General features: G+C 43.2%; 1 protein-coding gene across 2 annotated transcripts; it reads right to left on the bottom strand.

Annotated features, from left to right (window-relative positions):
• Positions 1–65,062: 65,062 nt before the first annotated feature.
• EHF (ETS homologous factor) lies at positions 65,063–121,134 on the bottom strand. 2 transcript variants are annotated; one of them, XM_090032929.1, is made up of 9 exons: positions 121,037–121,134; positions 88,244–88,343; positions 82,991–83,236; positions 81,896–81,955; positions 79,481–79,549; positions 79,324–79,392; positions 76,063–76,122; positions 70,879–71,074; positions 65,063–69,044 (listed from the first exon to the last, which is right to left on the bottom strand). In XM_090032929.1, the coding sequence occupies exons 2-9, from the start codon at positions 88,338–88,340 to the stop codon at positions 68,945–68,947; spliced, it is 897 nt and encodes a 298-aa protein (XP_089889055.1). In that variant the 5' UTR covers positions 88,341–88,343; positions 121,037–121,134; the 3' UTR covers positions 65,063–68,944. The 2 variants fall into 2 exon arrangements, with proteins under 2 accessions (XP_089889055.1, XP_089889054.1); XM_090032928.1 differs by lacking the exon at positions 121,037–121,134 and adding an exon at positions 111,470–111,576.
• Positions 121,135–144,179: the final 23,045 nt, after the last annotated feature.

Genomic DNA, 144,179 nt, shown 5'->3' with positions numbered 1-144,179 from the left:
GTCTAATTTTTTTTGCTGCCATACTGGTCTTGTACCATTTGAGCTACCATTCTTGGTTATTCTAGTTCCATATCCTCTCCAGTGGCCAGCCACTAGAGGGCAACATCACCTATTCAATAACTTGCACATTCCAAATGAAATATTAAATTTTTTTTCTCTTCCCCAGATGGTCACGGAATACTAGTAAGTCCATCTGCTATAACCAGATCTCAAGAAAACATGGACTTGAGCCTCTAGGAAAACTTACCTAATTCAGCCCCTGCTAATTGTGTTTCCAACCCAAGTGCAGCTACACTGAGTTTTGTATTGAGTCTTACAGTTGTTTTTACTATGTTGACCTGGGAACTGTGCCAAAGAAAAGCAGAATGAAAGCTACAAAATTTAGTCCATAAACAACAAAAATGCATAAGATTTGTTAAATTCTCTTGGGTTCCCAATTGGTGCAGGGTTTTGTCCTAGCAGATGTCTTAAAGTTCTTTCCTCAGATTAGTTATTAATGTCTCAAATGATGGATCTTCTGCTAGTTCCCTACCATTTGAATTTAGCAGTGTTTTACCCCCAACTTTAAATTACTTAGCTGACTACAGAAAGTGCACTAGAGCTCCATAGGTTAGGGTTATCAGGGGAACTGAGGCTTATCATTAACAGAATAGAGAGGTAGTGGAATGAAAGAGCAGGTAAGTTAGCAGAGATGGTTACGTATGGCCTTTGCAGTGGAGTAAAGAAGTTTGAACTTCATACAGTGGACAAAGCCAAATTAGCGAAGGGATTCAAAAACAGCTGGGTAGGAAGATGATTCTACTACTGTCTTACCTACACTGAAGAGGATTATATGTGTGTATTGGGAAAGCATAAAAGTGGAGTTTGGTGTCCAAAATCATGTTACCCTTTTTTTAAACAGCCACCACCAACATGAGGTTCAGAAATACTAGGGCTGATAAAAAAAATTACTGAAGAATTTGTTCCTTATTGTTGGATCATATTTTTTCAAGCAGTTGCAAGAAATACCCATTTTTAGAATAAAAATGATCTTTCCAAATATTTTGCCCTAGTATGTATGGAGTGAGAACTGCCTATCTCTGCTGACAGCAGTCAGCTCCACTTCAGTGTGATCACACAGCAGGCTTATCTGGTACAAAATGGTTTTGTCTACATGTGACACTGACTGCATAGTCATTACTGTGCAGTCATTTAGTACTTGGGATAAACAAGTACTACATGACTGTACAGTAACCTGCATTACTGCACAGTAGTACCAATGAATGTCTTTTTAGTGATGCTGACTGTGCCTCATGGTTTCTGCCATGTGATGCTACTGTACAATGGGGATTATTAAACCAATGATTATTATTCACTAAAACCTCAAAGCCACAAACACCTACATGTGCAATTAGGTAAAGAAATAAACTCTGGTGCAGTTTGTGCCAGAGTTTATTTCTCCTGGGCACAACATTTACACATGTGCCCAGGACTGCAGCATGTGAAGCATGTGAAGCTCGGGTGAAGCTACCCCAGATTGCCAAGAGGCCTGGTGGGGTCAACCTTGGGTGCTGGATGGCAGCGTTGGGAAGCAGACACAAGGTGCTACAGTGTGGGGCTAGCCACCAGGCAGCCTCCCATGCTGAAGCACCCTCATGCCTCACAGTCAGCTCTGGTCACCACCTACACGTGCATTGTGGTGGTATAAATTATTTCACCATAGAATAGTACTTGTGCTGTCTGGCTGTGACCTGCTGCCAGGCACCTGTAACAGCTGGCTGCCACCTGTAACAGCATCCACCCCCTTGGACCTGTGGCCCCATGGCTGCATGCTGCCAGACCCAGACCCAGACAGGGACCACACAGCCACCTGAGCTATAGTATGGGCACTACAGCAGAGCCTCCTGCACCTCTGGGCCAGCTGCCAGTGGGCTGTGGCAGCACTGCTGGCCTTTGTGCAGCATTGCTGCCATGTCTTCTGGTGCCCCACTCTGCCAGCTCTGCAGCTATTGTCCAGATGTGCTTATTGTGGGGGCCCACTTTGAACTGTCAAAACATGTCCTCCTGGCCCCAAATGGCCAGGAAGTCAGTCACCTTGTCTGTAGGGCTGTGTGAAATTTCAACGGCTGTTTCATTTTGACACTGTTTTGACCAATTTCAAGGTTGAAATAGCAAAATAGAAACAAAACTAGATCACGCCAGGGGAAGGAGGCAGCCCAGCTGGGGTGCTTTCCAGTCCTCCACGCTAGATTGCACTGGCACAGTCTACTGTGGGAGATGGGAAAGCAGCCTCCCACCCCCAACACAATCTAGTGTGGGGTACAGGGAACCAGCCCAGCTGGGCTGCCTCCCACCCCTGGCATGATGTAGTGCTGGGGATGGTAAGTCAGCCCAGCTGGTTTGACTTCCTATCCCCAGCAAAACTTGAAACACAGCCATTTTAACAGAATGGACCAGAACAGCTGTTTCGACTCAAAATGAAATTCAAGATGAAACACTGTTCCATTGAACCACCAAAACTCAAGGCAAAATGGAATGGTGCTGTTTCTCACAGCCCTACTTGTCTGCCCTACAGGTGGGTTCCCAGTGCAGCCCCTTGGCAGGCTTCTCTGCTGGGTCCCTTCACTTGCCTCACTGGCAGGGATCCTGGTGTTCTCTGTTTAAAGATTGCAAATTATCTGATAAAAAACCCAAGTTCTCTCATTAAAATACCCCAAATCCCCATTCTTCCTGATTAAAATAAAATGCCACTATATAGAGAGACATCCGTTGGGCAACGTTTTATTGATATATTTACAATTTTAAAGCAATTCAGAAGCCTACTAGTGCCTCTGTCATTGTAATAAAAGGAATTCCTAATATCTACACACTTTGGCATTTGCTTTTGGTTTTTTTATCATTGAAAAATCAGAGCTGCCCATGCCCCCTTCCCTCACCAGGATGTGGCATGCTGAGCAGCACTGGGATGCCAGTGCCCTGCCCATGCCAGTGCCCCTCACTGCTGACCCACAGGTTATGCCTGCCACCCATCAGCTCCCTCCTGGCAGCAGCTCCATCCCAGCATCACGACATGAGTCCAGCTGCAGCTGTCCCACCCACTGTTTTGTGGCTCTGAGAAGTGCCAGCCCTTGCTGTTCTGCTCTCTGTGCCTGTGCCCAGGCCCCAGTGATCCCCATACCTTCATGGGAAGTCCTTGACTGGGCCTTAGAGACTGGGCTGGGCAAGCCACTTCCCTTCCAGTCTGGCCTCCCCCTGCACAGGCTGCTCTAGGGGCCCAGCTCTGGCAGCCTTTCCTACCTGAAACACTTCCCCATCCCCACCCCCCATCTCTCTCTCTCTCTCTCCTCTGCTGCCACCTCCATGCCTCCTCCCACCCCAGCACACCTTTGGGGGGGAAGGTGTGGGGAAGTGGGGGTGAGGTTTGTGGACACGTGTGGGGGGTTTGTAGGGGAGTGGAGGGACTTGTGGGTTTGTGGGTGTGGGGTTTGAGGATGGTGGTGTGGAGTTTGTAAGTAGATTGTGGTGGGGGTTGTGAGTGTGGGGGGACTGTGTGGAGGGGTGGGCCCTCTGCCCTTCCCCCTCCACAAGGCACATAGCCCCTCCCCCACAGCAGCCAGCAGTGGGACATTGAGGCACTTGTGGCCTGCTGCTAGCAGAGTCTCCTGGTGACGTGTCACCACCTGAAACCCAGGGGCTTCATGTGGTGCACAGAGCTGGCCCAACCCACTGGCACACACCTTCAAACAAGACCAGGCCAGCTCTTGCTGCCACCCCAGACTCCCAGCACCATTAGTCAACTCTACAGTAAAGTGCACATATAGATGCACCCAGTAAGAGCCACCTTAATGGAAACTGATATGGCTAAAGATACATGACCATAGATCTACCACTCTTTTTTACAGAGCAGAGTTTGAGTATGTAAATAGGTATATGTTGTTATCAGTAGTTTATCCAATAGTATTCATTTTCTTTCACAGCAGAGGTATATCAGTTGTGTAATAAATGTAAGGTGGATGCGTTTTAAGTGACAGAGTTAAGAGGAATTTGAAAAAGCAAGAACAGCAACTTCTCTAAAATTAGAGTTGCTTGTTTATGGCAATGTTAGATGATGCATCAGAGGGTCAGAATTAGATTATGCAATTTATTAATCTTAATTTCCTTATGTGGACATTTCATAGCAGTTTTTCTCAGAGTTGTTGACATATCGTTCCTGAGATGGAAGGCAAAGAGAACAGAAAGAGACAAGGAGAAAATGTGTACATGAGGGAACAGTTACACTAAAGCATGAGAGAAAGAAAGAAAAGTAACATTACTACTGCTGTTTGCTTTTATGCAATGCTGAATATTTCCAACAACTCGACTACACTAAAACTTGTGATTTACTAGCCAAGATGTGGACAATAGTATTAGTCAGCATCTTAGCAGCTGGGTTTTTTTCTTTCTTTCTTTCAAAAGTGGGGGGAAATTATCATATTTCATGTCTCATTTTGTAATTGTTGGGGAAAATCCACCACTCTCTTACTTCCTCCTTTCTCCTTTGTCACCTGGAAAATATTTATATCAAATAAAAAATAAAGAAAATAGATTTGCCCACAATTTTAAAAGGAACAAAACAGGATCTTTGTCTACCGTGAGAAGTTTCACTGTCATTGAAATCACATTTTCCAATTAAATTATCCTCTCACCTTCAAACTTCCCACCTATACTTTTCCAGGGAGAAGAAAACAGGGACTTAGATTTCACAAGGCAGGTATTGTGGACATGAACAGGAGAGCACCACAGCAGGTTGCAAAGACTGAGTGAATGTTACAGTACCCAAGCAACTGCATAGTAACCCATATTGAACTCAGTCACTTGTCCAGCAACAGTGACATGTACAGGAAACAATAAAGCTTCTAAGTTACAGTGAATGTGGTTATAATAGCAAACAAAAGATGGAAGTTTGTATTCATAATTATCGTAGTAATGCTTACTAATACTGTCTATTTGGATAGCATCCTTTTAAAGATCTTAAAGTACTGTTCACTGTGGTTTTTAATTACAACTCAAAACACCCATTGCAAGTTAATGCTGGTCATGTATATTTAACTTGGAAATTAAGGCACAGAGAGGGTGTCCAGCACCCCAGAAATTAGTGATAAGTTCAAAACAAAGACATATGGCTCTGGTTACCTGCTGTGATCACAAAACTACACTCCTTGCAGACAGCACTGACTGGAGAAAAGAAATCAGATAATAGCATTGATTGCATTATCATCTTGAAATATTCCAGGAATCCTACACTAGAGTTCTATTCCTCCCTCAAAGACCTGTAGTTATAATATTTGGAGATATAAACTCACTTTTGCAATCTGCTGTCTCCCTTTGTTTTCTAGGAAATCAGCATATCAGATCTCCTGACACTGGAGTCCATCCTGACTGATAGACTGAATGAAAAGCAATTTAGGGAGAATGCTGCTACTGCAAATCCAGGTATATATTTGGCAGCCACCACCAAGCTTTTCTAGTTACTGTAACTTCAGCCCATCTTCATGACCTCTTTGAAGCTACTTGCTATTCATCACCTCTTTGAAGCTATTTCACCAAAGCAGCTGTTATAATAGTAATCATGTTTATTACTCCACCAAAGCAGGTACAGGATTTCTCCCAGCTCACGTGGCTTTCTCCAAAAACAGGACATCTTGCTTCAACTAGAGAAGCATCTCATGTAGCATTCTGGATTTTAAACCCTCAAATACTATATGAAAACCTTTTGTAAACTCTTGGTGTTTGGAAACATGTTTGAATGAAGAAATTGCAGCCATGTGTTTATAGGATCTATGGGGTGCAAATCCCCATAGATTTTGACCCCTTAATTTAAAAAGAGTTAAGTCTAGCTGATAGGAATAGAAAGGCTTCCCATAACTGTACTGGGGAAATTAAATACAACTGGTTTTTTTTGTTGGTCTTGTACTTCATCTGAAAGCACCTAACCATATAACAGAATATGGACAACAACAAAACTCTGTCCCAGAGAGGCTACATTCTCCGATGCTTTATGTCAGACACATGGAGGTAATTAAGGACACAAAGCACCAGAGAATGAGAATAGGATTGCTGTTATACCAGCTTTTCATGACTGATTATTCATGTACATTTCTGGATAGTTCCTGAATGTTTAATTTTAAAATACAGTTCAAGAGTGCTAGAAATGCATAACTGTACAGACATTTAAGAAGTAATAAAACTTTTCTAGAAACATGATTTACTAGTAAATTAATATCTATAAAATTTTCTAGTAAAGTAATATCATAAAATCTGACCAGATGAAAATGGACTAGTATCATGAATGCAGTATAAATGCAAAATAAAAAGAGTACCAAACAATTAGCTAACATTTAATGAACTCTCACTGATTCCCTTTGTGCAGAGCTGGGGCAATGCTGATTCAAGAATATTTTTAAAATTATATATGGCACCAGTCTTCAAAAAAAGTAGCCTGGAGATTACCATTTAGTAATGGGGAAAAGTTTTACTGTGGACTAACCTGAGGTGTGATTATACTATGCACTAGGCACTCTGTACTAACTTCTCTTGTGGACACCCTTAACACACAGTGGGCACATCTACATGTACAATTAATGTGTCTGAAAAAACTTTGGTGCAGTTTATGCCAGAGTTTATTGCTCCCAGGCACAGCATTTACACATGCACCCAGGACCACAGTACATTGAACTAGCTCTGGCTGGCAGGGGGCTCAGGAGGTCAGTCTGCCACTCTGGAGCTGCTCCAACCCAGCTCAACATGCTACAGAGGGACTGGCTTGGGCATGAGGCTGCTTCAGTGCAGGGCTAGCCAGCAGGGGATGACACTAAGATGTGGGGAGAGATGGGCATGCTAGAAGGGAGGGACAGGCTACAACTAGATCTGGACAGGTTACAGAGGTGGGTGGATGGGAATAGGATGGGATTCAATACTAACAAGTGCAAGGTACTGCACCTAGGGAGAAAGAACCAGCAGCATACCAGAGGCTGGGGAACTCCCTTGCCATCAGCACAGAGGCAGAAAAGGATCTTGGAGTCATTATTGATTCCAAGATGAACATGGGCCGGCAATGTGAGGATGCAGTCAGGAAGGCTAGCCACATCTTGTCATGCACCCACAGATGCATCATGAGCAGGTCCAAGGAGGTGATCCTCCCCCTCTATGTGGCACTGGTCAGGCCGCAGTTGGAGTACTGTGTCCAGTTCTGGGTGCTGCACTTCAGGAGGGATGTAAATAGCATTGAGAGGGTCCAAAGGAGGGCTACTCGCATGGTCAAGGGGCAACAGGGCAGGCCCTATGAAGAGAGGCTACGGGACCTGAACCTGTTCAGCCTCCACAAGAGAAGGCTAAGAGGGGAATGGGTGGCCGTCTATAAACTTACCAGGGGGGACCAGCAGGGAACAGGAGAGTCCCTGTTCCCTTGAGTACTACCAGGAGTAACTAGGAATAATGGCCACAAGTTGACTGAGAGTAGGTTCAGGCTAGACATCAGGAAGCACTACTTCACAGTCAGGGTGGCTAGGATCTGGAACCAATTTCTAAGGGAAGTGGTGCTTGCTCCTATCCTGGGGGTCTTCAAAAAGAGGCTAGATAATCACGTAGCCGGTGTTGTTTGACCCCAGTACTCTTTCCTGCCCATGGCAGGGGGTCGGACTTGATGATCTGCTCAGGTCCCTTCTGACTCTACCAACTATGAAACCCTCATGCCCCAGGCAGCCCCAGTCACCATCTACACATGCACTGCAGTGGAGTAATTAACTTTGCCATAGGATAGTACTTGTGTAGGGCAGTACTATCCTATGGTGAAGTTAATTAGTTTACTCAAGCTTAATAATGCCACTCCTGTAGATGGTAACACTTTAATGCAGAGCTAATTAGGCAACTTCACAGTAAGCACACCTGTAGCTGCCCCCAGTGAAAATGAGGTACTATACTCCACATTCAAAGTTAGCTACCTTGTGTTTACTGAGGGCTAAGGTTGTCTATATGGGGAATTAGCACCGAGTACAGAACTGTAAATTCACATCCTAGCTTACTTTGCAGTAACTTTCCTATGTAGATAAGCTCTATGTAAAAGTCAGAGCAGAGAGAGAGGTTTATATACCCTCTTCCATATGGCCCTGCTTTATCTTCTAAGATTTTTTTTCATAAAAAGTTCCCATGATCTTTATTTCCCTGGCCAATTTGCTGCTAAGATACTGATTTCTTTTGTTTTATTGGCATTGATAGAGCTATGACTTTTATAGATTCTGCCCTGATGATCAGCCTGACTTGTGGTTATTATTGTTATAATTAACACCCAGGAATTGTCTGCGAATGGCTTTTTAATGAATATAAAGTGCTGCTGATGGGTAATGCGGTTATTGAATTCCATAATAATAGGACATTGCATTTGTGTTGACAGCTTACATTCTTATATGTATTGTGTGAAAGCCACTTTCCTAGAATGTCCATATGAGTCACCCATGAAGTTTCACAGGCCAGATAATAGCCTGCTATTCTAAGTGTTTGTATAGAGCAAAACCATGGCACAGCCTTCTTTGCTGGATTACTACTGGAATTGCTACACTGTAGTTCACAGAAATATATATTACAGGTTTTCTTCAGTAAAGGGCAGAGATTGCTTTGTCAAAAATGCATGCAAACACACCAAAAGCTAAATAACCAATTGTTCTGTAAAATGATTTTGTTTTGTTTACGGTGATCTGATTTAGGAATTGTGTGTCAGTCTTTGCCTCAACAGTCCTAGATTTACTTGGGTTAGCTTGCAATGACAATACTAATGAACAATAAATCAAAGCATACTTTAAAAAAAAAATCTGTATTTAATATAACTGCAGAAATGTTTCCTTTTAGCTATGTGGTCATTCTCCACAGCTCAGCTTTTCTGTCTCTCATATTATTTTTTGTTGCTGTTATTCTCCTCTGCAAGCCACATTTCATCAGTAGCTGCAGTTAAATGAAGCTAGCAAGAAATCCTAAGTGGAAAGTAGAGGTGGCTCTGCCTTTGCTGGCCAGTTTCTCGTCCTGTTGAAATTCTCATGATAATCTTTATAGAAAAAAGTTTGTTCTCCTTTTCCTTCTGAAAAATCCTATAGAATTTAATAGAATTTAATTTTTTCTATAGACTTTTTAAGCAACATATTGAATTGTAGCACAAGGAAATGCAAAACTCTAGAACTCTTGGTTCAGAGATGATACTTTTCATTAGACCAACTAAGAAATCACACACAAAAAAGATATTTTTCTGCAACCTTTTGGGCACACATGCCCTTCCTCAGGTTCAGGGGAAATTAAATATGGTAAGAAGTCCCCATAGGTAGAAAACAAACTTCATTTTTGCACAGAAGAAGCTGATGGTAGAAGTCTGTTCCTCTGGATCCATGACAGTGTCTTTGTGAGTTGCACATCAAAGAGCAACATGAAGTTTGTTTTCTACCCATGGGTACTTTTTGCCATCTTTACTTTTCCCTCAGCCTGAGGAAAAGCATATGTGCCTGAATGCTTGCAGAAAAAGATCATACTTCACACTTGCCTGCCTGTACACTAATGCCAGGAGCCTGGGCAACAAGCAGGACGAGCTCGTCCTCCTGCTCAGTGCAAAGAAATATGATGTCATTGGGATAACGGAGACCTAGGTGGGACTCCACCCATGACTGGACCACGGGGATAGAGGGCTATACCCTGTACAGGAGGGATCGTGTTGACAAAAGGGGCGGGGGTGTAGCTCTCTATGTGAAGGAAAGCTACATGTCCCTGCAAGCTGATGTTGGCGACCGGCATGGACAGCTAGAGACCCTCTGGGTAAAAATTCGTGGGGAATTCGGCACAGGGGACACAATGGTTGGAGTCTACTACAGACCTCCCACTCAAAGTCCCGAGCTTGACCAGGAGTTCGCCCGGGAACTGACTGAGGCCGCTTGCTCCAGGACCTTGGTTGTCATGGGTGACTTCAATTACCCGGACATCTCGTGGGAAGATCACTCAGCTAAATCTGAGCAGGCGCAAAGCTTTCTCTCGTGCGTGGATGACCTCTACCTGACTCAAGAAGTCTATGGGCCAACGAGAGGCAAAGCGCTGCTTGACCTGGTACTGGCTACGGGGGATGACCTAATCGGCGACCTAGTGATTGATGGGAAGTTGGGTGACAGCAACCACGAGCTGATCACCTTCACCATTTCAGGCTGGACATAAGGAAGAATTTCTTTACTGTCCGAGCCCCCAAGGTCTGGAACGGTCTGCCAGCGGAGGTGGTTCAAGCGCCTACATTGAACACCTTCAAGAGTAAATTGGATGCTTATCTTGCTGGGATCCTATGACCCCAGCTGACTTCCTGCCCTTTGGGCAGGGGGCTGGACTCGATGATCTCCCGAGGTCCCTTCCAGCCCTAATGTCTATGAAATCTATGAAATCTATGAACCATCCGCCGTAAAGCTGGCAAGTCAGTCAGCAACACAGAAGTCTTTGACTTCAGAAAAGCCGATTTTGACAAGCTCAAGAGGCTAGTCGGTCAGGCCCTCAGGGACCATGACCCCAGGGAGATGGGAGTTCAAGAAGAGTGGTTGCTTCTCAAGGAAGCGATCCTCAGTGCACAAGCTAAATCTATTCCAACACAGAGGAAAGGCAGCAAGAAGGCACAGCAGCCCCCCTGGCTCTCCAGAGACCTAGCGGACCTACTGTGGCTTAAAAGGAAAGCCTACAAAGGATGGAGGACGGGATTCACCTCCAAGGAGGATTACTCCACGCTGGTCCGGTCCTGCAGGGACCAAGCCAGGAAAGCCAAGGTTGCAACTGAACTCCAACTAGCTTCAGGCATCAAGGACAACAAAAAGTCCTTTTTCAGATATTTGGGGAGCCGGAGAAAAAGCAAGGGCAATGTTGGACCCCTGCTAAACCAGATGGGGCAACTGACAACTGACGCCCAGGAAAAAGCCAACCTATTAAATAGGTACTTTGCGTCAGTCTTTCATCAGTCACACAGGAGGCCCATGCCTGCTATGGGACAGGGAAATCTGGGTGAGGGGAATCCCCTACCCTCCATCAATGCTGACCTCGTGAAGGAACACCTTGAGAGGCTGGATACCTTCAAGCCAGCTGGCCCTGACAACCTACATCCCAGGATACTCAAGGAGCTGGCGAGCGTCATAGCCCAGCCCCTGGCACAGATCTTTGAAAACTCCTGGCGCTCTGGTGTAGTGCCCGAAGACTGGAAGAAGGCCAATGTGGTGCCGATCTTCAAGAAAGGGAGGAGAGTGGATCCGGCTAACTACAGGCCCATTAGCCTGACTTCTATCCTGGGGAAGATCTTAGAAAAGTTTATTAAGGAGGCCATCTTTGAGGGACTGGCCCAGGCTAACATTCTAAGGGACAGCCAGCACGGGTTTGTTGCGGGTAGGTCTTGTTTGACCAATCTCATTTCCTTCTATGACCAGGTGACCTATCACCTGGACAAGGGAGAAGAGATTGATGTCATATATCTTGACTTCAAAAAAGCTTTTGATCTGGTATCCCATGATCACCTCTTGGCCAAACTGCCCAGTTGTGGCCTTGGCTCCACCACGATCCGCTGGCTGGGAAATTGGCTTCGTGGTCGGACCCAGAGGGTTGTGATTGATGGCAGTCACTCATCATGGTGCCCTGTGACCAGTGGGGTCCCTCAAGGCTCTGTCCTGGGACCCATACTGTTCAACATCTTCATTAACGATGTGGACATTGGAGTTAGGAGTGGACTGGCCAAGTTCGCCGATGACACCAAACTTTGGGGCAAAGCATCCACGCCAGAAGATAGGCAGGTGATCCAGGCTGACCTGGACAAGCTCAGCAAATGGGCAGACGAGAACCTCATGGTGTTTAACACCAATAAATGCAAGGTTCTCCACCTTGGGAGGAAAAACCTGCAGCACCCATATAGGCTCAGCAGTGCTACGTTGGTTAACACTACAGAAGAAAAAGACCTGGGGGGCATCATTGACCACAAGATGAACATGAGCCTGCAATGCGATGCTGCGGCTAGTAAAGCGACCAAAATGCTGGCGTGCATCCATAGATGCTTCTCAAGCAAATCCCGGGACGTCGTTCTCCCCTTGTACTCAGCCTTGGTGAGGCCGCAGCTGGAGTACTGCGTCCAGTTTTGGGCTCCACAATTCAAAAAGGATGTGGAGAAGCTTGAGAGAGTCCAGAGGAGAGCCACACGCATGATCAGAGGTCAGGAAAACAGATCTTACGATGACAGGCTGAGAGCCATGGGACTCTTTAGCCTGGAAAAGCGCAGGCTCAGGGGTGATCTGATGGCCACCTATAAGTTTATCAGGGGTGACCACCAGGATCTGGGGGAACGTCTGTTCACCAGAGCGCCCCAAGGGATGACGAGGTCGAACGGTCGCAAACTCCTGCAAGACTGTTTCAGGCTGGACATAAGGAAGAATTTCTTTACTGTCCGAGCCCCCAAGGTCTGGAACAGCCTGCCATCGGAGGTGGTTCAAGCACCTACGTTGAACACCTTCAAGAGTAAATTGGATGCTTATCTTGCTGGGATCCTATGACCCCAGCTGACTTCCTGCCCTTTGGGCAGGGGGCTGGACTCGATGATCTCCCGAGGTCCCTTCCAGCCCTAATGTCTATGAAATCTATGAAATCTATGAAAATTCTTGATTCCAAATATATATATTTGGAATCAATCTCCCTATAAAATAAGCAGTGTAAAAATGCCAGCTATGAAATTCAGATCCAAGTCCAAACTTCCACTTTGCTTTCCAAGACCAAAGCAAAGAAAATCTGATGCAAAGGTTCATAGGAAGAGACTGATCTGATATGCATGGGTACTGTTTTCAGAGCCTGACAGACTTCTCTAGAGAAAATAACTTAAAGTCAGTGTCATTGTTCTAAACTGCCTGGTTCAGACAACTATTTGGTCCAGCTGTGTTGGCCCCCAATGCACCCAACCACATGTCCTGACCCCAAAGCCATTGAAAAAATACACAGAAACAGTCTGGGAAAAGAAGTCAATAGACAAGTTTTAATTTAAAGAATCAATAACTGGCATTAGTATTGTAATACATAGGGCATTTACCATCTAACTAACTCCTCATTTTGAAGCAAACAGATATTCATTGTTATTATAGTTAATAGTAGTAGCAGTGTTACTAGCATGGCCTAACAGAGATCAGGAGCTCATTGTGCTAGGTGCTGTAGAAATCCAGAATTAGGACTAGAATCTGACCCAAATGGTTTCAAGTTTAAATAAGGAAACAGAAAAGGTTTGTAGAGAGAAGCATTATTGTCCCAGTTTAAAAGATGGACCCTGGGGGGGCATTACTACTGTAAGCAGGCCTAGTTCTGTCTGTTCTCCTCTTCATTTCCTGGGGGCTTTGTCAAATAGAGAGGTTTTATGGGCAATGCAAGACTCACTGGTGTGGCAGGGAAAGCTCTTGAGTCCTAGTGGGATAATGAGTCCCAGCTCCTTAGCATGAAAGCTTAAAGTCTTGCAATGCAGACTCTTCCATTAGGTTGACTGCTAAAGGTTGCTGGTGAATCCAAGGGAATCTGAACTGCCTGACCTGATTTATTAACCCCAGCCAACACATCCAGCACCTACAGAATAGTTAGGTCTTGCCTGACTCTCAGACATAGAAAAACCATCTGAACGATATATTTAACCCACAGAGAAATCATAATGGGCCAAATCATATTTGTGGTAAAATGGCATTTACATCAGACGAGTTATAGCAAACATGAATTTGACTCAGTGAACAAAACTTTGCAAAATCTGCAGAACTGGGCCAAAATGGCGCTTTGCTCCAGTTCCAAATGGTCCAGAGGGTTCATTGTGTGATTCCCAGTCACAAATGGAAATACCATGTAGATACTTTTTCTCCTTGGATTTTTCTCTTCTTCACTTTGCTCCAGCTGGGAACTAGAAGGAAAAAAATCAGTAACATAACCATCAAAATTTAGCTCATAAAATTGGTGAGAGGATATGGTTAGGAGAGGTTCTTATTGCTGCCTACTCAGTTTGACCATCTCTAGTCTTAAATAAAATTACCTCTGCCCTTTTCTCTCTTTTTTTTATTCATATTGAAATAATGATCTTAATCCCTAGGAAGGAGCAATATTTTCACTGCAAGGAATTGCACAACTTGTGGTATGGACCAATGCCATGCATTAGCCATGAAGCAAGGTTTGACGTAGCTAAAGAACACGAAGTACAATACTACATTTTATCAAAACCAAACAGCAGAACAGAGCACACAAGGCTCTTGCAAATATACCAGACCCATCAGATTTCAACCTGATAAAATCAATACTGAGAAGAAATATAGGGTACAGTCTGTCTTCATTAAAATGCAAATAGGCCCAGTAGTTCTACTCTTCTCTATCATATAAATGCATTTATTTGGAATCAATCTCTGCAGAAAAATAAGCACTGTAAAAATGCCAACTATGAAATTCAAGTTCAGCTCCAAATCCAAACTCCACCAAATTCCAAGTGATGGTTGACTAATCCAAAGTAACTGATGGAAAAGTTTTACACACTGCAGCATTTCAAGGTTTTAGTTCATATTGCAAAGCTCAGGGATTCTTTTGTCAGTGAGGGCAGGGCTTGGAAATGTCACAAAGAGGATGCATCCAGCACTGGAAGGAAGAAGGAACTGTACCATTTCCAAATGGAGGAGAGCCAGTTTCTATTCTCAGTAATGGATGTAATGAAAACTGTGGTAAAAGGACACAGAGGGGAGTCTTTAGTGCAGGATTTCAGATCACACCAGACTATTATGGAAGTGAGGTGTATTGAAGCAGGGGGAAGGAGGAGCTACAGAAATGCCAGAGAGAAATTATATATAGGTGGGTTAGCACTGCTTTTGATGAAAGATGCCTCGCCTCATCATCCATCATTGTTCCACTTCTCTACTGTAGACAGGGAAGCTACGAACAGTAAGAAGGATTGTTTACCTTGGCGTGTTTACACTTCAGTCACTACACGGTGGACATCAGGGCTGTGTGAAGCTTCGGTCCCTGATTCAATTCAGCAGAGATTCGTCCCAATTTGATGGCCAAATCTCTGAATCCGAATTGAATCAGAGGACCCTTTAATCTGTCCGAATCAAATTGGAACCCTCTGAATCAATTCAGAGAGAACCTGAAAGATTCGATGATTTAGACATAGGCACAGCTTTAAATGTTTTTTCTACGTACCTCTAGGTAGCAGGCAACTTGTGAGTGCTATGATTCTGGCATGCATGGGGTGTCCCACAGGAGTTCAGGGGACTCCCCAGCACACTCAGCAGCAGACCCAGATGTGGACCAGAAACACTTCCAGTCCACTTCCAAATCCACCATTAAGTGCACTGAGCCTCCCCCCTGGCTTGGTGACTGGTGCATCCTGAGTCTGGGAGGACAAGCAGGGGCCCCTGCAGCTGATCACCGAGCCAGGAAGAGAGCAGCAGGGGCCCCCCAGCACGCTCCCCGGAGGACCCAGAAGTGGACCAGAAGTCTTCTGGGTTCACCACCAAGCACGTGGAGGGCCCCCCCCACACACTCCTGTGGGATGTTCCATCCACCCCAGCATGACAGTGTTCACAAGCCACTTGGGTACCTCGAGGTATGTAGAAAAAACATTTAAAGCTGTGTGTATGTCAGAATCGCTGATTCTCCAAATTAGCATCGAATCTTCAGATTCGTCCAAATCGGATCAGGGACAGTGATCCAGATCAACTAATCAAATCACTGTACCTGTCTCGGGCTGAATCCAAATCCGAAACAAATAGGGCCTGCTTCACACACCCCTAGTGGGCATGTCTACACATATATTTATGCCAGCTTAAATTTACTGCACAGTAAGTGGGAATAGGCCAATGTCTAAATGTCTAATGCAGGCCTTAAAGTGCATTAACCCTGTGTGTGGACTGACTTGGGACTAAAGTTAGTGCTAAGTCAGTCCACACACTTAGTGTTACTGAGCAGTAAGGCATCTATATGTGTGTTACTATGCAGTAACTAATTGAGCGTAAATTTGATACCTGCATGATATAGGTATCAAATTTATGCTCAACTCAGTGTAAATTGCCATTTTTACCATGTAATACAGGTAAATATGCACATATAGATGCGTCCAGTGTAGTGTAGATTTACTAAAGCCATCTTCAAGCTGTCTAGCTGGCATATAGGTAGCAACTCTAGCTGCAGTAATAATATGGAGATCCAGCTTTTGGGGGTATATTTTATGGCCTATACTGAATTTCATGCAGCTATGTCTATACTTCTACCAATCTCTGAGGTAGTTAGTTCACAGCTTGACTTATGACATTTCAAGTTCCGATGAATGGCACTTATGACCTTTATAAATTTACAACCGTTTCGAGGAACGGAAGGGACATGGGGGCCAGATTAACACCCCCACAGTAAAGGAGGGATTGGGGCTGGGGCTGGGACAGGGGAGCGTGAGGAGGGGGTGGGGCAGTTCCCACTGCTGCACACTGCTGGTGCAGGAGCGGCTCTTTGGCGGCTTTTGTTGTTTGGCGGCTTTCTTTGCCACCAGTCCAGGAGGCATGGGGGTGTGTGTGCCCCTGGATCTGCGCAAGGCAAGAGGGGCCAGAGCTGCACCACGCTGCACTCCAGGTGGGCAGTGGAAGGTGCTGGCAGCAGGGGCCATGCCCTCCTACTGCTCACCCAGCTGGGGCAGGGTGGAGTTGCTGCGCTGCCTCCATACAGGTGGCATGCAGCAGCAGGAGCCATCTCAGCCTCCCCACACCTCCTGGATGAGCAACAATTCCATCCTGTGCCCCACCCCCTGCCCTGCCCTGGCTGGGCAAGTCGCGGCTGGGCATGGAGGGGACATGAGCCCCTGGATCAGGGCAGGGTGGGTGAGGCTGGGGATGCACTGAGCTGTGCTCTAGGCAGGCGGTGGGGGCACAGGGAGATGGGGTTGGCTCCCACTACTGTGTGCCACTTATCCAGAGGCAGCGCAGTGACTCCACCCCACCCCAGCTGGGCAAATGGCAGGGGGGCATAGCCCTCACTCCCGCACCTTCCACTACCTGCCCAGAGCACAGCCTGGTGCAGCCCCAGCCCCTCCTACCCCATGCAGATCTGGGGGCACATGTCCCCTGCCATGCCCTCTCAGACTGGGGACAGGAGCAGCTGCAAGAGCTGTCAGATGAGCTGCTCCCAGAGTGGCGACATGCAGTGGCAGGAGCCGTCCCACACCCTCCCTGCACCACATCCCCAGCTGGGCAGCTTTTGTCCCAGCCCCAATCTCTCTCTTACTGCAAGGGCGTTGATCTGTCCCCCCACAACCCTTCCCTCCCCATTCCTGTCCACCACAACAGACTTACCAACTGGAGGCAGCTGTGTTGAGCATTATAAAGGAACCAATCCCCCTTTTATAACATTGTTCCTATGGGAAAATTGCTTCTGAGTTACGTTTCAACTTAGGACGCGGTTTTCAGGAACCAATTGTGTCGTAAGTCTGAGGACTGCCTATAAACTCTTGAGTGTGAATTACATTCCTTAGAATCAGACCATGGTAGTATACATTCTGGTTTCTGCCCTTGGCTGAGGGCCTATTCAAATGATTGACACAGAAAAGCATTTACTTAAAGGCTGGAACTAAGAGCTGCCAGGAGATCTGATTGTAAAAGTCAACAGAAAAATGATATATTTGTTTTTGATATGGAAAGCACATTGTGAACCCAGAAAAGTTGAATGAGTTTAATTGTTTTGACCCTTAATAAAACTAATCAATCAATATCTAAGAGACAACCCTTCTGTAGATACAGTTATTTGGTAACCCAGATGCTACAAAAGATAATCCCTTTGTGTTAGAATTATAGCCTTCTGCCATTTTGGAAAAATTATCCTGATTTTCATGGGTTGTCCTATATCCTTGAATGGTAACAGGAGTACATTAAAATTTCTGTGTGGCCTATGCAAAATCATCGAAGTGTGAAGACTTATCCTCATCCACTGTGATATTGAGGTGCATCAAGAGTATATGGCACAGTGGTGCTACAACACAACACAACTAGGTCTCAAGAAATTAAAAAACTGTCAAAGCTGAGCTGGATGTTTTCTTATTTACATAGGAAAAAATGCTAAAGTGAATATATTGGCAGAAGTCTTTAGTGATCATTATAAACATAATAAATGTATTACCCAGCATAAGTTGATGCAATTGCTGGCTTAAAGAATTACTGGTTGCAATGGTATATAGTATTTCCATCTCTAGTTACTGACTGGTTCGAAACTAGCCCAAGTCAGTAGTAACCAAAATTATTTTTGCTTTAAGTCTCTGCAGTGGGCTTTATGAAACAGATTCGTAGTCTCACTTCTGTAAATTAGTACCCACAATGAAAAGCCACAAGAATTTGAATCAGAATAGTTTTAAGACAGCAGGGCCTGGCAAGATTCACACAAGAGTGCTGAAAAAACAGCTAAGAAATCTCAGCGGCACTGGCAATAATATCTGCAAACTCATGCAGAGCAAGCAAAGTCCAAAAAGACTAGAGAAGGGGAGAAAAAGAGGAATTATGTTGATCAGCTGTACTTCAATACCTGGGAAGTAGAGGGAAAATCATAAAACAGCCCATTGGTAAATATCTGAAAGATAAAGGAGCAACTACATGGAGCTAACATGGATTTGCTGAGAACAAATCCTGGCAAGCCAGCTTGATTTCCTTCTTGGACAAGACTTTTGATTTGGTGGATAATGACAATGTTGTGGACATACTGGCTAGGGACAGAAGTTACTCTTAAACTGGTTTAAGTAATTAGAAACTGGTTTAAACCTGTAACAGAACAGCAGTTCAGTGCACATAAACCAGTTTCAAAATGGCTGAAACTGATTTAAGATAAACCTAGTTGAATGTAGAATCAGACTTAACTGATTTAGGTCAAACCAGTTTATGAAACTTCTGTTCCAGATGCCTTCCTGGTTTAAGTTAAATCAGAGTACCTCAGCATCCCAGCATGCTTTGCAGCCCTGGGTTGGGCTATGCTGCCTACTCCAGAGAGCAGGACTGGTCCTGCTCCTCCACTCCCTAACTGGAGCAGTTTGGGCTGGCTTACTGTCCCTTCCTCCCCGCACTCCTGGCAAACCCCAGTTGGGGTCTGGGTCCAGGGAGGGGAGTTAAATTCACCTTCCCTTGAATATAGAGCTGCCCTTCCCTGCCCTGCTAAAAACTTACTGCCGGCTGCAACTGTGGACTACAAATCCCAGAGAGACCTGGAAACAGGAAGAGGAAGTGATGAGCAAACCTGAGAGTCCTAATGCTCTTATTGTGGACTACAAATCCCAGAGACCTGGGAAGCAGCAGGGAGAATAAACAAACACACAGCTCAGGCTGCATTTATAGCTCTTCAGTTTATAGTTTTTCAGAGAAAGAACTATTCTTGTTCAAGATTTTATTAATTCAGTGCTATTACCTTCCCTCCGCCCTCTGCCCAGGCAGAGCAGAGCTGGGGCTTGGCCATACCCTGTCTACTCCATCAGGGTTTTCTCTCTTTCCTCTTCTTTGGCAGTGGCTGGCAGTTGTGCTGTAGCACCCACACCCCTCCAGCTTCTGGCTTGAGCCACTGCCAGCATGTGGCTGCATTTCCTGAATCAAAAGTAAATGTGCGCTCATTTGCTTATCAGTTCAATCCCTGCAGCTTAGACTAACCTGCAAAGACTGAATCAATTTAGCCTCAAGGTTTTTGACTGTCTGTACTTAGCCACTATGCCTGGACCTAAGTAAGGTGTTTCATTCAGGCCCACATACCATTTTCATAAGCAAGCTGGAGAAAAGGGGGCTAGCTAGGATGAATCTTAGGTGCATACATAATTGGTTAAATAACTCCAAACAAAAAGTTATTTAGAAATGCTAAAGGCAGAAGATCTCAAATGAGGTTTCACAGAGGTCTGTTATGGTTTTAGTGCCACCTAATATTTTTATTAATAACTTGGACATGGGGATAGAGAACTTATTGATCAAATGCGAAGGCAATATAAAGCAGGAGGGGTTGAAAACACTTTTTTGTTAGAACTGAATTAAAATTCAAAGGGAACTAGATAAAGCAGAGAATGACAAAATTAAATCCAACAAAGATAAAAGTAAGGTACTCCATATAGCACATAATTATCAAATGCACAAATTCAGAATTGGGGATAACTGGCTTAGCAGCTGCACAGCCAAGAAGGGTGTAGGTTAGGGTAAATCACCCAGGGATAGAAATTTCCCACAATCTGGTATAAATGATCGGTTGCTGACCCCTGGACTAGATGAACATTAAAGTATCCCACCCTATCTTTCTATTGCTTGCATATTGAAATCTCAAGGGATCTGGCAGATGAACACTCCTCACCTACAAAAGTATCTACACATCAGGACTGAAGCATAAACATACACCCATACAGGAAAGCACATAGTGCTAATGACTTTGGCTTTATCTAGTTTCATTGAGTTTGGAGGCCTTTTAAAACCTTCTTTTACTGTAATAATTGAGTAGAAATCCTCCTCAAAAAAGAAGACTTTCAAAACCTTTGGGTTTAGGTTGAGAAGTATAGAAATAGGTTTTCCTGCAGTGTTTTCTCTTTCAGTCAAAATCAGTCAAATGGTGCCAGGGCAGGCAAAAATATTTTGAAAATACAAGATAATTAAACTTTTTCATGCATCAGAAATGTAGCAAATAGAGTTTGGTTTGAGATTTTACCAAAAATTCTGGCAAAGATTCGATCTACCTGCACTGATTTGTCATATCCTAGAATAATTTTTCCCCTTTAACCTCATTTTAAGAAATGAGTAATGAACATATTTCTTAAAAGAAGAAAGGAGCTGAAGACCACAAATTGGTCTGAACTGTGATGGTTGAGCTGTCTGGTATATGTTATGGCTTGAATTTATATTAAATTAGCTATGGCTTACAGCAAATTACATGGAGACGATAAGCAGGAAATGTTCAGAGGCCATAACATGACTAGACAAATGGGATAAACATCTTATTTGCATACCAGTCTCATACCATGATTCATTGAGAATGATGGCTTGAAACTGAAATAGAAATGCTAATTCCTATTTGCTACATATTTTTGCCTGGATAAAGTGAACCTTACAGGCTAAACTGACTATTATAAATCTTTTAGGGTTATATTTAAACTACAAACATGAAAATAAACACAGTCAGACAAACAGATTCTGCTTTCAACTTCATTACCATCAACCACGTAGGTTTAGTTTGGTCAAAGTCACCATTCCATAGAAGTGAAGAGAGAAAGCAAAGGGAAAAATGAAATAGAAAAGCAGTATTATCCCCATGTGTGTAGGAACTGAATAACTAATGAGTTTATTAAGGTTCAGCATTCCCATTCAGGTTTAAAGCAAGACCTGGTTGGCAGCAGTGATTAAAGATTGTTGAAACTTGGTAGCTCTTTGGGTTGCCTGTTTCAAATGAGTCAGTGAGCTTGGCCTAGCTTGTAGTGTCCACCTCTCAATGCAAATAGTGTGAAACTTAAGTGGTCCTCAGTAGAGTAGACAAGGACTGAATGGATCACAGGCCAGGTAAGTAGTTCAGCCCACAAGCTGGACTGGGTCCTGTGCTGCCTCTGCTCAGTCCCACATGCCTGAATCAGGCTCCACATGGCCTCAGCTGGCCCCTGCATGCACAGATCAGGTCCCGGGTGCTGCCCCCCCTGCTCTGGGATTTGCCAAAACTGCCCTGCACACCCAAGATAGTGGACACAATTGTGCAGTCCACAGGTCTCCCCACAGGTCCAGAAATTTGGCAGTAGGGGAACAGTGCTATTGTTCCCCCACTGCCAGATTTTCAGACCTGTGGAGAGCCTTGTGGCCCAGGTAACATAGCACCAGGGGCTGGAGCTGTCCTGTGAGCCAGGGGTTGAACATCCCTGAAACAAACAATAGTGGGCATGGGTGCATGAACACGTTATTTAAGGTAAAAGGGGTTGGAGATTTACATCCGCCGCTGTACAGGACCTCACCCTTCAGGGAAAGATGTGGCTCATCCCGGTACTCTGCTTGTGTATACAGGTCCTGCGACAGCATCTCAGCTCATACAACCCATGCAGGATCTGAATTCAAGTGAAGACTTATGAAATCATTGATCTATACCAAGACCATACCACAAGCTATTCTTTCTACATATAGTTGCACCTTCTGCAGTGCTGAGGGAACCAAAAGGTATAAACAGAAAGGCAAAACTCTTGCTACTTCTGGACACATTGATAAAAATGCATGTATAAAATATTCATGTGTTTTAGATACCATTAGATATCATTGCTGCCCACTGTATTTTTAAAAAGAATTCCAGTTAGCTAGAGCATCCATGCAGAGTACTGAAATGCTCAAGGTATTACCACACCTTTTGTCATGGTGGGTGGATAGACTTTTGTTCAGAGCTACCTGAATAATGAAGAGGATATATTTGTTATTCTTTAGTTGATCTACACACTAATTGCAAAATCTGCCAGCAATGAAAGAGGACATTTTTTTTCTACTCTGAAAATAAAAGACAAAACCTGTCATTGGACAATTATAATTTTGGTGACATTTTCCTGTCTGACACTTTCGAGGAATTGATGGCCTGTAATTATTTGGAGAAAACTTCACTGCTAACCAGATTCCACCTATTCTATAAAAATTACCCCACATTCTAAATTCACTCTTTAGACTATGTTCTTCTTTTCAATGAACAAAATGATATTGAATTAATAGAAGTAAGCCACGGGAATGTTGTGTCTAAAGAAGTACATTAGCCCATCCTGAGTCTCCCAGAACAGGTTCTGCATTATGTTAAGGTAACTCTTATCAAACTTGTCTTGTCCTTTAACCTGAAAGGTTGCAGAGCAGCTGAAAATCTTGCATCCACTTGGCAAGTGTCTAAGGAAATTTTTAGAGAAAAGCTCTCTCAGGCTAGGGACAGAAGTTACACAGAAACCGGTATAAGTAATCAGAAACTGGTTTAACCAGAAGGAAGTTCAGGGCACATAGACCAGTTTCAAAATGGCCAAACCCAGTTTAACATAGACCTGGATGGAGGTAGTACCAGATGTAACTGATCTAGGTTAAACTATTCTATCAAACTTCTGTCCCAGATCCCCTCCCAACTCAAGTTACCTTGCAGTCTCCCAGCATCCCAGGATGCTTTGCACCCCCCCCAACCTCCCCTCACAGGGCAGCCTGCTGGACTATGGGTCACACCCCACTGCTCCAACCTAGCACCTAGCTAGCTCCACCCCTGGGCCGTCACAGAGCTGAGGCAACAAAGCCTCTGCCAACCCACATCCTGCCTGCACCTATCAGCCCTGGGGGCAGCGGGGAGAGGGAGAGGCAGGGGTACAGAGCCCCTCTACCACACACCCAGCTGCTAAGACCTGGTTTGCCCTGCCTCAGGGAACCAAGGAAATCTCTGCCCTCCCCCCCGCACCCGCATGGCAGGGCAGCTTGGCTCCACCACTGTCACAGGTGGGAGGGGGACAGCATTCCCCTCTGCTTCCCACGGCAGGGCAGCCCCGGGCTGAATGCAGCCAGGAGAAGCCGCCTGAAGTGTGGGACACCCCCCGAAGTGAAAATTGAATGCAAGTACAGTTTGTTATTGGTTCAATCTACACAACTTAGAGAAATCTGTGAAGATTGGACTGATTTTGCCCTGAGCTTTTTGACTGTCTGTACTTAGCCTCAGATTCACGCAACAGGTTTTTACCCTACATTCAACTGAAAGAGAATCTAATGGTAAGAAGCTGTTCTAGCATTTAGACAACCCTAACTATCAGGTCCAAATCCTTGCTTTACCATAGACTTCATGTGTGCCTTAGGCAAATAAATTTCAGTGCTGCCTCCATTTTCCACTGAGCTCCTGATATTTCTTAACCTCACTGGAGATAAATACTTTGAAGATTGTGAAGTGTTCACAGTCTATGGCAGGTGTGGGCAATTATTTGGGCTGGAGAGCCACTTAAGGAGTTTTGGTGAGCTGTTGAAGCTAGGGCAGGGTGAGGAGCGGTAGGCAATTGATCTCATCTGGCCTGCTGGAGGAGGAAAAGCTGTGCCCTATACCCTCTGCTCTGCTGCAACCAGGGCCAGACAAGGCCAGGCCACGCAGCGCATAGACTCTTCCGCAACCCCACATCCATCCCCCCCTCCCAGTTTCCTATTGGCACTACACAGTCCTGGGACTATGGCTGCTAGCAGCTGGGCCTGCATTGGACCATGCAGGGCACCGACTAGCCGTCCCACCCTCTGCGATGAGCCACTGCCACCCCCATGCCACACCAGGAAAGTCAAGGGCTGCTGCCCTATGCCAAGCCCCGCTCCCACTTGCAGCCAGCGTGGAATATTAGCAGTGGCTCATCATGGCAGCTGGGCAAGGGGGGTGGAGGGGGCAGGACAGCTATTCAGTGTGCTGCATCATGCCCCATCTTGTGTGGGCCCAGCTGCCAGCTGCAGTGCCAACAGGAAGCTGGGTGGGGGTTGGTATGGATGTGGCAGTGGGGTGGAGAAGTCTGCATGCTGTTCAGCCCGTCCCAGCCCTAGCTGCTGCGGAGTGGAGCAGTGCAGGGTACAGCCCTCCCTCCTCAGCCTCCTGGCAGCAGCTAGCAGGCTGGATAGAAACAATTGGGGGCTGGATATGGCCTGCAGGCCACATTTTGCCCACCCCTGCTCTATGGTAATGGCGTGTTGCTTCACACATATATTTTTTTGTTGTCTTCTATAAATTATGGAACATTTTGGAGTTGGGGGTCATGATAAGTTTGTAAAACAGCAAAGGAAATGTGTTATCAGTCTATAACTACGTTCATGTTGATCTAGAGCTTTTCATGTGTGGCCATAACAAATGCAAAATGCTTTTACATTGTTATTGTTTCCTCTTTCACATACATTTCACAGACAATTCAGCTGAAATCTATGATAAAAGGGTAAGTAATATCATTTAAGCTTTTCCTATTGACTTCAGCTGACTTCTTTGTAAGATAAAAAGAAACATTTTAGTGAGGAAATATTTCCAGTTTCTTTACTATAACAAATTTCTACATCACTTTCAGCACTACTGAATTCCTTGATACAGCAAGGAGTAATTCTATTAGTTCATTTGACAAAGAACCAACCTACCTTTCAGATTTCCCTCTAATCTAAGGGCTTCTATAAAGATTTTTTAGACTTAACAAGCTTTATTATCAGTTTTGCTGGCATGGAATCAAAATGAAAATGTGTGTAGGGTTTTTTATTATTATAACTAACTGAGAATCTTTAGGGCCAGGGAAAGACATTATACACAAATAGTTTTAAGTGATCAAAAACTGGTTTAAACCTGTAACAGAACAGACATTCAGTGCACATAAACCAGTATGAAAATGACAGAAACTGGTTTGAGATAAACCTGATTGAATGTAGTATCAGACTTAACTGATTTGGTTCAAACTAGTTTATGCAATGCAAACCATTGCCAGTTTGCGTTAAATTAGAGACCCCCATGATCCCAGCATGCTCTCTGAGCTGGGCTCTCTGTTCCAGCCAAGCCAGGCTGGCCCCACCCCTCTGCTCTGCAGCCCAAGCACGAACCAGCAAGGGCGGGAAGGATTTAATTCCCCCTCCCTATGCCACCGGCAGGTATGCAAACCAGGTCTGCCCGCACTCAACCCTCGCTGTTGCAGCAAGGGGGCACCATGGCCCCTGAGGCAGAGGCAGGCAGGGAGCAGAGCTAGTTTCCCCTCTACCCCACTGGCAACCAGGTGGCTCCCTGCCCAGAATAGGCCCCTGGCTGTCCCCTCCACTGGAGAATGGAGGAATAACCCCATCCCTGCCCCCAGCAGGGGCCCTGCCTAGCCATGCCCCCTCCCCAACACTGTGGCAGGAGAGGCAGGGCCCTTACTGGGGTCGGCAGCCCCATCATACTGTGGGAGAGAGCGAGCCCCTTCCCAGCGAAGGGCAGCGCTGCAGGCTCAGGCTATGCGCAGCACTGCCAGGGTCTAGGGACAGCCCTGCAACCACAGCACCGCCATGTTTCACAGCTGCTCTGCCAGCCCTGCGGTGCGGCCCCACCGGGAAGCGGTGATGGGCACTCACTGCTTCAGCTGCCAGGTGGGGGCAGGGGCAGGGGCGGGGTCAGCCCCCACCGCTCATTCTTTGCTGGAGCAAGCCACTAAGGGGGCTTATGCAGCCCCCCATTATTCCTTCCTGAGCTTCAGCTGTGGCCAGGCCAGGCAGACCCTGCTGGGCCAACCCAGATGCGGTGCAAGAGGCCAGCAGCTGAATAAGACCCTTCCTGCTGGGAGGGGGCTTGCTCTAAACACAGAGGGGCCACTTGCACCACAGCAGGGCCCCTGGGAGGGGCAGGGACGGGGTTATTCCTCCAGCCTCCGGTGGAGGGGATACCCGGGGACCTGTTCTGGGCAGGGAGCCACCCAGCTGCCAGTGGGAAAGAGGGGAAACTATCTGTGCTCCCTGCCCCTCTCTGCCTCAGGGGCCATTGTGCCCCCCTGCTGCAGCAGCAAGGGGGGGAGTGTGGGCAGACCTGACTTGGGTCCCTGCTGGTGGCACAGGGAGTGGGAATTAAACCCGTCCCTGGCCAGTTCAGCCTGGGTTGGCCATGCCCCCCCAGCACAGCCCCCCAGCAGGAAGGGGCTTATTCAGCTGCTGGCCACTCGGACTGCAGCCAGGTCTGCCTTGTGGGGTCTGCCTGGCCAGGCCACAGCTGAAGCTCAGGGGGGAAAAATTGGGGGCTGCATAAGCTCCCTTAGTGGCTTGCCCCAGCACAGCTCCTCTGCAGGCAAGGGCCAGCTCTAGCACCCCCAGCACCTGGCCTGAGTAACTGCAGGCATGTGCCCACATTGCCTCAGTCCAGAGAGCATGTTTGTTTAGTTACAAATTGGTTCAGCAAAGGTGGAATCAGTTCAGGCTCCAGCTTTTTGAATGTCTGTCCCTAGCCTAAGTGTATTCAATAGCTAATCAGTGGATAATTAGACAACCAACTCACATTCAAATTGCTTGATGACCAAACTGGCCCTACCGTTAACTGTGAAATACACATTTTATATAAAGATGGAGGGTTTTGATTTGATTTTGATTTCTGAAATTGTCAGTCCAACATTCTTCCCTGCTATGTTCACCAGAGGTGAACCTATAGCTGAGGTGAATCCAGACTGAAGCAGGAAGTCTCAAATACAGAAAGGAAGGGTATTTATCAAAGGCATTTATCTATAATGCCAGGAGGCTAAATGACAGAATTTTCTCAATTATACTGTTCATAATTCAGTGGCTGATTTAACCAGCTCTATTCCAGAAGTAGCCACACTGAAATAAATGGAATACTTAGAAGTAAAGTATTATTTGTTGGATTGGCAGCACTGGGTTCAAGGATCATCTTGAGCGAATGTGCATTCTGTGATGCTTTGCTTGATTTCAGGGTTTATTTCTATCTCTCTGGATCTTTATGGAATTTCTTAGCAGGGGTGGGCACGTGCAGGTGTACTTGCTGCTCTGTTTAATACATTTGCAATGTTTCTGCTTTTGCATATTTATTTTTGAAAAGTTTTAACATGCATAATATAGCTCAAGCTGACTCCATTTAGTAGTCACCACATTAACTAGTCCTTCCTACCTGCTTGATTTATATAAGTAAAACATTGATTCAAATGAACTTAATAAGGAATAGGTATGAGTGAAGTTGTGCTTAAGAGTTCCTTTCAAGTTATCTCATTATCTCAGTCTACAGGTAGGATTTAACCTCTGCATATATTATTTAATTTGATTAGCTATAGCTTGATCCCTCTTAGACATCAGAAAGAAAGATTTGTCCTTGGATGATGCCAGTAACTCTTTGTCTTAATTTCCTGCCCACCCCCAAATTCCTGGGCTGTTTCTGTTGTCTATGGAATTCCAGGAGCTAAGTCAGTCTAGATTTTCAGGATACCTTCCTCTGTGATCTGGCTGGCTCAGTGGAAAGTTGCCATTTTCTTTATCATTGCCCGCATCTCACTTCACCCTTTCTAGTATCTTGTGATTTGTTTTGTGTATGACACTGAAATTACTTGAATGCCAAGGAGAAGTTCATGCTGAAGGAGCTGCTTAATCTACCTTCTTACATCTGGTACAACCTGATCCAGTACATGTTTTATGAAGAGTTTCAACTCCTCTTGGAGTGCAATGCTTTACGGGCAGAGTGGTGCTGACAAGCCTATTTGCCTGTCCCAGCATGTAAATGAGCTCTCCAAGTCTTGTGTATACCGACTTCAACAAGGTAAAATAAGTAAGCTGCATTGCGGTCCAACTGGATCTATCTTGTATCTCATTATTCCACCAAATATTACTTTATGCATTTCAAATGATCTTAAACTTGCCTACAAAGAATGTTTCATAACAACCAATGTTATTTTGAGCACACTCAGGGCTGTTAGCAGAAGTTACCTGCTTTAAACTGGGAGCATCTACATGTGCAATTACTGCACTGAAAGCTTAGTGCACAGTAAAATACTAAGTGGTAGGCTTTCCCTGGGAGTGCTTCTACATGTGGGCCACGTGGGAGCAAATTTACTCCCAGTGGGCAGAGGTACTCCTGCCCTGCTCAACCCCATGCTGTCCAACCCCAGTTCCAATCTCAGAGCTGGGCCTAGGACATTGTCCCCTGTCCCAGCAGCTACCTGCTGCCAGGGCCTGGCTCTTATCTTGGAACTGAGCTCCAGCAGCAGGCAGCTGCCAGGACAGGGGACAGTGTCCCAGCCCTGGCTTCAATCTTGGAGCCAGAGCTAGAAGCTGCCTGCTGCCACAGAGGAGGACAATGTCCCAGCCCCTGCTTTGCTTAGCTAACCAGAGTGGCGGCTGAGAAACAGGCAGCTGCCCCGGGAAAGGGGTCAGTTCTTCCAACCCCTGCTGCCTGGGCTGACTGGAAACAAGTTTCTCCCAGTCAGCTATGTATCCATGTGCTACTGTGCATTATCTAATGTGCAGTAAATCTATTACCTGTATTTATAGGAAGCAGAAAACCGTGCATTAGCCTAGTTTAATGTACAGTAGCTGCTGCACATGGTTATATAGGGATGCTGTACTGCATAGTAGATTCATCTATTGAGCAGTAAAGCGTCTTGTGTAAATGCACCTACTGCGGGGGTTAGAACCAGTTGTTAGAGTCTCTTACTTTTAACTATATTATTCAATTTTGTGTAGCAAAATTTGCTTGTGAATGGTAGAATGAAGTTCTGCTGTGAATATAAAGAAGGAACAATATACAACAAGCAGCACTGAATTTGCTTTCAACTGGGAATAACTAATAATAATAAATATGCCCTTGATATTAAACGTATTTCTTCAGTTTTTCAGGAGTTAATTTTCTGTCAGCCCTGTTGGGACAATAGGTTGGGGTGGAAACTGGTTTTATAACTGAGTTATTTCTAATCAGTCAAGCTAAATATAATGTCCTTTTTGTTAACTAGAAGCACTCCCACTCTATTCCCTCCTCCTTCCCACTGTCTACTGAGAAGTGAAGCGAAGAATGACCAATTGTGAGGAATAAGTAGAAGGGGAGTTTTTCAAGAGAAATGATGCATAAATAGTACCATGAAAAACATATAACAAGGTCTATTTGACGCTGTTCTGTTTATTTTCATTATATCTCTGCAGCCTAGTTTGTCTAGTATTCATTGTCCTTTGTATGCAAGAAATAGCAACAATTTTTAAAAGTTGAAAAATTTCATGATTCTGGACTATAGTTCATCCTTTTCCTTGCTACTGAAGTGCTTAGAGGAGATCCTGACATACGTGCTGTTGTGTTCACCAGTGTTCTCCTCTCAGCTCCTGGGAACATACCTGTTTGAGTGGAGATATGACAGCAGTACATCATAGATTTCATCAGTCATCCTGAGAATGTTTGGACTCAGGTTCATCATAAAAATTGTCATCCCAGGTTGGACCAACACTTCATTTAGGCCAGTATCCCATCTCTTCCAAGGCCATCCTATCCATCTATCAAGCTAGGAAGGAAACACTGGCTAGACAACTGTGGGCCTGTCTTCCTTGAATTTATCTGTCCATGTCTCTGGACAGTCCACTGGAAAGTGTTCACAGGCTCCTTACACACATTTGAGGGGCAGTGGGACCTAGCTGGTGATTTCTGGTCAGAGTCCCCCTCAGAAGCCTAGTCATTAACCTTTGCCTTTCACTCCTTGTTTTTTTGTTCTGTCGTCCCAAGTATTCAGTTGTAATGCATTTAGTGGTCTCCCTCTAATCACTGACTGGGGCTTCTAGATTCCTGATAGACCAAGGCCCACCACGCCTTTTGTACATATAGGCCTGTCTCTGCCTGTGGCCACTGGCTGTTAAATGAGAGGAGGAGAGCTGCTCAAGAATTGTCATTCTTTGGGGAAAAAATGCCTTTTTGTCAATAAAGAAATATCCATTTTTATAATATTTATCAGGTTGTTGTCATAAAACTCTTTTGGGTATGTGGGTGACAAATGTAGTTTTCTGTTACCAAAACAAAAACTTATCATTATAAATTTTTTGGTTTTTTTATTAAAACTTTTGAAGGGATTTTTTTTACAAGAATGGAAGCCAGTTTTGCTTTCACTAACATTTTGCACAACCAGCTATTGTAAACAATTTTTTTATTATCTATCCACACCAAAAAAGGAAGGATAACTAAGTAGCTAAGGCAATAGCCTAATTCTGGATTCAGGTTCCTAGTTTACAAAGTATCTCTGAGAAACTTTAAGGAGTTCCTTAGGCCCAGATTCACACTGGTATATAGCTTCCTAATTAATTATCAGTGGGAGTTCAGCATCCACAATGCCTTTCATGTTTGTCAGTAGATTGAAGTGCAGAGGCACTACCTGTAAAATGTATATAAGAGTACTATCTTCCTTTAAAAGCATGTTCAAAAGAGAAATATTTCAAGATCGTGAGATGCTCCAATACAGTTGTGATGGGGGCCATATACATACTATAGATATCTAGAAAAAAGGTTTGTTTTAGCCTTCTACAATTCAAACAGCTTGTATTTCCAACAAAAGTTCTTTCAAGATAGAAAGAGAAGCCCAGTGTTGTATAACTCCTACCACCCTCTCTTGTTGTTTACAGTTCCAATTAACTTGTTTGAAAGCCTCGACCTATTTTACCACATATACTACAATGAAACAGTAAACAGAAAATGTTCATCAGGCAGGTTAGACAGGTTGGACACATAATCATAATCGAAGGTAGGTCAATAAACATAATCAAGGTAAGTCAATACGACTTATATTTCATTCCTTGCCCTATAATCCATTGGCACAATTATTTAAACAGCACGGACCCATCAGGATAAAACAGTGCTTTTAAAAAACAACCAATGAAACCAACTCATATAAGCTTCTGATGTATGAAGTGAAACAATTTAAAATATAAGTGAAATCAAAGCATAATGAGTTTGGGACTCAGTGGGCACTTATACATAAGAAGCTGCCTGTACAGTAGCACGTCACTACTACTCAGTAGCTCATTACTACTGCGCAGTAGTGTCACATGGCACAAAGCATGACATGACACTACTGCACAGTAGTAATGAGCTACTTCACAGTAGTAACAAGCAGTCAGTGGGTGTATCTACACATGCATTAATGTGCCTTTTCTAATGCGCATTAGATTTAGTACCTTCAACATGAGGGCACTTTTACACATGCTCTGGTAGTGGGGGTGGCACTTTAATTAGAGTGGCTCCGAGGGTTTCTCTAATTACAGTATCTCGTATATCAGCATCCCCACACTTCAATATGGTGGCGGGAGCACTTGAACTAAAGCTCATTCAACAAGCTTTAGTTCAAGAACCACCCCCACCACCATTTTGAAATGCAGGGACACTGATACACAAGATGCAAGAGACTGCCGGAATGCAGTAATTAATTGAGTCGGCTCCGATGTGCTGTAATTATTGCATATCGGAGCAGTCTCCACACTTATGTATAAGCACCCTTAGGTACTAAATTAATGTGCATTAGGCTGTGCTAATGTGTAGTAACACATCAGGACAGCGGTGTACCAAGGGCACCCACTGTGGGGATTAAATATCTCTACACTAATGCTAGGAGCATGGGGAGCAAGCAAAAGGAACTTGCACTCCTGCTTGCAAGCAACAACTTTGACCTGGTTGGACTAACTGAAACCTGGTGGGACCCTTCTCATGATTGGGTAGTAGGCATTGAGGGTTACAGGTTGTACAGATGGGATTGAGTGGTGGGGGGAAGGAAGGGGGTGTTGCTCTCTTTGTTAAGGAACAATATACATCCTCTATAATCAAGATGGGATCAGAGGAGGGCCAAACTGGGGTACTGTGAGTCAGGATACATGGGGGCTGGGGAGAAAGGGACTTGGTAGTGGGGGCTTACTATAGACCACCACACAAAGAGGATGGCCTAGACCTGGAATTCACCAGAAAGCTCTCAGAGGCCATGCAGTCGAGATATGGTAGTCATGGGTGGCCTAAGCTACCCTGACATCTGCTGGGAGGAGCAGTCAGCCAAATCTAACTGCTCATATAGGTTCTTAACCTGCATACAGGACCTCTACCTAATGCAGGAGGTATATGATCCCACTAGGGAAATGCCTTGCTGGACTTGGTGTTAGCTACAGGGGATGACCTGGTGTGGAATCTGCAGGTACAAGGTAACCTAGGGGATAGTGACGATCGATTGATTGAATTCATTATCTGGCGAAGGGTGGATAAACTAACTAGCATGGCTGAAGTGCTAGACTTCAAAAGACTAACTTTTATGTGCTCAGGAGATTAGTTACTGAAGCATTAAAGCTCAAGAGCATTGGTAAAATGAGGATCCAGGAAGGGTGGTCATTCCTCAAGGGAGCTATCCTACGGGCACAAAAGGAAACAATCTCATAGCACATAAAAGGGATCAAAGGGGCCAAGAAGCCCTCTTGGCTGAACAGGGAAGTCCAGGAAAGCCTAAGGGCAAAGAAAAAGATATACAGGTGATGAAAACAAGAGGTAGCTACCATGGGTGACTGGTGCCACCTTATTTGGGGGGGGGTACTTGCCCCCCCCAGCAACCAGTCAGCAACTGGGGGGGTCCCCCTGCAGCCAATCTCACCAATGGTGGAGGGCCACACCGTGGCCAATTGCAAAGTAGCCATGGTGCTCCCACTCCCCAGCTGGTACTTGCAGGGGGGCACTGGCACTCCCACCTGCCCCCCTGCCCATCACCTAAGCAGCAAGTGCAGCCTGTCAAGGGGTGCACTGGTGTTATCAATAAGTGCACGTGCACCCTGTGCACCCCATACACATTTCCATGGGTAGCTACCAAGGAGAAGTATACCTCCCTGGCTTGCACTTGCAGGAAATCAGTTAGGAAGGTCAAAGCAGGATTAGAACTTAGACTGGTGACAAAAATTAAGGACAACAAAAAGTCCTTCTTCAGATATATAGGGAGCAAAAGGAAGGCACAGGATAGCATAGGATCCCTACAGGACAAACTAGGGCAATCGGTGACAGAGAAGGGGGACAAAGCTGAGCTCTTCAATGAGTTCTTTTTATCTGTATTCCGAGACACAGACCAAGACAAATCTCCCAATTGGATCATAGTTAGACATAGGAGGGACACCAGCCCACCAACTGTTAGTGCAGACTTAGTGAAGGGGCACTTGGAGGGGCTGGATGTGTTCAAATCAGTGGGCCGGGATGAACTTCATCCAAGAGTGCTGAAGGATTTGGCCAGTGCCATAGCAGAGCCACTGGCATGGCTGTTTGAGCACTTATGGTGCTCCAGTCAGGTCCCAGAGGACTGGAAAAGGGCCAATGTGGTCCCTATTTTCAAGAAGGGGAGGAGGAAGGAACTGGGAAACTATAGGCCAGTTAGTCTCACCTCTATCTCTGGAAAAACTCTGGAAAAAAATCATTAAGGAACTTATTTGTGGCAGCCCAGAAAGGGAAATAATACTGAACGAAAATCAGCATGGAATCATTGCAGGTAGATCCTGCCTGACTAACCTTGTTTCTTTTTATGACCAAGTTACAAAATGCTTAGATGCAGGAGTCGAGGTAGATGTCATCTACCTAGACTTTAAGAAGGCCTTTGATATGGTATCTCATTCTGTTATCGTAAATAAACTGGCAGGCTGTAATGTAGATGATTACATGGTTAGGTGGGTGGCAAATTGGCTTAGGGGTCTAATCCAGAGAGTGGTGGTGGACGGTTCAATATCAACCTGGAAAGATGTGGGCAGTGGAGTCCCACAAGGCTTGGTCCTTGGACTGGTGCTATTCAATGTCTTCATCAGTGACTTGGACAAGGTCGTGGAGAGCACCCTGTCTAAGTTTGCAGATGATACCAAATTATGGGGCAAAGTTAACACACCAGAGGGTAGGGAATGGATCCAGGAGGATCTGGACTGTTTGGAAAAATGGACAGAACAAAATAAGATGCAGTTCAACAAAGACAGGGGTGGAGGAAGCCTTGGACTGCTAAACCAAGCAGCACCCATAAGTACAGCCCAGCCTAGACCGATGAGCGAACATATACACAGGTAAGCAACAGGGGCCAGGGCAATGCTGAGATTAGGGGGCCAGTGCACACTTCCTCAGGAGGCCTCAAATGCCTCTACACAAACACTTGTAGTATGGGAAACAAGCAAGAGGAACTTACCCTCCTGCTAGCTGACACCAACCCAGACATAGTGGGGATCACTGAAACGTGGTGGGACCCAATGAATGACTGGGTGGTGAATATCAAGGGCTAAAGGCTGTACAGGAGGGACAGGACAGGGAGGAAAGGTGGGGGTGTGGCACTCTACATTAAGGAGGAATACACATCCCCATCAAGCAGCACAGAGTCAGAGGAGGGGCACTCTGAAGTGGTCTGGGTTAGAATATAAGGCAGTCGAGGGGAAAGAGAATAACAGTGGGGGTCTACTACAGACCATCCAACCAAAGGGAAGAGCTAGACCAGGAATTCTTAAGTCAGCTCACGGAGGTAGTTAGGTCAAAGGACATGGTCATCATGGGTTACCTGAACTTTCCAGACATCTGCTGGGAAGAGCAGTCAGCCAGGTCTGACCGCTCATGCAGGTTCCTAGCCAAAATGCAGGACCTCCATCTAACCCAGGAGGTGCACAGCCCCACCAGGGAAGATGCCTTGTTGGACCTGGTGCTGGCCACGGGTGAAGACCTGGTGAGGGGGCTGCGGGTGCTCAACCACCTGGATGACAGTGATCATCACCTGCTGGAATTCACCATCCAGTGCAAGGTGGCAAAGGCCTGCAGCAAGGCAGCAGCCCTAGATTTTAGGAGGGCGGACTTCAATGAGCTAAGGAGAATAGTCGGGGAAGCACTGAGGTCCCTGAGGGGAGGGGAGCCAGGTGTCCAAGAAGAGTGGTTGCTCCTTAAGGAGATGATCCTCCAAGCCCAAAGGGAGGTAATCCCAACACAGATCAAAGGAAGCAGGAAGGCACAAAAGCCCCCATGGCTCACCAAAAGCAGCCGGGAATGTCTCCTAGCTAAAAGGGAGGTGTACACCCAATGGAAGGGAGGGGCCATCACCAGGGAGGACTATACTGTGGTTGCTCGGGGAAGCAGAGGGGCAGTCAGGAAGGCCAAGGCAGAGATGGAACTGGGACTAGCTACCCAGATCAAGGACAACAAAAAGAAGGTACCAGGTAACGTGGGGCCCCTACAAGACACACTAGGAAATGTGATCATCACACCAGACGACAAAGCTAACCTATTTAATGACTTCTTTGCCTGCATTTTTGGAGCAGGGACCAGATCAGTCCCCCCACTGGGCCCCCCTCAGGCCCCAGGGGAGGCGCACCTAGGCCAAGGGTCAATGAGGATCTAGTTAGGGAACTTCTGGAGGGACTGGATGTATTTAAATCAGCTAGTCCAGACAATCTCCACCCCAGAGTGCTGAGAGAATTAGCAGAGGTCATTGCGGGACCCCTGGCACAGCTTTACAAGCACTTGTGGTGCTCTGGTGTAGTGCCAGAGGACTGGAAAAGGGCCAATGTGGTTCCCATTTTCAAAAAAGGGAGGAAGGAGGACACAGAAAACTATAGGCCAGTTAGTCTTACCTCGATCCTGGGGAAGCTTTTTGAGAGAATTAGCATAGTGCATGTCCAAGAGGGACCAGCAGGAGAGACTATGTTTAGGGGCAACCAACACGGGTTCATTAGAGGCAGATCCTGTCAGACCAACCTGGTGGCCTTCTATGACCAAGTCACAAAATCCGTAGATGCAGGGGTAGCAGTGGACATAGTCTTTCTGGACTTTAGGAAAGCCTTTAACACTGTCTCTCACCCCATTCTCATTAAGAAACTGGGGGACTGTGGTGTCGATACCTACACAGTCAAATGTGTCACCAGCTGGCTGGAGGGCTGCACCCAGAGAGTGGCTGTGGATGGGTCATTTTCGACCTGGAGGGATGTGGGCAGTGGGGTTCCGCAGGGCTCGATCCTCAGGCCCGCACTGTTCAACATTTTCATCAGTGACTTGGACGAGGGGCAAAAAGCACCCTGTTCAAATTTGCTGATGACACTAAGATGTGGGGAGATGTGGGCACGCTAGAAGGAAGGAATAGGCTACAATCAGACCTAGACAGGTTACAGGGGTGGGCAGACAAGAATAAGATGGGATTCAACACTGACAAGTGCAAGGTGATGCACCTGGGGAGGAAGAACCAGTACCATACCTACAGGCTGGGGAACTCCCTTCTCGTCAGTGCAGAGGCAGAAAAGGATCTTGGAGTCATCACTGATGCCAAGATGAACATGGGCCAGCAGTGTGGGGATGCAGTTAGGAAGGCCAACCGCACCTTGTCATGCATCCACAGATGCATCTCAAGCAGGTCCAAGGAGGTGATACTCTCCCTCTATGCAGCATTGGTCAGGCCGCAGCTGGAGTACTGCATCCAGTTCTGGGCACTGCACTTCAAGAGGGATGTGGACAACGTGGAGAGGGTCCAGAGGAGAGCCACTCGCATGATTGGGGGCAGCAGGGCAGGCCTTACAAGGAGAGGCTACAGGACCTGAACCTATTTAGCCTCCACAAGAGAAGGCTGAGTGCTGATCTAGTGGCCACTTACAAACTAGTCAGAGGGGACCAGCAGGCATTGGGGGAGTCCCTGTTCCCCCGAGCACTACCAGGAATGACTAGAAATAACAGTCACAAGCTGGCAGAGGGTAGATTCAGATTAGACATGAGGAGGTGCTACTTCACTGTCAGGGTGGCTAGGATCTGGAATCAACTTCCAAGTGAAGTGGTGGTGGCTGCTACACTGGGGTCTTTAAGACAAGGCCAGACAATCACCTTGCAGGGATTGTTTGACCCCAGTACTCTTTCCTGCCATGGCAGGGGGTCAGACTTGATGATCTGCTCCAGATTAGACATGAGGAGGTGCTACTTCACTGTCAGGGTGGCTAGGATCTGGAATCAACTTCCAAGTGAAGTGGTGGTGGCTGCTACACTGGGGTCTTTAAGACAAGGCCAGACAATCACCTTGCAGGGATCGTTTGACCCCAGTACTCTTTCCTGCCATGGCAGGGGGTCAGACTTGATGATCTGCTCAGGTCCGACCCTTCTAACTATGAAACTATGAAAGACAAGTGCAAAGTGCTGCACCTGGGCAAAAAGAACCACCAACATACTTACAGGGTGAAGGATGACCTTTTCAGCAGCACAGCAGCACAAAGGGATCTTGGAGTCATAGTTGACTCCAAGATGAACATGAGTCATCAGTGTGATGAAGTGATCAACAAGGCTAACCTCACTTTATCATGCATTAGCAGGTGCATGATGACCAGGTCCAGGGAAGTGAGGCTTCCCCTCTATGCAGCACGAGTCAGGCTGCAGTTGGAGTATTGCATCCAGTTTTGGGCACTGCACTTCAAGAAAGACGTGGAGAATCTTGAGAGGTTTCAGAGGAAGGCCACTCATATGGTCAGAGACCTGCAGGCAAGGTCCTACAAAGAGATGGACCTCGACCTCTTCAGGCTTCACAAGAGAAGGCTGAAAGGTGATATTAGTTTCATAGTTTCTAGGTTCGGAAGGGACCTGAGCAGATCATCAAGTCTGACCCCCTGCCATGGCAGGAAAGAGTACTGGGTCAAACGACCCCAGCAAGATGTACATCTAGCCTCCTCTTAAAGACCCCCCAGGGTAGGAGCCAGCACCACTTCTCTTGGAAGTTGGTTCCAGATCCTAGCCGCCCTGACCGTGAAGTATCGCCTCCTGATATCTCGCCTAATCGCCTATCTAGCCCTAGCCTATCTTGTGGTTGCCTATAAATTCATCAAGGGAGGGCAGCAGGGAAAAGGAGTTGCTGAATTTATTAGGGCACCCCCTGGAGTAACTAGGAACAATGGCCACAAATTGACAGAGAGCAGATTCAGGTTGGACATTAGGAAGAACTTCTTCACAGTAAGGGTTCCCAGAACCTGGAATGGGCTTCCAAGGGTGGTGGTGCTCTCCTCTACCTTAGGGGTCTTCAAGAGGAGATTGGACAAGCACCTAGTTAGTGTCATCTGACCCCAGTGCTCTTTCCTGCCCAGGTCAGCGGATTGGACTCAGTGACCTACTGAGGTCCCTTCCGACCCTAACATCTATAAATCTATGGATTTGCATGCTTGTTTAGCACACTATTTTACTGTGTGTTAGCATGATGTCACAGTTTTTACAAGATGCTTTAATGCGCAGTGTCGCAGGGGGATGGCACAATATGGCCCCGAAGGGGAAAAGGGGTGCCCTGGGAACTGAAATAAGGTGGGGGACAGAGAAAAGGGATGAAAGAAAACAAAGAGTTCCTTACCAGCAGCCGACGACGCGGGAATGGCAGAAGTGGAGGCGGGACCCATGCGGCTGATTAGCCACGTCTTTTTGAAACTACGGCCAGCTGCTATCAATAACAATCAGAGCCAGCGCAGGATGATAAAGACACCCCGAGGGAAGAAGCCGGGAAGGAGAGCTGGAGACCAGCCGGGAGGGGAGCCAAGCCTAGCTTCTTGTCCAGAGGCGAGGGAGAGGCCAGCAGCTGTCTGCGAGGCTAGAACACATCTCCCAGCTGCAGGACAGAGAGCGCCGAGGGAGAAGTGGAGGATAACCAGGTTTGCGGTGGCAGAGCCAGGCACAAGGGTCCAGGAACAGTCCGGGGCTAAGAGGCGCCCCAAAGAGAGGGGGACGGAAGAAGACCCGGCAGGTCAGGTGGGAGCGGCATGGGTCAGGAGGTCACCCCAGAGCCCATCCCAGCAGGGAACCTCCACTCAAGCAGCGGGAGGGACTGCAGAGCCCTGGATTCAGCCAGGTGGGACCACTTGGCAAGAGACCAAGAGAAGAGGGGAACCAGAGCGTCAAGGAGCAGTCCTGAGGGATTGTTAAGAAAACACAGCACCCAGCCAGAGGGATGCTGCGGGGAAAGTAAGCAAGGAGAGGCTTCTCTCTGGACAGGGAGTCCAGACTTTGATTTTGTAAGCCTGAGAGACTTGAGGGCACTGTTTGTCGTTTGGGAGTTTTGGGTGGAGTAGCCTATGGCCAGAGGCCCAGGTGGGGAACCGCAGAAAGATTCCTGACCCACAGAGTTTAGAGTCGAGCCAAACCGATGGAGTTGCCACCAACTGTCTCTTGGCACCACAAGGCAAGGGACGGGCCCCGGGAATCGTAAGCAAATCGGCGTGGCTGGGTCTTAGGGTGAGGTGTAGGGGAGGGCAGAGCCTCGTAGAAGATCAGCGCCCCTGAGAGTCCCAACCCTGGATAAGGTAGCAGTCGGCCTCTTCACTGAACGTTCCAGCAAAGTCATGGTGGGCAAAATAGAGGCAGAAACTACCATTAAGATCACATCCGGAATAGACCATTCCAGGGACGAAGCGGCCGAGCAGCGCGAGACCTCATGTTTGAGGCCTGCCAGTTGCATGCAGTAAAATAATCTACTGTGCATTAAAGTTCACTATAGAAGTGCTCGGTGTTCCTGAATAGCACTGGCCAAAAATTCATGATGAAATTTATTTTTATTAAAATATGCTAATTCAGCAGAGTTGAAATGTTCTGAAAAGATGTAATACAGCAAAGGATTCAATGAGCAGGCTTCTCAGCTTCAAGGTAGATGCTCTCATCTGAGAGAGAGGAAGAGAAAGACAGAGACCAAATCCAATATTTACAAAAGCAAAACCAGACATTTGGGCATAATTCCATTTTGCAGAAACATTTAAAAGGACCAAAACAAATTTTGAAACCTTAAAAGTTCTTGCAGAATAATCCTGTTTCACAGCCACTTCTTCTACCTATAGCAAGTTGTGCTATACTTATAAAAGGCTGAATATTCTTCTCTTGTCTTTCCCTTCTTTAGTTTAGGGCTACAAGTAGCATATAATGAGGAAAAGCCATTTTCCCTTTACCCTGTAGCAATTTCTGGTACTCTGCTCTGCTAACCTATCCTAAATCATTAAGGCTGGGTATGCAGTTCAGTCACAAAGTTCCTTCAGTCCTTATATTCATTTTACATAAATTATGAAACAATGATCATCAAATGGTCTCAGACTGAACAAGCAGTTTAGAGATGAGTAGCTCAATAAGTCCTTAGTTATGACTTAGTTCTTTGCTTTTACTTAGAATATAGATATATTCTCTTTTCACAAAGATTTAGATTCTTCTTTACTGGGGCAAAACTGAAAAGAAAATAATGTTGCATAGCACATCAGAACTTCAGGACTGTAGCATACTCTTAAATGACTGTAGCAATAATCCCTATATATGTACTAGCTCCCAAAGAGATTGAAGTAGTCTAATCCTCCAGGAAGATGTGTCATGTTTACAACTTGACCATACAAATCACAACTAGATAGCAATATGTATGAGTCTGGCAACATGATAGATTGCTATGATAGATTGCCTTCTGAATGTACGTGGTAAGTTTAAAACTAAAAAAGAAATATATTTTTTACACATATGTTGAACTCATTGCCACCAGTTGTGGAAGCTGGCAGATTAAAAAAGATTGGACAAATTCTTGGAGGGAAAGGAGCATCAGTAGCTACTGAACATAGAAGTTAGGGATACCACCTCTGAATTAGAACTTCTATATGTTAAGTGCTAAAGGCTGGAAGTGAAAGAGGAACAGTGGAAAAAACCTCTAGTCATACCCAGTTCACTCTCCCTTGCAGCATCCACTCTGCCACTGTGTGACACAGACCTTTTTGGCATTTTAAGGTATCATGGACCAGTGCCTACCATGTAAAACTCAGAAATTGAAGCTACTGGCGAAGTGACAACTGATTTCTGGGGACAAATGATAACAAAACAGGGACAGGAGTAGAGGTTGGAGGTTCAGAATGAGTGCACCAAGGGGAAACACCAAGCAGAGCACACTGGAGAGTGCCCACTAGCCCTCAAACAAGTTCAAGGAATCAGTGAACACTGCCCAGTGAAACTCTGCCTAGAGACATGAGCAGATGACAGCCAGGAAAGAGGCCCCACAGTCCTTGGGGGTTGTCCCAGGAGGAGCCTCTTCCTGGTGAGATAGATCACTAACTTGGCTAGGTCCAGGAGCAAGTGGACCAGGAGGTCCTGGGACTTGGTGAGGCTGCAGGTGGGGAGTGCACAAATAAAAAGGTGTGGGGAGAAGTGCATCCAGAACCTCAAAAAGAGATTCTGGAAGATGTGGTAAAGGGGCTTCAGCCTGGTGCACTCCAGGTAAAGTGTGCACCAAGGGTCTCTATCTGCTCAAAGAAGTGGCATGTGTCAGGAGCATCCGAGAACCACACCAAATACATGACTGTGGTGATGGCTCCATGTAGGAGTCACCACCTGAGGTCCCCAGTCACTCATGGGATCAAGTGGAATATATGCTTATTCACTGGGGACCCTCATCCTTGCTGAGCATGTTCCACCACCTGGTGTCTGTGTGGGACACAATGACAGGATAGTGTAAGATGCAGACCATGAGCATGTAGAGCTAGTCATGATGGGCAGTTTGGAAGCAGAATGGCTTGGTATCTGCCAGCCTGCTGATATAGTGTGGTGGGGAGCACTGTGGGGCCTGCTAAGGAAGGGGCCCCATGATAAACTCCAGAGGGGGAGGGAATATTGGGAAGGGGGAAGGACTGCCCTCATGCAGCATTTGGCCAGTGTAGGCAAAGGCAGTATCTGGCAGAAAAGCCTTGACCTCCTGGAGTAGGTGGCAGGGTGCATGCAGTGTGGGCAGCTCCATGTCCTGGGCCAGCACAGTGGGATCTGCCCACCCCTGCCTGGCATAGTCCAGGATGTCCCTGATATGGGTAATGTTGGCCAGGACCATCCTCCAGAGCACCAAGACACCTCTGTCACTACCACCACCTCCTGCAGGCTTTTCAGCAGGGACTCAGTGAGGAGGTGGGTGCCCTGGGTGACCAAGTCTGAGGACCTGGAGGTAGAGACCTCCATGCCCTGAGGAGGTCCTGCTACAAATCCAGAAGCTCCTCCAGGTCCTGCCTTGGGAGACCTCACAGCTAGAAGAGCTGTTGGTTGCACTGGAACCCTCTGAGGCAGTGGAAAAAGGTGTGTCCTCAGTGGCTCCATGCAGCATTGCTACTAGCACCGTACAGGATCCTCTCCAGAGCCTGCAGATAGAAAATCTGTGGAGGCAGACCAGGCCCTGGAACCTCAGTGACCATCTCTAGAGCCTGGCTAAGAGTTCTGGGGGGCGCAATCAAGGTGCTGAAGCAGTGCCAGAGTATGGACAGGACCAGCTCGTTCACAATCAGTGCTTTCCCACAAGGGAGATGCACTGCAGCAGGCCTGCCCATGCCTGCAGCCACTCCAATACCATGACCTCTAGCTGATACCAGTTCTCCAGTGGGGTGGAATGTCTGGGGGACAGATGGACCACCAGGTGAAGCAGTGAGCCCATGCTCCAGCAGGTGCCCTGAAGTGAAGGTGGGAGTGAACCACCTACCCATCACCCACCGTCAGGCCAGAGCTTGACCCAGGCAGAGGAGGCTGCCAAGTAGATGGACTGGCAGGCTTCCACCCATGCCAGGTTGCCTGCACATAGGTATCAAAGTGCAGGCCCTCTTTCTTGGGCAGCCAGCACCTCACTCAATGTGAGGGCTGGGAAGGCCCCCGCAACCCACTGCCCAAATATCTACCTTCAATTAGAGTAATAGATATGCAGTTTAACTCTTATGGCACCTTCAAGAAACTGTACTTGAGGATCAGAAGGAGGAAGATAATCAGTGAAGTCCTTGGGGTTCTTTGGCAAATTGTAATCACTCGAGGTGTTAGGGCAGATTTCTCTATGTAGTACAGCTGGACACTATAAAATAAACACTTTGTGGATTGAGGAATTCTTCTTACTCTGGATTCTGAAATATTGATCTATACCAGGTACCTTCCAGTAGTCCAGTCTTGCGTGACCAACTTTATTTTACTGTTTTTTCAAAACACCGGATATTAAATTTCACAACAGATACCAACATAATACCCATAAAAGTACAAAAATGTACCAAGAGGTCAGTAATGCTGTTGTCAGACACTGGATTAGTTTGGGAGTTATACCCATACAAACTCACTTGCTGCAAAGAATGAAACCCCCAGCTTTTAGTTTATTTTCTTAATCCAACTAACAAAGGGATAACAGGGAAATTATTGAACATGGGAAAATGTGAGTGATAGGTTCAAAGCTTCCCTCCTCGATTGCACTAATTAATAATTCTGGATCTAACAGTAAAGATGAGACTGCCTTTCCCTAGGAACATATTAGCAGATACAGTCAAGTGAGCTCATATTCATGTATAGGTAATGATCCAGTTCATGGTTATGATTTTTGCTTGACTTGTAATTGATAAATGGGATTACTGAATTTACTAAATTAAGTCTTAACATAACAGAGGCTTAACTCTTCTCATGCTTCTCCTTTCATTTTAATGCACCATCAAAGCTGTTATTTGTTTAGCTGACATGGAAGGGTAGGTATAAAAGGATGAATACTGTTATTGTAAGTCTTAGTCTCCCAAAGTATATAGAGACAATATAGATTATTCATTGTCTTTCTGGTAATTTAGAAACAAAGACCTTCTATGACCCTGACCTGCATATAAGGGCTATATTGAAAGATCACTCTCAGCCCTAAGTAAGGATGGTGTGTACTACCTGCCTCCAGAGGCAGTCCTGTAAAAAAACTCAATTAACATAATATTGGATTCCCTGAGCCATCCCTACCCCTTGTTCATATGGGCATGTAAATTGGAGTATGGACTAGGGGTGTGCACAGCAGGCCATATTCAATTCGGATTCAGCTTGATTCGGGAGATGGTGATTCAATTCACTGATTCAGATCACTGTCTAAATTCAATTTGGCTGAATCTGAATCTGAAGATTCAATTCTGATTCAGAGAATCAGCAATTTGGCCATAGACACAGCTTTATTACATGTTTTTTCTACATACTTCAAGGTAGCAGGCATGGCTTATGAATGCTGAGATGGTGGGGTGGATGGAGTGTCCCACAGAAGCGTGGGGGGCCCCCCCGCAAGTTCAGTGGTGGACCCAGTGGAAGTACTTCTGGGTGGTGGAAGTACTTCTGGTCCACCTCTGGGTCCACCACTGAGAGCACAAGGGATGCCCCCGATGCCCTCCTGGCTCAATGATTGGCTGCAGGGGGACCCCAGGTGCCCCCCCCCCCAGATGCAGGAGGCACCAGGGATGCAGGGAGTCAGTTCCTTGCACTCTCTGCGGTGGACCCAGAAGTGGACTGGAAGTGCTTTTGGTCCACTTCTGGGTCCACCGCCTAGTGCACTGGGGACCACACCACGCTGCCGTGGGATGCTCCATCCGCCCCATCATCTCAGCATTCACGAGCCACCTGGTACCTTGAGGTATGTAAAAAAAACATATAAAACTGTGTCTATATTCAAATCATCAAACCTCTCTGAATCTCTCTGAATAGATTCAGAGGGTTCTGATTCGACGCAGAGAGAGTAAATGGTCTCCTGATTCGATTCAGATTCAGAGATTCAGCCACTGAATTGGGCCGAATCTCCTCCAAATCGAGTCGGTGACCAAAGCTCTGCATAGTCCTAGTATGGACATATGAACAACCTAACACCAAGGTAAAAGTGGGTGAAGATTTACCATCTGTCAGCTGCTCCATAATAACTCTCAGTGGGCATATACTTGTACACATGCGAGGAAGCTGTTCTGATGCACTATAATTACAGCACGTCGGAGCAGACTCAATTAATTGAGTCTACTGGAGTATGCTGACATAGGGGACTGATGCCTGCTGAGTAGGGGGACTCTTCCCCCTCCCCCCAGCAGCCAGTCAGCAACTGGGTGGGGTGCACAAGAGTTGGATGTGGGATCAAAGGAAGTCTCGGTTCATCCAAGTGGTAGATGTTCAGCCTTTGTGAGGATGAGTGAAACCTGGGCACAGCTTTGCCCATGGAATGAGACATCATGATATCTAAATTAAAGGTACCTTTGCACTTCTTTCTTACCTATGAATCTTCTATGAACTTCCATTTTGTTGCAAAGGGCCTGATCCTACAGCTTTTCAGGTAAAAAACTCATTGACACTATACTTTTCTCTATGTGTGAGATGAGAGGATGGCTTCAGTGTTTTCCTAATATCACCTAGTCTGACTGTAATAACTTACCCAAGGAAGATGCTATGTAATACCCTTGTCCTCATTGGTGTTCACTATAGCTCTCTACCTGTAAAAAATCAGGACCTGCAAACCTTATGCTATGACCTCACAGACTACAAGTATTTCATGGATCATGGTTTGGGAACAACTATTACTGAGACATAACAACACAGTTGGGCGCACAAGGCAGCTGCAATGCATGGAGGTAGCAGTGACTTCTGACCGCTGCCATGCTGCTGGTGTGATAGTGTGGCTGCAGCAGCAGCAACTAGTTTTCCATCCCCTTTATCCTCCCCACAAGTCAGTACCCAGGGCTACAGCCTTAGTTACCCTACTAGGCTATTATAATGATTTCTTATTCTGATAATCTACCATAAAACAAGATAACCTACTAAATTAGGGAGCGTGGCTTTGATGCCATTCCCAAATCAGTAGCAAAATTCTTCTCTCTGCCATCCGTGGTTTTTGCATCAATCCTTCACAGCCTTAAAACACTCATTTACAAGCAGTACAGCTAATATTCCAAAAGGGAACAGCATTGTTCTATCCAAACTGCAATGCATAGAGCAAATATGCCCTTGCTTTTGCTGAGACTGACACTGGAAAAGGCATTCCTTAGATTCCTTTTTTCCCATGATGATGGAAGTATGCAATGTCCTAGTGTTACATAACATTAAGAAAGCAGGAAGAGAGGTTTTTCTCTCTCATATCCTCCTCTGCAGTATGTTAGAGTCTCAACAGCAACAAGTCAAATCTTTCATCAGCTGGAAGACATTTGCAAAATCTGGAAATCATTTCCCCAGCAAGGCAGGAAATTGTTTATGCCATCCATGAATTACCCCTGGCTTTGGTTACTACAGTCCAAGGTTACAGAGAAATTCTAAAATTCAGCCAGCTGATCAGCTCTTTGTCTTACAATAGGACAAATACTAGAAAAAGCCAGAGGCAAGACTTTCTAAGGGTCATATCTCTAATTGGACCAACTGAATAGTTGTAATAGAGTTAGACAAGCGTTCAAATGCAAGACATTGTTCCTCAGGTCTTACATTTGAAGGGTTATCTAAGTGTATCAGTTATGCAGTTGGTCTAGTAAAAGATATCACCTTAAGAAATTCTTGCCTTTTACATTAATTCCTGGACCATCATGGCTACAACATAATTCTAACACTACCAGAAAAAGCCACTTTTTTAACTGATATAACCAAGGGGTCACAAGTGTAACAATTACCCATTCTACTTGTGACTTCTTTGTTTCTGCAGCTAAGCTCTTTGATAGCTGGAGGAATGGACTTGAGCACAGGACTTTTAAGGAATCCAGCAGATCAAAGAAACTTGTCCTTGTTGAATCTCATCTGATTGACTGCAGATCAGTTTTTCAGTTTATCTGGATTATATCTCTGCACTCTGGAGTATCTGCAATTCTACCCAACTTGGCATCATCCATGAATTTGCTAAGTGTGCGCTTGATCCCATCATCCAAATCATTAATGAAGATGTTGAACAATACTAGACCCAGGACAGAACTCTGGGGAACCCCACTTGATAGGTCACTAGACATTGAGCCATTGAGGACTACTTGCTTTCATTGGAAGATGAGTATATAATTTGACAGTTCTCAGAACTAAAATTCAAAGGTATTAAATATAATCCTCTAAAATTTAAATCCTGCTGTTTAAAATGTAAAATGTAAAGCAACATGCATGCTATATATCTAGAGCTTTTAGACCACCAGTGGTAAACAAACCAGAATTTGAGAAGAGCTGTGTAACAGGGAATCCTAACCCTGTTACTAAGAGACAGGGTGGTCCCTTTAAGTCCAGAACCTTCCAGTCACAGCCAGCTGGTCAAGTAGAGGTTAAGGCTCAAGCTCTGCCAGCTGGTCAGGTGACAGGAAGAGGAAGGCCAGGACTTTACAAATGGCAAGTGGAGAAAGCCAGAGAGACAGCAGGGAGGTGGACTCCCAATGAACATGGTGCCGTGGCCACAGTCTCTTTCGGAAGACTACACCATGCCCTGAGCCATCCTCATGATTATCTAAAGTAAGCAGGCATGTTGCCTCTGTTGTTCCTGTATTATCATTTTTCCATTATATGGCCTTAGAAGCCTACGTTTTGTGTTAAATGCTAAGACCGGTGGTATGGGTGAAGCTATTTGGGGAAAGAGGAGGCCTCATTGTGGGCCTACTGCAATGTGGGGACCCCAGCACCAGAGCAGGTGCAATACTTGGGAATGAGCAGACCCCACTACCACAGACGGTGCAGGAGCCCAGGTGAGGGTTTTTTTGGAGAGCTAGAGCCTGGGAGTCAAACTCTGATTAGTTGGGGGGGCAGGTTGACTGACAGGCCTAGCTAGAGAGAAAAGGCCCACAGTGGCCAAGACCCCAACATAAAGAGGAATTTACAAATATCATCTGCGAGGCTTGGGCTGCGGTGTAGGGGAGGAACGGAGCTGCAGATAGTGCCCCCTGGCATCGGGGCATACAGTGGGCAGCCTCCCACTTAATTAAACAACAATTAATTAACAACAAGGCCTGGCAGACGAGAAGGTGGGTGGTTGGCCCCTAGCAGGTGGGCGGGGCCACCAGTAGATGGACCCCGAGCAGGCCCCCCCTGTTACAAGCTGATATATAAAAGATTTAATTGTTGGGAGGTCATTTCCCACATTCTCTCATGATCATACTCCTTTTCTTAGTTTCAGTTCATCAATCATATTCATATCATTTTCACACCCCATGGAAGCATTATAAATACATTCTCTCCTTCTTCTGCGGTTTTACACTTTAAATGCTTGTGTGCAGCTGTGAGCCTCTTTCATCCACTCAGTCACTGCACTTCCCACTTGCACATGATCCTATCTGGATTGGCCCTTCCAGGCAATGTATATAATTAATAACATTCGTTTCAAGGAAATCGCGTATCTTGTGCAAGCGTTAGCTGAGAACCCAAGATGCACATATGAATTGTAAAATAACAGAAATACCAAATAACAAATTAATGTAGCTTCATCCAGATGTTCACCAGGAAAGATCCTTTAAAGACAAATACATTGATGATACAAAAAATGATATAATTCGCACAAAGGATTATGATAGCATGGAAAGATATGCTGTATAGGGATTTAGAGATTGCCTCATTTCACTGATCATGCAATGGGTATCACTCCAGAACAATAAACCATTAACTGATGATAACTCTTGGGTAAGTCTGGTTGGTTAAGATGCTGAAATAGTCTCTGCCATAAGAAGGTGGTTGAAATCCAGAGAGAGGATATTTTCTTCCTTTCCAAAAATGGAACTGATTATTTGTGGTTTAATTGGATAATACAAAGGGTTTTGAAGAGAATAAATGATGAAGACAGCAGTGAGTATTATGGTACAATCATGATTTTGTTTCTTCCAGTAATCTGATATTAGGATTGAGGCTAATTAAGGGTAGAAGATGACTCTTTCACCAGATCTCTTCAAATATAGGAGCTGTTCTCAGTACAGGTAAGACAAAAGCAGATTATTTTGCCAATCCTCCTTTCACTCCAAAATGCATTGCTTCAGAAAAATGAAACTCACTTTTGAACAGCCACTGCTTGGGGTTTGGGTTTACAGTTTTACACCTAACTGATGAGAGGTTAAAAATTCAAAATTTGGCTTGATTGACCTCTTGCAGAACTAGAACAAAACCAAAATGGCATAAAGTTGCAGGCTGCAAGGACTGGTCTTTGCATTTTTCCTAGTTAGAGGACAACTCTTCTGCATAGAGCTGCTAGTGGTATCAGACACCCCTAAGTGGAATGAGAAGGAAGACTAGCAAGAAGAAGGTGGACTTAATGTTTGAAAAACAGCCTGTACCCATCACCAGAGCTGGCAAGGCTTTGGAGGAGAATTGTACCATCCCTTAACTCCTGCTGGAAGACTGTGCTTTTATGGTCCATAAATCAGATTCAATAGTCCTATGAGTTCATTGACTTCTATGATTCAAGTCACCTTTAAGCCTTTGAGATCCTGGGATCCTGGCCTTTCAATCTAAATTAGACAGCTCTAGGGACCTACTTAAGTTGAAGCGTCTTCCCCAGAATGCCACACTGCCTAAAGTGACTACATTAATGGTGTATCCTCTACCCCAGCATTATCTAAACTTCCCACTTTCATGGCCACTCTCACACTCTTTTCTTCAACTGCTGATTGCTGCTGCTTCCCAGCCACTTGTTTCCCTCACCAATGCCATTGCTGATGCTTCTCCTACCACCAACTGTATCTCCCCTGCAAGTTTTCATGACTCCTCTAGGGGTCATGCCTCACAGTTTGGGAAATGCTACTCTATACCAAGTCTTTCAAAAGGGGTCCTCTGTCTTCTGTCCTTCTTCCTCTGTACTTGTACAAGAATGCTCTCACTGCCAGAAGTGGGGCTTTTAGGGTGAAAAGAGATGTCACTTTTCATTGCCTTTGTGCATCCACAAAAGCTTTTCTGGTGGTACAAAGTGAAAGCAAAATAGATATCCATGCCTTCTGTTGTGCCACAATGTGGTTGTGCCAAAAGATAGTAATAATTTGTGATGCTTCACTGCAGCAGACACATACCATATCTATCAAATATAAGACAACCCTGAAAATAAGATGACCCCCAATAATCAGATTCCATATATGAAGAATTTATACATTTATTGAAATTTTCCAGGTATTGAATCCAAGTATTGGAGAGCTGTCTTGTAGGGCTGTGAGAAGCTTCAGTCCCTGATTCAATTCAACAGAGATTCAGCCCAATTCAGTGGCTGAACCTCTGAATCCAAATTGAGTCAGAGGACACTTTAATCTCTCCAAATTGAATCAGAATCCTCTGAATCGATTCAGAGAGATTTGGAAAGATTCAGAGATTCAGACATAGAGACAGCTTTAAATGTTATTTCTACATACCTCTAAGTAGCAGGGGCTCGTGAATGCCACGATGCTGGGGCACATGGAGCATCCCACAGGAGTGCGGTGGAGTTCCCAGTGTGCTCGGCAGCAGACCCGGAAGAGAACCAGAAGCATTTCCGGTCCACTTCTGGGTCTGCTGGGGAGCATGCAGGGGGCCTCTCCGCACCCTCCCCCCCCAGCTTGGCGACTGGTGCCTCCTGGGTCTGATGGGGGCACCCGGGGTCCCCCCCTGTAGCTGATCACTGAGCCAGGAAGGCCTGGGGGGGCTCCCAGTGCACTCCCTGGGAGACCCAGAACTGGACCAGAAGTATTTCTGGTGCACTTCTGGGTTCACTGCTGAGCACGTGAAGGGCCCCCCCATACTCATGTGGAACATTCCATCTGCCCCAGCATCACAGCAATCATGAGCCATGCCTGCTACCTCGAGGTATGTAGAAAAAAATTTTAAAGCTATGTCTGTATCTGAATCACTGATTCTCCAAATCAGCATCGAATCTTCAGATTCGGCTGAATTGGATCGGGGACAGTGATCCAAATCAACTAACCAAATCACTGTCCCTGATTCAGGCCAAATCCAAATTGAATAGGGCCCGCTTCACACACCCCTGCTGTCTTGAATTCTCCACATACACACCCTTCCCTTCTCCTGCCACCACTGCTCCAGCAAAGAAAGCAGTGGCTGGGGGAGGGTGGTTCAGTTAGCCCCTTTGCCCTCTGCCCTCCCTCCTAATCCCCCTTCCACCAAGCACCTCACAGCCTCTGCCCCTTCCCCCATCCTCCCCAGTCTCTGCCACTTCCCCTCCCCACCTTGCTGTCAGAGGCTGCTCAGGGGGTTCCATCAGAAGCACAGCACATGGAAGTTCAGCCCTTGCCTGGCCATGCAGAAGTGTGCACACTGGTGATTGGCTGGGCAGGCAATATAGTAGTGTCAGCACTGATGATTGGCCAAGAAGAAAAAGGAGTTTTTATGTGTTCTGTGCCTAGAAGATGGGGATGCAGAGGTGCAGCCAGGCAAGCCAGGTGATGTGAGCAGGAACAACCCAGTTAAGTACAAGGGTCTAGCAAACTTGGGAACAAGAGGGCAGCATGAACACCTATAGGAGGTCTCAATTGCCTCTACACAAATGCTAGAAGTATGGGAAATAAGCAGGACAAACTCAGCCTCCTGCTAGCTAGCAAAAACCCAGACTTGGTTGGGCTTACAGAAACCTATGACCTAGTGAGGGATCTGTGCATGCTCAACTACCTAGGTGTTAGTGACCATTGTCTGCTGGAATTTACTGTCTGGACCAGGGTGGTGAAAGGAAACAGTAAGGCAAAAGTCCTTGACTTCAATGACCTAAGGAGATTAGTAAGAGAGACACTGGGGACTCAGAGCCTCAATGAGATGGGAGTCTAGGACGGGTGGTTGTTCCTTAAGGAGACGATCCTCTGAGCTCAGAGGAGTCAGTCCCAACATGAACCAAAGGGGGAAAGAGTGCTAAAAAAAACCCCTTGGCTCAGTAAAGACATCCAGGAGGACCTGAGGGCAAAAAAGATGGCATACAACCATGGAAGCAAGAGGCTATCACCAAGGAGAATTACACCTCTGTTGCTAATGATTGCAGGGAGGCAGTTAGGAAGGCCAAGGCAGAGAGAGAACTAGAGCTGGCAACCAGAATTAAGGATAACAAAAAGTCATTTTTCAAATACATAGGGAGTAAGAAGGCACCAAGTAATGTGGGGCCCTTACAGGACAGACTTGACAATCTGGTGATTGCAGCAAAGAAAAAAGCTGATCTCTTCAATGAGTTCTTTGCCTCCATATTTCTGAGCAGGAAACCAGGACAACTCCCCCACTAGGATTATGAACAGGCTCAGGGGACATAACGCCATTCTTAGGGTCAGGGACAATCTAGTTAGGGAACTTCTGGAGAGGCATGGGAAGTAATGCTCAGGGGCAACCAGCACAGGTTCATTGCGGGCAGATCCTGCCTGACTAAGCTTGTTTCCTTTTACAACCAGGTCACAATGTCTTTGGATGTGGGCGTTGAGGTGGATGTCATCTACCTCGACTTCAAAAAGGGCTTTGACACTGTTTCTTACCCCATGCTAATAAAAAAAAACTAGGCGACTGCAGAATTGATACCTACACAGTCAGATGGGTGGCAAATTGGCTTCATGGTCACACCTAGAGAGTAGTGATGGACAGGTTATTTTTGACCTGAAGGATGTGGGCAGTGGAGTTCCCCAGGGTTTGGTCCTTAGGCCTGTGCTATTCAACATCTTTATCAGAGACTTGGAGGTAGGCGTGGAAAGCACACTGTCCAAATTCACTGATGACACAAAGATGTGGGGAGAAGTGGGCATACTGGAGGGGAGGGACAGAATCCAACTAGACAGGTTACAGGTTGCAAAGAATAGGATGAAATTCAATGCAGACAAATGTAAAGAAGAAACCTGCATCATACCTGGGGAACACCCTTCTCAACAACAGTGAGCTGAAAGGGATCTTGGAGTCATTGTTGAGAAGAGCCACTCAGATTGAGTGATCCTTCCCCTTTATGTGGCACTGGTCAGGCCACAGTTGGAGTACTGCATCTAGTTCTGGGTGCCGCACTTCAAGAGGGAAGTGGCTAACCTTGAGAGGGTCCAGAGGAAAGCCACTCACATGGTCGGGGGAAGCAGGCCAGCCCCTACGAACATAGGCTAAAAGGCCTGAATCTATTCAGTCTCCACGAGAAAGGACTGAAAGGGGATCTGGTGGCCGTCTATAAATTCACCGGGGAGACCAGTGGAAAATAGGTGAGGCTCTGTTCCCCCAGGCACCACCTGGGATAACAAGAAATAATGGCCACAAATTGATTGAGAGTACATTCAGGCTTGATATCAGGAGGCATTACTTTATGGTTAGGGCTGCCAGGCTCTGGAATGGGGTCCCAAAGGAAGTGGTGCTGTTCCCTACCTTGGGGGTCTTCAAGAGGAGGTTGGATAGAAATCTGGCTGGGGTATTATGATCCCAGCACTTGTTCCTGCCCAGGGAAGGTGGTTGGACTTGATGATCTATTCAGGTCCCTTCTGACCCTAGAAACTACGAAACTATGGGAGACACCCTCATCTGGAGCCAGAGCTAATTTTCACCCGACAATAACAGGGAGGAAATGGTGTGCATGGCAGGGGGCAAAAGCTTCAGAGGGGGAGCAGGAAGCAGCTGTGAGTGTGACTCTAGCACCAACCATAGGGGCAGAGTCAGAGCCACAGCAGCTTCCTGCTCCCCGCTCCAATTCATGTAAGATGAGGGGATTCCTCCACCCCATGCTGACTGGGGGGAAAATCCTGATCTTATATTCAAGTAAATATAGTATTTGCTTTATGGCAGGGAAGGGTGGCTTGCCCACACTATGCAACTGTCCTAGGCAGGTTTAATGTGTGGTGCTTGAGGAACCTGATACTGTGTACCTTGGGAATTCCCCAGGCTGGATCAGGACCCTCAAGTCCTGGGAATGGCTGCCTGACTTTCCCTTATTACCAAAACACATCCACAGGATCCCCAGGGTGTGTCTCAGTGTGGCAAAGTGGGGGTCCCAGACCAGCCACAGTACTAATTTCCCACCTGACTTTGGACATGCCACCCAGCTGTCTTTCCTGCCATGCCTTGTTAATTAATTATGTTGTTAATTAAGGCGGGAGGCTGCCCATTCTTGCCCCAATGCCAGGGGGCACTATCTACAGCTCCATTCTTCCCCTACACTGGAGCCAAAGTCTCACAGCTGGCATCCAGATGACAATGCTCCCCACTTACAGCTGAACCAAGCTTAGGCCTCATTGTCAGGCCTCAGCCACTTACATATTCATACCGCCCTCCTCTCACTAGGGCCTCACACATTCCACCCCCTCTCACAGGGTTTCTTTCACTCATCGACAACTTACACCTCTTGGAGTAGGCCCCTTAGGCCATAGGCTTTTAGCTAGTTCATACCTTGGGTGAAAGATGTACCATCTTTGGGGCCTCTCCTGTGACTCTCACCAGGGTAGTGGCCAGCCAGTTACCCGATGGGGTCTAAGCTTGCCCTGGCTCCTTCCAAGGCAACTCTATGTATTCAGACATACTGGACTCCCTGCCCTCTGATTTTCCCCCTTGCTGGGGCTCTACACCATCCCCTCACTGGGACCACCTCTTCACTGGGGCTCCATATCTCACATTGCCCCCTCACTGAGGCCACCCCCTACTTGGGCTCCACATCTTCACCCCCTCACTAAGGCCATGGGGCTTCCCTCCCTGGTGGGTTCCAGGGGTCATAGCCTTGCCTGGCCCCAACTACCTCTCCTCAGGGCCTTGCACCCCACAGGGCTCAGGTGGCCACAGCTGTGCCTGGCCCCAAACTACCTCCGATGATAACTCTTACTCCTTGGGGTTTTGCACCTCACAGTGCTCAGGTGGCCACAGCTGTGCCTGGCCCCAACTACCTCCAATGATAAATTTTGCTCCTCAGGGTTTTGCACCTCACAGGGCTAAAGTGGCCATAGCTCTACCATAGCTCTACCAGGCACAGCTGTGCCTGGCCCCAACTACCTCCAATGATAAATGACCCACCCAAAGGTGAGGGCTGAAGTTAAGGCACACCTACCCACCTTTCACTGGGGTGATAACTGGCCTGGCATTTCCTGGGGGCTCCTGCACCACTGAGGGGCCATACCAGGCCACCCACTCCTGGCAGCATGCAGTTTTAGGTCATGACCAGGAGCCTCCAAGCCATCCCCTATAGCTCCTACCCTTACCTCCAGGATGTTGCATATAGCCTTGCAGCAAGGCGATGTTACTGCCTGGCCTACCAGCAGGGAACTGCTCTGTTTATATAGGTGACCAGAGATCTAAAATGGCTGCCACAATCAAGCACCTGCTGGCTGCTCAGCTCAGCTCTTGAAGTGGCACACTCAGCAATTGGGGGAAAACCCAACTTTCTTTACTTAGGTGCATCCCAGAGACCCCAACGTTGTGTCTCAGTATGCAGTGAAAGCCAGGTAGGTGCTCCTAGGGCTTGAGGACCCAATCCAACATTCCTGGGGAATTCCTGGGGTATGCAGGACCAGCCCCTCAACTTCCAAGAGAACACATTACCCATTGTCCTGGGTACAACTGATCTACTTAATTTAGCAATATCTGTTTCTATCTTTACAGCCCCTTTAGAGTCTTCCTGCCATTTTATATAACCAGGAGTTGGAACACAGGCAGGGATCTTACCTCTAGTCTTTGGTGAAAAAGGAAAAATAAGGCATAGACACTGAATAAGTGTGTGCAAAGAAGCTTGGTGCAGAATTACACTGGGATGTTTGTCATAAAGGAAAAAAACATTTATCTTATAAGTTCATGCAAGCAAAGGGAAGCAGGATACACTTTCCTGTTTTTGAACTTTGCATGTTATAATATTACAGGTAAATTATCCCTATATGCACTGACATAAATGTAGATTGGATTCAACATCCTGTTCTGCCACTGCATCAGTTGGGGCTCTTGAGAAAATTGTGTCTCATCTCTTTGTGCTTCAGTTCTTCCACCTGTATAATGGCACAATGATATTGCCCTTTTTCTGTAAAGTACTTTAACTCTATAAGAGATAAGTGTTATATAGGTGCTAAATAAGACTCATAGTTATTGTTCAGTATTGCTTATCCATTTTCAAATGTCCTTGTGATTTGAATAGGGTCATGTGAGAACAGATTTGTTTGCCTTTACTAAAATACATTCTCTAAATTTGCCCTATTATTGGGAGTGACAGCAATGTCAAAAGACTGCAACAAATGACACAAATAACCAAATAAAGTTAGAGGTTCTGGTGACCTCTCATGCATACAGCATGACCCAGAAGGATTGACAGTTGCCTACTCTTCATGCATAGAATGGACGAGGAACAAGAAGCAACAAAGACACACCTCAGATTCTTCTGCTTGTGGAAACCTGATTCTAGCCCACATTATGTCTCAGAAGGCTGAGGCATTTGAATTGTGATAGTTAACCATTAAAGAAGAGCAAAGTCATTTTCCACTGAATAACCCATAGGCTGAAATTAGCAAATATTTGCAAATAATAGTATGCATTTGCAAAAACTGGAATTTGTTTGTGAAGAATTTGCAAATGGAAAAGGGCCAATTCATAGTAAACATTATTTGTAAGGAATTATTTAAGTACTTTGAATCCCCTCCTACTCGATATCCATGATTTATGATCTAGGTCTTTGGCCTAGACAGCACACATGAAAATACATTGCTTTAACTAATGTGCTCAGAAGGAACTGTGATCTTCCCATTTAGTACAGGATTCATCCCCAGGTTCAGGTGACAGACAATAAATTCTGTTTAATTGCTGCACAGTTGACAAAATGAACTATCCTATGTTGAAATATATATTAAAAAAACAGATTAAAAATTCTGCAGAGTGTGTGTCTGTGTATTTGTGTGTGTGTGTCTGTATGTTTCCTTGATCCTAGCAGGAGTCAGGCTTGCTGCACAAATTTGGTTTGTGAATTATGGATGGTAGAAGACTGTAACAGGGGGCCATCTTAGGGCTGGATCTCAACTTCAGCCCGCCTACCTGTCTAGGGCAGTCTGCCCTGTCTTTCCTGCACCGACTTGGTGTAATAAACTGGATGTTGAAATGTGGGAGGCTGCCCTGATGCCTGGAGTGTAATACCCTGATTCCTGGGGTGTTATACACGGCTCCAACCTTCCCTACACTGTGTCCATGCCTCACAGATGGCATCTTAAATTGGTAGCAGCTCCAGCTCAAGGCCAGCCTAAACTCTGCCCCTTGCTGGGCCTCTAGCATTCTACTCTCACACTCTGCCCTCTTGGAGCACCTCATTCATACTGCCCCTCACTGGGCCACTCCCAACCTGCCACAGATCCATGCAGCCCCTTGTCAGGTCTCCCTTGGGCACTCCTCTATGTGGCCCTTCTAGCTTTCATACTCATATTCTGGCATGTCCACACACAGCCCTTCAGGCCCTGTGGACACTGGCCTTATGCCTCACGCTGGGCTGAACTCAGCCACTAGCCCCTCTCTGAACAACTTGCTCATGTTGTCACTCTTACGATGGTTGGCCCATGTGTAGCCCTTCAGGTCACCTGAGCAACCCTGTTCTACATGCCCTCTTGTGCAGCCCTTCAGCCCTGCCTGGCAGACCCTACTCAAGACCCTGTGGCGAGATGGGAGCCCAGGAAGGGTGACTGTGCCTTAAGGAAGCATAGCTCCCAACTCGCTTGCCTATGAAAAGACAACAGCATTTCAAGCCATAGTGATCCTACAGCTCAGTATTGCTCAGTATGCATGTGTACTGCCCCCACAAAGGATCCATGTGCTAATTAGCCCCCACTCATGATTGAAATTTGGTTTTCTTCTAATGAGTCCCGGATCCTCCAAAAATTTATATGAAAATTTGGTGCAGGACAACATGGTCTGGCCCCATCTCACTGAGGCCAGGGTCACACTGCTCACATGTGACAGTCTGAGAGAGGGGTTGATGAGGATTCTGGGTAAGCTGTTTGGGTTCCTTTTTGGTGATGTTTAGCAGATATTTAAGACTGGTTAAAAAACAGAAATCATTGAAAATGGGAAAGAAATATGCAGCTCAGCTGTGAGAATGAAAAGGAAGTTGAAATATAGTTAGTATAGTGGCTCACCATGACTTGAAAAAGTGCAGAGAGGAACTGAGTGCAATGGACATCATTATATATTTTATTCAGATGGGTTATACTAACTTATCCATGCAGCATACTTATCTGGCAAGGGAAATACCATGACCACTAAGGCAGTTTTCCTAGTTACAAGGGAAAACCACTTTTTTGGCAGGGGTAGTACCATGACCAAGGTAACATGTAGTTAGCCTCCCACTTTCACTTCCAGTGGGAAGATCTTGGCTGTACACTGACTTTATGGAAATGAGAGACTCCTTCCAATCTTGCTCCTGTGACCATACAGCTGAGGGGAAGCGAAACCCAGGGGCATCCGAACCCCAAATCTTCAAGGTTGGGCCTACACATAAGATGCCTGCCAAGTGATTTGAAAGTATCTGAAGCCCCAGGCTGGGGTGGAGGATGCTTGCTGATAGTAGGGCCACATATGGTTCTTGAATGACTCACGGATTTGAAATTGATTTGGCCGAGTTGGCTTGGAACATGAAAAATTTTACTTAAAAAAAATGTGGCATACTTACTTAGCACTGGCAGGTGAAATACACTGACTGAAGTAGTGCAATTAAATGGCACTGTGTAGTGACGGGTTGCACCCTTGGCTGCTTGCAGACAGGACTCCCTATGAGAGCCTCATAGTTAGCTTCCCACTGGTCAGCTTCCAGTGGGAGGATCTGGGCTACACAGTGACTTTATGGAAATGGGAGACTCCCCCCCAGCTTGCTTCTGTGGCCATACAGATGAAGGCAAGCGAAATGCAGGGGCATTTGAACTACAAGACTCCAGGCTTGAGCTTGTACGTAGGATGCCTGCAAAAGAATTTGGAAGTACCTAAAGCCTCAGGGTGGAATGGAGGATACTTGCCAGTAGGATAGCCACATATGGTTCCTGAATGATTTGAACTAATTTGGACCTGATTTGGCTAATTTGAACTAGGACATGAAAAATTTTCCTTAAAAATAAAAAATGTGGTATGTTTGCTCCATATGTGTTTTATAGTCATGTTCAGTGTTGGCTTCATTTAGTCAATTTTATAGTTGGCTTCCATTACTGAGTATGTGCTGCTTTTGACTGAATTTTAATGATAGACAATTTATTTTGGTTCTGGGTATGACTGTAAGCTGTATCTGACTGGGGGGCCTGTTGGAATGTAGTGGAGCTACTTATGATGAGGTAGTTCCTATAAAATATCACAATATTGCAATGTCCGGAGTAAGGTGAGTATAGGACACCTCAAAACCCTACCTCCCACCGCATTATAAGTACTCCTTGATTAAAGAAAAGCTAAGGCAAATCACCCTGACAGAAATGCACGCTTGCTGAGGTTTTAGGCAATCAACAGCAGTTCTTATCTGTTGCTCTCTGGCAGAAGTTACAACCATCAAGGCACTAAATGTCTGGCCTTGGTCTGGCCTTCGGATTTTGTCTCAATGGCCTAAAGGGGTTTGGTATGTCTTGGGCCACCTCCATTCCTCCATACCCTTGCCTAGGTGTCCATATCAAAGGTCTTGGTGTGATGGTCTCAGGACACTGTACAAGCAGATTCATCAGGCGTGCCTCACACATATGCCATGATCCAGAAGAGCAGTAGCTGTCTACTGTATTTTGTAAGGTTTCCTTGTATGCAAGTATAAGATGAGGGGCTTTTCTCCCACATTGACTGGGGAAAAAAACTCATCTTATAGTCAAGTAAGTAGTGTATATCCATCTCTACACAACTCTGCTAAAATGAAATGGAATTGGTAAAATCTGTAAAAAACACCGTCAACAGTAAAAAATTGGACATCTCAAAATTAAAAGGAAAAGGTTTTCCTCAGCATACACAACTTTTTGAATAATTTTAGTTTAATCGTTTTTGCAGGGCACACAATCACAAGATTTCCATCCATTGACAATGCAGGACGCCAAAGCACATTGTGTTTGTTTTCTTGTTCTCTTTTTATTTGCAGTTATAAAGGTTAATTTTGCTGGATCATACAACCAAATAGCAATGGGAAGATTATAAATAGCATTGTTTGTGTGCCTCTAACTTTATTGCAAATATCATCACTAGATTTCAACATAGCTCTGTTCAATGAGCTCTGATTTGATTAATTGTTCAATCTCCTCCAGTACTTTGCTGTCTGGTTAATACATATTGGAACCCAGGTAGTTGACTATAAGAAAGTAAATATTGAGGAAGAGATAGCAAGAGCTATTGAGAAGAGTATAAGATTAGATAGTAGCTGATGTAAAACAGGACCCCTCCATTAAAGTTCTTCTGCTTCACATAAATTCAGGATTTTGTATCATCCTTTTTAACCATATACAAACCTCAATTTAAAATAATAATAAAAAGATGAATATTGTGACTAAACTCTCCACAATAAACATTTCTTGTTAACATGCTGATGTGGGCATTGTTTTGACCATCAGTTTGAAGAATTTTTGTAAGAACATTACAAGATTCCAGAGGCTGAGCTTGCTGACTACTGCACTATGATTTCATAGATTTCATAGACATTAGGGTTGGAAGGGACCTTGCAAGATCCATGGGTCCAGCTCCCTGCCCAAAGGGCAGGAAGTCATTTGGGGTCAGATGACCACAGCAAAAATAATCATCCAAACGCTTCATGAACATGTCCAGATTAGGTGCTTGCACCACTTCTGGGGGGAGTCTATTCCACTCTGGAGACTCAGACACTAAAGAAGTTTTTCCTTATGTCCAGTCTAAAATGCTCTTCCAGCAGTTTGTGACCATTTGACCTTGTCTTCCTTTGGGGTGCCCTGGTGGGCAGATGTTCTCTGAGATCCTGATACACATCCCTGATATACTTATAGGCTGGCACTAAGTCCCCCTGAGCCTACACTTCTCCAAGCTGAAGAGTCCCATGCCTCTCAGCCTCTCCTCATAAGGCCTGCTCTCTTGCCCTCTGATCATGCGCATAGCTCTCCTCTGGACTCTCTCAAGCTTCTCCACGTACTTTTTTAAAGTGTGGAGCCCAGAACTGGATGCAGCACTCCAGCTGTGGCCTCACCAAGGCCAAATAAAGTGGGAGGATGACATCTTGGATCTTGCTTGAGATACATCAGTGGATGCAAGCTAGGGTTTTATTTGCTTTGCCAGTTGCGACATCACATTGGTGGCTCGTGTTCATCTTGTGGTCAATCATGACCCCCATGTCTCTTTCGGTTGTAGTGCTAGTGAGCGTGGCACTGCTGAGCCTATAGGTATGATGTGGCTTCTTTCTCCTGAGGTAGAGTACCTTGCATTTCTCTATGTTAAAAGTCATCACGTTTTGATCTACCCACCTTGCAGGCCTGTCTAGGTCAGCCTGAATCCACAGCCTATCCTTTAGTATGACTGTGCTTCCCCATAATTTAGTGTCATCTGCAAACTTAGCCAGTCTGCTTCTGACACCTGAATCCAGATCTTTTATGAATATATTAAAGAGTATTGGTCCAAGTACTGAACCTGGGGGGATGCCGCTTGTCACCATGCACCATGTTGACACGGTTCCATCAACTATCACTCTCTGGGTCCAATCATGGAGCCAGTTCCCCAGCCATTGAACCATAAGGTTGTCAAGGCTGCAGTTCCTCAATTTTGCCATGAGAACACCATGGGAGACCAAGTCAAAGGCTTTTTTGAAATCCAAGTAAATGACATCAACCTCTGCTCCCCTGTCCAGGTGATGCATCACACCTGGTCCTAGAAGGAAATGAGGTTGGTCAGGCATGACCTACCCATAATGAAGCCATGTTGGCTGTCTCTCAGAATGATGCCTTCTGTTAGCCTGTTGTTGATGGATTCTTTAATAATTTTTTACTAAGAACTTTCCAGGGATTGAGGTCAAACTGACTGACCTTTAGTTCTTCCTTCCTTCCTTTCTTGAAGATAGGCACCACATTGGCCTTCTTCCAATCTTCAGGAACCACTCCCAAGCACCACGAGTTCTCAAATATCCTCGTCATTGGCCATGCTACAAAGTCAGCCAACTCTTTTAGCACTGTTGGGTGCATTGCGTCTGGGCCTGCTGCCTTATTGATGCCCAGCCTCTCAAGGTGTTCCCTCACAAGGCCATCACCAAATGTAAGTGCATGGTTACCTGTACCCTTGTAATCCTGTGTCCTGTTAGGCAGGGTGATCCCCTTGGGCTGGTGAAAAACAAATGCAAAGTAATGACGAGGAGATTAGCTTTTCCCTGGGTGTTGGTTGTCAGCTGCCCCATTTGGTTCAGCAGGGGTCCAATGTTGAGATTATTTTTCTTCTGACTTCCCACATATCTGAAAAAGGACTTTTTATTGTTCTTGATTCCTATAGCCAATCTGAGCTCGGTATCAGCCTTGGCTTTTCTGGTCTGCTCCCTACAGATTCGGGGCAGTGATGCATAATCCTCCTTAGTGGTGTTTCCTGTCTTCCAACCCTTATGGGCTTCTCTTTTAAGATTAAGTAGGTCCATTAGTTCCCTATTGAGCCAAGAGGGTCTCCCAGCCCTTTTACTACATTTCCTACAGGCCAGAATGGACTTCTCTTATGCTTTTAGGATCGCATACTTAAGGAGCAACCTTAAGGAGCACTCATCTTGGACTCCCTTCCCTGTCAATTCATGATCTTTCAGGGCCTTGACAACCAACCTCCTGAGCTTGTAAAAGTCAGCTTTCCTACAGTTGAGGATTTCTGCATTGCTGACTGATTTCCCAGCTTTGCAATGGATAGAGAAAGTGATCAACTCATGATCGCTGTCATCAAGCTTCCCTTCAATCCTCAGGTCACTCACTAGATCATCCCCTTTGGCCAGAACCAGATCCAGCAGTGCCTCATCTCTTGTCAGCCCACGGAATTCTTGAGCCAGATAGAGCTCCTCAATGCATGTAAGGAAGCTGCATGACTGATCAGATTTGACTGAATGCTTTTCATTTGAGATGTCAGGGTAGTTGAAATCACCCATGACAACCATGCACTGAGAGTGTGCCGTCTCTGTTAGTTCCCTAGAGAATTCATGGTCAAGCTCTTTCTAGTAGTTAAGTTGTCTGTAATAGACTCTTACAGTAATATCCCCTTCACCACATTTTCCCTGTATTCTAACCCAGAGGGTTTTGAGTCACCCTCCTGGGGTGCCAATGTCGGCTAGTAGGGAAGCATACGGCTCCTTGACATAGAGAGCTACACCCCTGCTCTTCCTCCCAACACGATCCCTCCTGTCCAGGTATAGCCATCTATACCTATGGTCCCACCAAGTGGAGTCCCACTAGGTTTCCATTATCCCTATGAGATCATAGTTGTTATTGCTTAGCAGAAGGGCCAGTCCCTCCTGTTTGTTCCCCATGCTCCCAGCATTTGTATACAGGCAGCTAAGCCTGCTATTAGAAGCCCTAGGCTTCTTTATGCACTTAGGAGAGTTCTGTCCTTGGGCTCGGGTCAGAATAAATTTGATTGTATTTCCTGACCTGCTGATTATGTGCTTGTCACTTCCTGGCCTTGCTCCGATGGTTGTCCACCTGTCCTTCAGCAATCTTAATTTAAAGCTCTGTCAAGCAGGTCAGCCAATCTGGCTGAGAAAAACTTCTAACAATACTACCTCTAATACAGGAGGGAGTACACATGGGGCAAACACACATGTTCCAATGTAGCCCTTCCTGGCACTATAATTGAGCAATATAGAAACACTTCTACATTCATGCTTACTTTTGTTTTCACTGGGAGTGTCTACATGTGCTATTAGGGGGTAGCAGTAAATTGTGGAGCTTTATGCCCCACAGTTTATTTTGCTCCAAGGAAGCTCCCAGGCATGATTCTGCATGTGTGCCGAGACCCACCTACGAGCTGGGTCACAGCAGGCCCAGCGTGTAGGTGGCTTGGGAGTCAGCCTGCCAGCCCAGGCTGCTCCAACTGGACTCAGTGTGCTGGAGGGCCTGCCCCCAGGTGCATGAGGATGCTTCAGTGTGGGATAGCTGGCAGGCAGCCCCGGCACTGAAGGATCAGCGGTCAGCATCTATACATACACTGCTGCGCATGAAAAAACTCTGGAGCAGGCTAGTAAATACAAGTACTAGCCTGCTCCAGATTTTATTCATTTCACGCACCCTAATAGGGGCTCATGTTTAGATGCTGAGACATCTACTGCAGTTAATTAGTCAACTCTGCAGTAAATGTCCAGCCTCAACACTCCCAGTAAGAATTATTCACTTGCTTAAAGATAAGAACATGGTTACATGGTTTCTGGATCAGGGCCTCTGTGCTGTAGGATAAGAATCTGGCCCACTTTGACTATATTCAACACCCATAGCGTGGGCCACCGAGAGAAAGATTATTTTGTAAACTACCTCTCCTTTTCTTTATATTCTCTCAGTTGAGGCCCTCTCCTATTCAGGCACATATGATACTTCTGCAGCAACTTCAGCAGTCAATAGAAAAAATCATAGGAGGAAAGTATTTAATATGTTCTTGACTTACTGAATCACATTCTCAGAATTAAGCACATATTTTTGAGTAATCTCATTTTTAGTACTTAACCTCATCCTAAAATGCCCTAGATTTAGGCACATCACTAAAGATAAACACGGTTGAACTGAGGCCTCAGTAATATTCAGCTGTTAGACTTGAGGCAAGGCAATCCAATATTACCAAGTGACTTTTTTCAGAAGAGCAGCAATGCTCCCATGATCCTTTCCCTATGAAGTAAAAGCCACAATTTAAGAAGCCTATGATAATCAGTTGTAAATGGGGAACCATCTTTCTACATTTCACTTACTGGATTTTGTGGTGATTACATAATTTTCTCACTGCTACTGAAACTTTTAAAATTACCTTTAAACCTTTGTTGTTAAGGTATAAAAATGTAGAAGTACATTGATACGCTGACTCATCTCAGGAACTGTTTATTTGAATTTATACAATATATGTAAAAATAAAAACCATTTAAAACTACCTTTGTGTTCCATATGTTTTTTATTCTGAGATTAGTAATAGAAACACCAAAATACCTGAACACATACTGTGTTTTTCCACATTTTGTACAATGAGGTGGGATAAAAGGGAAGCTGGTATTAAGCAAGTTGCTGAAAACAGAAAGATGAAGAGAGCTAAGCACTGTAATGTATTTCCAGTTTACCAACATATGTACAGTTTTCAGGATGTACAGTTTTCAGGATGTACAGTTTTCAGGATGTTTCTTTAAGAAACTTGCTCTGATAACATACACAAAATACAGCTTTATGCTTACAACACCTTTGACATTTGATTTGCAGGCAGCTATACAAACATAGTATGATATTTTTCCTATCAAGACTTTGTATATATGAAAAATTATGGTACAATACAAATATATACATAGGGTGTTAGCAGTTCAGCAACTGCTAACTTAAAATAGACATCTAAAATGTGACTGCTCAGACTTTGAAATACAAAATACAAGAGCAATCAGAAATGCTTTTCATTTAAATAGCAATTTACGTAAACATTAATATCTTCATTATCTCCCTTTGGTTAGAACTGGAAAAAAGGTTCACCTTTGCCTGGCTGCAGTTGTACTTGGCAAGAATTACAATTTTAGATAATCCACTTTATCTGTTTTAGGCAAAAGATAACATATTTGTAAGGCAAAGTAAATGCCAGCTGGTTCCCATTTAAGCTATACAGTCAAATTATAAATTCCCACTCTGAAAAGTTTAAAAATAATGGACAATATTTGCTTTCCTGATCCTCACCTATTGATAAATATGCCCGCGAAGGAACTGTAAGATAAATCATTCTCTCAAATACAATTCTTTACTATACAAGTTTTTGCCAAGTGAAGTTCAGCTTTATAAAATAAATTCATTTACAATAGTAATTCACATGCTTTGTGGTAAAGAATCCCAAAGAATTTCCAAATAGGTTTAGCTGCTGAAAATAATGGAGGGGTAACAGAAGTATATTACAAGCTCATTTTTATATCCCATGAAGTTTGTTGAGAAGAAACATAAGTCCGAAACATTATTACAATCAGCTGCTGTGAGATGTGTTTTAACCTGAGACAGAGTACAATAGCAGTATTGCTACCACGCACCTACTGCCTCCCCAGAAGGAGCAAAAGTGAAATCTGAGCCCTCTACAAGTCCATAGTAATTTTCTCATTTACTTTAATAGGATGAAGCTGTCTCCTAAGTATGCTTTATCTAAAGAAATTGCCAGAAGGCAAACAGCATGAAGTGGAGAGCTTCCTGTGATGCTGAGGGTTTCTGGGACCAACTAAAAGGTACCAGGGTAGTAGTAGCCCTGTGATAGTAGCCCTGTAGTTATTAGTTATAGAGACTACATGTGAGGAGAAAAAGGATGGAATGCTACTTGTCAAACTTAAAAACAGAAGACATGAATGAACTGAGCAAAACCAAACACTCAGTGCTAGAAAAAACATTCAGGCTGAAAATGAAAGGTATGTCCTAAGAAAAAGTTTCTTTTGAATCCTGAAGTCTCATGACTCAGTTTGTAAATAAAGCCAAGATCTCCCAACCCAGCTTATGAAAAAGTAAAAATTGTCACGTATGGATAAATCACGGTGACAGCCCTGGCACATGCTATGTAGCAGGTGGTGTTTTTTGACATGTGCTACGTGCATAGGTAACAAACTGGGAGCTTGTTTTTGTATGCAAAGAGTTGCTAAGCACATTTGATGGCTTTTATATTGAGTCTTCCTTATCTCTTGGTTTCATCTCTATACTCTTTTACAACATTCTTCCTTTCAAAGCAGAAATTGGTTGCACTCATACCTCTTTGTGAACTCTAACTTGATTTCAAGCCAGTTTGGATTCAAATACCGTGGATTCCTGTGGAGGAAGATATTGGCTGGACACATTTAACCATTTAATATTTTCCTGCTTTTGTTCCAGAAGTTCTTGCATCTATATGGCCATTGGTGTTGGAGTGTTTCTTTCGCAGTGACCATTTTGGCATGCTTTCATCACTGATAAGATTTTATAAACTCCCCATCTCTAAACTATGTTGACTGGAAATGATCTCTTTTTCACTTCCCTCATCACCTTCTTGAATTGGCCCCTAGACTCACACTCCCCGACCATCTAACTGACCTACTGTACCACTGCCTTCCTTTCCTTTAGTCCCCCACTTTTTGAAAGTTTTGATTCACTGCAGAGAAATTTTAACTAACAGCAGGCAAGGATATGTCTATCCCACTTCTGCAGCCATCCCAAGACTACTGCCAAGAAATAAGCTTGGCCCACTCATTCAGTCCTGCTTACATGCTACATGCCAAGAAAAAGTTGTGGTGGCTATTAGAACTATGTCAGGCATGCCCAGGGATACTCATGGGAGCAAAGACTGAAATCCTGACAGTGTCCATGGACATGTGCAAAATAATGACAACCTGACAATTTTTGGCACAAGATGTATTCAGAGCAGTAGAGAGAGTCAGTGGAGCTTGCTTTCTGAACATGGCCTCAGAATCACCAGAGATATACCTAGAGAAATAATGGACCACATTCACTCTCTGCATGATATGACTACTACTGGGGTGAACAAGGAGAACTCACAATGTACGTGCAAAGGGGCTTTGTATTTCTCTGTGGATTTCTTAATGCATTTTCTCATGGGAGCCTTGGCCTACCAGCTGGAGCCCAAGGGAATTGGAGCACAGGGCATTTGACTCGGGAAATTTGGGATGCTCTCCTCTAATTTATTCCACACCAAATGATCTTGTCTGCATTCTTTCTAAGAGCATACCTCAAGTGCTTGTTTAGCTCATCACCTGCTTCTTTTATCTTGAATGTTTTAAAATGTTATTGGAAAACACACCTTCTCCATTTCTACTTGGATCTTGTTACCTTTGATGTATCTGATCCTAGATAAAAACTGAACACTTGGCCCTCTTAAGTAAATTTGGGAGTTAGAACAGAATCTCTTTCTTATGGCCTTTATTCAATATGACATGTTCCCTCTTTCAATCACCCGAAAGTGGTTAAAGACAGATAGGAAAAGATACGAATCCGGGGTTTGCATGGGTTCTCCAAAGAAACACTCATAAACAGCTAATAGTGTCTCTGTACCCAGCTTCAGTTACTGCCAGGTGAAGCCAAGGATAAGGCCATCACACAAATTAACTGAAGCAACTTGAAGCCAGCAGAGTGTTGCAACTAAGAAAATCATAAGAGTGATGGAATAAATGTTATTGGCCAACAGAAGTTAAAACCCAGTTAATTACAGAACAAAATCACATGGCTCAGAGAGGCTTACTATTTTATCTATGCACAGTTCATATCTTGAGTGCAAAATTCACAGCAGAGCGTACAACTGTTGTGAGATAACTGTATGAGGGAGGTATCTTCCAGGTACATGCATGCATGCATCTGTATCATACCCCATGTTCCACAGACATGCCACACTTGAGAGACACGATCCAAATCACATGTAAGTCTTTACAGAGAGCTAAATAACATTGGAAATTATTTTTCTCATGTGCAGAAATCAGGCGGCCTTCTTCTGAATTCCTTTGCTCATAAAAAGTGTATAATGCCCTGTGATTTTCCCCTCCCTTTAATGTGCATGGCTCACAGCATTGTCATAAATCACATTATTCCTGCACTTTAAAAAAACTTTGCAAGAAGGGAAAAGTAATCACAATCCTATAATGTTATTATAATTCACAGAAAACTGTGTACTTTTTTTCCCCATACAGGACATACTTCAAATAATTTTAACATGAATAATGATAGTGTTCCTTCTTTCTATTAAATGTAGAATTTTCCCTCATTTTGGTATATAAATAAAACAAAACAGTCTTTGAAATATTTACATACAGATGTTTTAACTGTTGTATTAGTTGATATCGTTAATTTTCATTTTCTCTCCAGCCACGGGCATTCTTTCCAAATTTATATACTAATCTTCGGCCATCCACACGCTCCAAGATTTCTCTTTTATAATAGTATCTATTAAAAGGAAAAAAAAGAATGAGAGTAAATTTGATGCCATACCTTAGTGCTCTGGATAGTTTTAAAGGGACACTGTCAATGATGGGCCAGATTCTATTCCACCTATTGGCTAGGGACAGAAATTGCAAAGAAACTGGTATAATGGATTAGAAAGTGGTTCAAATCTGTAATACAACAAAGGGTCAATGCACATAAACCATTTTCCAAATGGCCAAAGTGGTTCAAGATAAACCTGGATGGCTGTTGTATCAAACTTAACTGATTTAAGTTAAATTGGTTTACTGAACTTCTGTCCCAGTTTCCCTCCAGATTCAAGTTAACTTACAGTCCCCCAGCATCCCAAGATGCTTTGCACCTCTCTTCACAGAGTGGGAGGGCTAATCTGGGCCCAAGCTGTCTATTCCAGCCAAGCAGGGAGGTATGCCCTAGCACCCCCTGGCTTCTGGCCTGGGCCGCTCCAGGCATGTGGCTGTATCTCTGGAATCAAAAGTGAATATTTGTTCACTTGCTTTTTAGTTCAAGCTATGCAGCTTAGACTAATCTGTGAAGATTGAATTAATTCAACCTCAGGTTTTTCGACAGTCTGTACTTAGCCATTATATTCATAAGTCACCTCAGGGCAGGTCTACACATGCATTAAGGTGCTTTTTCTAATGCACATTAAATTTAATACCTCCAGTGTGAGGTACTAAAGAAATGCTCATTAGGCTGCCTTAATCCTCAGTAACAAATGTGCATGGTTTTTAAGTGATGCTTACTGCATAGTAGCCTATTTTACTGCACATCAGCATAATCACATAGATTTTTACATGAAACTTTAATGTGCAGTAAAATAGGCTACTGTGCATTAAAGCACATGCATAGATGTGCCCACAGTGAACCAGAAGCACTGTAGGTACTTAGAGCACTTGTAGTGCTCTGGGCAGGATACTTTTCTCCTCCTTTCACTGAATTAATTAGCCTAGGCACTTAAAGTTCAGGAGATATAGTGCATGGAGCAATGTGGCATGCTTAAGCATGCCTTTGCCTGGCACAGCAAGAGATCAAGACATGCCCTAAGATATCCTGCTGCTATCAACAATATTTTCTTTACCTTTGCTAAAAGTAACACACAAGATTGTATCTGAAAGAGATTATAGAGGAAGAAAAGATCCTTTTTTCTTTTAGTTTATGTTGTTGATCTTTTGTTTTTGACAGCCCTTGGGTAAAATTAGGCATCTTTCTCCTTGTGCACTGCTGCCAACTTGTGTGATTTTATCATGGGTGTCACAGTGGTGTTTTTTCCAGAAGTGTCAGCTTTTGAAGTACTGTTCCCAACTTAGAATCTCAGTTTATATTAAAACTAAAAGAAGTTCCCAGTCCTCAAGGATATGGAAAAAATTATGATAACCAAACAGGAAATAAAAAAAAAACACATATATTCTTTTTTTTTAAGTCTCTCATGATTTCCTTGTAAGTTAGTCTAACAATTTTGGGTGACCCAACTCTTGGTTTTGAACATTTGAAGTAAGCAATAATATTCTTGCCCTGTTAAGGTCCAATTTAAGCTTTCCAGGTTTAGGGAGGTATATGACTTCAGTGTCTGCACAGGGATATGCTTCATCTTTTGTGTATACTCAGCTCTGCCTACAGTCAGTCCGTCAGTCTCACTTACTGTTTGTGTAAGTCTTTCACATATCAATAAAGAAAGAAATGTAATGTAACCCTCTTGTAATGTAGCAAGCAACTACTACTTTTGGTTCAATTTTATAAATTAACAAGATCACAAATTGATTCAATATCTCTTTAACTAATCAAAGGTTGTAAATGATGTTTTCTCAGCTCATACTACCTCATAGCCCGGCTGAGTTTCTCATAAGTCATGCTGCTATTATTTTTCTTCTTTCCCCATAGCTGAGCCACGGCTTCAGATTTTAAGAACCGGAAGACACCTTCAGACCGGTCTTCCCACTTTATTAAACCTGGGTTTTTTTCAGGATTTAGAAGAATATCTCGGATAAATTCCCAAAGGTGAGTCCCTCGAGGATCTGAAACAAGATTGAGGAACAAAGAAAAACATGACCAACCAAAAATACCGAAGACATTGTATTTCATTAAATAGCTATGTATTTACAAAATGTGACAGTTCTATACATAAATGTACAATCTAACCATTCCTCATAACTGCAATATAAATTGTATATGAGACACATAGGAAAATAATCTTGAAGTTTCTCAGATTTAAGTTATTTTTAGAATGGCTCTACATTGATTTGAGTAACTCAATAAAACTGCAGCAAGATACAGCTCCAAATCAGCAATGGATGCAACATAGAGAGCTAAAATTTCTACAAGGTTTTGTTTCATTCTACAAAGCTCAGTGCTTGCATTATTCCTATCCAAAGGATACCTTGTTTAACCCTCATGCTTGCAGTGCCTTTAACTTCATGTCACTGCTCTGTTGTAATGGCATGAAACCAGCTGCTATAAGGAGAACAGAAACTGGGTGGAATAGCAACCACAACTGGACTATTTGTATTTAAAGGTGGGGACACTTCATAAAATACAAGTAAAAGTAAAGGTAGTGGGACAGCATTATACATTAACAATGTGAAAAACTTTAAAAGAAATAAGAAGCTAGCACACACAGAACATTGTTGGTTTGGTCCAAGTCATTTCAGTAAAGGATCGTCAAAAAGGTTTGACTAGAGTAGCAGGAGAAGTTAGGAGTTGAATCTGGCTATACTTAAAGATCTTTATAATATTATTAGTCACATACAATGGTATTCAGTTTCATCTTGTGCATCTACATGACAGTTTTCCAGCAAAATAAGTAGCAGTGGCATTTTTGGCATATATGCACAGTTTCCAATTCTATTAAACAGTGACGGCATTATAGAAGAGTTTGTTCTTGGAAATAACTTTGAATCAAATGAACATGAGTTCATGAATGACTTATGCCCCCAGGACCTGGGAGGGCACAGCAACGGCGGGAGCATGGTGGGGCAGTGGAAGCGGTGGGAGCGCAGTGGCAGTAAGCAGGGGAGCTCCCACAGACACCTCCGGTGCTGTCAGCAGCAGAGTGGGGGGTGGTGAGTGCTGACCAAGGGTCAGAGACCACCTGCCGGTGCCAGCAGCAGCAGCGGCCAGTGGAGATCCCGGACCTCCCACAGATGCCACTGGCAGTGTCAGCTATGGGATGGCAAGCAGCGACTGCCCACAGGCATTGCTGACAGTATCAGTGGTGCCATTTTGTAGGGGGTGCACTGCCATGTTCAGGGGTTGCACATGCACCCACGTGCACCCCCTACACGTCGCCCCTGCATGAGTTGATTCCATTTAAATTAAATGGAAGGATAAACAAACATAGGTCTGGAACAAAGGGTTTTGGTTTAAAAAAGTAAACTTTAACAAATTGAGGGAACTAAGTGAAGCCTAAGACCTGAAAATGGAGAAAGCTTTGGATCTCTCTAAATCAAAACATTTTCTGATTTTGCCCCAAGCAAGGCAAATAAAATAACTTTTAATGAAGAGCCCCAAACTAACCAGATGAATAACTACCTCAACAAGACTACTAGGAGTAAGCAGGAAGCCCATAAAGGGATTGAGCCACCGGAAAGACACAGCTCAGAGAGTATAGGGATGAAATAGGAAATACCAGAAATCATTCTAAGTTCAAAATGCTGAAGTGTTTTAGTTCAACAGTTTTGAAATGCAACTTTTCAACATTTCCTTTTGTTGCTCAGGTCACATGAAACATTTCAGATTAACCCCAAATTAAATATTTTTTTTCACTAAAAATTCAATTTAAAATAATTATTTCAACATAAATCATTATTTTCCTGAATCTTCAAGTAAGCTGTTGGATTGAAAAATCTATTATTCCTTCAGTTTTTTGGGGGGGCAGAATGATGTTGTGATGGAGTATGACTTTTATTGTAATAATTCTGTGTTAACTGTCCTCATGTTATAATAAAGCTGCATTCCTCAGTTTACTTATAAAGCTAGTACATGGGGAAAGAAACATTAATAGGATCCCTACTAAGTGTCAGAGCTACCTACACGCATGACAAGACAAGAGAGAACTTCAATATCAACAGGACTTAAATAGTATCTCCAGAGCTGAGCTGGACATTAGCTCCTTGGGTCACAGCCACGGAAAACTAGGGAATCTCAAGGACTGAAAAGCCAGGGTTTCAAGAGTGGGAAGGAGTGGAAAGGAGCCAAGGTCCCGTTCCCCTGCCCCGTTCTAGAAGCCACACCTAGGCTGGCTTCAGGGCCCACTGTCACAGACTCTGACAAGGCTGTAGTGATCCCAAGCACCCCCCGATAGGATGGGATTTTTTAGCTTAGAACAAGGGTCAACAGCCTATGACACATGGCCTGGATGTGGACCATGGAGTCTTTGGATCTGGTCTGTGGAGCCATGGTTTTGGCAGCATTCAGAGGTGGTGGGTTCTGCTCATACTGCACTGCAGCTGGATGCCAGGAGCTTGGTGGAGAAGGAGTTCCCCCTGTGCTGTGCCACAGGTAGACAGCATGGGCTCGGGTGGAAGGGGGCTCTCTCTGTGATGCACTACACTGCAGCCAGGCAGCAAGAAGTGGTAGCAATGGTTGGGTCCTACTGCCTGCCTATTTCTGACCTAAGCTGGTCATTCTGGGTCCCCACTAAAAATGTTGCAGTCCCCTGGCTTAGAAAATGAAAGCTGTGTGATTGCTGTTTATAAATACATGGAGGGAAAACTATTTAAACTAAAAGTCAATGTTGGCAGAAGAATGAATGGGCTGACCATGAATATATTTAAGATGGAAATTAAAAGAACATTTCTAAACAATGTAGTTGGGTTCTAGAAAAGATTTCCAATAATCCTCGAGGCAAAACACTAGCTAGTATTAAGACGGACCTTGATAAGTTCATCAACAAGGCCACCACATTGTGAGATTGAACTCAGTAACTTTCTGGCCCTATGTCCTATGCTCCCTATAGCTTTTACCATTTAAATTCAAAGGGAGAGGATCCATTCAGGAAGCAAAGCACTTTTAATGATTTCCCCAGATTGCTGTGCAGGTCTCTTCTACTAAAAGGCAGACTATTCTCTGGCATCATTTGCTAAGATGTGTGAAAATATTTTCACAATTTTGGGAACAGCTTTTCTTGAAATCTTCATAATAACTTTGGGAGCACCTAGACAAGACACTAACTGTGCAGTAGCTGAATAATACTGCGCAGTAGGATGTCACAGCACAAACGGTGCTAATACACTACTGCACAGTATTACTAGGCTACTGCACAGTAGGGTCTCTAAGGCTAGAGACAGACATTCAAAAATCCTGAGCCTGAATTGATTGGTTAGTCTAACCTGCCTAGATTGAATTAGTTTGCAATTTGCAACTGCGCAGACTTTCCCTCTGGACTGAAGAAACGCAAGCACATACCTGCAGTGGCTCAGGCTAGAAGCCAGGGGGTGCTAGAGCAGCCCTCCCTTCCCTTCCCTTCCACAGTGCTGAGCAGAGGGGGTGTGGCCAGGCCCTGGCAGGATGCTCTGATAAAGGAGGGGTTTAAGCCCCCATCCTGCCTGTACCATCCCAGGCTTCTCCTTCCGCTCGCTGCTCAAGGGGCAGGAGTGTTGACAGAACTCAGCCCCTGCCTAGCACTCTGAGGCAAAGGGATGTTTGTGCAGTGCACGTATCTGTTGATAATACTGAGATTTTCAATCTCCCTCTCACTGCTTCTTCATACTGTCTGCAAACCTGACAGGCAAGGGAGCCAGCAGAGAGCTGATAACACAGCATTTATCAGCCCATCAACAAAATAAAAGCTCCTCTCATTAGTTCAAGCTCTTCTTAAACAGCTTTTTCCAAGGAATGAACAGAGGGACATTACCAGTAGACCTGTTGATTGGCTCCAAAAAGCCTTAAGTAGACACTGTTCTGTCTGCCTGTCCCAGTGAAATTGGAAACACACACACACACACACCTCTAAGCATTAGCTAACATACCACATGCCTAGGGTTTGTGGGGCTGGGGTCCATGCTGTGGGAGATGGAAGGGAGGGAAGGGGGAGAACCCTGCTTGAACAATGAGCAGCAAGGTGGGGTGGGAGAAAGGGGGAAGCCAGGCAGACCCCTCTGCCAGAGCTTGAGCTAGGGAGTAGGGGTGTGGGGCCATCCCTGTTCTCTGGAGCAGAGAACACAGCCCAGCCCATCCCAGGGCTGCAAAGCATCTGGGATGCTGGGAGACTGGTTTAACTTGAACCAGGAAGTGTTCTAGGACAGACATTGCATAAACTGGTTTGACCCAAACCAGTTAAGTCCCTTACTACATTCAACCAGGTTTATCTTAAACCAGTTTCAGCCATTTTGAAACTGGTTTATGTGCATTGAAATTATTTTCTGTTGAAAGTTGAAACCAGTTTCTGATTACTTAAACTGGTTTATGTGTAATGTCTGTCCCTAGCCTAAAAAGGTGTTCACCAGTGCTACTGTGCAGTAACTGCAGTTACTGCATGTTTATTTAGTTCTTGATTATACAAATACTAAATTAAATGTACAGTAACTACTGCACATTAATGAACATGTAGACATACCCTTTAGGTTTTAAACTATTCTCTAATGGAGGGACAAACCCTCAGCATTATGAGAATGAAATTTATCAGCTGTAACTAGTAACTGAACTCCTACTTGCCAACTAATCTTTTCAATCTTTCCAACCCATGAGTCACAGTATAAAACAGGACACTATCAACTAATATCTGATCCTGTCATGCTGAAATAGTTTCACTGATTATAACTTTATTTAGTACCTCTTCACTCTGTCTTGGACTAAGCCGTGCCAAGATACATAAGCAGCGCTAGAAAGAAATACTTTATCAGCTCCTCAGCAGGTGTATATTAAGCTCCACTTGATCCGTTTATTCTGAAACTGGATTTTTTTTTCCCTTCTGGCTTCCTTTTTCTTTCAAAACTTAAACTAAGCTTGAACTGTCTCCATCATCTTTTAGTCAAACCAATACTTTTACCATAAGAAGCTAACTTACTGTGCTTCTTCCCATGGGACTTTGGAGGATGATCTTGTGTTTTTTTTCCATCAGAGGACTCTGCAAAGAATGAAAATTAAGTTGTTCTTGTAAATTTGGTTAAGCAATTTCCATTGACTTGCATGTTAAAATAAAGAAAACCACAAAAATATGTCCCTGTTTTGAAGACAATCACTTTTTAGAAGTTAAACTAATGCAAGAAACAAGGCGATGCTTTTGTTTTGTGAGTTACATTTTAATCAGCCAGTTGTACAAAGAGACCATTGATAAATAAAGAATGAATACTGAGATGGCTGTGTAAACATAAATTAGATTAACAAATCCCTCAACTAGTGTCCCTTGTACCTAACGTATGTGTCAGAATGAAAAGAAAGAGGATCAGGTCTATAAAAGGAATTCATAAATTGTCTCATTATATCCCAGGCTTTGCTGTAGCATGTAACTTAGGGGACTCTTTAATTGTTATAGGGATGATCTAATGTGAAATGTATGTACTAGTGTTAATGTACAGTATATCCACTTGCCTAAAAACATAATGATCTTGCAAGGCATTGTTGCTAAGAAAATTTTAAAAAGAAAAGTAGTCTTAATACTCAGGCCAAGTTGTTCAGAGTTTTGGGCAGCTAGACATATGTATTGTTCCTATTACTCTTATCGGTGGAATATTATCACCTGTAACCAGCTTAGATAGAATAGGATCTCTAGCTCAAGATGTTCTTCAGAAACTAAGAAGTTAAATTGTTTATCACTTATCACCTATATAGAAATCTATGTATTTAACATTCCCATTCTCAGAGAAAGCAAAATTGAAATCTCTTACTGAAATCTAGCAGAATTGGTTTATCTTAATTAATTTAAGAACTGTCAAAACGTACCATATTACCAATTATAAGTCCTGTCCCTATTTGTTTTAGGATGTTTAGTGCCCAAATTTTATTAGTAAAGTTTTGGAAGCACACCTATATTTTCCAGCTATTATGCATTCATAATTACCATCATTGTGTATGGAAATTGAGGATTTGTATGTGCAAACCATTTATAGTAAATATATATTTGCATTAAAATGTGCCTTGTTTGCACACACAACTGCAATAATTGCATGTGAAAAAATAGGTGCAAAACATTTCACAAGCTTACTGTGCTCAATGGCCACCTGGAAGCACAAACTCAGAAGTGGAGACTGTACAAGTCAGAGAAGATAGTCCTTACTTGTTCTTTTAGTCTGACATAACATGGTTGTGACACAGAGCCGCGATAAACTCTGAGCACATCTTTACATGTCTATTTTGCCTTTCAAAGAGCAAGACATTTACTGAGCTAGAAATTAACCCACAAAGAAATTAGGCAATGATTTTGTTGTCTGTGTCCAAACTCCCACAGAAGCTTTCAAAGAAGTATTAAATGGTTATCACAGAATCACAAGGTTGAAAGGGGCCTCCAAGTATTCAGGAATCACCATTCCTAGATCAGACAGAATGCCTATTTATTTTTTTTCTTGATAATTTCTGATGAAGATTATTCTACAGTTGCCCTAGGTATATTGTCCTACTATTCTTATAGCTTGACTTGAAACACCATTTTGAAAGCCTCATTTAGCTTGGAAATTGCTTTGCTATTTTCCATTTAACTGGAGATTTATTCTTTGAAATGGAGTTGCCTTCCACCTAGTCAATGATTTATTCCTCATTTCACCTGTGTAAACAGCGTCCCATTCTGCCTCAACTCTTACATGGAGACTTGTTCCAAGCATGCAACATTAGAAGGCTGAGGCTTGACAGTTGAAAAGAATTATGAAGCAGTTTCAACAAAGCTGCCTTGCAACACCTGTGACAAAAGATTTCGGATTATTTGCATATGATTCAGGAATGAGCCACTTCTTTACGGGATATAGAAATTTAGTTTTTGCAACAGGCAGTGCCCTTGGCGTGCCACCCTAGCTCTAGGCTCAACAAGTCAACAGACAAGCACACCAAGCCAAGAAATTTGACAGGCTCTCAGTACTGTCAGGGAGATCTGAGGAGCTGGCAGACATTTTATGAGAATGGGTGGTGGCAAGATAAAAAGCAAATTTTTTTCCCCCTCCTTTCCATTTATTGCTGAGTGCATTTGTTTAAAGTATTACATCACCTTGGCAAGCCTTGCTGTACATATAAACCCGGGCTGCACCAAATATGCATGCGCTCACACACACAGAGTTACTGTATCTTAAAGGGTGTCAGGTGGATTAAGGATCAGGGGCCACTGGACAAATGAACTGAGTCAGATGCAGCATAAAGCTTTGTGGGGAGATGCAGGAGCACCTGGGGAGAGGACTGAAGTCATAATATTTCTTCCTTATCTTTCTCTTTTCCCTCCTAAATGCTGTTCTGTCAAGAAGACTTCCTTCCTGCCAACCTCATTTTCTTCTCCTCTTTTTTGTTCCTTCCTTCTCTTCTGGCTCTTTCCCATCTCTCACTAATTCTTCTACAACCTCCTGACTAATCCATCATGTCTTCCTCTTCACGTTCCTCACTGTCTTCCCACACCAGCCACTAAACCACCATTTCCAAAGCATCCCAGCCACGCTCAGATGAATCCATGCACCGTGCCACTATCTAGTCTTCTATAAAAAGGCAAAGTATATCCCTATTACTCTGGAGGTACACAGTATCCTTAGAAGAGATGGAATGGCACACTAGAGACATAAATGACACACTGTAGATACTACAGTATAAGCTTCTGACTTGCCCCAGCATGCCTTTAAACACCCCCTGCTATCACACAATTCATGAGGTAGCTTCATGCTTGCTCTCTGGCTCCTCTGTGTTGGATTATCAAGCAAAAATGAAGCATAAGGCAATGCTGAATCTGCTTTATGTGTTTCATGCAAACCGCTTTACTAAAAGCTGGAGTGTAGACACTACCAAAAAGGAACACAGCAGTCATATCTTTGCACCACACAACAGTTTGTGACAGGAGATGAACATCTTGTCTCTCTAACACTAACTTCCATTTTGAGCCAGTCCCCTTCGCAAGTTATGTGAAGGGACCCCTGAAGTTGCAGATTATTTGTTCTTCTTCTTCTTGACAGAGATCAAAGAAAAGATTTCTGTAAAACACTCTCTGGTAGAAAGAGTAACTCAAAGAGCCCTCAACATTGGTATTGTTTGTTTCAAAATTATTCAAAAGTCCTTCAACAGATGACCACAAAGGCTTGTATTGACTGGTAACTCAAGGATTTGTGCAAGAGAATTAAGAGCAAGAGAATTAAGAACTCCTTACCAATTGACTGTTGACTAAGACTCGTTGCAGAAATCTGTGCACGGCAGTAAGTTTTATTATCCAATAAATCTGGGGATCAAAAAGAAGAAATTTAGAACGACATCCTCTTGCACCAATAAAAACATCTCAGAAATGCTTGAAGAGTTATGTCAATTACCTATGGTACCACCATAGCCACTGTCATATAGATAATTCTCTTCTTTCCAGAATGCCATTAATGATGGATCTGAAGATAAGAGACCAAAAGGGAAACTGTTTCATTAAAAGAAAGGTTTCGAGAGATGAGGTGAATAACAATGAGGCACTGAAAGACTGAATGAATGAGGTTTATGTGACAGAAGAGTCTAGGAAGAGAACATTGAAGAGGGTACAAAGCAGACTCTTATTTTCAACTATGTGATAACGGGGAGGTTGACCTATTGGCAAACAGGTTAAGTTATTTTGTTTGGGCTTTCTTGTCTTATAGCCTCTTAGCTAGTAACTCAATTGTGTTTTCTAAACTAGCTCATCCTCCTGCCTAATCTAGCCCAGCAGATACAATGCTTTTTTTATTATTTAATTATTGTATTTTCACATATTTGGGATTCTAGTAAAATCAGACACTATGGGGGGTTTATTATTCTCTGTGCCCAGAAGCCCCCACTGGATTTAATGATATATAAAGAGACACAAAGAGATTTTGATTGTTTTATGTAAGACCCAAACATCTGATTTCTTTTTAACATAAGACCCATTTTATATCATTACATTCTGTTGTGGAGTCTGCATGGGCACAGACTGAGGGCCTGTTGCTAAATGACATCTTTATGGGCACAGAACACAAAACACAAAACTAGAAAAGAATTTTAAAGTTACCCTTAGAGGCACATTACTCGTTACAACACAAGCACAATTTAATTGAGTGTTATAGTGATATAGTCAAAACCTGTACATATTCAATTTGTTTTATTAGCACTGGTGGCATTAGGCTTTTTATATTACAGATTTTGAGGTCAGACATGTTAAGTGTAATCTTCGTTCTAGCTCTAAAGCAAAGGTGATAAAGCATAACATTCAAGTTTGGGTTTTACCAGAAATGTATAAATGCAATTAAAGTTAAAAATGAACTATTGGCTAGGTCATCAGGTTTGGCTGAATGAACATTTATGACCTAGGAATTTAGCAGGTATGCAATTAATAGGTACATGTTTAGGCATCCTACACCCATGTTCTTGTAATAGTACACACCCTCTTCTTGTTTAGACACCTGATCTACCTAATGTTGTCTCTGAAAACAAATCTTATCAAGCTGGAGCATAGGAGGGAATTATTTTTCCTCTCACTTCTACCTTTTCTAGGACCCACATCCCAGCAATCTTCACTGATTTAGTGGGACCTGCCGAGCTTCCTTCAGTATCATTTCTGTCTTGTCACAAGGAGCAAGCTATCAGGATTACCCTTCCTGAAAGGCACAACCTAGTTCTTCTGCAGGACACCTGCACCCTGCCAGATCCCAGACAAAAACTGAAGCTGGTGTTTTGAACCATATCCACTAATGTTTAAAGCACCCCTCAACTCTAGCTCCTTTCTCTCCAGCAGTAGGTCCTCCTTCAACTCTGTCCTTAACTATATTCCATTCTGCAATGGAAGGTAATAGGCTAAGTGGTTTAATAAGGCTGCCAATGTCTGTAATACCTCATACTATGTGTAGGTGTTAATTTTGTCAAAAAATTGTATGTGTTTGATGGTGGGTCATTAAGACACCCACACGTATGGGAGTTGGGAGTGGCTATGTATTGTGATGTCAGGTATCAGCCAAGACACTTTTGAAAAGAAACCTTGAAAATGTCCAAGCAGATGACATGGGCTGGATTGTATTGTTAATGAAACCAAGCCCTAGGAGTGAATCAAGTTAGTTGTGTGTATTTTTGTCAGCTATCCTGATATTTCACAAACCTGGTTCAATTTTACTGAACTTTGGTGGGGAAATGATGAAAACATCTTAATGAAATGTTTTAAGATTTCTATTCAAAAGACTTTTCGCTTTGAAATTTCTGAGTTTCTTTTAAATAATTTTACAAGCATTCAAAATTGAAACAAACATTTTGTTTCATTTAAAACAGATTTCTTTAAAACAATTATTTTTTTAATTATTTAAAAAAAAAATTCTCTTTAATTTTCATCCACTGAACAGTGGTTGAAAATTAAAGAGATACTTATTGTGAAAATTGTCTAGTTTGGGTTGACCCCAAAATACCTTTTATTTCCCCCCAGAACCTGCAGTAAGGCAAAATACAGTCATTGGCACAACTCTTGTGGGTAGCCACTGCAAGCTGGAGAATCTGGAGGAGGGTGGAGAAGACATTGTACAGGTCCCCAAACTCAAGTGACCCTTTGCAAACCAGTCCCATGTGAGTCCTCCACAATACAATGGAAAGGATTTACCAGTACTCTAGAAAATTCAGGTTTAGTTCCGTCTACATTGTTTAACATACTCTTTTATGAAAGACAGATATTTTCTGTGCTTAAGAGAAGCAGATGCCACCCAAGGTAAAACTGAGCTCCCCAGCACCTCGCTATTGTTATTACTGACCTGTTTGTTCTGTTTTAACAATGACATTATGTGATTGGTACATATCACTTCCACACTGACCTGAAAGAAATCAAATGGTGGAAGAGTTATAATAATACATGACAAGAAATGAAGATACATCTCTCCACAGGAACTAATACAGTTGAGATAGAAGGCTACTTTGAAGAAGATATGACATGACAGACAGTCTCCCCCACACTGCAGTCTCCTGTCTAATATTCAAGGAGGGATTTGCTGGACATGAGAAAGATCAGATGGAAGCATGGATGGAAGAGTCTGTCATTTACCTTTCTTTGTCTCTTTTTATGCAATAGAGTGAGTTGACTTCTTGCCTACATGGGCCTCAGAAAAAATATTCCCTTTGCAGACTTGGGATATAGAAATATATAAATAAAAGTACATCATACAAAGAACAACATATGGACAACCTGAAACTAAGTGGGTGTGATATAACAAAGCATTTTACATTTTTGCGGTGTTTTATGTAATTCAGGTATAGTTGAGCATATCTGTAGTTATTTTAAATTACTTTTAGTGAGCATTATCAAAAGATTTATGTTTAACCTACTCTCCTATATCTGATAACCTGTTACTGACTTGGTACATATCGTTGTGATAAATTTCCAAATAGTAAGATTTCCAGTTAGTGGCAGAGGTGCACTAGCAGGACACTGAGCAGCAAACATGTTTCAATGAATTCCTCATTGTTGGGCAAACTCAAATCCTGTGAGCATTAATGGGATACAGAGCTCCTTTCCTCAGTATAAGAAGGTGGGCTACTCTGCTAACAAAGAACAGCACTGGGGTTGTTAAAATGCCCCCTCCTCTTTCAGGGTCTTTTCCCAAATTGGCAAATGTCCTAGAGAACCCAGGAAAACTTTGTAAAGCTGCAGATTTGGATAGCGAGGGGTTTCAGTCTTGTATATCTTAGGAGCTCTACATCAGTGAAGCTCCATTCCCAGAGAGCTGTTGTATCCCCCAGAGCTTCAATGAGTGTAAACCTGAGGAACATAAATGACCTTTGATCAATCCAAAACTAAAAGAATTGTGTTTGCATTTGCAGTCTTGTCTGTCCATATATTAATGCATATTTACCATTCCATTTTAGATGCTGGAGGTTGGAGTATAGGAGTTGTCCTGCTGTCCCAGCTGCCTGGATGAATTCTTGCAAGCTCATGCTACACAGATGTTCACCATTGATGTCAAATTCCTGGAAAGGTATGCAGTTGGCATCCAGCTGGTTGGTATCAAGGAGATGTTGTAGCCATTCCCAAACCTGGAACTTAGTCCAGTACTGAGGATGAATTTCATGCCACTGAGTTCCATAGAAACTGCTAGACACTGAGAAAGAAACATTATTTATTTACTGTCTCCTTTAGAACAACAGTTCTAAAAAAGAGAAAGTCCATGTACTGTGTGCAGAAAGATTAGTAGTTAAAGCAAATGAACTAAAAGCTAGCAGATCTGGGTCCTCTTCCAAGCATCCAACACTGGCCTGATTATTTGTGGGCATGTCACCTCACAACTCTATCTCATCTTCCCTATCTGCAAAAGGGAGAGGGGGCAGAGGTAAGAAAACTAACCTATGTACTAGGGTGTGGTGAGTATTAAACTCAGCAATGGTTGTAAAGTGGTTTGAAATTCTTGGAAGCTCAGCTGGAGGGAAAAGTGTTAAACAAAGATGCATTGATGTCCATGTAGGAAAAGGCACTCTCCAAATATATATACCAATGACAGGCCAGTTCTTTGCAGAACTCCCTTTGCATTCAATGGGAGTATAGCTTGAATAGGGACAGAATGAATAAAGTAGGGATTGCAGGGTTTGAATACAGAAAAATAAATGTACTCAGTGACCATATCTACACGAGACACTGACTGCACAGTAGCTAGTTACTACTGTGGAGTGGCATCATGTGGCACAAAGCATGATGTAACACTACTTCTCTGTAGTAAGGAGCTACTGTGCAATCAGTGTCACCCAAAAGCCTTATGCGCAATGTTACTGCGCAGTCATTCAGTAGTTGTGTATGCAAGTACTATATGACTGCGCAGTAATAACTGCACAGGCAGCATCTTGTGTAGACACAGCCAGTATAACTTGTGCGGTAAAGTCAATCATATATATATATATATATATATATATATATACAGTTATAAAACAGAGCTTATCCTCTTATACAGAGATGGCCAACTTGTAGCATATATTTCACAAGTGGTACAAGCAGCTTCTGCAGTATAGTCATGGAAGGGACAGGCAGCACAGTGGCAGATAAGGCAGAAAGCAAAAAACAAAGCAGTAGATCATACAGGGAGCCCAGGAGATCAGGAACGGATGAGCAGGAGAAGTGGATCAGAATGGCACTCAAGGAGGGTATAGGGCTAATTGGTGGCATGCCTGGCAAAAATGTTGGCTACCACAGTTCTTGTAAATACAGAAACATAGAACTGGGGGAATGAAGCAACTTGTGGGCTATGACATTATGCAATAGAGGGACTGGTATGGAAGGCAATTTGAGGAAAGGCAACTCATGGCCTGATTTCTACATCTGGTGACTATGGAAGATGCAATTGATAAGGCTAGCTTTGAGGTGTATATGTGCAGTAGTATTCAAAATGCTACCAGTGCCAACAAAGTGTTAAAAATATTGTTTGCAATATACATGTGGAGTGAAAGTTATAAATATCCTATTTATTCACATACTACAGTCACCCTTTCCCTGAAAATTAGTAATTGATAACTGGGGTGCAGTTCTTAAATGAGAAACTTGATTCTGAACAGTTTGTTTAAAAGGAAAAAATCTTTTTTTCTTCATCCTGCCTTCCCAAAACAAGGTGTGTGTCTTATTTGGTGAATAAGGGGGCTGCTTAATGAGTGAATGCATCAGAACCTGGTCTTTAGAAAGGGGCATGTTCTCTACCCTAAATTGCTTGTAACCTATAGAAGCCAAGAAAATATACACAAGCCAAGAGGTGGAAGGATGTATGGGCCAATTCATGCTAAAAGAATTAAATTAATTTTACTTGAACAGGTGGATTTAAATAAAAGGTTAGAAGTTATAGAGTGAGGATATTTAGAGATATGGCATAGTGGCATGTTTCACAAAGAGAAAGTAGCAGGATAAATGCACAAAGTGAAACTTAGGGAAAGGAGACAAGCAGAGCAGTAAGGACTCAAAAGGACATGGAGATCAGGAAAAAGAGAGAACAGATTTGTAGACAGGAGTACAAGAATGTGAAGAGCCTTGGAAAATAAGGCAAATTCTGAATATGAAGCAATAAAGGACAGAAAACTAAAACTAAACTGAAACTAAAAGAGACATTCAAGAAAAGGATCACATTGTCTGCAAACTAAAGTGGGGGGAGATGATATTAGCTGCAATATTTTGTATACTGGGATCAAGGAAAGATGAGAAGCAATGAGGTCATTACATCAATCAAGGTTAGCAATGTTGACAAAAGCATAATGAAGGCTTGAGAAGGGGGGCATAAATCAAAGACAGATTGCTGTATCTCAGCTACAGGTTACAAACTCAATAGGTGAAATTCACAGGTAAAATCCTACAGTTTGCATTATGCAGAAGGCCAGACCAGGAATATGTCTTTCTAGAGCAAGACAACTCCACGTAGAGACAGGCTACTGCCAACCTGAGACTGTCCCTGCCTTGTGTACATGAGTTAAGTACATGTGCTGTGCCACAATAATACAGTGATGCTGCTTCCTGAGCAGAAGCTAAAGTTTTACAGGATGGGAGTGGTGTGTCTCAGCAAGCATTTCATGGTACACGGTAGACATACAATGTAGTCGTACCATGGTGCCAGAGCAGTTCCTCGTTGCCATAAAATAACACCTTCTAGAAGCGCATTGTTTGCTTCTACCTTGGCCCCCTTTTGAAAAACCAGCAATCAGTGCACAGCTTAATTAAATTTGACTATTGTCTGGATATTTAGTACACAGAATATGTAGGAGCTCTTCAGACAAAAAGCAGGACAAGTTCCTTGCCCCCAAAAGGTGTAATATCTAAAACATAAGTAGCACAAACTTGTTTTTTCTTACCAAGCAGTATAGTGTCCAGTTAGATATTCTTCCCTAAGGGAAAATAGTTTTACCAATTCCAGATTGAGAGAGAGACAGAGATTTATATTTATATATTTTTTAAAACTTATTCTGTTTGAATTTGGGTGAAAATACTCTTCCTTCCATGTTAGAATTTCTCAACAAACTCAGAAGTTTCTGGTAATTTGGGAGACTATAACCCAATTTTTAAAATCTACAAAATACTGGCTTGAATATTTTAAAGCCATTTCTAGGAACTGAAATATTGCTGAAAGCTCCATTAAACCAGTGATGTATTTACAGAGAAGGAGACAAAAGCTACTGAGTGGCAACAATAGAAGGGGATACTCAGGAAAAGCTTGACGTAGGCAAGAGCTGTGATCTATAACAATGGCGTTTTACTCATACAAAGGTTGTTTTAGTTACAGCTATTTTATGTGCCAGAAAGTCTAATAAAGGGCTTCACTGCTACTACCTTAGTAAAGTTTCCACCCTGACTATAGAATGACATACCAGTAGGTGACCCTGCACATAAGCCATTTCAGTCCCTGCCCTTACCCGTTAATGCTGAGAACCAGAGCTGGTCAAAAAAAAGAGCGGGGAGGATAAATTGTGTGATGATATTTCCTCAAAATATGAACATCAGTATTTTAACATTTGAGGTTTTGTTTTTTCCTTTAAATTCCAAACTGTAAAGCCCTTGTACGCTGGGAGTGGAGAGGGAAAATGGTCAAAGCATAGCTCTGCTATACCAGCTCTTCAGTATACCTCTCCTATCCAAGGAACTGATCTGTTATTGTATACACCCAAAACAAGAATATCCAAAGCAGCTGTAAAAAATGTTGCTAATAAAATCCTTGAGTCACCCTCACTACCAGCACAGGGGAATTAAGGTTGTGTTGGGAACTACCTGCAGTAATGGAAGGAACTGTTTCCTGGCCTTGATGGTGCTGGACTGTGGAAGGAAGTGTTGGAAGCAATAAAGTGCAGGGGTGGGGGTCCTAGAGTATAAGGATAGGAATGAGAGAGATTAAGAGGGGTATTCACAGGTCACCATGATACAAACCAGGAGACTTCAGATATGAATAAGAAAACAGTTGTGTTAGTGGTACGGAGGCATGTGGTTGGCTTGGAGTTTTGGGTTCCTGTGAATCTGAACTGCTGTTTGGAATTGAAGGGTTGTTTCAAGGGCCCCAATTCCCAGAAATAAAGCCTACCAATTTAGGTTGGCAAAACCTAGGTTGGCAAAACCATGTGATCGAAAACTAGTGCAAACATTACCGGTATTTTCTTCATGAGTATTTAAAGGCAACAAAGGGGGTTCCTTAGTGCAATTGCACATATTTTTGTGTATTTAGGAATTAGACACACAAAAAGAATTGAGCTCCTTCAAATGCTGCATAAGAACTTTCACAGTACAGTGTGTTTGGTTGTAACACCCTACAGGGCTGTGATTGGTGTATGGCTACATTGTGTGGTTGCCTGACTAGGTTTCAATGATTACGGCTGCTGCCATGACAATGTTTTGAGTGACAAAAATGATGTTAAAAGTTTAACCTAATGCATTATATGCCTGTACAGTTCTACCAGAGTTCAGGTGTCATAAAATATCTATACAACCAACATTCACTTTAAGTCACTGCCTGGAATCTAACCCAAGGAGGTAGCAAGTAAAAGTCATTGATGGCAGTTGGATGACCTACGTGAACTGGGACTGGACATCTAGGTCCACTTTGTAAGGGACAGGTTTTCATTACTTATCATTACTTATTACCCTTAATGTCAATACATCTGTATACTGCTCCAAGTTGAAAGATAAGTTTGGCGAAACTGATCGCCATAATAAAATATTGAATGGGATGTAAATTGTGTGAGTATGTCTTTGGTTTGATTCCTTCTAGCCAGGGATATTCGCTGACCATTGGGGCAGCATATGTGTATGTGAAGCCTGAACTGATTCTGCCCCTGTTGCATTTTTTTCTCTGAAGTGGCAACCTCAGAGCTGTCAATCTTGCCTTTTTTATCAGTAACAAGGTCACTCCAAGAAAAGGTACAAGTAACAAAATAAACCATAAATAATGGCCATTCCCAGGCATTTAATCCTGTCAGTGCAATTTTTATAAATACATCAACAAATGGGAATGTTCCTCGCAGTAGTGGGACTCCAGTACAGGAGAAAAGTTGTTAAACTGGAGAGGTTAGAAAGTACACTTATGCGGAGTTCAAAGTACAACCATCTCTCCTTTACCCCCTCCTTCAATAAAGCTAGCAGATCGTTGCTGAATTCCTCCTACCATTACATGCTGGGTATCCCTCTGTCCAGGAAGGCTGCTGGTGGAGTAGATTGCTGCTGGAACTGATACTCATTCTGCCAGTTCCTTCCAAAATCATGATCTGCAAAGGAATCAAACAGCTTGCTCAGCACTGATGGTATTCCACCAGGCAAGTGGCAAAAAAAAAACCCAAAACCACTGAAGGTGAAGTGAGCAATGCCAATTCCATTCATAGAAGACACAAGGAACATGTTGCCACAACCCCTTAAGCTGCAATGAAATCGCCTCGCAATAAACATAACCATGCTCAATTTGCATATCTGTGAAGCAAGTTTTTACAGCTTCCCATCCATAAATGAATAATCTCTGATCAAGGATGAAACTGAATAGAAACACAAGGCTCATGATAGAACAGTACTGGAAAATGGCCAGGCTTTGCAATGTGAAATACAGTGAGATTTTCTTTTAACATAATATTTAAGAAGGTAAAATCTGATGGCCATCGTTTAAAAAAGAATTTCTTTCTAAACAATAAATGCAACCACAGCCTTGAGAGAGACACATGCTCAAAATATCCATCACATCCACAGAAACCCACATGATAAAGGTATATGAAACCTTGTTTCACCTTGTCTAATACATGTTGATAGTGACTGGAAAAGGTTGTCATTATATGATGTCACAGATCATAACATTCTGGCCAGCGAACTCAGAAGACCAAGTTATAAGAGCTTAATAATGAGCATGATATTATTCTAATAAAAAAAGAGGAAGAGAGAGATACCAATATTCGTTCAGAGAGAGTTACCTCAGAATACCACTTCCTATTCTTAGAAGACACACAAATTTTATTTTTGAGTCTAGCCTGCATCAGCTTCATGGAAAAGTCTCTTTCATGTTGCCTATTAGGGACTTGTGCACTGTTCCCTTTGTAATAACATACAAAAACATAACACTCAGTTAAACACCTGGGTGAATAAACAGCATATTCCTCACTGATGTGTTTTCTAATTTTATTAATGTAAGACCCAGAGATGAAAAGTATAAGTTTATTTTATTAATGGGTGTGTACAATCCTTTATTAGTTTGGAAGAGCATTAAGGTAACTCACTAAGTTACCTTATAAGTTATTTTAACTTACAATTTCACATGGCTTTGCAAGAGGTGTGTGGTGTATACAAAGCTGCATCGTTTTTCACATGAGAGCAAAAGTTTGTCCAAGAAAAACTGCAACTAACTGGACCAATTTTTCTATTGAAGCCCCTGTGAACATTTGATCTAATCCCAATACATCTTCATTTAAATTCAACTCTCATTCCTCTCTGCTCTTAGTTTTTCAGGAAGATTCCCATGCTGAAAGGTTCAGGTAACCCTTTGCTCAGCATTTGAACTTTTTAATGGCTATTTACATTAAGTTACCAAACCTTGGGTGCATCTACAGGAGATGCTAAATGTGCAGTAGACTAATTCTACTGCATTTTAGCGCAGCAGGCAAAAAACATGCTAATGAGCTAATGCACGGTAGAATTAGTCTACTGTCCATTATCGTCACAAAAAAACATATGCCAGCACTACTGCACAGTAGTGCCAATTACAGCACATTAAGTTTAGTACCTGTGGGTGTGTCAATATGTTCATTAATGCGCTGTTGTTACTGCACATTAAGTTTAGTATTTGTATAACCAAGTACTAAATCAATGTACAGTAACGGGCACTACTGAGCCAGTCAGTACATGAATTTTTAGTGATGCTACCTGGGCAGTAGCCTAATACTACTGAACAGTCCCGTCTTAGCATGGTTTGTGCCCTGCACACTAATGTGCAGTAGAATTAGACTACTCTGCAGTTAGCATCTCATGTAGACGTGCCCTGTAAACCATTAACTTATTACAGGTACTAAACTTAATGTGCCATTGTTACAGTGTATGAACATGTAATGAACATGTAAATGAGTCCCTTCCGTGGCTCATCCACTTCTAAGCTTTACTAAACTAATACATGTCACTGACTAAAGTAGATTCATCCTAAATCTCTGAGGCCAAATTCATATTTCAGTTATGTTCCTTTAACATCATCTCAAAATGTCTGCTCCCTTTTACACAAACTAGGAAACTGCTGCTGTCCAGGAGATCACAGTATTCCAAATACAGAATAAACTGCAACGTTTAAATTTTTATGCATTAATGTTGCCTTTTAAATGAACAAAAACAGTGCATATAGTTGATTTAAGTGTTATACAGTGTAACCTCATCTCTCTAACATTACCTGCTACGTGAGAAAAAGAGCTTGAGACAGGCCAGGGATCTTAATTAGGGGTCTGGATTCAGTCCAAACCCACCAATGGGTTTGGTTTAAACATCAGTGCAGCTCTGAGTGTTTGGCTTCGAGTGTGTGATTTCAGACCATCTCTAATTTACTGCTTGTATACTGCCCTTTCTCCCTTAATCATTGCTTAGCCAAGCTAAATGTACTAAGACCTTTAGAACTTTCTCTTTTCACATGCTCATCATATTTATTGCTCTTCTCTGACTGTAGAACACTCAGTCTTTCATATAGATGAAGCACTAAAAACTGGATGCACCCAGTTAAGTCTAATCTAGTCACCTAAATGCCCATAGATTTGTGAGTAGTTCTCAACCTTTTAAGACTCAAGGCACCCCTTGAGAAACTTGAGGCACCCCTCTAAAATACCAGGTTTTGGTTTTCACTCATTTTTTGACAACAGCAAAATAAAAGAGCAAGTCTTCTGTCACAAAGTACTCAGAAAGACTGCAGCAGGTCAGACTATTTTTAACACTATGGATTCCTATTTAAAATCTCTGGATTTATCTCCCTGGTTGAGAATCACTGATTTAGATGCCTAGACATCTTAGTGCTTCAGGCCCTTAAGGCTTTACAAACTTGGCCGCAAACACAATAAAATTGACCGCATTTTTACTCACTGACCTGAATGACTCTAGCTAGACTTCACAGCAGAGTCCTGGCAAATTCAAGATATTTGCTAGTTTAGGCCAGACCCTGAAATCTCACTTGATGGTGGACAAAAAAATGTCAAATGATTAGAGACCTCAAGAGGAAAGAGGTTATATTTTAGTCAGAGGATATAATTTGCTCTATATATAAAAAAAAATGATCCTAGGAATGGGTACATTAATGAGAATTTAGGGTGAGTAAAATCAAAGTAAAGACTTCATAAATTACCCCTTTCATGAATAATCTGTATTTGTTTAACATGCAATTTCATGTGTATCTGTGTGTATATATGTGTGTGTATGAAATAGCATATGTGTATGTAGGCACGTAGCTGTACACATATATTCCCCAGCGCTGAAGTACATTCACCTCCAGAGGATAATGTCTCAATAGCACACAAAAATGCCACAAGAGTTTAGGATAGCAAGAAAGGAACATTTTTTCAACTGACAAATCTAAAGAGTTATAAAACCATATACACAACCTTCCCCTCCCCCCCAAAACTGAGTTATAATAAGCAGCTTTTCAATAGGGGAGAGACCCTCTATTTTAATCTTTCACCCACAGTAGGGGAGACTGAGTGGAGTCCAAATCCTGCAGGACTGTCTCAGTCAAAGCTCCTGTTACCTTCAGTCAGAGTTTCACTGACTCATGACTTCAGGATTGACAGTAAAGGAATTAGTGTGTGGCGTACTTCTGTTTTTTCTTGACCACATAGCCAGTCAAGGCAGATATCTGACATTCTCTAGTAAACAGGCATTGTCTGATCATGGAGAAGTGCCAGCAGTTTTGCAAAACATATTCATAACGAATCATTGAGCTTTGAACCGTGTATGGCATGCAATATGCAAATTACTTTCTTACAATACAGCTGTGTACTGAATGCAGATCACCCTGATCCCCATTTTCACATGCCAACACAATGAGCCCATAGAGCTATGCAGAAAAGCCTCCTCTTGATTTTGGACCTGCTTTTGTGTGGTTGTTGTGATAATTCTACAAAAAAAGTGTGAAGTGCAAAAGAGACAATTTCACACTTGGCTAATATAAACTGTCAAAAGTATGCCCAAACCTAGTAAGTTAGCATGGTTAAAATATGGCAGTTCCTACAGTCAATACGAGGGACCAGCTGCCTTTTCCAGTCCAGTCCAAATGACCTAGTAATGATTTACAGCTAGGTTGACTGAAGGTAGCCACTGGCACAAATCGAAAGCAAAGCTTAAACTCACATCTCTGGAGCCATGGTGAAATGCCTAATTGCTCTGCCACTGCACCCCATGGCATGAACATGACGGTTCTGAAATCTATTTGTAAAACTGGAAGACTTACAAAGTTGAGTCAACTAAGGGTCAGTCACTCAACTTGTGCTTAAGCAGTAAGTCTCAGAGGGTGTGAAGCCCTTAGGGGAAGGAGGCATGTAGCTTTCTGAGTTTTTTTCTTTTAGCAAAGTGCCCTATACAAAAAAAAAAATCCAAACACAACAGACTGAAACAACTAATGTATGACTCTACCTGTGAACTATGCAAAGTCTAAGAGTGGTTTCCAGCTGAGACAAGCTCACTGTGGCTCCTTCAGGCTTGGTTGAATGGGAAGATCTTTTTGCCTCATTTCGGAGAGTTTCATTTGATGTCTGTAGGATCTTTTCCCATTTTTCCTCGTTCATATCATGGCTGAATTCCTAGTGCAGGTTTTACCTGCAACTATCTGAATCATATTACTTACATAGTGAAGACATAATCCATGATCTTCAGTTTATAAGAAAAATAACTGGCAGACAGATAATGGAATCCTCTAAACTGGGGTAGTTTTTTGCCCAGTCTGATGAAGAATTCCCCTTAATCAATCAGAATTAGTTATATCAGTGTTACTCACCACTGAAAATTGTATTGGTATAGGTGTCATCTGTCTGCAACTTACCTTGAGACAGCCATTTACTCAAGGCAAACAGTCTATTACTAACTCTCCCTCCACCTACTGGTGAGGTGCTGTAATACTTTCATGTTATATGTACCTACATTGGGATAGCTGCACATCTGTCTGCTCCACTTCTCAGTGTAATTTACATTGGTGTACAAAACCAAAATAAAATTGTATTTTGTATGACATCTGTCTGGCCTTAAGTACTGGATCTAGGAGTGTAATCAAGCATATGCACTAATCTCAGGGTAAGAGCATGCTTTTGGAGAGTTAGCGTGGAATATTTTACAATACTGTAAATTCACAGCCTCGCTTACATCAAGCTACGTTTCTTGTGCCCAGACCCTTACTCATCAATGTAACTAAAATGTCACCTGCAAATATTGCAGCTAAAAAGGAGACTGAATTTTACAGCCTGTTTCTAAGAGTCAAGATACAGATTATGACCAAATCAGCCTGCTTTTCAAAAATTTGGAAGCTCAGCAATGTGTACAAAAAGCAAGTAAGCAAAGTTTACGCATATGGTTACTTCACTTACATAAATAAATTTGGTGTTTGCTCATGCAAATTGCATGTAAACACTTATTTTATAGAGACAGCTGTAGTAACTGCATGCACAAATTAGGTATATAGACATTGGGAGAACTGGTGTGTATGATCCTGAATTTCTGCTCTCCTTAAATCAGTCTTACCAAGTGTTTCCACTGTAATCCTTGCAACCCTTCATGCTTCCTCAGTTCTACTCTAAGCCACTGTGTGACCTTATTTCCAAAAGTGGTTGCCTGGGATAAAAGATGACCTTGAAATTCAAAGTACTGTTATTAATGTAACATACTTACCGCAATAATTTACTACATTTTTACTAAATCGCATGTAACCTTTTGCTGCAGCAATGGGTTTATTAAATCATTTTCTATTTGGATTGTAAATCAAGGAATACTTTTTGGCACTTCGGACCAAATTTTCTAAAGCAATCCCTAAAACTGCATCCCAGACTTTTTTCTTTTTTTTTTTAATCACAGGATTTCTTCTTGCACAGCATTTTCTTGCCAGTATTTCTGTGCACAGCTGTATGCTATGGCAAGGTTAGCAGACATTTCGCCCCAGTCTGATTTACTTATATATATGTATGTGAAACCAGGTTTTTGTACACAAAAATAGCAATGAGTTGATTTTCAGAAGCTGAGTTGAAACCTCTTTGAACATTAGGCCTTGCAATCTGTGGGGAGGGAGATGCTGGGATTTTTCTTTTGTTTAGTTTTTGTTTAGTTTTCTTTTGTTTAGTTGTACTATATATGTATGTATTAAATTGTACATGCTGGTATGCTTAAAAATAGAAATAGAAATGGAACATAAAGATTATATACAATATACTAGGTAGGACTGCTATAAACATAATCAAATTAAGCCCAGTAGGAATCTTTCATTAATAAACACTTGATTCTCATGACACAGCACAAAGCAACTTTTGCAAGAGGAGGCGGTGGTTGTTTTAACATGCCCATGTCGACCCTTTAAAATCTCATACATATTTATTCTACAAAAGAGTGTGCATGGAAGAGTTAGGATCCAGATCTACATCTGTTTCCCTTCTGTTCCCAGGTTTTGGTTTGTCTTTTCCTGTCTCTACTAGTAACAATGTAATTTGAAGACAAAACTAGCGTACAATTTCTTCTCTGAGAACGAACAAGTTTCACTTGACAAGTTTTAAAATAAATGTTACTTTATTATTTCCTAATGGTCCAGAATATTCCTTATGTAGTATTCTCTTTTTTCACAATTCATACTCTTCACAAGTAATTATCAACAGTAGGGTATTAGTTAGTATATTTAGAGAAAGAGAGGGAGGGAGAAAGAGAATGAGAGGAAGAAAGAGAACTTCAGCAGTTCTTTTTCCTCAGTCAGGAGGATGTATCAGTCTCTTTGGTGGAGATCTATCGGGGTTATGCATATCTGACATCGGGATGTAGCCTGAAAGCTCCCAAGACAGAGGAGGATTTGACCTATGCAGAGCTTATCTACAGTCACCCAGCAGTAATGTTAAACTGACAGATGTCATAATGGTCTTCAAGCATGCATCAAGCAAAAGTCTGGTATTTAGGATCCACATTTCATTCATAGTTCAGGTGTTATATTTTCCTCCTAACTCCCTATCTTTCAAATAACATCCAAAACACTGTCATGTGTTCTGCATTTGAAAGGGACAGTATATTTTATTATAGATGCATGGGATCATTGTATATGTAGCGAAAAGGAAAGGACCAAAGCTAGACATACATCTTGGAAAAAATGTTAGTGAAAATAATTTTTTATTTTTTTTTTTACAAAAATGTAGATATCTTGAAAAAGTCCATTTTGTCAAAAACAAACCGAAACACACTTTTCCCTTCAGTAGAGGGGTGTAGGTTGTAGCCCTGTTAGTTTAATGACATAGGCAGACAAGGTTTCCATCCAGAAAGAGCACACACCAACTGCAGATGCTTCCTCAGCCTGATGAAGGGTTTTTAAACCCAAAAGCTTGCTAAGAAAAATGTTTCCAACTATTTAGTTGGTCTAATAAAAGACATCAGATTTTCCCTTCAGTAAGTATTTTTATGCACAAAAATGTTAACCAGCTCTATAAAAGCAAAGAAAAAGTAACTGGAAAGAAATCAGGATTTATTCTGGAATATGGTTTACCAGATATGAGGCTTCCGCAGTTTGTCAGGCTAACAATGATGATATATTGTGTCAGCCATGTCCCCATAATTTTTAGGAGTAGTATCACTCAGAGTTATCTGTTGTGGAATCATGGAATATAGAAACACAAAGGTATTTCTCCCTCCTTGCTCATCTTCCACTTGCCACCTCCTCCTTCCACAATCATAAATGTTTTTTCATGCCTTTCTTACCTTCCTGGAACATCCTTCCTTCACCCATAAACGTAGGCATTAACCTACTCTCCTAAACAGCAGTCTCTTGTTTTTCTGATTTGCCCTTGGGTTCTCCCTATGCATTCCCTTGATAATTTAAAATGGCTAATATAATAATAAGCAAAAATAACAAACACTAAGCTAGAAACTCCTGTCACAACAGAGCATATGTCTGTAACTAAAGAGAAAATAGTAAACTAACAAAAATCGACCATTATCTTCTATCCTCTTTCTCTTTTCCCCTCATTTGTGTCTCCCTACCACTTCCCTCTATCTTCCATTTGAGAGTTGTGTCTTTTGAGAGAATGGTTTTGTTTTATTTCTTAATGCCTGGAGTGGCCTGCACAATTACCAGATTCAGTTACTAATAAATTATAAGGATAATGGTGTACTATTATGATCTCTGGAGAGTACTAGAGCCATTTATTGTTTCTCTGTTTTCAGCCAAGACATTTGATTTCCATGACATAACAGCCAGTTAAACATGTGAAAGCTTAAAAACCTGATGCAGGAACCAAGTGGACATCTTAGAGTCAAAGACATTTTAACCACTGCCACACCACCACTCCTCTTTCATTGTGCAACCACAATAATAGCTACTTAGATCTGAGACAGAAATTCAATAAACTGATTTAACATAATTCAGTTGTCTGATACTATATCCATCCAGGTTTATTTTAAACTAGTTTCAGCCATTTTGAAAGCAGTTTATGTTTGTTGTGTTACAAATCTGAACTGGTTTTGGATCATTTATACCAGTTTATGTGTAACTTCTGTCCCTAGCATTAGGAGAATCATCTGCCCAAAAATTGATGATTTTCTTCCCTCTTTGCTTTACAGGTCTCCCTGTCTGCAATAATTCTGCTTTGAATCTGAAAATATCTTCATTGGGTTCATTCCTAGATGAGAACTAGATAAAATGAGGAACGGGAAAAAAGTTTATATTCTCCCTTCCTTAAGCAGTAGGGGGCTATGTTGTAAACTGTATCAATCCCCCAGTCTGAAAGTGAAGAGAACAACACTGTCTGCGTCTGCTTGGCTTTGAATTGTGAATAGAGCAGCCATAGAAGGGCTGTTACCTTCCCTTTCCACTTAGGTGGGGAAGGAGTGAGCATGCAGGGACTGGAAGTGGTACAGCCATGGTTTCATTGCTATTAGTACACTGGCTAGAAGACTAAGCCAGCATGGCTCAGTAAGCATTCTGCATCAAGGCACCCTGTTGTGCTCATGGGGCAGCAGGGACAACCATAGCCTTTAAGTTAGATATTCTGGTGATTCCATAGTCTAGCCCAGAGTGACTGCTATAGCTGGACACTTTGTTATTCATGATATAAAAAGAAATGTCAACCTTAGAGCCTCCCAACATTTCCAAATTTGGGGAGGAGGTTGCAATGAACTACCCCTGACTGATGAAATGAATGTGTATCTGGATTTATGTTTATGCTATAACAGGGAAAATGCTGGACCCAAATTTCTATGAAGTTCATGCTATTGTAATAGAGAACAAGTTCTGGATTAAAACAAAAATTGCACAGCTTGTGATTCCTGCATTTAGAACATGATATATATGTTATTAATATGTGAACTGATATATCTATCAATATATATAGGTTATTACAAAGCAGTATCACTGAGGACCAAACCTGATCAAGACTTCTCCTAGACTCTGTACAAAGGGAGATAGCCCCTGTCCCAGAGAACTTATACTCAAGAAGACAAGATAGAATAAGTGGGGGTTAAGAGGGGAGGCAGGGAGAAGATAAATGCAAGGTGTTTGAGTGTGGACCACCTGTGAGTGCAATTCATAAGACTGCCAGCCCAGTCTTGCAGCCTCACTGCAAACATGAGTTTGAAGGAGGTAGCATAAAAAGAGACTTTAAGGATTTTGACAGGAGGAATTTAAGCATTTGGGACTGCCCATATGAGTAGTGTCTTTGGCTGTCTATCAACTCAAAGTTCTCAGCCCTGGTGAGAAACTTTCCCAAGTTGTGTCTCAGCGAATCCACCCCATCAAGTATAGCCAGTCACAATGCCACCTCCCACTAGTCCCCTCTGGATCACTAGACATCCCAGAACAGGCAGTAAGGTGCAAAATTAAGCATACAGGAATAGTTTGAGAGCAGTCTAGTGATCCTCATTGTGGTCTAAGATTTAGAGGCTGCCATAACAATCAATCAATCTACCCTATGTAACTGCTATTTTTGCACCCTAAATTGGTACCCAGGGCTGGTGCCCTGGTCACAACCCCCTCCCTTCAGTTATGCTACTGCCTGCATTAGCCAAAGCTAGGCAAAGAAGAATACACTGAGGCTGAAGAAATGGTTCTGCTTCTGTAGCTCTTCTCTAGGGATCAGGTTAGAAGCAACACTTGGAAGAGAGCTGCTCCCCTCCCTCTGCAGAGAAAAGAGGACAACTCCACCCCCAGGCTGTGCCTGGCTTGCAGGGAGCAATGCTGCCCTCACAGCTCCCCCACCTCCTTAGCTGGCACTGTGAAAGCTGCCTATCCTGTTTCCATTCATTTCACCAGTGGCTGCTTTAAACAATACAATGCAGTGTTTATGTGTCAGAGGGCTGAGAGCAGATTGTTAAGGCAAAACCCACCATAAATAGAGCCGTTAATTCAGTTGTTGGCATAGCTCTCTGTTATCTTCTCGATGCCTCCCAGAGGGTATTAGCCTTACCCTTTCGCTTGAGTTGGCAGCGGAGCTATTTTTTTGCACCTGCTGCACTACTCCGATAACAGCACAGGTCAGTTTTGATTTGTTGGAGAATAAACAAAAGAGCAGAGTAAGGCATCTGCCTCAACAGCCTGGGCCGGTTTGGAAAGAGAGTTTTTCCCATTCATTTTCATATAACTGCCTTGTATGGGTTCTAGTGGGTGAACTCCCTGCTGCTTCATAATAGGCTTCAGGTACAGAATTGCCTAGTTTCTTGTGAAGGAGTCCCATAAACAGCTATTTCATGCTGTACTTTTCCAGCCACTGAAACCTAAATGGGGCTTAGTGGCTTCTTGAAATTTCTCAGCGCAACTCAAGGGAGAGGCACAATGTGGGAAGTGTGAATGCCCAGCTAAAAGGGGGAGAATTCAAGTCAAAAGGGACAAAATGGATTTTAAAGTGATAGGAAAATTAAATAAAATAAGCCATTCCTTGCTTCATCTAAGATGGGTAAAGAAAACCTTAAGTCTAAGGAAGGGTTGGTTTGTTGGGTGTGGGTTTTTTTTTTGTTGGTTGGTTGGTTTTGTTTTTTAAAGAAGAAGAAGGGCTCATTCCTTTTTCACATGAGAAAACCAACCTAAAATATTCAAAAGACACAAAGGGATTTAGGTACCTAAGAATTTCCCAGGATTTGAGTGCCAGACTCTCTTAGATGTATTTTGAATTTCTTTGTCCCATCTAGTCCAAAAAAATCTATCATGACCAGAAAACTAGTAAAATCAAAAAGCCAACAGAGTCAGAGCTGAGCTATAAAGGGGAAAGAGAATTGAGAGAGAATAATGGTAAATCACATAAAGCACTTTTCAAAAGGAGGTAACGATCATTAATGCCATATTACAAATGGGAACACTGAGGCACAGAATGGCAATGTGATTTTCTTAGTCACACAACAGGTGAGTGGTCGAGGACTCTTGGATCCTGTTCCAGCTTGCTGTCCACAGCATCATGTGCCCCTGTAACAGGCCTTCTTGTCTGAAGGTGAGTTAGGAAGCTTTTGCTTTATCTAGAGAAATGAAATAGAAGTGCACAAGGGAGGACTTCAATGCTCTCTAAGCAAGGAACTGGTTCAAGACTGACATTCTCTCCATTCTGTCCTTCAAAGCCACCATCCACCAACCACTGCCATCCCATCAAAGTCATACAAAAAGCCATACATCACCAGAATAAACTGCCATGGACCTATCAGGCAGCTGTTACTTCAGATAATCTGCAGAGGGCTGGCCAAATTCAGCACACCCATTCTGTAGGGGATTTTGATACTATACAAAAGTTTTCATGCCATAGCAAAATGAAAGTTAGAGTTTTCCTACAGGAAGGAAATTCATAATCAGTAGTGTGCTCGGTACAGGGCTGGGCAACCAGAGCAGCAACCCATGCTGGCGCCAGTTGGGTGTGATGCAAAACTAGCTGCTTCCACAGCTGGCTGCTTGCTGTGATGCCCCCACCAGCAGCACAGCAGTCCCTGTTGCCCCATACACTGCCACTACCCAGGGCACAGAGTTGCCCTGTTATGCCTCTGTTCAGAATCTTTGTTTCTGAACAAATTAAAATGTTGTGGTTCAGTTTTTTCCCCATGAGACTCCTAAGGCTTTCTCTGCCTCCTCCAAATACCCTGCCATTCCAGGAAGCACAGAGAGGCTCCTTGCTAGACAGGCTGTATGGAGGCCATATCTTGATCTGAGGCTCCAGACTCCATCATGGCTTGTTACAAAAAAACTGTTTGTACAAAGATGTGAATATTCAAGTTGGAACACTTACGACCAACTAGGTCCGTGTTAAAATTGTATCTGGTAAACAAGAAAAAATGAATGGACTAAAACTGGCCTGTTGAAAATTAGGCTTGTTTGAGGAATACAATAAAGAGAAGATGAGCGTTGCTGCCTTTGGGCCCTTAATTTGACAGTGATGATGAAGGAGGACAAATGGACTGAAGGAGCAAGAGACCAAGCTAGAAAGAAAGCACCAAATGACATTGTCACCGCCACTGGCTTTGGATATAATCCAAAAACCTCCTGGAACATGAAACTTGCATTCTTGTTCCCTCCTCCCTCCCCCATTTCTGCTTTGCTTCCATTATTTCTTTTTTCATCTATCTTTTTCTTTTTGCCTGCTGTTCAATAAGTCTGACTCAGCCAACCAAGACTTCATCTTTTGCAACACTACTGTGAACAGAAAGCCAGCCAGAAGCATTGTCTTAAGCAACCTGATGCTGATACAAGTTTGCCAGGTCTCGGAAGGACTGATAAGACTACATGCAGTGCCTGTCTCTTTTCCACACCAAGGTTACAATTAAGAGTCAGAGCCAGAAACAGAAACTGCAATTTTTATATGTAGTGTTTTATCCATTCATGTGTGTGCGCACATGCGTGTGTGTGTTTGGTGAGGCTGGAGTGGACTCAAGCAACAAGCACAACATCCAGCCAATCTCAGATCAGTTTTTCCTGGTGATTGTCTTGCTTGGGACCATGCAGGCAAATCGCATTTAGCTGTTTAGTGTTGTGCAGAAACTGGGTCATGTTAACACCTTTGATTTCCTAAGCCCATATATTCCAACAAAGGCTAGACACAGATGTGCTGGGAGGCTAGGGGGAGGTTAGATCATGTTAAAAATGGGCATCCAATCTAACTTAGTTTGCCCAGGCATGGACCTTACATTTAGACTGACCCAATTACAGATCTTTGTGGAAACTGTGCAGAAATTCAGGAATGTTAGGTTGATCTAAAAAACAGCTGACCTGGTCTAAGTTAACTGTATCTTGGAGGTTGTCTAACAGATCGAGTCCAGTGAGACCAATCTAACTGAACATCTGTACAGTTCCCAGTGTAGTTTGGGGCTGGGAAAGGCCAGCCCTGGGGCTGCACTTTCCCTACCCATCCCCCTGGCACTGGGGCCCCTCACCCCTCCCCCAGAAAAACAACCCCTTCCACAAATCTGCCCGCCCCCCCAAAGCCTGCCAAACCCCCTATCCTACAACCCACTCCCAGCATCAATTTTACCAGCATTCACCAGTGCCAAAAGCAAAGTAAGTTGGAGAGGGGGAGGGTTAGTTCACTGGAGGGTGGGGGGTGTTCTTCTGAAGGTGAGGGGGTCAAAGGGGCTAAAAATAGCCTATGGTCAGGGGGCAGAGAGCCCTTCCATCCCCTCCAGGGGCCCCCTGCAGACCCTGCTAGACCTCCCTGATCTCATCACACCCCCTGGTCCCCACCAAGCCCCCTCCATGGACCCTGCTAGCCACCTTGATCCCACCAATCCCTCCTGTAGACTCTACTTGTCATTTCTCCCAACCCCATTCCCCCCCAATCCTGTTTGCACCCCCCTACTCTTCCCAAGTCCCCCTACTAGCTCCCCACGTCCCAACTTTCCTTAGATCGTATGGTCATTTTTAACTCTATCCAACTTCCCTCTAACCGCCCCAGATATCTGTACATACCCAAAATGAACACAACAAAGCCCCAGCTGCCAGGGCTTCCAGAGTGTAGCTCCAAGAAAGCCTCCTGGAATCCCTTGGGTCGTCGATCCAGAGCTGTCCATAGGGCAGGGCTGCCCAAGAGCCATGGACCAAATCATGCGGGTCTTTGGCACAGGCAAGGGCATTGCTGGGGTTATAGAAGCCCAGACTTCCCAGCCTGGCAGGTTCCCTCAGACACCTCACTGTATTTAGGCAAAGTGACATCAAAACCAATATAGTTCAGGTTTTATGAATCAGCATTTTCTGACAAACAAGTTTCTTCAGAAAATCCCACCCCCAGCTCTATTCCTAAAACATGATCAACCCTTACAGAGCTTAGAGGGACACCTATTTCCTGACGTGCGACAGAAGGAGGTATTTCATTCTGGAGTGGCATTGCGGTAAAGCTATGAGCTGCAGGAGCACTAGTTACAGAAACTGGTGCACCTGGGACCGAATCCCTTGGCCTGTGGCACCTAAATAGAGAGCAGTGCAAGCAGAGAGAAAAGAAGATCTATCCATTAGCAGCCAACATGAAGCACTAACTGATACGTATTGGGAGTGTTCACTGCAGTATGCACACTTAAGCTTTAAGGCACCTCATGATGCTAGCAAAAAAATGACTTCTATTATCAGAAGGAAACTGGATGGAAAGACAAACCTGTCAGTCAGGTGTTAAGAAGTGTACATGAGCACGTACATGTGTGTGCGCGTGTGTGCACACGCGCATGCACGTGCATATGCATGTGTGTGTCAGGAGTAGCATTAATCAGGTCTCAGAAAAATGGTTCTGGTTGACTGCAATTTGACTACCATCCAAAACCATTTAATCACTTGAGGTTTTAAAGAAGAATGTACAAAAGAAGTCTGCTTTTTCCCACAGGATATTCCAATGCTGTCCTGAAGGACAAAAATGGAAAGCTGGAAGCCGCTAAGCTAACGGAAAGAGTGTTCGTCTTCATTCTGGCCATGCAGTTCATCTGTCACTTTTTTAATGACAAATTATCTAGAGACCAGACCTGACACTTCAGATATTTGGAACCATTTTTCTTCTCCTGTAAGAGTTTGGTGGGATTTGTTTAAAGGCTTTATTTTCATTTTGATAAATAGCAAATGTTATGAATATATACAATCTTAGGAGTGCTGAAGAAAGCCATCTCTCTGAATGAGAGAAAAATATCCCTTTACTACATTCTAGACATCTTTTCAAGGGTGCTGCCTAGAGATCCTTTCAAAGGTGCTGCAGAGTGCCATACAATACTAGCACTGTTAGGTGTGCAAACAGGATTCACAAGATGAAAACCCAGAGATTTCAAATAGGAGTTGTCTATAGTGTTAAAAACATTTTGCCCTGTTGCAGAGAACTCAGAAAGACTGCAACAAAAGAGTTGTTCTATTGTGTTTCAGTTGTCAAAAACAGAGTAAAAACAAAGAGCTGACTGTTTCTGAGGAGTGCTTTGGGCCTAAGGAGGGGTGCCTCAAATCTAAAAAGCTGGAGAAATCATTATTTAGCACTTGCACACCTATAAAGCACTTTCACTGCTATTCTATTTAGTAAAAGGCAGTAAGCTACTCAATCAGCCATCACTTCACATAGGACAAACCTTCAGCACTAAGTTGAAAATGATGAGTATAGAGTCAACTGACGAAGCTCCTGCACTATTGTGGCTGGTATCAAAGGGCATGATTTGGCTTGCTTGTTGTTATTTTTGTCCCCCCAGAAGAGTATTCACTGGGTGTATGATAAGTCAATTGCAGAACCACATGTCCTTTGAAAATGCATCATAGAGATGAAGTAGAATAAGCTGCCTCCTTTTGTACTGTTGTGTAATAATAATTACATGTTTGGGCCAAACCAATAAGAAAATTTGGGGGTGATAATTGCATTGTGTGCTCAGTCTGATTTCCAACCACAGCATCTTGAACAATTTTACTTGGGTTTGTTAATTATACAGAGACTTAAATTAGTCATTTTTTCCACACCGAGTGAGAGAAAGTGCAGAGCAAGATCTAACAATAGAAAATAATTGTTTTTGTTGTTCACACTCATAATTCAGCCACAAGAGGATTTTTGCAACTAGATTAAGTAAGAAAATTCATAAACATTTCTGGGCTCAGTGGCCTCTACTAATCGCATCTGATTCTGTGATGATTATTGTAGCACATAGCCCAGGAGAGATCTCATAGCACTGTCTGGATTTTCCTGCATACAAAGCAGGGACTTTGCATTTCTGTTATTTATTTATAGATACTACCAATGGAAAGACTCCCTCTCTCCACTGCTGCAAGATAATATTGTTTTAGTGCCCTTTGTAATCTTGATTTGAATATTATGAGTAGTGGATGGATAATGTTCTCTTGTAGGTTATTTTAAAAGTTCTCATATGCTGGTCGATGGATCCCACTTAGAACAAGGGCTGAATGCCGTTTAGATGGTAGAGAACTAGTTATGGAAGAATTAGTTACAGGGGCCAGGTACAGACATTACACTGTTACTGGTGTAAGTCATCAGAAACCAGTCTATACCCATAACAGAACAGAAGTTTGGTGCACACAGACTGGATTTAAAAGGGCAGAACCCAGTCTAAGACTTGCACTCCTCTCCCTGCCACAAAGGGAAAATGTGTGTTCTGTTCACTATTGATCTAAACTACACCACTTACAGAAAACAGCATAACTTAGACTGATGGCGCCTCTGGCTTTTTGTATATTTGTAGCTAACCAATGTGACATATACAATGAAGTCAGATAAACAAAGGTTTGTTCCATTGTCAAACAGATCCTATTTTTGCTAATTCTTTCCTGTTCATTTTCAGGGATTAATTTTGCTACAAAGACCTCAACCTGAGCTGTGATTTCAGTGGGCCTTAGATATTTCCCTTTCTTTAGGGAAAGGTTTTTAGACTTCTTGTCTTGCCTGTGAATGAAGTAAGCATCTCCCTGTCTACTATTTCTTTACTGGATCTTTAACAGCCCTCAAGTTTTTATCACATCGCCTCTTATTCCCGTCTTGCTGTGATACGTCTTTGGTCCTTTATTAAGAACTAATTCCAGCTCTCAGTACATACAGCCTGAAGCATAAGTGCCTGTGGTTATGCTGGAAAGAAAGCAAGAAAAAGGAATATGCATTATGTCTTACTCCTTTTTTGAACAATATTGAGCAACTGTTCCTACTGGGCTTTTTCTGGTATTAGTGGCTCTTCATCGTGCTAACACTAGAATTACCAATTATTGTGCACAGTTTTTAACATTAGTAAGAAATTAGAAAGTATTTTTCTTTGAAAATTATGCTTACTATGCTTGATTAACAGTCAGATATTTAATTTAACTGCAGCATAACCACCTGCACAGGAATTAAAATAGCTAATTTTCTAAGTACAGGAATTTTTAATTTCCTGGTGCTCTGTGAAGACTGCATATTTTATTCTGTTACATCTTAATACAGTATAACCAGCTATCTTTCTAGTAAACCATTCAGAACATTTACAGCAGAAAATTGTGCCTATGATCTCTTTTTCTTCCTATCAGTGGCTGAAAGCCAATCCTCAGCTAAAGCAGGAAGAGAGGAAAAGCAGTGAGGATCTAACAAGGTCTCACAGAGGTTATGATCATCAGAAATACATTGCTCAGTGGCTAGTTCTTTATTTTCATGTCTCTTGGTGCAGTAATTAATATTTAGGCCAGGTGGTTCCATCCAGGTGTGGAAAAACACCTGACTTCCAAGTCTAGGCTCATTTGAGAGCATGCAGCACTGCTGTGAAATTTATTCAGTAACAAAGACACCAATTTAGGATCTGGCTTAGGCTCTTCAAGTTATATTGTGACCCTGCTGGTCTGCTTTTAGCCTTTCCCTATGTGTGGAGCTGTACTGTTATTTCATGAACAGTCAGAAAGGAAAAGAGGAGTACATAAAATATTCCATAATGACTACAAAGAATACCCATAATATCTCCACAATAATCAGGATTATCATCAAAAGAGTGAATTAATTAATATTCCATTGCAATCAGCAGGTTTGCCTCAACAAACACTGAAAGATTTGCCCCCTAGTGTTGACAGAGATTTTTATTGTGAAAATCACAAGGAGTGCACACGGTTTAAAAGGTCAAGCACCTTTTGGAATTTGGAAGCGTTTTGATGCTTATACTCAAATGGGTGTATACAGGCTATGCTGCTTTAATATTTCAGCTCCTTCAAGAGTTCCTTCAAATAACAATGCTTCTAGTTCTCAGTTGATGCCCACTTCTCTATCATATGCATGGATTTTAAAAAAGAATAGTGTGCTAATAGGACTCAGTAACACTAACAGTCCTCTCTGGGCAGGATGTAGAACCACCTGGGAAATCTGGGTGAGGGGAATCCCCTACCCTCCATCAATGCTGACCTCGTGAAGGAACACCTTGAGAAGCTGGATACCTTCAAGTCAGCTGGCCCTGACAATCTGCACCCCAGGGTACTCAAGGAGCTGGCGAGCGTCACAGCCCAGCCCCTGGCACGGATCTTTGAAAACTCCTGGTGCTCTGGTGTAGTGCCCGAAGACTGGAAGAAGGCCAATGTGGTGCCGATCTTCAAGAAAGGGAGGAGAGTGGATCCGGCTAACTACAGGCCCATTAGCCTGACTTCTATCCTGGGGAAGATCTTAGAAAAGTTTATTAAGGAGGCCATCCTTGAGGGACTGGCCCAGGCTAACGTTCTAAGGGATAGCCAGCACGGGTTTGTTGCGGGTAGGTCTTGTTTGACCAATCTCATTTCCTTCTATGACCAGGTGACCTATCACCTGGACAAGGGAGAAGAGGTTGATGTCATATATCTTGACTTCAAAAAAGCTTTTGATCTGGTATCCCATGATCACCTCTTGGCCAAACTGCCCAGTTGTGGCCTTGGCTCCACCACGATCCGCTGGCTGGGAAATTGGCTTCGTGGTCGGACCCAGAGGGTTGTGATTGATGGCAGTCACTCATTGTGGTGCCCTGTGACCAGTGGGGTCCCTCAAGGCTCTGTCCTGGGACCCATCCTGTTCAACATCTTCATTAACGATGTGGACATTGGAGTCAGGAGTGGACTGGCCAAGTTCGCCGATGACACCAAACTTTGGGGCAAAGCATCCACGCCAGAAGATAGGCGGATGATCCAGGCTGACCTGGACAAGCTCAGCAAATGGGCAGACGAGAACCTGATGGTGTTTAACACCGAAAAATGCAAGGTTCTCCACCTTGGGAGGAAAAACCTGCAGCACCCTTATAGGCTCGGCAGTGCTACGTTGGTTAGCACTACAGAAGAAAGAGACTTGGGGGTCATCATTGACCACAAGATGAACATGAGCCTGCAATGCGATGCTGCGGCTAGTAAAGCAACCAAAATGCTGGCGTGCATCCATAGATGCTTCTCGAGCAAATCCCAGGACGTCATTCTCCCCTTGTACTCGGCCTTGGTGAGGCCGCAGCTGGAATACTGCGTCCAGTTTTGGGCTCCACAATTCATAAAGGATGTGGAGAAGCTTGAGAGAGTCCAGAGGAGAGCCACGCGCGTGATCAGAGGTCAGGAAAACAGATCTTACGATGACAGGCTGAGAGCCATGGGACTCTTTAGCCTGGAAAAGCGCAGGCTCAGGGGTGATCTGATGGCCACCTATAAGTTTATCAGGGGTGACCACTAGGATCTGGGGGAACGTCTGTTCACCAGAGCGCCCCAAGTGATGACGAGGTCGAACGGTCACAAACTGCTGCAAGACCGTTTCAGGCTGGACATAAGGAAGAATTTCTTTACTGTCCGAGCCCCCAAGGTCTGGAACAGTCTGCCAGCGGAGGTGGTTCAAGCACCTACATTGAACACCTTCAAGAGTAAATTGGATGCTTATCTTGCTGGGATCCTATGACCCCAGCTGACTTCCTGCCCTTTGGGCAGGGGGCTGGACTCGATGATCTCCTGAGGTCCCTTCCAGCCCTAATGTCTATGAAATCTATGAAACCTATAGAAACATAGCTTTCCTAGCTCTAATTTCTATTAATCAATTTTTTGGGATGGATTTTTCACTTTTAGCGGGGGGGGGGACGGGGGGTGTTTATTTGTTCTTTAATCTTCTTCCTAATTTCTGTACCTCCCAGACACAATTACTATCCATGTTACTATGCACATTCATTGGGAATGAAAGCAGCAGAAAGAGGCACTGCAGTAGCTGAATTAGTTAAAACTGGACTTTGCACGGCTCTCCACTAATACCTATATTCAATTATGTGTCCCTTTCAGTCATGAAAATGCAAACTAACCTGAATGTTACCTTTAAGATACAAGGTCCTGATTTCTATAGTAACTGAGTGTTTTCTCTTGAGTTATGAGCTATCACTACCCATGGTCCCTAGATCCTGTTCTATAGCCTGAACATACCTCAGCTGAAATAATATGGACACATGTCACCCTAGCTAAGAAACACAGCATTTCTCAAAGCTTTCTAAAACAGATGTATCCTGAGTTGCAACTACTTAATTTCTTGTGATGGCTGTATAGTCAGGGGCAAAGTAATACGTCTTCATTGCTAAGTACATTCCAATAGCTTGGCAAAAATATAAGTTCATTTATAATAATGTGCATTGATAACTCAAATATCAGAGATTAATGAAGAGGACTGTCATGAATAGAAAGTATCTAAATCATTTGATAAGGTGTGTATGGGGAAATGTGTTTCAAAATGACTATTTATAAGCTCTTCTGTGTAGGGATAAAAAAGGTAAACTGTGCTAACAGGATAGGGTATACTATCCTGGAAATTAAATGACTGAAAAAAATGTGGGGATCGTCAGCTGAATATACATTCCCAGTGTGATTCTGTGGCAAATAATATCAGTATAAAGCATAAGAAAAAGAAATAGGGGAATCTCAAGTCGGAGTACGTAGTATGTAATACCAGGTCTACCAATCATGTCCACATTTTGAGAAAGAAGCTGAAAAGTTAAAGCTGTTTCAAAGAAGAGCTGTGAGGATGGTTAAATAATAAAATCTTGTCTTCTACTGAAAGTTTTAAGAAGCAAAATCTATTCCATTTATCAAAAAGAAGGGTAAGTTATGACTGAATCATAGCCTATTAGTGCCTACATGTGGATCAGGAATTAAATGACAAAGCGCTCTTCAATCTATCAGACAAAAGTATGGCTGAAAAGTCAAATCACTGGAAGGCAGCCTAATTCAAACTGTAAAAAAGGCAACACATTTTAACAATGATGACAATCACCGATACAAATTACCAAGAGTTCTGCTGGATTGTCCATCAATGGTAATTTTAAAATCAAGGCTGGGTGTGCTTTTTAAAAGTTACAATCTAGTTCAAGAACAGCTCTGGGATTCACAGAAGGAATTACTACAGGGAGAGTCTATGACCAGCATGGGTGCCAAGTACGTAGGTGCCGTGAGAGTCCTGGCACCCCTCGGGAGGAGGGCTGCACCTGAAATGTGTAAAACTTTCCACACATCCACCATCTAATTATGTGTCATCATTTCTCTCCCCTCCCCTGTGCTCCCCTGCACCAGAAAAATAAAAGTCAGAGCCTATGATGACCAGCTTTATTCAGAAAGTTAGATTACATGTTAGTCAATTTTTTTTGGTCTTATAAATCTATGAATCTATGAAACTCTTGGATATGTTTAATGGTTCAGGAAGAGATCTATTACTGAAATATTTTTCTGTAATTGTCTTAACAACCACCCTTTTCTTTGGCTTCCAGGCTTATTTTAACAACAGATCTTCTCTGTTCCCTACCTGCGATGATTATAAAATGCAAAATTTGTGTCAGATAGCCAACTTAACACTGTCAGTAGCAAATTTACTACCAAAACACTCAGAACAGATTTTTCTACCCACCCACAGAAATAAAGTAACATTGCTGCAAGACATATACCTAAAATAGAAGCATATGCCTTAGTAAAGATTATAATTTTGAAGTAAATCAGTTGTGCTTTATGATTTATGGTTTACAGTTTACAGCATATGTTTTATCATTATGAACCGCCTTTTTTCACTCAGCAAAATAGCAAAACAAAGAAGTTGGATGCACTTTAAACATTGCTGGAAAAGCAATGATTTTAGATAAAGTCATTCCAACATATGCAATCCAAATAAGCAAATAAGTATAAAAGGTGTGTTTTCTGCACGTCCCTTCACAGCATCTGATGAAGTTAGCTTCAGTTCACACAAGCTATTGCCATATAGACATAGATATAGATATACACGCACTTTGGTTAGTTTATAAGGTGCAGACTTACCCTGCCTCCTACTTCAAACTCAAATACCTAACTATGTCTCAAATATATATAAAAATAGATGCAGGAAAATCATGCAATATTAGTAAGTATTAGTAAATGTTTCCCTAGTTACTTTCAGAGATGTTTTATACATTCTGAATCATTTGCTGAATGGTCTTTCTGTTGAAAGTTTGCACAAGCTTGTATACTACAATGTAAGTACAGACAACAATAAATACTGCTTCTTAAAGAAATTGCTCTGTTTTTATTCAGGTAAAACCATCATTGAAATCAATGGGAACTCAAAAGGTGAAATTCCCAGAGATAAATTCTGATGGTCTTAACTAAAATTTTATCTCATTCTTGTAAATGCAGGATTTGCATTGACTTTATTGAAGCGTTTTAACAGAGATGGGGCTAAGGACTTCAGGAAAGCCCCATAGAAGCCAGTGGGCTTGAATAAAGACTGGGTAAAAGGTGAGGGAGGACTTTAGGGTTTGGGATTATCCTCAGAATTCCCACCACCATTGTCATCAGTACAAAAACAGCAGGACCTTTCTAATTATATAGGGTCATCTACACTGAGACAAAGTATGGCCATGTATGCTAAGATGAAGAGGCAAACAAAGTTAATCCCCAACCACTATTAAACAAGCAATAATAAACATTATTTTTTTCTGAAACTAATAGCCAGATATATGATCTTCTGTGATCTCACAGTGAATAGCATTTATGAGTAACTCTATAGAAGTCAATGAGTATATATTGGGTGGTATTCAAAGTAAGTGAAGATTGTAGCTCTGGTCCTCATAATACAAAAATAGAAGGGAGTTCTTAAACAGAAACAAGGCAGGATGCAGGAGAGTAAAAGTTTTTATTGTAATGTTCAAAAGTCTTTGATCAGAACACAGAAAAACTTAGTTGCTGTTCAAAAGTAGGAAGGGAGGGGCTGCAGCAGGTTTTGAGTGGGAGTGATTCCAGTGCACACTTCTGCACATTTTATTCTAAGTGACATTGGCTTAGTAGGAAGTTAAAAAAAAGCCTTACCTCATTTAGCTGCTGATTCTGGAGGGGAAATCCTTTAGCTGAGACAATGAAAAGACTGCCTAGAGAATAGCAGGGTTAGGTAAACACAGGTGCTGGGTTATCACTTCAAAAGCCTCACAGAAGTGAATATAAATGGATGTGATATTAATTTTAAAACATTTTGTAGAACATTGACCCAGCCAATAGGGTAATTCCTTAGGTCATTTCCTGCTCCTCTGATTGGGTCAGAAATAACAACAACAAAAAAAAAAGATTGCAAAAGATTTGCATATGGCCAACTCACACCTTAGTGTTCAAACAAAACAGGTCTAACCAGGTTACCCACGTGTCTTAAGAACTAAATAGAAACCTGTTAATGGATGAGGGATTGATTTCTCTATAATTGTTTTTTTAAGACCATCTACATTTTTTTTTTGGATGAAAGGTTATTTCAGGTAGATAGGCGGCTTATAAATAGAACAAGGAGAAATGAAACGAAAGAATGCCCCTGTTTGGTAGTACATTTAAAATTAGGCTTGAAATACACTAGGAAATGTATTGGAGGAAGCAATCCCATGCATGGGCAGGGGGATGGATTGGATGATTCAATATGGTGGGCTACCCATTTCCCAAACACTGCTGTGCCACTACTGAGATTCACTAGGCAACATAAAAGGAAAAGCAGAGAATTACAACCATGGGGTACCTTGACACGTGCTCCGGGGTGGGCGGTGGCATTTTAATTAGAGCGGCTCTGAGAGCCACTCTGAAGTGCCCACAGTGTCTTGTATATGCAGTGTCCCATGCTTCAGAATGGTGGCTCGTTCAACAAGCTTTACTTAAAGTGCCCCTGCTGCCATTCTGAAGCTCAATGTTGTTGAATACACAAGACGCAGAGGCTGCTGGAACACACTAAGTAGCACACACCAGCAGACTTGATTAATTGGGTCTGCTCTGATGCATTGTAATTAGAGCACATTGGAGCAGCATCCCCGCACATGTACAGGCACCCATTATGTCTTTTCAAACCCTGCCCTCCCATCAAAGTGGAGGACCAAGAGATTTACATTATGAAAAATATACATGAATTGAAACCCCATTGAAATCAATTATTTCACTGAGTTTAGATCAGGACTAGGGGAAAAGCCTTTCACTGGGTAGGTCACCACTTCAGCTCTGGACTTTGGTGAGGTAATACTATGTTAGGTTTGTGCTTGAAGTACAGGGACTGGAAGTTAGGTCTCCTTTGGCATGTCACACATGACGCTATGTGGCTGTAGCAAAGCACTATGGCAACGTAGCATTGGTGGTCACAAACCATGATGCCGCAGCTACGTCACCATAGCAATGCACTCCCTCATTAAAGCGTATTGCTCCAGCGACATGGCAGCTAAAAATAACCATGCACAGCGTGCATGGCACAGTATAGGCTGCTACTATACTGTCATTTAGTACTTTCTTTGGTGCAGTTGGGACATGTGTAGATGCACCCCCCTATTGCTATTATTAATGCTATAACATATTTGCTTTCTAACTTTGGATAGGTGTCTTAGGGCAGGGGAATTAGGGACTTAAATACCTCAAAAAATGTGGTCCTTGTGCTTGTTTCCCCATCTTAAAGGTGAATTTAACTTGAATAAAACTAAAAATAACTGTGTAGGCTGTGAGGGTTAACTAATTTGTGTGTACAAGAAACAAGGGACAGCAAAGTATCATTAGATGATGACTGTTCAGTGGCCTCGGTAAAATGAGTTTAGAAGCCTCAGTTCAATGCAGATCCTGCCATCCATCATAACACCCACCTTCATGGATCTGCACTGAACTGAGGCCACTGAACAGTCATCATATAATGATGTTGTTAAATATTTTTGATGCAGGCACTAAAGGCCACAAGCAACAGTAATAATACTGAACAAAAAATGCATGGTAAAGATTACCACACTTTGCTCTCTCTATCAGCTTCAGTTTTAAGCTTTTTCATTTCCTGTGACTACAGGCAACATCAGAGGATCTCATAGGCATCATGTTGTCTGCAAGCCATGGGTATGAAGTAAACCCTCAACAGGTGCAGAGAATGATCTATCCTTTGACCTCTAGTGGAAAAGCCTATTAATTAAGGGGATGGGGAGGGAAAAACTTGACCCCCTGTTCCTTCTGCTCACTGAATATCTGGATAAATAGAGGATTTCAGTCTCTAAGGATTTCCATCTTGCACCACTCACCAGCAATGCAGTCTGTATTTAAATGTATTAAATTACATGCCGATCTGGTTTGGCAGAAAGAAGATGCTTCATAATACAGCCATGGATTGGAAGGGTGAGCTATAGCTGTGTCACCTTTGACACCATCAACCCACTTCCATGGTAATTCCTCATAGCCTAAGAAAGTCACACTTGAGAAACAAGGAAGTCAATCACTTCCATCACTCTTTTGCATGCCAGTTGTAACACTAAGCAACAACTCTGATGGTAAAAACCAGCCCTTCCACAATTAGTAGCTTCCACAAGTAGGTCAATGATCTATCTATCTGTGCCCTAAGATTTGTCTAAGTGCTTGTCACAGGAGCCAACCACTTGCATACTAGCTCATCTCCCTGGTACATATTTATACTTGTGCTTTCATCGTCAACGTAATAATTAGTTGTTATGTTAATCAGAGAGCCACACAAGCTCAGAGAGGTAGACAGAGAAAAAGGCAATGAGTAGGCAGAAAGAGAGATGGAGAGAGCACTTCACGCCCTTTGTATGGCATGAGTAACAATAGACCACTTCTTGCCCTAACATGGAAAGGTAAAAGAACCACAGTAAGATAGGTCTTATGTACACTGCAATATCAGAGAGTACTGATTGAAAAGATTCTCAGGGAGACCACAACATGCCACCTGTTGGCAGGATACCTACAGTGGAAGTACAATGCATCCATTTCTGGGGGCAAGGGAAGGAGCAGCTGAACCACCCTTAGTTTAGGCTGCTGAGACCCCTTTTATCCTGGTTCCTATGGAGAGGGAAATCTAAAGCAGCTGAGACCTACAATAGGTTTCTTTCATACAGACAGAAAACCACATTGTGCCAACATCTGCATCATGCAAATCATCATGAAGGAGAAATACGTAGGCTGCCTTTACTTAGCAGGGAAGGAATGGAAGCCTCTATCCAGATTGTGGAACATCATGCATTACTTAGTAGTCTGGTATGGGCTACTTCTAAAGTCAGCATGGACAGAGTAGTTGCTCCTTAACACTACCTCCTGGCTAGTTATCCACACCTCTTATGATCTAGGTTATGCTTCTTGTAACATGCATCTTATTTCAAAAGAGAATCTACTGATGGCTCTCTGAGGCCAGACTCCCCATACATATCCTCCAGACCTTGAGCACCACAAAACTAACAAGATATTGCTACCTCCCCTCTCTGGATAGCAGAAGATGTATGAGGGACTCAGACACATAGAAACACAGGACTGCAGAGGACCTCCTTGTATTCCCAGGTATTCCCTGAGTCCTTTGTGTTCCCAGGTAATCATGTAATAAATATGAATTTAAAATGATCCACAAGAACATCCTCTCCAGTCCACATAACAAAACAAGAAGAAAAAAACAAAACAAAAAATAAGGAGAGAGCAGAGAATTAGTAATATCTTGGGCACCTGCAAAGTCATTTAGTTTTGGTATGGTATGGCTTCACATTCCTAGGAAGCGGACCACGATTACATCGTAAAGAATGCAAAATAAAACACAAAGGTCCTTACTCGCCTGAAAATGTCTTCTTGACCCCAGGACTAATGACTGATTTACCATGGAGTGTATGAGCAAGACCCACCATGATAGGTTTCGTGGTATTGTTTAAGAGCATCCATAGCCAATCTCTAATCTCCAACATAACTAATGTCTGATGCTTTTCAGAAAAGGCAAAAACAAAAATCCTTAAACCAATATGATCAGTGATATGGCATAAATGCCTGTTCAAATGGCTAGAATTTGCTTCTTCCATGTTTAGCCATTATAATAAAATTATATTAATTGGCTGGCTGGCTAAGATCTAGAATGGACTCTCATCATTATTGTTTCTGATAAAGTAAGAGCATAAATGTTAGATAATTTCCAACTTCTTATATGAGCTATCATGAAATATAAACAAGAGAAGAAATGTATTTTAATCTCCACTTTACTTCATAACTACATTTAGCTGTGTGAGAAGCTGTTGTTTAAACTGGATTTTTCAAATAATCATTGAAAATGATGGTTTAATGTATGAGTTTCTCTGCCTTGATTCTGTTCCTCTTTTCGGTGTGCGTGGGGAGAAGTAAACAGACGAATAATAAAGGGAATTATAGAAATGCACCAAAAGGAACTAAAATAATAAACTTTCTGTGAGAACAGCAATAGAAAAGGTAGATATCACAAACAGAGTCACACCCAAGCTCTATTAGATATTATAGGTGAGGTTGCACTGTCTATTATTAAGGATGCCTGACACTTCCCAATCTAAGATGAACTCTGGACGTTAGTCATCTTTTGGATCTTTTTTTATTGTTGTCCTTTTATATTTGCACATCAAGAGGTGCCTTACTTCTTTATATAAGCATGGGAAACCTACATGAAAAGAACTTTGTTAAGGTTGTAAAGTTCAAAGATAGAAAACATCAGCTTTAAGATTATCTGTTTGAGTTTAAGTTAGCACTCTTGTGTATATTCTGCATTCTGATATAATCTTGAATGATATGACTGGGTATTATTCTTTCCACAGGACTCCTACTTCATTTGTGGCACAAATTAAAAGGTAAGTAGTAGTGGATGAGAGAGTGATTTCTGGGAAAGGATGGTGCCATGCATAAATCAGTTGAATGCTGCCTTGGAGCATTCAACTACCTAGGTCCTATGACAGAAGGTTGGTCTGCAAGGTATAATTAAGTGCTGTGAAGATCTCTTCCAAGTTAGCATTGAATGTGCTAGATAAGGTATCAGAAGCAGTACATTTATCTGCCCAAGCTAATTAGAATGTAATAGTGTTCTCTTTTATTTGTTGGTTTCTTGTGTACAAATAAAGATATAAAGATGAACAAGTATCAAAAGACAAACAAGAAGGCTCATGTATCAGGGCTGTTTTCTCCCTTCAGGTTGTGCTCGGGATAGGGAATGACTTAATGGGGAATGCAGTCAACTTTCTGCATCTGGCACAGCAGTCCTATTTATCAGTCATCACAATGAGAAAAAGGAGAGAATGGCGGGTTTCCTAAGTGAAAGGTGGCAAGCACAGAATGCAAGTCCTACTCTGGTCTGAATTGAATATCCCTGTTGATTTAACTAGAGGGAATATGTATCAACCTCCAAAACAATATTTAATACTTAAGAAGTTCTCCCTAGCATAACTCTCACTAATGTCATAAAGCTGAAAAACTACATTATGTTACATACAATTGTTCTTACTGTAGAAGTAATGCTTAGGCTCAAATAATGCGTACAATGCTTCAACCTTGATCGGCAAGCAAGCTTTTTTTAAAAAATCCTGTCACCTTTCAAGGAAGTGCAGAAATGTCAGGCACCTGGAAATTTTAATTGGGAACATTAAAAACATTAGGAAGAGCCTGAAATGATGATTCCAGGCTCCCCCTGCACTGGTAAAAAGAATATAATTGGGATCTATATTCTGAACCCAAATTCATGCATCCTTCTATGCACAGGTAGCTCATTTGTTTGTTTACTACTCACAGCTCACTTTGGCACCACGGTAGAAAGAATCCAGTGACCCTGTTGAATAAGGGCTCCAAATATCAGTAATGGTGGTGTAACTGAAAAGCAAAGACATTTGTGCAAAGTGTCCCCACTAAAGATAAAACTTAACTAGCATGTAGGAAATCATTATGTACAGTACAGCATGCAGGGAGGGGAACTCCATTAGCAAAAATAAGGTCAACAATGGTCTTTTGAATATAGAATATTTAAAGAGTCACCAAGGACTGATGTATAAGGAAGCGTGATAAAAACGAGGAGGTAAATTTTCTGCTGATATAAAGACATACAGCTATTGGTGGGGTCTGGCCCAAGTACCTCAGGAGATAATTTTCCATACACACTTTTATTTTGGCTAGAAACACCTAAAAACCAAAGCTGTCTCTTCTTACTCATATATAAGGTTCCATTAGCTTCAGTGGGGTTGCTTATGTAAAAGTAAGGCGAACACACTCAACAGACACTAGTGAGGATAATGAATTGTTTGTGATGGTGCAAAGATGTCAGACTGAAAGCAAAGACAAAATGATTAGACAAAATAATTAGACTGTGGAATAGTCCCTTTGGGGAAAGGGAAAGAATAAAAGAATCATAGAAAATTAGGGTTGGAAGGGACCTCAGGAAGTCATCCCCCTGCTGAGGTCATCCCATCCTCTTTGGGAACCCCCCTCTGGGTAGTTAAGGGCTGCTATCAAATCCCCCACCAGCCTTCTCTTCTACAGACTAAATAAGCCCAGTTCCCTCAGCCTCTCCTTAGAAGTCATGTGCCCCAAGCCCCTAACCATTTATCATTGCCTTCCACTAGACTGTCTCCAACTTGTCCATACCAAATAAGTCGTTCAAATCTAGATTGGACAGAGCCCTAGAAAACATACTGCTGAAACTGTCCTCTATTGACTGGGGACAGGGGAAAAACTCTAATGAGTCTTTTCTCTGTCTTATTTATTTGAATCTCTTAACACAGGGCTGTTCAACTGGTGGCCCACAGGCCACCCCATGAGTGATTCATTTACAGCCCCCAGTCTTCCACCAAGCCACCCTCTTCCCCAATGTTCCCTCTGCAGCAGCAGCCAGGGACTGTGGCTCCCATTCACTCCTCCAGTTTCCATGTCCTGTCCACATCCTGTCCACAGCCTAGAGTCTCCAGGCAGCATGGTGCCACATGTGAGCCAGTGCCCAGGCATGTGTGTCTGCATACATGGTGCTGCCTGGGGGGCTGTGGCTCACACAGCCACATAGCATCTGGGCCCCACTGGTGCAGCCTCCAACTGTTTAGAAGTTGGCCCTGTCTTTGCACATACTGGGCACATTTACATGTGTGCTTAACTGTGCAGTATACTAATTTGCTGCAGTGTAAAGTATCACTGTCTACACATGCAATGCTTTAGACCAGTGGTCTCCAAACTTTTTTGATCGCGCACCCCTATCAGTAAAAAATTTTTGAGCACGCACCCCCAATATATGTATATTTATTTATTTATAAATTATATACATGTACTACTCGCATACCGTACATGACACGTGACTGTCTAACATACAGACCGAGTGTGGGCACCAGTGTCAAGCGTATATTAAATATTAGTAAAGCTTAATTTCTTTCTTATATTTTTAGATAAAAAATAAATATAAATAGAAGTTCTAATATTTTCTTCCTGCACCCCAACAGATTGTCTTGCACACCCCACTTCAGAGACCACTGCTTTAGACAACAGCCAACTAAGTTGTGCTGCAGTAAGATAGCAGCAGCAAAAAATAACTGTCCCTAAATGCACATGTAAATGGTGACCCAGGCATACACTGCACTGGGTCAGCCCAAGCAGCAGGGGGACAGACTCTTGCCTGCCGCCTAGCCACAGGGCTATGCATGCTGAGGCATTCTTGCGCCCCAGCCAGCCCCTCTGCTGCTTTCCACCATGTCCCAGAGCCTGGGGCTGACCTCTAGAGACCCCTGCCAGCCTAGGGCTGCTCTGCCCTGGCTCATACTGCTGCAGTCCTGAGTGCAACATCTGCATATGTGCCCTGGACCACAGCAATTTGAGCATCTAATTGTGCCATTAAGGTACCATGATAAAATCTGGCACAAACTGTGCTGGAGTTTATCATGGCACCTTAATGGCACATGTAGATGCACCCATCAGCATGTATTTTATAATACTGTTTGTTTTTCAATAAATACAAATACTAAATAACACACGAGGATAAACAAAACAATGCAGAACTTTAGCATGGGTCATGCATTTTCTGATGTATACATAACCCGTGCTATATAATAACTGGGACCAGGAAGAGCACAGGTACAGCTGTGAGCCTGATATTCTATTTCCTGGGATAACAGAACTTCAGAAAGATGCTTATGATACTTTCTTTTACAGCTCACAATATTTGATAACTCTGGGGGGTAGGGGTGGGACATGAATATAGTCAAATTCTGACTTAATGGCACATTGAGGTGTTGTTAAGCCATCACATTACAGAGTAATGGGTAAAAATCAAATCCAAGCCATTTCAGTTCAGGAATGATGAGTTCTGGGAAATTCTCTTGGGTAAAGCACAGGGAACAGTCCTAAAGTTTGGCTTTAGATTCAAACTTTTTTCAAAATTCCTATACAATCACATTGTATGTTTTGTTTCTGAATCAACCTGAGGAAAGACTTTCTAAGTCCACATGTGATTCCTTTTATGCTCTGTCATACATGGTCAAAGACCCTAACAGCCCATAAGGTACTAGTGTGGTTGTGACACCCTGGTTTCTGTAGCCAAAAACAGAGAAGTGAGTCATGCAGCTGGTATCATATCTGCCCACTTTTTAGTCCCCAGCACAAGTGGTTAGGTATAGTTACAGCTGGGGCAACTAGGAGCAGCCTTCTGCATGAGGATGGGGTGAAGCTCAGATTCATCGACCTACAGCTACAGCAAGATACCCTACTCACTCTACAACCATGCACCCTCCGAATAAAGTAGGAAATTGATTAGTAAGGAAACAGACACCAAAGACGTCAATAATTCCTTATAAAAGCACACAGAGGAGCCAAATAAAAATAATTCTTGCAAAATAAGAGCAATTGTATGAAAATGGACATTCCCCCACATGACACTCCATACGTTGCCAAGAGGACCACAGTTGTTGACCTCATATATTGGTAGAATGAAGCGGTGATCAGATGGCAGGCAACTTTTGCACCTTTGTTACTTTTATAAAAGGGTATGAAGTAGGTGCAACAGATGAATACGAACACTCCCAGAATTACTGTAAAATGTATTAAAAACATGTCATCAAGCAAGACGAGTCTGTGTGGTAGAGTGAGTACTCCCTGTGGAAAACACTGCATTACATAAACCCATGTTTTAGATCAGCAATGATAGATTTATGGCGCTATTATCACTGGCATGGATCCCAAGTTTATGTATAGGCATAGAGAGAATGGAGGCCAGAAAAAATGAGATGGCAAGCAAAGCACAGTTTATCTTCTGGTGGGCATTTTGTAAGACAGCTTTTCAGATTATAGACAACATCACATAAGTGTGTGTGTGTGTGTTTGTAGATGGGTGTCTGTAATAGTATCGCACGACTGAATGAAGGTGAAGAGAGGAAGTCTGTGGCTAATGCAGAAAAATATCTATGATGATAGCATTATTTTGGTGCATAAATGTGCACTGGGCACACAGAAATGAATGTGTTCATATACTTCGGAGCTGCAAGACTGCTGAGATCTTAAAACTGCATCAGTATACATCTGTTATTTTGTGTTTAACTCTGATCATAGAGGTCACAGATTGGATCTTTTGGGGGTTATGCAGAACAAACAGAGCCAAGTTCTATATCATCAGGTGTGCACAAACTCACTCTCGCTCTCTCTTACCTTGAGGGTATTGCTTTAGATTCTGAATTATTCAGCCTGCTTTTGAGTAGTTGGGTTCACTTCTCCTTACAGCACCAGCAGGCAAATATCAGTTTGTCCCATCTCTAGAGGCAGCACAATGTTCAGTGACATTGATATGCAAACTTCAGGTTTATGATTAACTGCTTTAAAATTCCATGGAACAGGCAACTACTTTTTATTTGTTTGTATAAAGAAATTGAAACATCACACCCTTTGCTTACTGTTTAAACTTTGCCAGCAGGTCCAAAGGAGCAGACAAGTCAAGATATGACAACTTATTACATACCTCTAAGCTGCCAGCAGCTCTTACCCTTTTTAGACCTGCCTGAGACACCTCTCATTAGACTCAAGGCAACCTTGGGAAAATGTCAGGTCTTAGTTTTCACTAATTTTTTGACTGTGAAAAAATAATAGAACAGTTTTTCTGTTGCAAAGAGCTCAGAAAGATCACAATGGATCAGAGTGTTTTTGACACCATGGATTCCTATTTCAAATCTCTGAATTGTGTTTGCACACCTAATAGTGCTAACATGTTCTCTCAAAGCACAAGGTGTTGTGCTTCCCCAGTTGAGAATCACTGCTCTAAGCACTCCTTTCATCACCTTTAGTAGTAGATCCATTGTAACATCTCCTGTCAGAGATGATTCATGATGGGCATTCATGAGAATAATTTCAATATTGCCCCACTGGGGGAAAATGGTAGACTAAACATGGTCTTATACTTGCCTCAGAAGACATCAAGCCTCTCACTCCTACAGTCCCTGTCCCTGCTAACCTAAGGATGAGAAACCTTCATAGGGAGGGCAATCAGATAATCTGATTACTTTTCTGGCTGTGCCACTGATTTCCTTTCTGACCAATTAATCTCTCTGTGGCTCAATTTGCAAACCAAGAAGTGGTTAAGATAAATTTACCACTGTTTCTGAGACATCTGATCCTATGGTATTCAGCACCATAGAAAAGTCTGTAAATAGATGGTCCAATCTGAACAGAACTCTTCCACATTGAAGCCTAGTAAGCTATTTGTGCTGGTATCATATCATTTCTACACCCATCTCAGTTTTATAGTGCATTATTCCTAGAGGTGGACTTTTTGTGTCTAGTTTGCCCTTTTTAAATATTCCATTTTTGTCAGTCCTTCAATCTGGCAAGTCATTATGGCTTTTAGCATAATCCTAGATGCAAATGGGAGTGTAGCCCCTTAAAATATTTGCCAGGAAAGAAAGCCAGTTCTCTGCTGGCATTCAGATGTTTGATCAGCTATAACCAGGGACTTGTATTTGTCCTTTGCCAAGCAGGTTATTAAAACCTGGAAACCCCCTATGTGAACAGAGTACCAGGTACTGCAATGAGGTACTGGCAAGAATTTAGCATTTCATCATCTACTGTTTTTAGTTACTGTGTAACATTCTATTAGCATTTGTTCATGACTTGATTTATTTAAAAAGAAAAGTCTTCTTCCTAGTTTCTCCCATGTGGATTCTGCAATAGGCTGGCACATGGCACTGGGTTTGTAGGAGGAGAGAAAAGGGGAAAAAAAGGAAAAAAGATGTGATTTCACTTGAAGCTATTCATGTTCTACAGCTAGGAAATTAGCTCCAGGGACCCACATCAATGCACAGGACTGACTTTCCAAGGAGTGAGACCAAGATCCAAACTTTGCAGCTGGTCAGTGTTTTTATAACAGACCAAATCAAGGCCTTTTGTTCAAAAGCTTTGGGAAATTGTATCTCCAGGCCTTACACCTCGGATCCAATCTTTAATCCACATACTGATTCCTCACCACAAAAGTTTCATAGATTTCATAGACATTGGGGCTGGAAGGGATCTCAGGAGATCATCGAGTCCAGCCCCCTGCCCAAAGGGCAAGAAGTCAGCTGGGGTCATAGGATCCCAGCAAGATAAGCATCCAATTCACTCTTGAAGGTGTTCAATGTAGGTGCTTGAACCACCTCCGCTGGCAGACTGTTCCAGACCTTGGGGGCTCAGACAGTAAAGAAATTCTTCCTTATGTCCAGCCTGAAATGGTCTTGCAGGAGTTTGTGACCATTCAACCTCGTCATCCCTTGGGGCGCTCTGGTGAACAGACGTTCCCCCAGATCCTGGTGGTCACCCCGATAAACTTATAGGTGGCCATCAGATCACCCCTGAGCCTGCGCTTTTCCAGGCTAAAGAGTCCCATGGCTCTCAGCCTGTCATCGTAAGATCTGTTTTCCTGACCTCTGATCATGCGCGTGGCTCTCCTCTGGACTCTCTCAAGCTTCTCCACATCCTTTTTGAATTGTGGAGCCCAAAACTGGACGCAGTACTCCAGCTGTGGCCTCACCAAGGCCGAGTACAAGGGGAGAATGACGTCCCGGGATTTGCTCGAGAAGCATCTATGGATGCACGCCAGCATTTTGGTCGCTTTACTAGCCGCAGCATCGCATTGCAGGCTCATGTTCATCTTGTGGTCAATGATGACCCCCAAGTCTTTTTCTTCTGTAGTGCTAACCAACGTAGCACTGCCAAGCCTATAAGGGTGCTGCAGGTTTTTCCTCCCAAGGTGGAGAACCTTGCATTTTTCGGTGTTAAGCACCATGAGGTTCTCGTCTGCCCATTTGCTGAACTTGTCCAGGTCAGCCTGGATCACCCGCCTATCTTCTGGCGTGGATGCTTTGCCCCAAAGTTTGGTGTCATCGGTGAACTTGGCCAGTCCACTCCTGACTCCAATGTCCACATCGTTAATGAAGATGTTGAACAGGATGGGTCCCAGGACAGAGCCTTGAGGGACCCCACTGGTCACAGGGCACCACGATGAGTGACTGCCATCAATCACAACCCTCTGGGTCCGACCACGAAGCCAATTTCCCAGCCAGTGGATCGTGGTGGAGCCAAAGCCACAACTGGGCAGTTTGGCCAAGAGGTGATCATGGGATACCAGATCAAAAGCTTTTTTGAAGTCAAGATATATGACATCAATCTCTTGTTACCAAGTTAACAAGCCTTCTCTCTGGAGATAATTCTATTTCTGTGTCAGGCTATTGTAAAGGCCGGCAATATTTATTTGAATTGCCCCACTCTGTTTCCAGGTTTTGATCCTGTTCAGAAAAGCGTCAGTGTGTTCTGGTGACTTATTGTGTAGATGATTCATCATTCCCATATGATACACAAAAAGCAGAAAGATGTTTCTTACTGGACCATGCCTGAAAGCAAAATCTAAGAAAGAGGCAAGTCTAAAGGAAAAGTCTAAATTAGTTTGTGTAAGTGTTCTTAGGATGGGCTAATAGAGAGAGACATGAGAACTGTTACAGTTTGCCCCATACCCATAATGGGACCATACTATACTGTATGTCCAGTGACTTGTCAGAGCAGGATTGATACCATATTATATTTATATCATGAGTTACATGATATAAATAGAATTACAATCTGTGCACTATCCAGTGCAGCTACAAACATCCCTATTTATAGCACTTACATTGCTTCCCTTAGAAAACTATTCCACAGCCTAACATGACCTTTTTTACTGTCAGGAAGTTTAACCTGATAGTCAACCCTAAGTCTGTCCTTCATATTTTCATTCATTTACTCTTGGCTGTACTCTACTGGAGTATCTTGAAAAGTGCTCCTCCCTTCTTGGTTTTTATACTTGGCTAATTCTCCCTCTGCAATTATATCTGTGTTTAGTTGAAGTGGATGAATATTGAAATTTACCTTTCAATAAGGAATCAGACTTTGAGCTCAAAAAGGAGAAAAAATGACCTGTTTCCATGCAGTTGTACTGAGTTATTAAGTTAAAAGCGACAAAAAAAATCCTCAGAACATCCTGATGATGAGAAATAAGCATAAATATTTCCAAATATAATTCTTCTGGTTTTAAGACTTTTCCCCGAGAATCGTTCTTGCAGTCAGAACAGGTAAATCCCTTTTCACATAGATATCATTCTAGATGGACCTACCATTCCCTGGGTTTGCAAAGAAAGACAAATGCTGTTAGAAAGCGCATGCATGTCAAGACCTCTACCATTGCATATATTTATCATATCACTACAAGAATGCAAGGTCCTAGTATTTTCATTTAAAGAATGAGTATACTTCAGAACTGATCTTTCTAGCTAATTCATTAAGAGTACTATGCTTACAGAGATAGAAAATACATAATTTAAATGATAATGGGCACATCTACATGAGACATTTACTTAAGTTGCCTAATTGGATCTGCAGAAAAGTCTCTGCATCTACACGTGTGGCCCTATTAGGCCACAATAAACTAATTAATTCCACCGTAGGTTATTCCTTGTAAATACAAGTACTGCCCTGCGACAGAGTTCTGTACTGTGCAGCAACACATGTGTAGATGCTGATGCAGCTAGCTGGGGCATGAGGGTGCTTCAGTGCAGGGGCTGCCTGCTGGCTCGCACCACAGGGAAACCCCCTCACATCCCAGCCAGCCTCTCCACAGTGTGTTGAGCCAGGTTAGAGTTGCCCCAGGCTGGCATGTTGACCCCCTGTGCCCCCTGCCAGTTGGGGCTGCTCTGACCCAGCTCAACATGCTACAGTTCTGGGCATACGTGCCAACATGGTGCCTGGAAGCAGTAAACTCCAGCTCAATATCTGCCAGAGTTTATTGCTTCACATTAATTTCATGTGTAGATGCACCCGACAGGTATTATAAATTATTTTGTTTGTGAGCCACAGGGCAGATATCTCTTTTCCATATTTGAGAGTCTCTTGTTCACTTCAAGCTATGTTACTTATAAAAAATATCCATAGGTATTTAAAGGTCTACTAGAAACCATCTATAAAACATCATTTAATATCTCTGGATCTACCTGGAAATGTGCAGGTAAAATTCATGATTTGTATATAAAGCACAGATGAATCCATCCTGTAAAATTAAGAAAGATCTAGGTCCAGATTTCAAACATCCAAAATTCAGGCTTTTTATAAGAGAAAGTTTTGATTGAATGTATTTGCAAAATTTGGAATGGGTTTAAAGTTGAACTACCATAACATTTATAGATTTGGCTCAGGGCAATCTAGAAAACAAAGTCCTCCAAGAGGGAACTGACTGCCATGTATTTCTCAGAATATGTTATGTTTACTCAAATATAAGATATGGCTTTTTTCCCCAATCAGCAAGGGAAAAAACCCTTTTCATCTTATAGTCACATACAAAGAAACCTTATTAAATACATTGTCTAATATTCAACTGCTGCCAAAAGCAGCACATGCTCAGTAATAGAAACAAACTATGAAGTTGATTAAATGCAGCCAACATTGATCATGACTATAAAACACATGGCCCATATTAGGAAAACATACTGGTGGGCCTTTTTTTTCCCAAAAAGAGATAGATAGATAGATAGATAGATAGACACTTATTCTTTCACAGCTCTGTCTCTTGACCAGTTCAGTTCACTTGATAGGCTCTGGCATACATAGACCTTTACAACATCAATTTCCCATTCGGATACTTGTACTCACATACCCACATACCTCCATTCGCATCTGCATCTTTTTACCCATTACAATCCCACTGAACTGCCTCCATTCCCTCTCTCTCCCACTCCACTTTCCACCCCCTTCCCACCCCTCTGTTCCTCTCCTTAGTCCTTAGTCCATATCATTGTCATCTTCATAACCTTCTCATCCATTGTCCTTATTGCTCACTCCTCCTTTATCACTGTCCCTGTCTTCTTCCTCATCATTGTCATCATCATCATTACTGTCTTTCTTGGGGGCCTTGTTCTTGAAAAGTCTGTGCCACTTGCTTCTCCTCCGGATGATTTCCCCCATCTCCTCACTGTCATCTTCCCGTATCTTTTGGTAGCATGCCTGCAACTTGATCAGTCCCACATTGACACAACACTCAACTGAAAGGTTTGTGTGCCAGTACATGAGTAGGTTCCTGGTCTTCCACAGGGCACCCTGACACAGAAAATGACCTGGTTGAAGCAGGCTGATGGGTTCCCCTGTTGCTTGGTCTGGAGCCCATACAGCGCCACCCCTCTGGTCATACTCATGGTCCCTGTCACCATCCAGGGGAGTAGGCTCATCCTCTTCCACACCACCTTGGCATATGGCAAGTACCAAGGGAAGTGGTCAATTGTTTCTGCCTTCCTCAAGCAGGGTCCTCTTTTCAGTGGATGTTTCTGTCCTTCTGTGTTTTTCAGTGCCCTCATGGGGAGAGCCCCATGGGCTACCTGCCAGTTCAGGTCCCTGTGTTCCTTCTGCATGTCCTTGTAGAAGATTTGTTCCCACATGGCCTTGCTGCCATCACTGGAGAGCATGTTCACGGTTGACATTCTGTCCCTTGCTCTTACAACCTCCTGTATCTTATGGTAGTTGTTCAGAGTTGTCAGGACTTCTTTTTGTAGCTTGTATCTGCTCCAGAAGTTTTTCAGGACCTTGTAGAATCACGGTAGTTCCCTTGTCTACGGGCACATTTGGCGGCATGTGCACTAGGGATGTGCAATGCTTAAGTCCCTGATTCAATTCAGCAGAGCTTCGATCCAATCTGGTGGCCGAATCCCCAAATCCGAATCAAATCAGAGGACCCTTTAATGTCTCCAGATTGAATCAGAACCCTCCAAATTGATTCAGAGAGATTCGGCAATTTGAACATAGAGACAATTTTTAATGTTTTTTCTCCATACCTCTAGGTAACAGATGGCTCATGAATGCTGCAATACTGGGACACAGAGTGTTCCACAGAAGCAAGGGGAGCTCCCCAGCATACTCAGCAGCAGACCCAGAAGTGGACTTGAAGCACTTCTGATCCACTTCTAGGTCTGCCGGGCCCCACCCCCCATATCCCCCAGCTCGGCAACCGGTGCTTCCTGGGTCTGGGGGGGGCACATAGGGTCCCCCCACAGCTGATCACTGAGCCAGGGGGTATGGGGGGGGCCAGTGCGCTCCGCGGTGGACCCAGAAGTGGACAACAAGTACTTCCAGTCCACTTCTGGGTTCACTGCTGATCATGTGGAAGGATGCACTCCCCCCACAGTGGGATGTTCCATGTTCCTCAGCATCGCAGCATTCACAAGCTGTGCTGGTACCTTGAGGTATGTAGAAAAAACATTTAAAGCTGTGCTTATATTCGAATCTCCAATTCTCTGAATCAGCATCAAATCTTCAGATTCAGATTCAGCCAGATTGAATCAGGGATAGTGATCTGAATCAATTAATATAATCACTGTCCCTGATTTGGGCCAAATCTGAATCAAATACAGCCCACTTCACATACCCCTATTGTGTACCACCCAGCATTGTAGCAGGTTCCTCCCAAAATATTTCATGAAGCGGGGAGTTTTGGAGTCTGCCCCTGCTGCCAAGTTGCAGATCTGGCTTATGTACTTGGCCCAAAGGAAAAGCTGGATGTCTGGCATTCCTCAGCCTCCAGTCTTTTTTGTCTTACACAGCTCGGTCCTTACCACCTTCTCCCATCTGGTGCCCCAGAAGTCTTACCACTCTTGAACATGTGGAGGGTCCTTTCAATCTCCTCCAGCATCCACTCCTCCTTCAGTTTCTGCCTTTCATCCTTCCTGAGAGCCTGGGTGAGCTCCTGCTGTCATTGCTGAATGGTACCCAGGTTCTCTGGATGTGTGGTATGGAGCTCCTGGTAGAAAGTTGCCACCATCTCCAGCATTTCCTCATTCAACCTGTACTCCACTTCTGCTCTGTCTCTCAACCTGGCCATGGACTCCTTTTTGATCTTCTTCAACCTGCTGAACTAAGGAGACCACTCATCCCCTTCTACCCAGGGAGCCCAGGCCTGGAAGATCTTCTTCCTAGCTTTTTCCCTGTACCATGCTCTGATCTGGTTCTTCACCTCCCATTTGGCCTCACATCCCACACTGAAGCCACCTGCTTATGCAGGTTCTGCAACTTGTGGTCCAGGTGCTTGTGGTGCCTCCTCTATCTGGGCTCACCATCTGCCAGCCTATTAGAAGAAGGCCTTCATCCTCTCCTTGATGCTGGCTCACCACTCTGTGGTTTCAGTACTTGGCTCTTGGTTCAATACTTGGCTACCCTCTGTAGCACTGCTTGAAGTCCTGCTGGGTCTTTTATCTTCCAAGAGGCTCATGTTTTGCTTCCACACCCCTCTGTCTCTCTCAGATTGCCCCCCTAGCTCTGCCTGGACTGTTGGGAGGCAGTAGTTGCAGAAGTCAGTGAGCACAGAACGGGAGGAATATAAGTCTATTCATGATTTCATCTTCCCTGCCAGGTCAACACAGGTAAAGTTCCCCTGGGGCCCTGGGCTCCTTTTTCTGCATCCACCAGGCTACAGTTGATGATGAGCTGCTTCAGCAGCTGGAGGTTCTGTCCAGGCCCATCTTTTGGGTTCTGCTTACTCTGTTTCCCTTGTTGTTGATGCAGTTGAAATCCCCTGCAATCATCACTGGCTGTGTACTCAGCATTATCATGGTCATTTTTTTCCAGGAAGGCAGGCACTTAACACAAGGACTAGCTAGTACAGCCCATATGAATAACATATATAGTAGAGGCCATTGCATTCAGTCCCCCTCACAGCCAAGTATTTTCAAGTCATGGTGAGCCACTATATTGAATACATTTTTACTTCCACTTCCCTCCCACAGCTGACCTGACCCTTTTTTTTCCCCATTGCCAATGATTCCTGCTTCTTCCTGCCTTAAATGTCTTGCAAACATCACCAAATGGAGCCCCAAACAGTTCATCTAGAATCTCTCTGTCACCCCTTCTCTCAGTCTATCACACATGATTAGTGTAACTCTGTGGCAAAGTGGGCTCCCTGACTAGCCACAGAGATAGTTTTCTCACCTGCCTCTGGGCACGCCACACACCTGTCTCTCATGCCACACCTTGATGGAATATACTTGAAAGTTACTTAGGTAAGAGGCTGCCCATTGTGCACCCCAATATTGGCGGGGCTATCCATGGCTCCCTTCTATCCCTGCAGCATGGCCCAAGCCTCACAGATGACATCTCAGGCAGTTGACTAAACCGTCCCCTTCACCCATTAGCTGTGGCCCCCAATCATGGGACCTTCGGCTTTCATAAGCCCTGGCCACATCTCAGGCTAGTCGGGACCCAAGATTCTTTGCTTTTCATGGGCGTCCCTCATGGTGGGCCCCTGGCCCTTTTGACCCTTCCAGTTCTGGTCCCAGAATTGACCAGTCGAGTGCCTCGGCTGGGTTTTCACCTCCTGTCCCCCACTCCAGGCTCAGGTGCTCCTGGAAGCATGCCTGGGTCTGCAGGGTCACCCCCCAGCAGGCTCAGGAGCCTCCAAACCATCCACTACAGCTCCAGCCCTTCCTCCAGGATGTTGCATTCAGCCTTGCAGCCAGGCAATGTTACTGCCTGGCCTGCCAGCAGGCAACTGCCCTGTTTATATAGCCAGCCATGGATCTAAAATGGCTGCCACAATTAACCACCTGCTGGCTGCTTAGCTCAGCCCTTAAAGTGGCAGGCACCAACAGTGCCCTGCCACAGGCCCCACTCTCCATGAGGTGGATTCATACCAGGTTGTCCTGCACCTCATTGCATATAAATTTTGGATGATCCCAGGACCTGTGACAAGAACACCCATTTTCAGTCATGAGATGGGAGCTAATTGGCAAATTGATCCTTTGTGAGGGGTTTCTGGAGTACATACGTATTGAGCAGTGCTGAGCTGTGGAGTCATCATAGCTTGTAATGCTGTCGACTCTGTTGGTGCCCATCCCATTGAACTATATGGTAAATAATGAGCCTTTTGGTTTTGGACTAATATCATGCATAGTTTTTACTATATATAAATTGGTAAAAAAGTATGTTTAACTTTTGAAACGCAGTAGTTTCAAAAAAGGTAAAATGCATTAGCTCCATTTCAACTAAGTCTATGGGTAATATATGCAAATTACTACAGGCATTATTTCAAAGTGAGTTTTTTCAAATTTGCCCCTCATTTTCATGTGCTCAGGGAGAGTATGGGTTGACAGTAAGGAGGGGATAAAGAAGTTGAGGGGCAGGGGACAAGGGGACCACCTGACCCCCACCCCCCACTCCCAGATTTATTTTCACTGATGTAGCAGTGGGAGAGGGACAATTCAAGGTAAACCTCCAATAATTAGATTCTACACCTGGAAAATTACAACAAATGTATATATATTTCCTTACATAGACCTAATAATTATTGAGGGTCATCTTATATCCAGGGTAATGTTACAGTTGAGTATATGCGGTACTTCAGTACAGAGAATGGTAGGTCTGCAAATTCATCTCTGTCACTTTTTAGTTATACCTTTCACATGCGTTTATATTCAAAGACAGAGTTTTAGCATCCTAATGAAAATTAGGAATTAAAAGAAGAAATCATGAGGGTACAGCAAATCCATTATACTAAGTACTTATTGAAGACTGATATTCATTCCAATATTGCCTTTGGACAGGTTTGAAATTCCCTATTTAAAAGAAATCTTCTTAATTGTCAATATAAAATTATTTCCCTAAAGAATAGATGTATTGTCTCCCTATTGTCAGTATCTTTCAAACTGTACTGACAACTTTATAGCCCAAAAGTCACTTGAGCTAAGAGTTATGCAGATAAAAAATTTCTTGTAAAGCTGAGATAATAAATCAAGACCCTTATGACTCACTATGTAATGGATGGAAAATGAAAGGGAACCTATTTAAATTAGAACTGACTGCAACCTGCTACTCTGTTAATTATTCGATGGAGCTGAGATAAAAGTGCTCAGTTGTATAGTAATGAATTAGGAGATCAAAGAGCTTGTCTTGCCTTCTAATATTATTACCATTATCTTCTTGCTCTGTAGTTGCAATCTCATTGTTAGTCACTTTCCTAAATTACAGATAGCAAATCATTCTCTTTTTTAATACTTTAAGTCCAAAGCAACTACAATACTTGAAAATTCTGGTAGCTAAATTTGTGATTTTAGGTCTCCAGTGTAATCATAGTATTTGTTCCATGGGAAGAAGGATGACCCCAGTTATGTTCTTACCTTGAAAACTTTATTTGGTTTTCTGGTTGGTAACAGTATTTGCATATTGTGTCAATAATGGGAATGGGTGCGAGTGAGTACATAAATAGAAATACATATACCTTGGTATAATTTACATCAGTTTTGCATATTGATGTAAATTATACCAGGATTAGAAATAGACACACATGTACTACCTTTCATTAGCTCATGCAGTAGGCAGTTGTTCCCGTGCTTCACTATTTTGTGTCAGGGAACATATAGTAGCCTGTTTACTGTTAGTAAACAAGTACCCCAAGATAGGTTACAGACAAAAGACCGTGAAATTATGTCATTTATCCTGGTAGGGTTTATGCTGTAATTTATGCAGTGGCAATCCCCCAAGAGATTGGAAATTATCTTCTTTGGGGTTTGCATCTTCTTTCTGCAACTTTTTATACCAGTATATGGCTGATTACACCAGTATAAACGTATGATCCATCCAGGCCATAAGCCAGAAATACAAAGTGCAACTAAAATACATCAACTACCACATTTGAAAAGTACCAGATATTTGTCACTATAATATATGGAAATATTCCGGATTTCTCAGGAAACTTTCTGAAAAATAATTCAGTTTGAAACACTGAACACTTAGGGCCTTTTACACATGCTCTGCGGGTGGGCAGGGTGCTTTAATTAGAGCACCTCTGAGACCCACCTTAATTAAAGCACCTCAGCATCTTGTGTATCAGCATCCCTGGACTTCAAAATGGCAGCAGGGGCTTGAACTAAAGCTCATTCGACACACTTTAGTTCAAGCACCCCTACCACCATTATGAAGCACGGCGATTCTGATACATGAGACATGGAAGCTGGCTGGATTACCGTAATTTACCACGCTCCAGTGGACTCGGTTCTGATGCGTTCATTGAGCCAGTTCTGACATGCTGTAATTACAGCATGTCAGAGCAGCCTCACAGCATGTCTACAGGAACCCAAAAATACTCTCCACCTTTTAGTGACATATAGGACAGTTGTCTAGCCAAACAGTTTTGCATTTATTTAGTGGGATGGGTTGGTTTTCAGATTCCTGTTAGTAACAGGTTCATAGAAGGTACTTCCTTCCACCCCAGTGTTCAGATACTACTGGGAAGTGTATGTTAAAATGCATATAATTATAACAGTAATATTCACTCTGTTTTGTGCGTCATTACCCCTTAGTCAAAAAGATTAGTAGCCATCAAAGGTTGAAACAAGCAGAGTTACTGGTTTTCTCTTGCAAGTCAGATATAGACAAAATGATGAAAAAAATCTCAGAGTGTGAAACACTGATGCAGATCTGACTGTTACAACTTAAATGTGTATTTAAGGTTTATGCCTTATGATAATATGTGTTGCGTTATTTTAAGCTACCATGTTAAGCCCAGCAAGGGAGAAGTATATTCAGTCAATTATAGCATTTAACAATCATTTATAGGCATTTAAGGCACCTGTATATATGCCCAACATCTGCTACTACACATTCTAATTAAAACGCTCCAGCAACCTCAGCATTACACGTATTCAGCATCCTCGCATTTCAAAATGGTGGCAGGGGCACCTTAACTAAAGCTCATCAAACAAGCTTCAATTAAAGTGTCCCCACTGCCATTTTGAGGTGCAGGATACTGAATACATGAGACACTGCAGGTGTTATAGAGTGATTCAAGAGCCCTTCTATTTAAAATGCCTCCTCCCCACTTGTAAAAACACCCTTTGTTTCAATTTTTTGCAGCCACACATTCAAAACCTTAGTGGTGTATCTTGAAACCTTTGGGATTTGAGAGGGGCCCGCACCTTGAAGGATTTAATCCTCCATTGCCAAAAAAATGAATGTGGGGAAGTTGTCCTAGCCCTGGTGGATAATCATCCATATCATAAATCTGCTGCCCAAGTAGCAGCCAACACTCAAGGGAAACCCAGGACAAGCACAGTAGAGCTGGTATTGAAGATTATGAATGGATGTACATACATAAGAAACTTTGCATTGCTATTCACCTGCATTGTCACCTAAAGAAAAAGCATTACTCTCTGTTTTCTTTTTTTTGAATCTTCAGCCACAAAGTAGGGAAAAGAGTAGCACTGAGTAATAAAATGGTTTCCTTTTCCAGAGTTACAAAAACTCATCTCTCTGATTCTCTATGATCATTACCTTCCAACCTGCTGTTTTGGACCAGGTCTTATTTTGTTTGTTTCTCACTTTTATAGATGTGGAATTCACACAAGGAGAGAATAGCAAGTCACAGTGCAAGGATTTTGTAAACCCAAAATATGCAGATACTCTAGATACTCTAATAATTACCCTAATAATTACTTGCTTGACATCATTTAGTATCATCATATTTCTTCCATAGATCATATCAAGAGAAGATGTGCTCTAAAACAATGCTCACTACTTGCCTTTCTTTTTTTCTGGTTTCAAATTCCTGTAACTCTGGTTTCAAAATAGAGTCAAAGTTTGGCCATAGTGGTCTTGTGTTTAAGGCACCGGACTAGGTCTCACAAGGTGTTGGCTTAATTTCAGGCTCATCACAGACTTCCTGTGTGACTTCTGGCAAGTTCTTGATGCCTCTATTCTATTATCTGTAAAATAGAATAATACAGCCTTCCTACCTCACATGAGCATTTGGGAGGACTGCCATAGAAAGCCTTTTAATACACTCTTGAACACATTTGAATCATTTTTAGCTTTCAGGTAGAACAGAGTTAAATTACCAATGGACTTTTTGGCTGCATGTTATTGAGTAAAGAAGTGCACTGGTATAATGGTCTTATTCTTCTAAAGGAGGGTGTCTGAGGAAGACATTTTTTTTGCCAGAGAAATTTTTGTGCAGATGTCTGTGCAGATATGCACACAGGATGCAGAAGGTAGGATCAGATGTTTTCTTCTTTGATTCCTGTCTATAAGTTCAGCAATGAAAATGGTGCCAAGTAAGTGTTACCACAGTTATCCTATTGATGAGTATGTTAAACTAGGTTTGCTTGGGGATGGAGACCTAAGCCTTGTGCTAAGTGGGGAAGCAGTGACCTAGAGGAAACACAAGCAGGAAGGGGCAACAGAGGAGGCTTTCTCATTTTTCCTGAGAAAATAGGGCAATTGGCTAGATACCTCAGGTGTCTGTAAACAATGAACAGAGCCTGAGAAACAAGCAGGAAGAATTGGAAGTCCTTGCATAGTCCCAGAACTATGCTGTGATTGGAATAACAGAGACTTGGTGGGATACTTCACATGGCTGAACACTGTCATGGATGGGTATAAACTGTTCAGGAAGGACAGGAAGGAGAGAAAAGGTGAAGGAATTGTGCTTTAAGTAAAAGTGCCATATGATTACTCAGACCTCCCGTATGAAATTGGAGACAGGCCTGTTGACAGTCTCTGGGTTAGGAACCCAGAGGGGAAGAGGAGAGCAACAAGGGTGATGTCATGGTGGGTGTCTGCTATACACCACCAGACCAGGAGGATGAGGTATATATGGCTTTCTTCAAACAGCTAGTGGGAGTTTCCATATCACAGGCCCTGATTCTCATGGGGGACTTCAATCACCTTGACATTGGATGGGAGGGCAATACAGCAGTTCACAGGCAATCCAGGACATTTTTTGAGAGTGTTGGGAATAACTTCCTGCTACAAGTGCTGGAGCAACCAACCAGGAGCCGTGCTCTTCTTGACCTGCTGCTCACAAACAGGGAAGAATTGGTGGGGAATGTAGTAGTAGTGAATGGCAACTTGGGCAGCAGTGAAGTTGAGATGGTTAAGTTCAGGATCCTGAGGAAAAGAAGTAATGAGAGCAGCAAAGTAAGGACCCCGGACTTCAGAAAATCAGACTTCAACTCACTCAGGCAGTTGATGAGCAGGATCTCTTGGGAGGCCACTATGAGGGGGAAGAGAGTCCAGGAGAGCTGGGAAGGGAGTCCAGAAGGGACTGTTTAGAAAATCTGGATGTATACAAGTCAATGGGACTGGACGCAATGCACCCAAGGGTGCTGAGGGAGTTGGCTGCTGTGATTGCAGAGCTGTTGGCCATTATCTTTGAAAATTCATAGCAATCAGGAGAGGTCCCAGATTATACTAGCAGATCCCAGATTTGGAAAAGGTCAAATCTAGTGCCCATCTTTAAGAAAGGGAAGAAGGAAGATCTGGGGAACTACAGACTGGTCATTAGAAAGATCAAGGAGCATGTCCTCAAGGAATCCATTTCTAAATACCTGGAGGAGGAGAAGGTGATTAGGAACAGTCAGCAAGGGCAAGTCATGCTTGACCAACCTGATTGCCCTCTATGCTGAAATGTCTAGCTCTGTAGATGCAGGAAGATCAGTAGATGTGATATAACCTGACTTTAGCAAGGCTTTTGATATGGTCTCTCACAACATTCTTCTAATCAAGCTAAGGAAGGACTGGTTGGATGAATGGACCATAAGGTGAAAAGAAAAATGGCTGGATCATAGGGCCTAAAGGGTAGTAGTCAATGGCAAAATGTCTAGTTGGCAGCCAGTATCAAGTGGAGTGCTCCAGGCATCAGCCCCAAGGTTGGTTTTGTTCATTATCTTCATCAACATCCTAGAAGATGGGATGGACCCTCATGGCCCAGAAGAAATTGCACAAGTTTCAATAAGGACAAGTGCAAAGTCCTGCACTTAGGACAGAACAATCCCATGCACCGGTACAGGCTGGGAACCAGCTGGCTAACAGAAAAAGACCTGGGGGTTACAGCAATATGAGCCAACAGTGTGCCCTCTTTGCAAAGAAGCCTAATGGCATTCTGGGCTGCATTAGCAGGCGCATTGCCATCAGATCAAGAGAAGTGATTATTCCCCTCAATTTGGCACTGGTGAGGCCACATCTGGAGTACTGTGTCCATTCTGGGCCCCCCACTACAGAAAGGATGTGGACAAATTGGAAAGAGTCCAGTGGAGGGCAGTGAAAAAGGTTAGAAGCCTGGGACACATGACATCTGAGGAGGGGCTGAGGGAACTGGGCTTATTTAGTTGGGAGAAGATAAGATGGAGGGCTGATTTAACTATCTGAAGGATGCTATAACAGTGTTCACGGCTCAGGGACTGGAACTGCAAGGGGTTAGGAGGTAATAGCCTGCCTGCCTAGGAAAACTGACAGGAATGATTGGCTAGCCCTCAGGGAAGTTTAAGCTCCCAGGAAGAGTAGCTGGGAGAGAGGAAAACAGAGAGGAGGCTGGTATGCTGGGAGAAAACCACTAAACCTAGGTGGCTTCTCTAGGTTGGAGAAGACCTGAGGTTTTACTTTTGTTTCTTATTTGTATGTTTGTTTATGTTATTACTGACTTTGTCATGGGGACAAGTTTTTTGCACGTACAAGTAAACAAAATGGAAGTGGGACTTTAGCGCTGCCAAGCCTTTATAAGGAAGTTGGCTCCTGGGCCAAGCTGATAGAGGGACACCCTGCTACAGGTGGTTACAAAGGACTAGATGACTTCCTGAGGTCCCTTCCAACCCCTATTTGCTACCATTCTATGTTGAATCACCTTCATGGCTTTGCTGATCTTTAAGTCTTTCTGTTGCATACCAGTCTTTTCTCTGCCTATTCAATACATCCTTGGTCTTTCCATATTCCTTGTTGCCTACATCCTGATATGTATTACCAAACAGACACAATGCAAGCAGGGTGCAGGGCCCAGGGCAAACCAGCTTGTGCGGGGCCCTGCCCCGGATGCAAGGAAGCTGGCAGCAGATTCGATGGTGGGGAGCAGGGTGGCGAACAGTCAGATGTACCAGATTCAGCAGCAGATTTGGCAGGGGGTGGGAAGCGGGGGGTGCTGAGCAGCCAGATGCAATGCTGGCGGCAGTGTGGAGTCACCGCGCTGCTCTGCCCAGCTCTTCAGGGCCTCCCAAGTGCAGGGCCCAGGGAGGTCGTCCCAATTTGCCCCCCGGAGGGGTGGCCCTGTTGCCAAATGTAGTATTCTTACTGGGGTTATTATTGACATATTCCCAGCCCAATGTAGCCCTCTTTCATGGATTTTCTGATAGTGTTATTTCTTGTTATACATGTTTTATCATTTCCTCTTTTTTGCTTTCTGTGATTTTGAGACGTGATATTCCTTTCTGCCACATCATTGCTGCAGTCAATTTCTGTTCATTTACTTTCCTCATATTTCAATCTGTATAGCATAATAATTGTCTCATGTACCCTGATTTTCATTTTTATTGAAACATTTTAGCCATCCAGATCCTACAAAGTTTTCAAAATTCAGTAGAGGCCAGTCAAATTCTTTTTACATCAACTTCACAATGCCTATTCCTCAATACTAATCCACCCAGATATACACATTTTCCCATTTGTTCCAGTTCTTTGCTTCAAACTTCTATCTTTATGACTTCATCTTGTCTTCTCCACATTGATATGCAGCCTAAATTTTCTGCTGTCCCACTCCATTCCATGCATAAGTCTCTGCAGGTCATCCCCAGCCAATGCTGCTAGACTATCACCATATGTAGATCTAAGGTAACTCATGTTCCTTTCACATAATGCGACTCCTCTCATTTCATCTCTATGCAGAACCAAAGGAACTACTGCTTTCAGTACCAAGTTGTACAAATCTGGTGACAGCGCCCACCTCTGTCTTACTCCCACAGTCCTCCTGAATCGCTCCATCTGCTTTTAAACTATTCTTCCCACAGTCATCTAGCAACCCCATCAATTCTTTGTAAATACCATATATTCCTAAAACTCTCTGTAAGCCCTCCTGCCTGATGCTATCAAAAGTCTGTTTGAATGCTATAAAATTATAAAAGGCTCAGTTATGTTCTATACCCTCCTCTGATACTTGTCTTATCACAAATAACTAGACCCCACCCTGTCTAAATCTGCCCTGTTCCTCCATATACGCCTTCATTCTCTTCTGCAGACATATGGCAAATTCTTTCCTTTTGACAATTGTTAAGCAGATTCTTCTATAGGTCTCACACTCCTCTTGTCTTCTTTTTATGAATCAGTACTCTCATCATTTGTCCCAGTCACTTTGCAGTTGTTTCTGTCAAAAAATCTTACTAAATATTTGTGCATGGCTTTTACTGTGTGCATTTGTGACCTGCTTGCAGTAGCTCTGTGATTACACTGCCATTTCCCAGTACTTTTCTTTCTTTCAAACTTTCTGTCAGAGCTTTACTTCATTTTCTTCTACTTTGAACTACTTATTTAGACCCACATGCTTGTCTGTACTGCTGATCCCTTCAGTTCATATGTCCTAGTGAGTGTACTGCTTTCACAGTGTCTTGAGGGTGCTACAAATAAGCCTGGCGCAGCCACCCAACACCCTTTCCACCTATGTGAGCCCCAGAAATATGGCAATGCCTTGGGGGCAGTCCCTACCACTTTTGTTAAGCTCTCTGTCTGCTGCACAGATGAGACCAGTGATTTAGGGTACCCCAGAAAAGTTTCATCGACACACTTCCCTATCTAGCACATGCAAAGTAGAAGTAGGGCCATGTTTCTCAAGAGCAGCATAGAAGTAGTATAGGCACATCTTCAGCTCTCTTATCTTACAATACATTCCCTGCATCACATTTATTTCTGCCTCATTTAGTAACTCTGGCATCACTGTGAGATGAGAGAGGCTCACATCTAGGCTGAGAGCACAAACAAGAGGAAATCTTTAGCCCTTTGTTTTCAGTCAGATGTCACCAGTGATACTCTGTTTCCATGTTTTAGGATCTTCATTTGGAACACTGGTTGCCACAGTAACATGAATCATTTATTCACTGCTCCATCTATCTGTAATAAATGGTAAAGCTGACATATTGATTTTTTTCCTCAAGGATTTTTACTCAGTGATTTACCATCAAAGGAATTTGCTAATGATGCTTGACAGAAATGAGTAGGGTTGAGAAAGCCATTCACAGTGATCAGCATATTCAATTAACTTAGCCCCTTTCTCTTTATGAATTATCCATTTGCTTTATAGCAAATCTATGAATGATTTATAGATTTTGTTCAGCTTACATATTTTTCACCAGCTAGTCGTCATACCTTCTGCCCAGCATATCTCCTTTTCACAGGTCCTTATTAATTGTGACCTAAGTCACCACATTATTTCTCCTTCCTAATTGCAGGACCTCAAAACCCACAAAGATCCTTCAAGATTATGACATGGTTACTTCATCAGGGAGTAAACATGCAAATATATTTTCATATGCACATCAACGCAAATGCACAGTTGCATGTGTGTGCATTCAGTACTTCCTCATTTTAGAAGCATTAAGGAAGCAAAATGTTAATAATACGAAGGTCAAGAAAAGTGAATGAGAGGGCTAGTGAGTACTGTCAAAGAGTTGTCTGTTCCCCAATTCTGCTTCTGTATTTTTTCCCTACTATTTACCCAGATTTCCCTGGAGATGGCAGAAAAAGACAGAGCGAGAGAAAGAAGTGTGTCATTGTTGAGTTAACATTCACACTACCCACACTTGGTGGAGCACAGCTGTGTTGACTCTTCCTGAGGCCCATCTTGGAACAGAGACTGGGACATGGCTGATACCTCCTCAAATACATGCATCCAACAGTGAATTCTCACACCATTCTTGGGAAGGGTGCCCCAACCATGGGAGCAACTGCTGTCCCATGGATGCAGAAGAATCCTACTAATCAAGCTGCTTCTGCTGAGTGATCTGCAAGGGAGAATTTTAGTCCTTATCTTTTACCTACACAGATCTTCCCTGTAGTTTGGGATGGATGAGAACTTGGCCTTAATTGTGCAGAGAAAGAATGTGTCCCTAGTAAACATCTCTGAAGGCCTGGCTGTGCTGATCTAATCCCAGAATGTAAATCAGGAGAGATGCACAGTCAGCTTCAAGGACATCAGATAACATTAAATCAGCAATCAATACCTTGCTGAGTTGTTGCACAGCAAGTACTATGCCGGTGGGTGCCATAGCTGGAAGCTATCTGCATTCTCATTTTGTCGCTTTTGTTCAGATATTAAAATCTGAGTCACTGCAGTGCCTTGGTAACACTGACAGGCCCATTTCATGGACTAACATGTCCATTTCAGGCAACAGAATATATTCTTTCCTTCTGGTATTCTGAATCACTTTATTTAAGGAATAGATGTGTAAACATCTCAGTAATATTTACTGATCTCAGTAAAATTTGTAGTATTAGCTATACCTGGATCTCTTAGTAAAACTCCAAGGGCCAGTGGGACTAGGAACAGACATTTAAAAATCCTGAGCCTGAATTGATTCAATCTTTGCAAGTTAGTCTAACCTGGCTAAGCTAAATCAGTTTGTAACTGTACAGACAACCCAGAAATGCAGGGCTCAGGCTAGAAGCCAGGGGGCACTAGAGCAGCCCTCCCTCCCCTTCTAGAGTGCTGAGCTGAGGTGGGGCATGGCCAGGCCCCAGCAGGACACTCTGATAACAGAACATTGAGTTACACAGCAGGGAGTTTAACAGGAAGTTAGTATTTATCAGTCCATCGAACAACACAAAACTCATCTCATTTGATCAATCTCTTCTTAAACAACTTTTTCCAAAGAAGGAATGGAGGGAGATTACCAACTACCTATTGATTAGCTCCAAAAAGCCCTAAGTGGACACTGTCCTCTCTGTTTTTGTCCTGTCTCCACAGAACAGACTGTAGCCAGCATGTGGTCTGGTAGCTAATGCTGAGAGGTGTCTGTGTAAGGCAGAGGGGCAGGGGAAATCCCTGCTTTAGCTGGGAGGGGGGAAGGGAGGGAAGCAGGAGGAAGCCAGGCAGATGTTGCTGTACCTGCAGTCTCTGCAGGAGCTGCAGCCAGGGAGCAGAGAGGAGGGGAGGGGAGGGGAGGGGAGGGGCCAGCCCTGCTCAGCTGGAGCAGAGCCTCACCCAGGGCTGCAATGCATCTGGGATGCTGGAGGATGTTGATTTAACTTAAGCCAGGAAGGAGTCTGGGACAGACATTGCATAACCCAGTGTGACCCAAATCAGTCTGATACTACATTCAACCTGGTTTATCTCAAACCAGTTTGAGCCATTTTCAAACTGTTTTTTGTGCACTGGACGTTTGGTCTGTTACAGGTTTGAACAAGTTTCTGATCACTTAAACCAGTTTGTGTGTAATGTCTGTCCTTAGCCTGGGTGTTTTTTATGCCTAGGGTAATGTTGGAAGTGATACTCAACTGATCTACCACACAGAAAATTTTAGCACCCAACCTCCTCCATATTTCTGGAGATGCACAGCCACTGTGTTGCACTCTATGGGTAGGGACAAAAAGTACACACAAACTGGTATAAGCGATCAGAAATTGTCTCAAATCTGTAACATAACAAAAGTTCATTGCACATAAACCACTTTCAAAGTGGCCAAAACTGGTTTAAAGTAAACCTGGATGGATGTATTATCAGATTCAACTGATTTAGGTTAAATTGGTTTACTGAACTTCTGTCCCAGACCACCCTCCCAAGTTAACAATTTCCCAGCATCCCAGGATCCTTTACTACTGCCCTGCAAACCTCCCCCACCTCACAGAATGGGTGGGCTAGCCTTGGCCCAAGCTGTCTGCTCCAGCATAGCAGAGAGGCATGCTCTAGTGCTCTAGTACCCCCTGGTTTCTGGCTGCATTTCTGGAATCAAAAGATCAGTTCACTTGTTTATCAGTTCAATCTACACAGCTTAGCATAACCTGTGAAGACTGAATCGATTCAGCCTCAGGCTTTTTGACTGTCGCTACTTAGCCTATGAGTAGAATGAAGTCCCCTCTGCAACTGATTTTCTGTGCCAGCAGATATAAAGAGGAAAAAGGGTCATCTCTTTTCTTGGGATGTCTTGCACATTTCTTCTGATCTTGCTCACCCACACAAGCCCCACCCCAAGAATAGGAGCTTAGGAACCAACTGGAAAGTCATTTGTTTCTTAGTGCTTAGAAGAAAAGGTTATGCCTACTTGCTGTCACCTTGCTGAGTGGGAGTTTATCTGTTCCCATCTGATATGAAAGTGCCTAGGGAAGAGCAATGTAGTATCTTTTGCATTAGGTTTCACAACTGTATACAAGTGTACTTAATGAGATAAAAAGGCTCATAAGGTGCCTGTACACGTACATGAATGCTACTCCAACGTGCTGTAATTACAGTGCATCAGAACAGACTCAATTAATTGATTCTGTTGGAGCCTGCTAATTAGCATGGCCAGCAGCCTCTGCATCTCATGTATCAGCATCCCCAGCAAATGAGCTTTAGTTAAAGGGCCCCCGCTGCCATTTTGAAGTTTGGGAACACTGATAGATGAGATGTTGTGGGCACTTTAATTAGAGTGGCTCTTGGATCCACTCTAATTAAAGCATCCTCCTCCTTCCCCCACCCCTGGAGCACATATAAAGATGCAAATAAGGATTAGCTTTTCCAGGATCGCATTGTGAAATAATATTCATTTCTGTGTTAGAGGAAGCATTTCCCACAGCCCTGCTGCCCGTGATGAGTGCTGCTGAATCTGTTTGTATTCACTTCCTGTGAGAGAAGCTAGGTTACCTCTCATAAATGATTTCAAATGAGACCTAAAACAGGCATTTCTGAACACAAGAAAGAAAATCCATTAAGCCCCAAGTACTGTGCAGACTGTCCTTATTACTGGCAGGTGTGGGCCTTGAAACACACAGGTATTTCCATTCCACAAGCACCAGAAGTATGTAAATGACAGGCAGGTAGAAGTAAATCATGTGACAGGAAAATGGAAAGAAAGGTGGGGCTGAAAAGAAAATGGGTACAAGTCCTTAATTCTGGTGCTACATCAAAGATGGCAATCCACCCTGACACATAAACCACCTTGTAGAAAAGGGCCCAGTTACACTGAACATCGTTGCTTTCAGGGAGTTTGATCAACAAAGCCTGTCTTCCATCATTAATCCATGCCACATTTGATATGAACATACATAATGGCTCTAGAATTGTAATCATGCTTTTAAATAAGGTTTTGTTTCTTTCTTTTATATTCACTGATCTATTACTTGAAGACAATGGCTATTTTGATCAACACATATTTATTTGAGCATGAAGCCCTCACTTCAAGGCCAAAGAACTGATTTGATATATCCCTTAATAAAACACAAGATAATTGAATACTACGCTTAGAATTGTTTTAAATGGATAGCAAACACAAGCTTCGAGGGTGTCATAAGCTTTGAGGGTGTTCTTTTTATTGCTGTGTATGGA

Source organism: Crocodylus siamensis, chromosome 2 (genome assembly GCF_052110815.1).
Source record: "Crocodylus siamensis isolate JL-2025a chromosome 2, ASM5211081v1, whole genome shotgun sequence".
In the NCBI taxonomy this organism is placed as follows: Eukaryota; Metazoa; Chordata; order Crocodylia; family Crocodylidae; genus Crocodylus; species Crocodylus siamensis.
This window is presented reverse-complemented; position numbering and strand designations above follow the sequence as displayed.

Coding starts and splice junctions, on each gene's coding strand:
- EHF (XM_090032929.1), bottom strand. CDS start 88,340: ATGATTTTGGAAGGAACTGGCAGAATGAGTATCAGTTCCAGCAGCAAT. Junction 83,237..88,243: donor GGGATACCCAGCATGTAATG/GTAGGAGGAATT, acceptor TTTCTTTCTCAG/TGTCTAGCAGTTTCTATGGA. Junction 81,956..82,990: donor CCAGCATCTAAAATGGAATG/GTAAATATGCAT, acceptor GATTTCTTTCAG/GTCAGTGTGGAAGTGATATG.